The 135,637-nt window shown below is 50.2% G+C and overlaps 2 protein-coding genes across 3 annotated transcripts; one reads left to right on the forward strand and one right to left on the reverse strand.

The window, feature by feature from the left end:
- Nucleotides 1-2,845: 2,845 nt before the first annotated feature.
- Nucleotides 2,846-15,975, forward strand: MCRIP2 (MAPK regulated corepressor interacting protein 2). 2 transcript variants are annotated; one of them, XM_074964692.1, is made up of 5 exons: nt 2,846-3,150; nt 3,504-3,582; nt 11,572-11,702; nt 14,062-14,163; nt 15,533-15,975. In XM_074964692.1, the coding sequence occupies exons 1-5, from the start codon at nt 3,096-3,098 to the stop codon at nt 15,601-15,603; spliced, it is 438 nt and encodes a 145-aa protein (XP_074820793.1). In that variant the 5' UTR covers nt 2,846-3,095; the 3' UTR covers nt 15,604-15,975. The 2 variants fall into 2 exon arrangements, with proteins under 2 accessions (XP_074820793.1, XP_074820794.1); XM_074964693.1 differs by having other exon boundaries at nt 2,850-3,150; nt 11,575-11,702.
- A 6,951-nt stretch (nt 15,976-22,926) lies between these two features.
- Nucleotides 22,927-109,017, reverse strand: ABCA3 (ATP binding cassette subfamily A member 3). Its single transcript, XM_074965726.1, has 31 exons — nt 108,872-109,017; nt 87,970-88,062; nt 77,030-77,291; nt 75,116-75,243; nt 74,398-74,563; nt 70,015-70,274; nt 68,419-68,535; nt 67,273-67,393; nt 64,178-64,351; nt 62,527-62,708; nt 60,640-60,786; nt 58,067-58,196; nt 55,662-55,816; nt 54,799-54,954; nt 50,469-50,679; nt 49,116-49,266; nt 47,504-47,602; nt 46,277-46,469; nt 43,921-44,224; nt 42,293-42,566; nt 40,862-41,066; nt 38,567-38,786; nt 38,100-38,258; nt 36,809-36,981; nt 35,771-35,905; nt 34,674-34,868; nt 29,967-30,154; nt 29,308-29,478; nt 28,694-28,881; nt 28,474-28,547; nt 22,927-26,182 (listed from the first exon to the last, which is right to left on the reverse strand). The coding sequence occupies exons 2-31, from the start codon at nt 88,021-88,023 to the stop codon at nt 26,051-26,053; spliced, it is 5,124 nt and encodes a 1,707-aa protein (XP_074821827.1). The 5' UTR covers nt 88,024-88,062; nt 108,872-109,017; the 3' UTR covers nt 22,927-26,050.
- Nucleotides 109,018-135,637: the final 26,620 nt, after the last annotated feature.

Consider the following 135,637-nt stretch of genomic DNA (forward strand, 5'->3'; position numbering starts at 1 on the left):
ACTTGCAGATGTAGAGCGCTTTGAGTTAAACCAGCCTTCGTAGAGAGCAGTAGGGAAAGTGCTGCAGTCTGTCCACACAGACAGCTTCAAGTGCACTGGCGTGGCCACATTTGTGGCACTTGCAGCGGCATTGGGAGCTGTGCATTATGGGCAGCTATCCCAGCATGCAAGTGGCTGCAACGTGCTTTTCAAATGGTGAGGGGTGGAGTGGAGTGTGACAGGGAGTGTGTTGTGTGTATGTGGGGGGAGAGAGTGGGTTTTTGGGGGGCTGAGAGCATGTCAGCATGGTGTCTTATAAGTTCAGACAGCAGCAAACCCCCCTCTCCCCCCCCCGGCCTCTCTCTCTCCCACACAGCATTCCACACTAATGGTTGCTTTGTCTCGGAGCAGATAAGCAGCCGGCTGTCAGAAATGGAGATTTCAAAGGGCATTTCCACATTCCTGCAGCGATTCAAAAACAATGACAAGAGTGGCCACTTGACTTAAGGGGGTTATGGGACGTTTGTTTCCGGACGCTGATCAGAGCGCAGTAAAGCAACACCTCATTCACACTGGCGCCACGGCGCTCCAGCGGGGGCACAGCAAACGTTATTCCACTGGCCGAGGTGGAATACCAGCAGCGCTGTAGCCGCGGATTCAGCGCTCTCCGTGCCTTGCCAGTGTGGACGGGTAGTGAGCTAGTGCTCCCGGAGCTCCTTTATTGTGCTGTAACTCGCAAGTGTAGCCAAGCCCTGAGAGTTTAGGCTTATTTGCTGCTTCTCACACCTGAAGTGGAATGACTGCATCGAGGCAGTGGTGCCCAGTGGCCAGGGCAAAGGAGTCAGGGGAGCCCTACATTCTAGTCCCATCTTCTCCCCTGTTTCGCCTGGGAAAGAATCACTGCTTTTCTGTTGCCTGAGTTTTCCCGTCTGTACCTCCTTTATGAAGTACTTGAGGTCTATGGATGAAAAGCTCTCTACAAATATAAAGGGTCAGATCATCTACTGGTGTAATTCGGCTTATCTCCATTGACTTCAATGGGCCTATACCGATTTACACCAACTGAGAGTCAAAGTATTTATTACTGAGAGCTGAAATTTTAGGTCAATGCAGAAAAACTGCATAAAAGGAATGAACAAATATGTAAATAAAACCACTGGGGACTGGATTTTTTTTGTTAATGTTGCTTTGGGAAAGCAAGCCACCCATTATCATTACTAATAATGATACTTTGCCCTTCTGATCTCCAAGCGCTCAGCAAACATGACCAAATTAAGCTTCCAAACGCCCCTGGGAGCTGGGAATTCTTACACTCCTGATGCAATGGAGAAATTGAGGCACTGTGGGCTGAAATTACTTGCCCACAGTTGTAGTGTAGGATTAGGAACCAGGTGTCCTGTGTCCAGATTCCTGACTAGGCCACATTGCCCCCCCAGTTCATGACTGATGAAAACGGCATTTCCCCTATTTATATTCTGACAGTCTCACAAACAATCTGGCTAACACAATAGAGAAATTCTCCCATTCCATAGTACCCCTATAGACACTGGGGTGAGGTGTCCTATATGTAACCTTCACCGCTGAGCACCTAAGTCTCACCCAGCTCTGCCCTTTCTCCATTCCAGGAGAAACTTAGTAAGCCACTAGGAACCAGCTTTTGGCTGCTGTTTAACCCTTTGAAAGCTCAGTGGCTACTTTGCTAACATGTTGTTAGCATGGGACCGAACTTACTGCTCTATTAGATACAGGGGTTAGGATGCCCATAGAACTGCAAGGAAATTAGAGAGGCTTTAGGTCATCACAATGGGTCTGATTCACATCCTCCAAAGTAAGTTACTGCTGCTGCACTTGTGTCTTCCCATTACCCCATGGAGAGATAAGGCACCCGGGGTTTTCAGAAGGCTGGGTGACTTTGGTGGGCTAAATTTGGCTCTCTGTTACACTGGGTGCAATCCCAGGAGTGGTGCAATACCCTGGGCAGAATTTCCCTGGGCAGAACCAGGGAAAGACTTGGGTTGGCATCTGTCCTGATTTTAATCCTTGCTCTGGGGGTCATCTGGATTGTTGTTGGGGAAACCCTGTGTCCTCCACACCCAGGGTTCAATCAATCCCCCACTGACGTCAGTGGGAGTTGGACTGGCCAGGCCTCACGGGCAGCTCATGCACATCCCATTTCAAAAGCGGCTGCTGGTTTTGGGGTAGGGGTAGGCACAAGGCTCATCCTAGCCCCAAAATAGCCTTTGCAGCTTGCAACACATCATCACAATTGTGCTGTGTCAGATGACAATCTGCAGAAACAACCTCATCACAGTGTGCATTTTGCGACACAATGGCTCTGTTTCCACCTCTGAAAAGGGATAGGTTTATATGTACCTCCAGATGTTTTTATTAGTTTATGTCCACGCTCCCTGAGCCATGCCGGAGGGCAGAGTGCAGTAAATAAAGATCAAGACGCACAGATTTATCTGTGCTGGGGCTACCTTTCAGACATGGGGCTGGGAAATCCCCAACGTCCTGCCTTTGGTGGTGGCTTTTAAGATTATTTGCCTGGACTATTTTTAATGGCTGTATATTAATATCAGGCACTGCTTGGCTGGCAACAACTGTTCAGCAGCCGCCAAAGAGGCTTAGCTACAAAACAGAAAACAAAATACGGTTAAACAACACCAAATATTTGATTCACCCAGCAAACGCAGAGAGAACAGGGAGGAGCCCCGGCCCGATTTCTTTCTCCACTGTGTATTCCCCTTGTTCAGTGAGCAGAATCCAGGGCGCCTTAGGTGTTTTGTAGTTGGACAATGAAGCAGAGCCGCCGCCTGCCCCTTTAAGAGGCTTGGGGGGCGTGTTGCATACATGCTGCTGTCTCTCACGGCCTCCCTCTGCCTGTTAAAGGGGAATCGCTGTCTACCCCCAGCTCTGCGCAGCGAAGTTAAAGTCAAAGGCATCTTGGAAGAGTTTTGCAACAGGCAGCTCTGGCTTTGGAAGCTCTGGCTAGACCCGTCTTCTGCTAGCGGCCCGCTCCGGGAGCCGGGCAAGCATTTCCCCAGCGCAACAGCGAAGCTGGGTGCCGGGCTCCCTCCAGCCCTGCCACACGATCCGCTGGAGCTGCGGGGCACATGATGTACACGATTACCAGGGGACCTAGCAAGCTAGCCACCCAGAGAAGGACAGGTGAGGGGGCAGCCAAACGGGCAGCTGCTTCTCTTTGGTGGGGGCAGGCTGGGGTGGGGGTGGGGGGACGGCGCCCCTGTTCTGGCCCTGCGGGGCCAGGAGGACTCTGCTTCCCCCTCCCCCGGTGCTGCTCCTCTGAGCTCTCCCCCCGCCCCGCTCGGCTGCGTGCCCTCCTCAAGCACCACGTTGCCTGGGGCAGAGAGTCGCCCGTGCCCCGTTGCCTGCCTGCCTGACCTGGGAGGGCAGGGGGCCGGGCCGGGGAGATGTGCCCCCGGGGGACTGTGGGTCGTGCCCAGGCGCGGCTGGGGGCTCGCGGGGCTTGTGCCCGCCCTGACGCCGCTGTCTCCCCGCAGGTCCCACGCAGCAGGTGGAGAGCAAGGCGGCGGATCTGAAAGGCCGGCAGCCGCCGCACAGCGCCTGGCCTCTGTCAAGGTGAGCTCCGGGCCGGGCTGCATCTGGCACGTGCCACTCCCGGGTCCCAGCTCGCCGGCAGCCCGGCTCCAGCCTCCCGCGGGGGGTGCCCAGGTGCGGGGCGCGGCAGCCCGGGGGAGGGGTGACCTTGTGCAGAGGTTACCCGGCTTGTCCTTGCCACATGGCTCCGGAGCAGGAGGAGGGGCTGGCGGGGAAGGATCAGGGGGTGGAGGCGAGCAGCGGACTCGGGAACCGGCCCCGATCGCTGCTTCCCCAGGCCGGCAAAGGCCTGCGGAGGGCCGGGGAGAGGGATCCAGGCTAGGGCAGGGCCCGCTGCCGGCGGGGCTGGAGTTGGGGACTGGGGGCGAGTGGTGCAGAGAACTGGGGGCGGGGCAGGGGGCACGGAGCGTGGGGGGCGAGTGCAGAGAGCTGGGGGGCGGGGCAGGGAGCGTGGGGGAGAGGCAGCAAGCTGGGGGCGGGGCAGGGGGCACGGAGCGTGGGGGGCGAGTGCAGAGAGCTAGGGGGCGGGGCAGGGGGACAGCGTGGGGGGTGGAGGTGTGGAGCGGGTAGCCCAAGGGGTGCCAGCCAGATCAGAAGCACTGGCAGTTCCCCCTCTTGCTGCTGCCCAGAGTTAGCCTTTGCCCCAGTGAACAGGCACACATGCTCCCCACCGGGGGAGGGGCAGGAGCCGGGTGTACCAAAGTACAGGCGTGGGGATGCCCTGAAGCTGAACTAGTTGCTCCCAGGGCCTCTGCTAAATTAAGGTCTCCTGCTGCCCCCCATCCAAGGGAAGGAGCCATACTAGCCCATTGGAATTGCCAGCGCCCCGGGGCTCCAACACCCATGTAGGGATAGTGGGGCCACAAGATTTGGGACCTAGTAGGATATGCGGGGGCGGGGGGAGAATGTGTGTGTGGTGTCCGTCATACTCTGGGAGCAGTGGTTCTGGCAAGACAACCCTTAAAGTGCACACCTCAGGGACCCTGGAGAATTTTTTTAAAACTTCCGTCTGTGACCTTGCAAACCCCACCCCCACTTTAAGCACTGGGCATAACTCCCATTGACTTAATTGGGGCCAGGACGTCACCCAGGGGCTCAGTCCCAGGCAGGGGAGCCTCTTCAGAAACTTCTGTGCTTGAGCATGGCGGGTGTGGGGGACTGCCAAATACAGAGGTCATGTTGGAAGTTCATGGCCTGGTTCAGATGAGCCATTACAGGATCAGGTGCAACTAATAGGTGTTACCCCCCGCCCCCCCATGCAGCCTTTCTGTTCCTTCATCCATACCCCCAGCTCCCTTGTGCTTGAAACAACTCAGTGAGGAGAGTTTTCACTTAAAGGCCATGGGAACTGCAGATTCAAGCAGATGGGGTCCAAGCCCTTTACAGCCTGGCTCATAGAGGATCCTCCCATGGTGGAGAAGCAGAGACCCTCCCCAGTCTCTGACCCCCACCCCAACCAGCTCTTTCCCAAATAGTGTAGCCTGAAGATAAGGAATTAAACCCTCTTTGTGGGTCTGAAGATAAGAATGGGTCCAGCCCTCAGGCATTCAGTGGCCTAGGCAAGGGCAATGAAGGTGCATTGGGACGGCCCACCCAGCCTCCTGCCTGCAATAAGAAATATTACCTAGTTTCCCAGCCCACATGAGGAGACGGAAAGGTCAGAGCAGCATGTGGCACTATGATGACATAGCCAGAAATCCAGGCTGGAGGTGGTGCAGGGGCCAGAGGCAGTTAGCCACTGCAATCCACTGGCTCAAGTCACAGTCACTGCCCATGTCCAAGCCTCTCTGTTGTCCACTCCAGGGAAAAATAGCCAAGGGCAGAGTGGTATTCCACCTTAGCTCTATACTTGGTTCTCAATTGTGCTGTCTGATCCACCTGGCTGGACCTTGGCCCCCACGTTGAGCCCCATGGATGCTTTGGCACCCCCTGCTGGATCACCCACATGTACAGTCTGGGGTACATGAATGCAGTGAACCCTTCCATCTGGAAAATTATCAGCTGTGAATGCTGCATAGAATTCCCAATATCTCTCCAGCATGGACTCCCTCATCAGATCACTCAAAATTCCACACAGCAAAAATGCAATAAGGAAACCTTAGGGATGCACAGCTAAGCATTTGAAAGTCAGGATATTGCAACATTGCTATTGTACACACAGCCTTAACTCTGCCCTATCGGGAGTGACCATTACTGTACTGTTTTTTAATTACATGATCACATGCTATTTGTCAAACAATGAACAAATGAAATCAGACAGTATTTCCATTTACAAACAGCAGAACTATATTCACTCTTAACCAACCGTAGCATGTACTGTAAAAGTTCTTCAGAAATAGCCCCTTGTTGGAACGATTAAACACAGATTTCTGGTGACGACATAGCCATCAGATCTGATTTTTATTCTGTAGCTGCAGATGAAACAGAACTAAGAGCGGGGGGAGAAGTTTCAGTTAAAGGCCAAGGAAACTGCAGATCCATTCAGATCAGGCTGAGGTGGGCGGGGAGGGATACACACCTCCAAACAGTAAGGAGTAGATTAGTCTATCGATGATATCATCAGTTCCTCCGCTTAATTCTCTGGTGTGGGGAGAATCTTCATTTTCATGATGGGATGTATATAGTGGGGCCCTGATTATTCCCTGGCATTGTCTACTTTGGGAAGCTCTCAAAACTTTTCATAGATTGGGCCATACCTTATTAGAGAGATTGTCTCGTGAGTACTTCCCCTCCCATTCACCCAGTTCCCTCTGCCCTCCCATTCAGGATCACATAACACCACCATGGTAATTGCCTGCATAAAAAGTTAACATGAGGGAAAGTGGTTGTTCTCTTAGTGCAGCGTAGCAGCTGGAGACAGGGAGAAGATAGCACCATGAGACCAACCAACTCTCCACAAGCCACCAGTAAGTGCTCTGCAGACCACAGGTTGGGAGTGACTGGTCTGCTTGTTTCTGTTCTTCCACCAAATGGGTAATAGATATAATTATGTTTAGGGGATTATACTCTAGGGGAAACATTATAATATATTTCATAGAAAAAATCCATCTTTGGAACACTTTAGACATTGCACTGCTATGATGCCTCAGAAGACTATATAATGTAGTTACTTTAAAAGCATTGCAACCAATGGAAATGCAGTATGCAAAAGAGCCGTATGATGATTGGGCAAGTTACTGCTGATGTCAAACCCACTGATTTCACCAGTTAATATATTATTTCCCTTAGAGCCTATTAAACAAACCACAGCCTTCATTAACCATGAAAGGCTGTTTTCTCATTTTGACCAGACTTCAGTTTAACTCATAGCCACGAGATTCTCCCGTCAAGATGACCTATGTCTGTGCCCCTTCTTTGTGGTATACAGTGGAGGTCTGGAAGGGTTTGATATTTGTTATTGTTCAGAAACATCAGGAATGTCAGTCTTCCTGTTTTTGCTGGAGGACTCCTTGGATGACACAGTGCTATGGTTTGGAACTTTCTCTGCTCTTAACTGAAAGGGCTAGAGATACAGAATAGGAGTTAAAACAAGAAACAGAGGTTGATATAGTCTTTCCCTCTCTATTAATCAGTTTTCATTTCTTTGCTATTTTCAGTGTCAGAATCTTAGTAGATCTCTAGTCATCCATAGAATTTCCCAGGGCAGACAACACTTTAGTGTCTAATGTGAAAATCATGCAGATTGGAGGTTGGGGGATCCCTAAAAATCCCCAAACATCTTTCTGGCCGTTTTTCTCCATCCTCAAGAACCAAACAAGAAAAGACACACAAGCTCCATTTTTCCCCTTTGTCAATTGTCTTTCACACATTAAACAATATGGTCGTTAAACATTTACCGTCTTTAAAATTGCAAGTCACTTATTTACCATCCTGGCTGTAACATTCACACTGTGTTGAATGTTATACAGAATATAATTTTCCTTTGGCATTCTGAGCGCCTTCCTCACTGGATCATATGACATTGCTTAGGTTGTGTTATTGCACTGTAGATTCATCAAGGCAGGGGAATGGCTCCCAGGGACAGACAATGGAGTCAAAAATAGACTTTAGCAGTATTTTGTGAGACTTGGTCAGACAGGGTCTCAAGCACTTTTCAGGACTGATCGTCTCAAATGGTGGCAGGGCAGGTCCCGGCCTTCAGGTCACTAACTGAGGCCTTGAGTATGGTGGAATTTCTAGACTTGGGGAACTGTGAGAGCTGGTGAAATTGGAATTTCTGCCCCATCCAAAATTCTGATATTTCAAAATTTGTTTTTGTCCCAAATCAGGAAGAAAAATTGAAATATGGAGATTTTCCCCAGAACAGCAAATTCTGAAAAGTTTCACTTCAATATGTTTCATTTAAATGTTTCTGTTTTCACATTCCCAAATTCAAATGGTTTGGTCTGTTTGAATGCCTTGTGATCTACTATCTTCTATGAGGCTAGGATCCCCAGCTAGATTACATCTCCCATGATGCATTGTGGTCAGGTGACTCACAAGGCCCTCCCACAATGGTTCAGTTACAGGGCCCACCACAGAGCATCATGGGAGATGTAGTACAGTCAGAGATGCCATTCAATAGAGAAGAATGGTGGCATAAGGCACCCAAACTACAGTTCCCATGAGATACTATGGCAGCTCAAGCAGACAAGAGATTAATACTATACTGACCTGAAAAACTTTGATTCTCTTCAACAAACTGAAATGTTTCAATCTGGGTTGACCCATCCTGAAACATAATATTTCATTTCTATTTTCCTGACAGAAAATTGAAGATTTTTGCAAAATCAGGGGGGGTTTTTTTGGTGGAAACAGCATTTTCCATCAAATTCCCAGTCAATTCTAGTAGTTCTGCTGGTTTAGACCCTTCTTGCACACTTAGTGCATTTGTGTAAAGTGTGGTGTACATTGATGCAGCTACTCCAGTTTCAAACACATTACCCCAGTCTCTTTCCTTCGTTGAGCCCTCCACCTTCTAGGCCCTATGGGAAAAAATAGCGTGTGATCATGTAACTCAAGATTGTACCATAATGCATATGCAGAAGGGGCCAAATTAAGGTTGCATGGGCAACCTTAGTTCTGGTATGTCTTATCTTCTGAATGCATGACTTAGCAACCTCTATATTCTTGTGTAAGATGGCATGTTTGTGTGTAATTTCCTAGGTTTTTAAAAAAATCAAACTAAACCGCCCCCAGAAATTCCATCAAGTGGTATCATATTTAGTCCTACATTGTTTATCAGCAGGGTTGGACACTTTAGATATACTGCACAGACCTCTGCCACTGAGCTAATGAGGTAACTGATAGCAGTGGTAGGTTATTATCCTCTATGTGGGTCCAACACTAAAGAGGTATGGGACACTCTGCCAGTGGGTTTAACAGATATTGGCTTACAGCATAGGAATTGAGAGACTCAGGAATCGTGGGTTCCATTCCAGGCTTTGGAGGGGACTGTGCTTTAGAGGGCACAGACTCTTCTGCCCATTTCCCCCAAACTGCTTCCTTGTCTAAGTCCCACTCCTCAGGCTTCTCTTCCCAGTCTCCTTGCCCAGCATGTCCTAGGCTCCCCAGTTCCGGTCTCCTTGTTCAGCCAGTCTCACTTTCCGACTTCTCGGTTCCTCATCTGATCTGTGTCTCACCCCCACCTTAGCTTCTAGTCACCCATCCCCATTGGATCCCAGTCCCAGTCTTCCTCCCTGGGCTGCACTCCAGCCCCTTGTAAGATCTGTGTCCCCGCTTCCTCCGCTGCTTCCCCCTACCCCACCCTGTTGGTATGCAATCCCAGTCTCCCCCCAGCCCACTAGTTTCCCTTTCCCTTCCGTCCCCCCCTCATCTCTAGCCTCAGACTTTCTCCACCAGCCCAGACCCTTTGTCCCAATCTACTCCCCTTTCTTTCCCTCCCCCCTACCCACACCACCGCCCCTCCGGTCTGGCTCTTGTCTCTTCTACATTCAGATCATAGAATCATAGAATATCAGGGTTGGAAGGGACCCCAGAAGGTCATCTAGTCCAACCCCCTGCTCGAAGCAGGACCAATTCCCAGTTAAATCATCCCAGCCAGGGCTTTGTCAAGCCTGATCTTAAAAACCTCTAAGGAAGGAGATTCTACCACCTCCCTAGGTAACGCATTCCAGTGTTTCACCACCCTCTTAGTGAAAAAGTTTTTCCTAATATCCAATCTAAACCTCCCCCATTGCAACTTGAGACCATTACTCCTCGTTCTGTCATCTGCTACCATTGAGAACAGTCTAGAGCCATCCTCTTTGGAACCCCCTTTCAGGTAGTTGAAAGCAGCTATCAAATCCCCCCTCATTCTTCTCTTCTGCAGACTAAACAATCCCAGCTCCCTCAGCCTCTCTTCATAAGTCATGTGCTCTAGACCCCTAATCATTTTTGTTGCCCTTCGCTGGACTCTCTCCAATTTATCCACATCCTTCTTGTAGTGTGGGGCCCAAAACTGGACACAGTACTCCAGATGAGGCAGTTTCCTCTACCTGCTTGGGCCTGTCAGGGGATCATGGCTCCAAAGCAGATGGGGGCTCTGCTAAATCTTTTCAAAGAAAAGGTCACGAGTTTTTTTTTAAACATATTTTTTCCCAAGCCTTATTACTAGAAACATCTGAGCCATTTTGGCTAAAATCTTCCCCAAAAAATCAGCCTAAGGCAGACGCTCAGTATGGGAAATTTCTGCCTAAACAGCTTGAAGTTTGGCAAAGTTATAAGCAACTAAAAACAGGAGCTTATAATGGGAAGCATCAGGCAACCTTTACTCTAGGTGGTGCTCCCAGCTCTGCCTATAGTAAAATATTCAGCTCCTTTGGAGAGAACATGTGGAGTGCTTCAGTGTGGCCGCTACCTACACTGATGGCAGGGGTCCCCCCGTCACCTTCCCAAGAGGTGGCAGCTAGGTCGACAGAAGAATTTTTCCATCAACCTAGCGCTGTCTGTACTGGGGGCGAGGCTGGGTCCGGGGTGAGGATTGTTCACGCCCCTGAGCGATGCAACTGGGTCTAACTTTTTAGTGCAGACCTGGCCTCAGAGTATGAAGCCTATATTCTCCCAGAGCATGTTTGGCCTGTGACCATCTCTGCAGCTACGTCACTGGGGACCAGCAGGCTGGCTCTCTGGGCTGACTTGGGCTTTTCTAACCCAACCAGTTAGGAGCAGTCTGTTTTAGTGGCTCCCACAGACTTGACATATTTTGCCCTTGGGCTCCCTCCACTGGCTTGAATGGGTAGTGACACACACCGTGCCCACACCCGATGCTGGTGCTTGGACGAGGAAGTGACCGTGTTAATGTCTAGATCTATTAGACCAAGTGGGGGTTGGGGGTGAGCCACTGCACAGTGAAGCCAGAAGCTGGCAATCATAGGATTTCACTTCCTGGCCAAGGAAAGCCAAGGAAAGATGAGGCACCAGCTGAAATGCCTCTGGCTCGATTTATTTTGCCAATTCTGCCGCTCCTACGATGATTGCAACATTTTCCTTCCCAGCGAAAACTCACAGTGCAGTGACTCTGCCATAGCATTGGTCCACACGCTGAGGATCTGGAAAGTGTGTTGGCAGAAAGAGTGGCCCCAACAGTAAATGATCGAAGTCCCATGCATTGAATTTGATCATTTATAATAACAGGCTGTTAGTTAAAGAAAGCAGACTGCAAACGTTAATCACGGTCTCATCACCTCACTGTGTTTATATTTCATTAATGCCTAGAGCTGCCACCTGAGCTCAAGGCACCATTGTACTGGGTGCTGGACTGATAAAGGGACAGGTGCTGCACCAGAGAGCTAATCAACATAGAGCAGACAGCTAAAGGAAGGGGGGGAGGGGAAATTTAGGGACAAAGAAGCAAAGTGACTTGTCTCAGGTCCTGCCGAATAGAACCCAGGAGTCCAGACTCCCAGTCCCAGTCTCTGGCCACCAGATCCACTTCCTCTCATTACACCATGCCCCCTATCCTACAGCTGACTGGCTCTGGACACAGAGAGCTCTGTCTTTTCAGCCTCTGATTTTGTCTCTTTGCCTCAGTAGCCCAACTCCCAAACTCGTGTTCAACAGAGTGAATGGCAAGAAGCCCCCAGTGACGACACAGCCCACGGCAGCCACAGAGGAGAGCTACACGCTGGCCCACGAGGAGAACGTCCGTTTTGTCTATGAAAGTAAGAGGCGGGGTCTGGCTAGTTCAGAGAGAGAAGAGAAGCCTCTGTAAACCCCAGTCTCCTAGGGGTGTATCAGTGCCGGAGGTTCCTGGGGGCTGTAACGTAGCAGAGAGAACGCAGGGGTGTCTCGGTGCCAGAGGTTCCCCGGGGGTTGTAATAGACCAGAGGGGATGCAGGAGAATCTCAGTGCTGGAGGTTCCTGGGGGCTGTAACGTAGCAGAGGGGACGAAGGGGTGTCTCGGTGCTGAGGGCTGGAATAGAGCAGAGGAGATGCAGGGGTGTCTCGGTGCTGGGAATTCTCGGGGGCTGTGATGTAGCACAGGGGACACAGAGGTGTCTTGGTGCTGGGGGGTCCCAGGGGTGTCTTGCTGCTGGGGATTCCTGGGGGCTGTAACACAGGAGAGGGGATGCAGGGGTGTCTGGGTGCTGAGGGTTCCCGGGGGCCGTAATAGAGCAGAGGGTTGTCTTGGTGCCGGGGTTCCTGGGGACTGTAAGAAAGCAGATGGGAGGCAGGGGTGTCTCTGTTCCAGGGGTTCCCAGGGGCTGTAACAGGGGGGTGTCTCGGAGCTGGGTATTCCCCCAGGGCTGTAATAAAGCAGAGGGGATGCAGTGGTGTCTCTGGTGCTGGGGGTTCCCAGGGCCTGAAACATAGCAGAGGGGATGCAGGAGTGTCTTGGTGCTGGGGTTCTCTGGGGCTGTAACAGAGCAGAGGGGAGGCAGGGGTGTCTCAGTGCTGGGGGTTCCCGGGGGCTGTAACGTGATAGAGGGGACATAGGGGTGTCTCTGTGCCAGGGGTTCCTGGTGCTTACCCATGGTAAGGATCCTGTTGTGTGACTTGGCCCTTCTCTCACTACCCCAGCAAACTGCCACCTCCATGACATCGCTCATCTCTGAGCACTTGAGGATGTTGATTGGAGGTTTCTTGTGATCCAGACATGCTGCAGCCAGCATCCCCCTTTCTCCTTCGCTTGCCCAGACTCTGAGTTGGGATTTGGGGGTCCTGGTGAATAATCAGCTGAACATGAGCTCCCAGTATGATGCTGTGGCTCAAAGGCTAATGCCACCCTGGGAGGCGTAAACAGGGGAATCTCGAGTAGGACCAGAGATGATCTTATCTTTGTGCCTGGCACTGGGGAGACTACTGCTGGAATACTGTGTCCAGTTCTGGTGCCTGCAGCCGAAGAGGGATGTTGATAAATTGGAGAGGGGTCAGAGAAAAGCCATGGGAATGATTAAAGGATTAGAAAACCTGCCTGTTAGTGACAGATGGAGCTTCTTGAGTCTAGTTAGTTTAACAAAGCAAAGGTTGAGGGGTAACTTGATCACAGCCTACTTGGGGAATAAATACTTGATAATGGGCTCTTCAGTCTAGCAAAGATCCAAACAGGATCCACTGGCTGGAAGCTGAAGCCAGACCAGTTCAGACTGGAAATCAGATGTAAATTGGTAAGAGTAAGGGAATTAACCACTGGAAGAAAGAACGAGGAGGACTTGTGACACCTTAGAGACTAACAAATTTATTTGAGCATAAGCTTTCGTGGGCTAAAACCCATTTCATCGGTTCATCCAATGAAGTGGGTTTTAGCCCACGAAAGCTTATACTCACATAAAGTTGTTAATCTCTAAGGTGCCACAAGTCCTCCTCGTTCTTTTTGCTGATACAGACTAACACGGCTGCCACTCTGAAACCCATTGGAAGAAGTTACCAAGGGGCATGGGGGGTTCTCCAGCACTGACAGTTGTTCAGCCCAGACTGGGTGTGTTTCTGACAGATCTGCTCTAGGGAGTGACTGGGGGCTGTTCTCTGGCCTGCATTACACAGGCGTTCAACCCCCATGATCCCAGTGGTTCCTTCTGGCCTCAGACACAGGGAATGTGTGTGTGGGGTGGGGGCTGTTAGGGGTGGGGGAGGAGGTCTGCCTGCCCTGCCACATGGGCATGTGATTCCCTTGGTAAGGCTGTCACCAGCTCCAGGGAGCATCTCCACAGCGCGGTGGCCAGAGCAGCCCCGTGATGTCTCCTCTCCTGGGTCCGCGTCTGGGGGCTCTGCAGGCAGCAGCACTTGCCAGGGCAGGCAGGGAAAGCCTATCCCTGGGGCACAGTGGGGGACACACCCATGAGAGGGCCCCCCCCCGTCACTCAGCAGCAACATGCCTGCCCCAGGCCAGGTGCTGGAGCAGAATCTTGTAGATCTGGGCAGAGGTGGGGGATGGGGAGGCCATAGGGGGCTGGGGAAAGGGGGGCTGAGAAGCACAAGGGGGATCCAACTTACAGCAGAGCTGGCAGTGCCTGTGCTGGACCAGTCAGAGCGCAGGCTCCCTTGTGTGATGGTGGCTCACAGCTTCGCTCTCCCTTCCAGCCTGGCAGCAGGTAGAACAGCAGCTGGACGGCAACTGGCCAGGGGAGAGCGGGCGTGGCCCGGTGCAATATGCAGAGAAAACTCCCAACCCTGTGTTGACAAGTAAGTGTCCAGGGGCCACCTGCAGGGGGCGGCACATACCTCAGCAGGAGATGCATGCAGGAGAGGAGGTGCTACGTGCTGGCTGATGGACCAGGCTGGCTTCCTAGAGACCAGTGCATCCCCAGTTCTTTATTAGGGTGACCCACCAACTGCATTTGGGCTTCTTGGGGGGAGGGGGTCCACCATTATCCCTGCTCCCCTCCTCAGCACCCCTTCCTGCTCTCTGCTCCCACCTCAAATGCCTGTTGCCCCCTCTCCCCTTCCGGTGCTGACTGTCCGCTCGCGGGCTCCAGTTGCGTGCTCCCAGCCCGGGGTGACAGGCCGGTGCCAGCAGGACTCCAGCTAATACGCAGACAGTAGCAGCGTGGAGGTTGCGATGTGGGCTGGAGCTCAGGCTCTGAAGCCCAGCCAGTCCCCCTTGGTGAGAGAGTCTGAGTGCCAGCCCTAGCCAGAACAGCCACGCGGTGACCCTGAGTGGGTCTGGCCGGGCGGCTCGCTCCCAGCTGCAGTGCAGACGTCCACAGGAGGGCAGCATGTTGTTACCCAGGAGCCTGGGGCTCGTCCCCTGCTCTGGAGAAAAGTGCCCTGGGACCTTGAATCAGCCCAAGTCACTAGGAGCTCCCTTCTCTGGTTCTTCTGTAAAATATCCCCAATTCCAGTGACCAGGCTGGATCAGTGGCACCTGGGAGAGGGGAGCCCCCACCAGCACCATGCCGGCAGATTGGGCCAGATCTGGCTCAGGGGAAGAGTGCCCCCTTCTGAGTCACCAGCACTGTGTAACTCTGCTCTTGGCCAGATCACTCATGAGCACCATTGACTTGGCCCCACTCACTCACTGGGGAAGCCTTTTGCCAGGAAGTCGAGGGCTCTCCTGGGAGCAGCAGGCGGGGTCAGACTCCCACGAGGAGCCCCCTCATCTCCTCCAAAACTGACGGCACCAGAGTTTCCACACCTGGCAGCCCAGTCACATAGCTCCAGGGAGCGAAGCTGCCACTTTCGTGGCAGGAACAAGGAGACCTTGATCAAACGCACTAAGAAGGGGGGTTGCTGTAGCGTCCTTCATACTCCCAGCAGCCCAAAGAAAGAACTGGGGGAGCCATGGTGCAGGCAGCTGCAGCAGCCAGCAGGAAGAGCAGATCTGCTGTGGTTGAAAGAAGGGGAGGTGCTCCAGGGCAGGGGAATTATTCCCTCCTGAGCTCAAACAGGGGCAGTGGTGAGAAGCCAGGAGAAAAGAGGATAGGGAGCCTTTCGCCTGCAGTCCAATGTCACCCCCCAGTGGTAGATGGGGGAATTGCCATATGCCAGTGTGAGTACCGTTAAGCTGTGCTTCTATCTCCATGCATTCTGTTCCAGTCTCTTTCTCTTTCAGATTTCGTGCCGATTGACCTGGAGGAATGGTGGGCACAGCAGTTTCTAGCCAAAATTGAAAACGGCTCGTAAAAAAACAACAACCAAAAATACAGTGTAAGAAATACACTTGTTAAAATAATCCCAGCCCAAGTGACACCAACGGAAATGGACCACAGCTCTACCATGCCACCCACAGCCCTCTGCCTGGACAGGGGAGGAGAGCAGCCCACTGCCCCGGCTGGGATTCCTTAAGTGCCAGTGTTCAGACACTTGAAACTCCTGCAGACTCTAGGGCCTGGCAACACAACTGCAGCGTGGGTGGGGAGGGAGAGAGAGAGGACTGTGACCCCCTACCCCCCGTCATCTCTCTCCTCTTTCTGCCCCTTGAGCTCTGCCCTATGGGAAGACAATGGTTATCTGTAGCCAGGACCTTGGTACAATAAAGAGCTGAAACTGCCAGTGGATGGAAGCTTGCTCTGCTTGTGGGGCTTTATTTGCAGGCTTGGTGCTGGCCAAGGAGGGGCAACAGACAGCAAGGCCTGGTACAGCCACCCGCTGCCACTCCACCTCTGCAAGGCTGGTGGCACCAGACAGAGCCACATGTGACTCTTCTGGTTCCTCCACTGCAGGGGGGGGGGGGGGGGCATGCAAAGGAACCAGTGTCTGAGTGATGGGGATGGGCTGCTGGGTCAGAATATTTGGTTGCCTTTGCAGCTGGGCTGGTCATGGGCAGCAGGGAGTTTACCTGCAGCTGGTGCCCCTGGCTGAGGAGTGGAAGGGGTCCATGTCTGACTGGGGTAGCGTTTGGCACACACCGTACAGGGAAATGGCTGCCCCATTGCACATTCCCTGCTGAGCTGTTACAGCCCCTTCACTGTGCTCCAGGCTTTGGGCTCCTGGCTGGCCCTGGAGCAGCTTAAATGGGGAACCCTGGGGCGGGGGGGCAGGGAAGGGGAGCAGATTCAAAGCACAAAAATAACTTGGTTCAGCCAGGCCAACATGCCACTTTGGGCTCTCCCAGGCCCCATCCTCACAGAGGCCCGTTCTTCCCTATGCTAAGCACCCCCATGACATGCTTCTCACCTTCCCCACCCCATCCACCACAGAGGCATTGCCCCTCCTTACCCTGAACCTGCACATTCACACCACCCCCACCCACTAACTGAGGGTTTAGACTATTCTTCTCCATTGCCTTAGGCTCCGCTCCTCTTGCCAGCCACCCCCCCAATCACTCCACCAGCCAGGCCTGGCACCTGTGTGATGAGGGGCAGGATCTGAGAGGCGAAAAGACAAGCCAAGGCCTGCAGCAGCTGGGGAAGCTGAGCCCAGGAGGAGCCGAGCGAGATCCCCAACTACAGGCCAGAGACTAGGCAGGACGGCACTGCGTGGGCACAGGCACCACTTCTGTTACCTCTCTTCCCCTAAAAAAACAACTTAGGGTCACACTTGTATTAGTTTTATTACAGTGCTGCTGTTGGGTCAGACAGAAAAGGGAAGGAGCTTATTTATACACCACATTCATATTCACCGCATTCATACCCCCATGAACCCACACACTTACACAGGCAGAGAGTTACCGGAGACAGCATGGGAAGCCAAGAAGCCGAAGCGTGGTAGATCTGGTGTGTCCGCCTGCGGTCACGGATAAGGGCTGGTGAGCAGCTCAAGGAGCAGCAGTTTGTGTGCATGGCTGCTTGCTTTTATTTTGGAACTGGGTGCTCCTGTCATGTACGCTGAGTTTTTCTTCTGCAGAAGCATTCCCAGTCCCTGTTCCTTTCATGCATCTTTTCTTTAGAGCACTCTGTGATTGCCTTCTCAGGGCAGATTATATCAGACACTCCTGGCTCCAGGCTCTTTTCTCCTTGCAGTTCCACTCCGCCCAGTCCCCCATACACCCGCTCGTTCACACCCCCTTATCTTCCACACACACACACACACACACACACACACACACACACACACACACACACACACACACACTGCCTAGTTCACACTCTCTCTGACTGCGGGATGGGATATTACAAAGCTTGGCAGTTCATATAAGTGGTAACTTGAAAAGGTTGCAGAGCTTGCAAAGGTTACAAAACTTAAAAGGCTATGCTAACAGTAACTGAAGTTACAAAGTCTGCAACAAGGTGGCAGAATGTAATGATACAAGTTACAGATCTTACAATCGCATTTGAGCGGAGGCTTTACAGAACAGCTTCCCTTTAAGTGAACGGGTGGGACACACAGGGATCCCACTGCTGCTCTGAGCCAGCTGCTGCAGCAGCAGCCCATCAGTGCCTCAGCCAGAGAGCACTGCCAATCCCACCACGCCTGCCAGCTCCCCGGGCAGAGAGCAGCACCGGCCCCACTGTGCCTTCCAGGGCCCCAGGCAGAGATCAGCAGCACCCCACCAGCTAGGGCCAAGTTCCACAGGGCCGAGTGTATATAGCCCTGCGTGCGGACACCTCATTAACCTACTGTCCCTTCTCCATCACCTTGTGCATTTGGCCATCCAATGCTCCATTCCCAGCCTGGGCCTGGGAACAGCCTTGCTGTAGGCCTGAGAATAGGCTGGTGACTGCACAACCCAAGGGTGCGTAGCCCAATGGCAGAACATACCCCTGGAGAGGCTGCAGCCACCACACACTCATGTACACACCCTCTGTGGCCAGGGACAGTGCTGCCTAGTGATAAGCAGGGGGGGCTAGTAGGCAGGACCCCTGAGTTCTGTTCCCTTTGCTATGGCCCAGGCTCCCCCGCTGGGTAATGCGCTCAGCAGCCCTTGGCTGGCAGGCCCTGGCAATGCAAAGTACTAGATGGGCCAGGCCAGCCCCCAAGTGTGGCGCTGAGTGACTGGAAAATGCCAGTGCCCTAAGGGCTGACTGAGGGGTGCTGGCTCCCCACCAACCTGCTCTATGCAGCGGTGGCTGGCAGCCACAAGGCCTCTTGCTGGGCTCTCCCAGGGCCACCAGCGTGTTGGCGAGTGCTCTGAGCAGCATGAGTGAGGCTCCATATGGCAGAGCCCGCCATAAGGGACACCATGGGGAAGCTCTAACTGCCCCCAGTGCCAAATGCTGTGGGCTGGCACACAGGGGGCTCTATGATGGGGAGGAATCAGGCTGAGGAATAAGAGGCTGATGCCTCGGAGGGTCCCCTGCAGCCATGAGCCAAAGTGGTTTGTGGAGGCAAAGCCACCTAGCAGAGGGGAACCCCATGGTTCAGCTTAGCAGATGTTTGCCTTTGGAAGAGACCTCACACCAGTCAGTTACAGCCTCAAGAGCTGGACTCTAGACCCTGCTCTGCCTATGACCTGCTGTAAGGTCCTGGCCCTGTTGAGTCACCTCGTTGCACCTCCAATTCCCCTCCCACTGTGTGGGGCTCGTCCATTGAGCCTGTTAGCTCCGGGGGAAGGGACTGGGTCCCCCTGTGCAGTGACAGCACCAGAAGACTGAGTGCAGACAGGGGCTCTGGCTACGGCTCTAACACACATAATGAGCCAACAGGAGAGGCAAGTGGGGAGCATTTTGCTTCCCTATTTTCTCACACCCAAATCTGCACTTTGATTCAGTGAATGAAATGATTCCTTGATACAAACCCAGTGTCAGTCAACCCCCTTTCCGCTAATTATCCAATGCAGACCCCGTGGCCCAAATCCTCTCCAGGGCACCTTGGGCTGGGGAGGGGGATTGCACCTGAGGTCACTGAGTGCTCACGCTACCCCCATCAGAACACACCGACACTGAGGACACGTCTACATCACAGACGTAAGTTACAGTCACTGTAGCAATTACTGTGGGTTTTCACATCCACACTGCTCTCCTTCTGGGGCTGGTGCGTGTCCTCACTAGGAATGCTTCCACCCACTTAAAAGGGGCAGCATGGGGGGGCTCTCCTGGGCTCTCCACTCTGTGTGCAGCTCCCCACCGCCTAGCAGCTACTTGGTTCCTGGCAGGGAGCTCTGCACCTGGAGCCCGGGTGGCAGCCAGGCTCCCAGCAGGGAGTCTGGGGGGGGGCAGGCTGGATCAGATCAGGGAGCCGGGGGGGAGCAGGGCTCTAGCTGGAGCTTCCCGCCCACCCCAGGGTGACAGCCTGAGTTGTGAGCTGGGTGAAAGGTTGACAACAGGGAACTTACTAGCCTTTCCTGTCAATTTCACAGCTCCAGCAGGGACCCGTGAAATTGACAAGAATGACAGCCAACAGCCCCTGTAAGTAAGGCAGTGTCTAGTCGCCCTAGCTACACCACCATAAGCCCCACGTCTCTTGTGGAGGTGGAGTTATGTCAGTGTAGTAGGGCACTTACATCAACCTACCTGTGTAGTGTAGACCAGGCCTGAGTCACTAAAACTCCCCGCTTCCACACTTTCTGGCTGGCGGGACAACGCCGCCCAGCTGTTCACCCTGGGAGTTGCTCTTTACAGGCAAGTAATGGGAGGTGGCACTGGTAGGAAAATCCAGTTGATTTCTAAGATGGGACAAGCTTCACCGCTGCAGCCGACTGGCACGCACATGGCCATCCAAGAGCAACAAGCCTTAGCACATGACATGGTCTCACGTCAACGCCTCCCTCCCACCACTACCGCTAGCCTCCTCTTTACAGTAGATTGGTTTCAAGCAAACCAATACAAAACCAGATCAAAATCAACAAACGCAGAGAATGCCATAGGCAGGAAACAGACACATGGAAACTGGGCATCTGAGTGCTGAGAAACAGCGGGTGGTGGCAAGACATACAGCAGAGAGAGGTGCCAGCTCCAGCTCTGGGGCTAACTCAAGCTGCAGTAGGCTTAGCTCCTGGCATTGGATCTCGTTATTATAGTTGGGCTCAATGCTCCAGAGACCTCTGGAGCTCTGCTTAACCCTATGCACTGTGAGCAGATCCACTGACCTCTGTGGGGCTGCACACCCTGCCTCAAATTAAGCCCAGCCATAAGCCTCTGCAGAATCAGGGGGCGTTCTTAAATAAGCAGGAGAAATCATGACGGCACCAGGGGCTGACCATTCCAAGCACTGACTCGAAGGCAACGTTCTGCTGAGAACAGATCCTCAGCACTCACATGCCTGGGGGTGGTTTGGTTTTGTAACGAAAATAAGATCACAGCCATTTATTTGAACATTGAGCTTAAAAACATGCCGAACCTTTATTTCAACTGGTAACCCAACTTTTTTTTTCCAGGTCGGTTCCAGTTCAGCAGGCAGGACAAAATTAGTGTTCAGGTTCAGTTCCGGTTCCACTCCTGGGCTGGAGGGATCTGAGCTGACAAACTTGGGATAATTGCCTTCCAGAAACAGACCTAACATGCACGCTCCTGCACCCAGGTAACAGCTACGGCCTGCAGGTCACGCTGTGGGCACGAAGCAAGTGTTCAGGCTCCAGGTCTGTGTTTTGCAAAAAAAAAAAAAGGGAGGGGTGGGGGAATTTATTGCACTGGGCAAACATCATTCAAAAGGATTGAAAAAGGGAGATCCAGTTCCTTGAACTATGAAGGGCAGAATTGCTGTGTGGAGCTTTCTTGCTGCAGATGGGGAGGGGGTTAAAACTCAAAGCACGTCAGAGACACTTCCAAGAGCAAGCAAGGTAGGTTTGATGCAAAGCACAAACCAAGAGCAAATTGAAATGGAAAGGAGAGTGCTGGGGTACACAGACCCCAGCCTGCTGAAGCCAGGCCTTGCACATATGTTCTCTTTGGTTGAAATCGCACCCCACTGAAGTTTTGCCATTGACTGCAATCAGGGCAGGATTCCACTCCCAAATCCAGCTGGTGCTCTAGCTTATGCTATGGAGACTTTTCAATAATGTAGGCTTTAGAATCTGATTTTGTGGCAAGGCAGCCCCACGTGAAGCCAATGAATCCTGTATTCGCAACAAATGCAAGGGGTAACCAGGATCCTGACAATTTCTTAGCCAACAGGCACTGACAGGTCAGAGAAAATGCCCCTAGAATCATAAATTAGGGTTGGAAGAGACCTCAGGAGGTCATCTAGTCCAACCCCCTGCTCAAAGCAGGACCAACACCAACTAAATCATCCCAGCCAGGGCTTTGTCAAGCTGGACCTTAAAAATCTCTAAGGATGGAGATTCCACCACCTCCCTAGGTAACCCATTCCAGTGCTTCACCACCCTCTTAGTGAACTAGTGTTTCCTAATATCCAACCTAGACCTCCCCCACTGCAATTTGAGACCATTGCTCTTTGTTCTGTCATCTGCCACCCCTGAGAACAGTCGAGCTCCATCCTCTTTGGAACCCCTCTTCAGGTAATTGAAGGCTGCTATCAAATCCCCCCTCACTCTTCTCTTCTGCAAACTAAACAAGCCCAGGTCCCTCAGCCTCTCCTTGTAAGTCATGTGCCCCAGCCCCGATCATTTTCCTTGCCCTCCGCTGGACTCTCTCCAATTTGTCCACATCCCTTCTGCAGTGGGGGGCCCAAAACTGGATGCAATACTGCAGGTGTAATGTCACCAGTGCCGAATAGAGGGGAATCATCACTTCCCGCGATCTGCTGGCAATGCTCCTACTAATGCAGCCCAATATGCTGTTGGCCTTCTTGGCAACAAGGGCACACTGCTCACTCGTATCCAGCGTTTCATCCACTCTAATCCCCAGGTCCTTCTATGCAGAACTGCTGCTTAGCCAGGCCAGAGATTTCCCCTACACAGTTGCAGTGAAAAGTTGCTGCCACTGTAGAGAGCAGCCACTTCAGAGTCCCCTCTCAGCCATGTCACAGCATTGGGGGTTTAGGGACAGTGACAAGGCAAAAAGGAAAGATCTTTAGTCTGAAACCTGCAAAGCTTGCACGGGAAAGCTGCCTGTCACAGAGACACACTGCAATGTCAGACACCACACTGTAATCACATCTTTGCCCCCTGCTGTCCCACAGAATTTGGGACAGCCCCAGGGATTTTTGAGAGTGGGGTCGGAGAATAAAGCAAGCAGTTTACTCCAGCAGGGCAAGGGTTAATCACAAAAACACACATGGGTTCCTGCCCACACCAGCAGTAATCAACCAGCCACTGGGAAACATTCTTTCCTGGCCTGATCCAGCTTCCACTCAAGTTTTCCCATGGATTTCAAGAGGAGCAGGACGGGGCCCTTCCTGCTTAGCGGTTGTACAACTGCAGGACAGCTGGATCGCCCAGTGCCTGACTGAGCAGGTGCCCACCGTTTGCTGTATCAACTTATGGACTTAGGGGTATCCAGGCCTCCCAGCCCATGGATCACTTAGCACCAGCTCCCATTGATACTGCCATTGCAGTCAGGTCCAAGCGGGAGCAGGACTGGCCTTTGGTAGTGAGAGCTGCCGATTCACTGAATCTACTACATGTGCTCAGCACCCCCAGGGTTTGATGGGTCCAAAGCTTCCCCACCTTCCAGGCACCCGAGCCCTTGTGCGCACGCCTGGCGAGTGAATAATAAAACTGACACATGCCCCAGTGAAGAGCCAGAGCCATTCTTAGTACAGTAACATGGTGCACCACTGTAGTAACATTAGGGGGAATGGAACAGAAAAGGGGCTGGTTACAGGAAAAAACATTAAACCTCCCCAATGACATGACCACTCAAACGGAATCTGCACCCCACCCCTAAATATTAGTTCCTTATGTGCAATCGTGTGTGTAGCTATAGTGCAATATCTCAGCTCTGCCCTGATCATGGAGCAGTCAGACAGACGGAGCTAGTCACCAGCATGGGAATCAGACTGGGTTATAGGCAAAGGAGAGAGAACCGAGACACCCCAAACATATCACCAGCTGCTCCCGCAGCCTCTTCAGCTGGCCCTTCCACACCGGGACAGCTCTGCAAGCCGGAGAGCACGATCCTGCCCGCTGTCACTGGTCGCTTCCACGGCATGCCGCAGGATCGGGCCCACGGCAGGGTGAGGGACATGCAAGCTGCGCAGGGAGCGCAATGGTGCCCGCTGTGGGGGCAGTTTGCCATTGCTAGGGAGGTACCCAGGCCAGGCTGAGTGGAGAGGGGTCCCAGTCATGACATGTTTGGATCCAGAGGTCGTCCACCTCCACGGAGTGCCTTCGGGAGAAGGCCCCACACTACCCCTCCACTAGCAGCACTGGTGTCAGGCCACGCTGGGCTCCTATCGGAAGCCCTGCAGCCAGGTGTTTGGATTCACTACACCAGGGCAGCCCACTGTAAAAAAAAAAACACCGAAGGAACTAAAAGCATGTAGTCTTGCATGGCAACCCCATGAACCGGTCCAGGGAATCCCACCTCCTCCTCCCAGCCCTCGGTTTGCCTCCGTCCCCTCTGCCATTTAGACTGTAAGCTCTTCAGAGCAGGGATGTGGCTATTCCTTGACCACCAAACGCCGTGCCCTGTCTGGGCGCTATGTAGAGGCCAGACTCACACCAGTTACGATCAGCATGTGGATCTGAACAAGCCAGCATCTGGCTTCCCTTGGAGGGAATGGGATACTGGCCCAGCTCACGACAGAGATCAGCCGTGCCCTGTACCCCACAGGGCGCTCTGCATGGAGGTTCCACTGAAGATCACACCATGCTGCAGGTTGGGAACCACGACAAGGGGTCTTCCACCAACAGGCAGCCTTTCAGGGGTCGGAGGAGGAGCTTTTTCCCTTTTCAGTGGCATGTCCCTGGCCTCCCGGGGTGGTTTTTGGTGAGCTAGCTGGCAGCATACGCAGGGCTCAGTGCTGAGCTGATGCTCGTTGTAGTAGGTGCTGTGCAAGTCCGACAGGCAAATGCTGTGCCCATTGGCACAGACGGGCCCATGCTAACCTCAGGGTGGGATCTGGGGTGGCCTAGAGCACCCCGACCCTACTGAATAGGATCACCAGGGTTCCCTTGTTCCACACTAAGTCCTTACTGGGACAGTCTACCTGCACCCCCAGAATTTACTCTGTGGGGCGTGTGCACTGGGGGAGGGGACACAGACAGATGGAAATATAATTTCACTGCCTTGGTCTGGACCATACGCCAGGAAAGGTTCTCTCCAGCCACACCCACAGGGTCTATACTACAGCTCCAGAGCCAAACCTTCCCGGACAGCTCTGCAGCACATCACCCACGAGTTGTCCCCACAGATCGCTCTCTAGGGTGCCCCTCTAGAACACAAGTGCTCGCTCTATGCGGGCTGCAGCCCCAGTGCTGGGCATGGCGGGTGTTTATCCCTGGAAGCCCAGAACGGTTGTTAAACGCTGTCCGTGAAGGATGTAAGTGCAGGCCATGCAGTGAACTCAGAGCACCTGTGAGCGCATGCCGGCATGGCTCCTTCCCTTGTTAGCAGGCAGGACGGTCTCTGAAGGGGGCGACTGTTGTATCCGATAGCTGCTCCCTGGGCAGTGGGTGTCTCACATCCTCCCAACACAGAGCACGCCTCGTGCTGACGGCTGTGCGCCGGGATGGCGTGCGATCGCTGCAGCCCAGTTCGGTATGGAACGCAGCTCTCCCCAGTGTCAAGTCAGAACAGGACAGGCTGTTAGGAGGCTTAAAGAGAGAGAGTGAACAGCTCCGTCCCCCTTAGCAGCCACTGGCCCCCCCACCCGGGGGCGGAATGGACGGAAGATTCATTGGCAGGGCCTGGTGCATGAAAGTGGCTTCTTTCCATCTAAACACCAAGGGCTCCCCTGGAGGATAATCCCCAACAGATCCCAACGACCCAAGTGAAGTGCTGGCTCTAAGCTATGTGACAGCGTCCCCTTAGATCCCAGCAAGCCCTGACGGAATACAATTCGACATGCATGAGTTCCAAAGCCAGGTCCTTATGCCAGTGCGTTTCTGGGTGGATGAGGCACGTGCAGGGATGTGGCACATTGATGAGGGGACTCTCTGGAAAGGTGTCGGGAGAGTTCCTCCTGTTCTCAGCTACGACACAAACCTGTCTCATGCTGCTGCCAACGTGGAACGAAGCAGCTCTCCAGAAGGATGCACGGGGCCTGCTCCTGCTCCTTGCAAAGCCAGAGAGACTCTGCCTGCAACTGCAAAGAGCAGGATCAGGTGCCCACCTCTGTGCTGGTGCCCCCTTCCCCTGCATTTTGATGCCATGTCTATGGATGGGAGTGAACGCTGAACAGTGACGGTCCCTCACACTCAGGATGTGCTGCCAGCGCCCCACACAGACGTGTGCAAGGATTGGTGACAAGGACACCCGCCACCCGATCATTCGACACAAGGATTCCCCCCTTTGATGGAGCAGAGCAGCCGTGGTGTAGAGATGAGCCCTGGACTCCAGTGGCTCTGTAGTTCCATTGGCTGCTCCCCCGTCGCTGAGCACCGTCCTCTCTTCGGCTGGTTTAAAGATGGGAAGGGGGGAAGTAAAATTCTGAAGTTTCCCCAAAAGGCAGAAGTTGGAGACCTTCTTCACCGCCTGTGCTTCGCACACCCCCTCATCCCATGCTCCTTGTGACCCCTGCACTGAGGAGCAGACAGGATGCCTCCTCCCCCCCACCCCAACACACCCTGGTCAAAACTTTCTGACATTTATACATTATTTAAGACACGCTGATAATATAAATTACTGTCTCTATATATACTATGTATAGGCAGCAGGTCAGTCCAGGAGGGGGTCTGGTGGGTCTCTGTTCATTTCCCTCGCTCCTCTGTGCAGTGCTGGAAGCGGGTGAAGCTCATGAAGACCTGCTCCAGGGAGATCTGGCTGACAGAATAATCCTCCACGTGGAACTTCTCTTTGGCTCTCTCCAGCGCTCCGAAGACCTGAGGGGAAGGCACAAGAGGCCGGGTGACTCCACGTGGTTGGGCTTGGGGGTAACCGGGTGGGACTCTCTGGACTGCATTATGAGAGAGGTCAGATCAGGCATCTCTATCTACACAAGCCTCCCCTAAGTAACTGGGTGTAGGGCTGGGAGTTCACTTTGCAGGCTTGGTTCCTACCTTGCAGGGATGCCCAGGAGCCCCAGTAAGGGTGGCATGTATCCCGTGGCACAGCGCTGGCTCCAGGCAGCGCTGCACTCTGACAGGGGTCACGGGAGGAGAACCTTGCTTGTGGTACCACCGGCTGGTCAAATGGCAGGAGTGGATGGGTTTCCACAGGAGCTGGGGCTGACTGTCCTGACCTGGCAGGGGGGTTGCTGGGGCTCAAGGTGGAGGGTGTTTCGTGAAGAGTCTGCCCGTTTAAAGAACACGTCCCTGGGCTGGAAGCAACTGGGTTGCACAGTTCACTGAAACCCAAGGCAAGCGGCTCAGGCCAGGACAATCTGCACGGCGCAGCCTGTGCAAATTGCATCCCACAGCGCTTTTGAGCTCAGCAAGCGGCTCAGGAAGACAGGAGAGAGTCAGAGCGAGGGGGAAGGGGGAACAGAGGCTCTCAGATAAGATTGACAAGACTGAGAGTCAGCATGACTGAGAGACTGAGGCTGTTCCAGATGGAGAGAGCTGCAAAGAAGGCGGCTCTCACACCAGTAGCAGAGACATGGCCCGAAGGGCTAGGTTGGTGGCAAGTCCAAGGCAAACAGGAGCAGAGGGAAGAGAAATGGGGGCGGGGCAATGGGTGTATGCGACAGGGTCATGCTTCCAGGAGCCTTCGATGTGCTGGACCTGGGAGCTGCAACAAGCCAGGTGAGAGGAGATGAAGGGGGACACAGAGCCCAGGGACGAGGGTTAGGGGAAGGGGAGACAAGTGGCAGGTGAGAGCTGAGAGAGGGACGGGGGAAGCACTTCTCACCCAGGACGGTCAGCTACACTGAAGCAGAGGTTTCCATGCACAGGACCAGCAGGGGGCGTGGGCAGCAGGGCGAGTCACTCCAAGGCATTTGGGGATGCCCCGCCCGCAGCAGAGCTCCCTCAGAGCTGCAGTGCTCAGCAACCCCCAGCCCAGGCAGGCTGGCTTGGCTGTTTCCGGGGCAATCGTTTTTGCCAAGAGAAATCTGAAAGCCCCCAAAAAGGGAGACATTTTGCCCAAGCCAAAGAGGAAACATCAGTTCCAGAGACACTCAGTCAGGGCAAGCTGCCCCAGTCATGGCACCTACTGGGCTGAGAGCCAAAGGCTGTGATCACCCACAAGCTCTCAGCGCTGCCCAAGGGGGAGCGGTACAACCGCCGCGGGCACCAGAGTCCAGCCGCTAACGCACGGCCCAGCGCTGCCCAAGGGGGAACGGTACAACCGCCGCGGGCACCCAGAGTCCAGCCGCTAACGCACGGCCCAGGGCTGCCCAAGGGGGAGCGGTACAACCGCCGCGGGCACCAGAGTCCAGCTGCTAACGCACGGCCCAGCGCTGCCCAAGGGGGAGCGGTACAACCGCCGCGGGCACCAGAGTCCAGCCGCTAACGCACGGCCCAGGGCTGCCCAAGGGGGAGCGGTACAACCGCCGCGGGCACCCAGAGTCCAGCCGCTAACGCACGGCCCAGCGCTGCCCAAGCGGGAGCGGTACAACCGCCGCGGGCACCCAGAGTCCAGCCGCTAACGCACGGCCCAACACTAGCAGAGCCTTTGGCCGCACCCACATACACTGGAATTTCTTTATTGTAGCAGCTTTGGGTACCATGTGCCAGTCATAGCACTGAGTTGGGTGGGGGACACCACTGACTCATTCCTAACTATTCTAGAGAGATTTAAAGACCTCCTGAAATAGTGCCCCCTCCAATTACCCATCTGCTCTGGGACAAAAATCAGCTTAAAAAACAACCTGCGAGAGGGAAAGCCAGAAAGATTAGCACGGAGAGTAGGGGCAGGGAGAGGAGCTGAAGCTATTTTTAAATCAGTGACTTCTGATGGCCTGGATTTCAAACAGACAGTGTCTCTTTAAACAGACACCAGTAAATGAATGTCAGTGGCCTGGTGGACATGCGTGTTAAAGCAAAGCCCAGCTGGAATGGATGGATAATCCATTGGATAATCCATCCATTGGAACGGCAACCAAATGACCAGGGCCACCCAAGTCCCTCCATTCACTCCCTGCTTCGCTCCAGTGCCTCTTGTGTCTGCTATGGAAAGGGAGAAGCCTGGGTTGGCCTGGGACAGATGCTAGCAGCCTCTGGCCTGCCCTCACCTGTGCCCAGCTGAGGTTCTTGTTGGTCAAGTGATAATGGACCATGCCTTGGTGCTCGTGCTTCAGGACGCTCCCTGGGGGAGACAAGCAGAGGTTAGTGCTGAGTTAGGAGACTGCAGGCGACATGCGCATGCAGGGGTGCAAACGGGGCACGCTGCCGAGCCCCACCCCTAGGGCTCCCCAGCATGAACGGGGGCCACATCCCAGTGAGGGGTTGTACCTGGAAACATCTTCTCCACAAAGGCCTTGAACACCTGCATGTCGCCCTCCTCCTCGGCCCTGGTTTTTGCCAGCAGGGTGTATCCGCTGCCGAACTTGCTCTTCAGGTGCTGGGGGCTGCCCAGGCATTTGAACTGCCCGTTCACCATGATGGCCAGCCTGGTGCACAAGGCCTCGCACTCTTCCATGCTGCAGGGAGGAGAACAGAGCCATGGAAAGGAGGCAGCACCCAGAAGCGACGATGCTGGAACATCCGGGGGTGTTGCTGCCTGGGACTGGGGCCAGGCATGGGAACCTGGTCTTCACCCACGTGGGAGGTGGGATGCCAGCTCCACCGTCCCTGCCCCTGCTCCGCAGGCCAGACGCCGTGGACAGAGCTGAGTGGGTTACACTGCGAAGGACTGCGCACTGCTACCATTGCAATAGTCATTCAGCAGGTGCAACGAACACTTGCCCGTGCAATACAGCTGGGTGCTCTGGGATACAGGGAGCAAGGGCTAGTCCATTGCAGGGAACCTCACAACCAGCCTGCCCCGCTCCTTCCCCTCCACACCCCCCACTTCCTCCTCCTCCCTCTCCCCACTGGAGCCCAGGAAGGAAAGGGGCACCAGGCACCTGTGGGAGGTGATGATGATGGATTTCCCGCATTCCCGTGTCCTGGTCACGGCATCCCAGAGCAGGCGCCGGGCCACAGGGTCCATGCCAGTGGAGGGCTCATCCATGAAGATCACTGGAGGCCCGCCGATCAGGGCAACGCCAGCGCTCAGCTTCCGCTTGTTGCCACCGCTGCAAGGGAGGGACCGACAAGACAGGCAAATTTTAAACTAGCTCTGGGAGAGCCAGGCTGGGAGAGCATCGTGCACAGCTCTATGGGATGCCGAGCTGTCTGGGCTATGCCGGGGTGGGGACAAACCTGGGGCTGCAGTCCCCAGGAGGGAAGCTGGGGCATCTCCTCGAACCATTCCCCCCCCAGCTATAACAGGTAATAGTTCGCACAAGCCTGTGTCTCAGTGCCCTGCGGTGCATTTACCTGCACAGCCCCTTCAGGCAGGGAAAGTTTCTCCATTTGACAGATGGCTAAGCCCAGGCAGAGAAAGGGCGGCTGGCCAAAACCTCTCAGCAAGCCTGTGGCAGAGTTGGGACTAGATCTTAGCTCTTCTGATTCCCAGCCCTGAGCTTTAGCCACTCGGCGAGGCTCCCGCAGGCATTCAGGTTTCCAATCCCACCCACAGAGCCATGTCTGGGCACAGAAGGCCTCTGGGTCTCCGTCTCACCTGTAGGACCTCACTAGCTTGTCCGCGTGGGGCTCCAAGAGCAGCCCTCGCAACATGTTCTCCACGCAGCTGCCGATGTAGCGCTCGGGAATCCCCCGAAGCCGGGCATACAGGCTCAGTGTCTCCCGCCCCGTCATGTGATCCAACAGGGCATCAAACTGAGGGCAGTAGCCAATCCGCTGCTGGACCTTGGAGCAAAGGCAGGCCAAAAAAAATAAGCCAAGAGCGAGGGGCTGATTTCACTGAGATCACCAGCAGGAGGAGCTTTGTTCTTGCCACAAAGACTCCTTCCAATACTAATTATTTTACAGTAATTACATCGGTGGGTAGATTCAGACCACAACAGCCCTGAATGTACTGGGTCTCCAGACAGACACCCACGTCTGAAAGGGCCCTATGACTAAAATGTCTTCTAACCAGCCTGTAGGATAATGAGTCATGAGAAGCCACAGCACCAGAGCACGGGTGGCTGGTGCTTGCCAATTCCTACACAAGCTTCCTGAACTGCTAGTCTGACAACACCATACTACTCTATTCAGATCCTCTGTGTGTGGCTCAATTCAGCTGGCTGTGGCTACCAGGAAAGAAAGCTACACTCTATGTCAGGGGTGGGGAAACTACGGCCCACGAGCTGGATCCCTGCAGCCCGGGGCGGGGCAGGGAGGCAGAGGGCTCCGTGCATTGCCCTTGCCTTCAGGCACCGCCCTCGCAGCTCCCATTGGCTAGGAATGGGGAACCGCAGCCAATGGGAGCTTCGGGGGAGGTACCTGGAGGCACAGCAAGAGCAGCACATGGAGCCCTGTGCCCCCCCCCCCCCAGGGGCCGCACAGGGACGCGGTGCCGGCCACTTCCCAGAGTGGAGCAGTGCAGTGTGGGGCAAGGGCAGGCAGGGAGCCTGCCCTGGCCCCGGTGTGTGCTGCTGCCACCCCGGAGCCACTTTAGGTAAGTGGCACCGGGCGGGAGCCTGAACCCCTCCTGCATCCCGCCCCCCAACTCCCTGCCTGCACCGCAACCCCCTGCCCTGAGTCTCCTGCCGCAGCCCGCACCCCTCCTACGCCCCAACCCCCTGCTCTAAGCCCCCTGCTACACCCTGCACTCCTCCTGCACCCCAACTCCCTGCTCTGAGCCCTTGCCACACCCTGCACCCCAACCCCCTTCCCTGAGCTCCCTCATACATCCCACACCCCTCCTCTGCCCCAATCCCTTGCCCTGAGCTCATTCCTGCACACCGCACCCCCTCCCACACCCTGCATCCCAAACCCTGTCCCCAGCCCTGCATACAATTTGTGGCCCTCGGCCCAAAAAGTTTGCCCACCCCTGCTCTATGTACTGCCTGGCAATAAGCAAGAGGAGAAACTGGTCACTCAGAGAGCTCAAGTGGGCACCATGCAAAGTTACTCTCTGTACAGAACATCTGGTATTTTGCTCCCCAAATCCTCACTTGCACGAGTGACATTTGCACCAGACTCCTATGGCCTGATCCCCAGCATTAGTTTCTGCTGGCTAGCTTTCCAGGTCTTAACTCTGTGTTCCCTCTCCCAAATCAACACCATCTGCAAACCAGAGCCCAGAGATATGAATGCTTAGCTGCAACACCGGCTTCAGCGTGAAACAAGATCGCAAGCTCCTAGCCAGTTTTATTCCGCAGCTGGCCCTGCAGATTCAGTGTCTGTGCAAAGGGTGCTGTGCTCCCTTGTGTCTGCTGCTTCCCAAAGAGGGGCTGCTGGGGGTGAGAGACAGGGAGAAGAACAAACTAACGTGGGGAAAGGGACAGGCACAGAAAACCTCGTTGGAACTTTGTCAGGATTCGAGGAGAGCCCTCAAAACCGATCCCCAATGTCAAGGTGGATTGTCTTGGGGAAGGAATTGTTAACGTGCCTGGAGCAGCAGTACCCTAAATGATCATGGCCCATTCTCCGGATTCTCTGCACGGCTACCAGATGCTTAGTGAACAAGAGAAACACTGCTGCTTTGGCTGACACCATTTCCTCACTAACATTTCCTGAAAGCCAACCAAGATGGACAGACAAAGGCCAGCTCATCCCATTTACGGACTAGAGGTCCAGTAGTCTGTCTCACAACGGTCAGCACCAGCTACTTCAGAGGAAGGTAAAGAAACATGATGGAACAGCCTATCCATAGGGGTGTTTCTCATCGATTCCCCATCAGTTAGTAACTACGTTATCCCATAAGGTATCAGGGCTTCGATCCCTTCTGAATAATTTTAACCCTCTCGAATCTAACTGCAGATGTTCTCATTAGCCATAAAAGGTCTAAGACTTGTCTGAATCATGCTAAAATCTCATTGTGCAGCAATGAGTTCAACCAGCTAATTATACATTATGTGAAACATTTCCTGTAACTAGGTTTATTGAATGTGTTGCCTTACAACTCCATTGAGTACCCACCATTCTTTTAAATAGAAATTGTGACAGATATGGCAATTTCCTGCAGTATCCTTAAACTTAATTCAGCAAGGTTTTTCAAGTAACTTGGGATCCATTGCACTAAATGCAGTTTATTGATTATTGTGGGCCGTGACTGTCTGTACCCTTGAGGGGGTGATGGGATGTAAGGCCTGATTGGAGGATATAAGGACTACAATGAACAACATGCCAGAGGAGAATGGACTTTTGACGTGGATTTCCTGGGAAACGTCTAGGGGGAGGGGAAAGCAAATTCCCCACCTCTGGTAATGCCAGAACACAGCCTTTGGGAGCTCCGCCCTGAGGAGAGGGCCTTTGCCTGCTGATCCCCTGTTCCCACAACCTGGACATCTGTCATAAATATAAAGGGAAGGGTAACCACCTTTCTGTATACAGTGCTATAAAATCCCTCCTGGCCAGAGGCAAAACTCTTTCACCTGTAAAGGCGTTAAGAAGCTAAGATAATCTCGCTGGCACCTGACCCAAAATGACCAATGAGGGGACAAGACACTTTAAAAGCTGGAGTGGGGGGGAACAAAGGGTTTCTCTGTCTGTGTGATGCTTTTGCAGGGAACAGATCAGGAATGCAGCCTTACAACTCCTGTTAAGTTAGTAAGTAATCTAGCTAGAAATGCGTTAGATTTCCTTTCGTTTAGTGGCTGGTAAAATAAGCTGTCCGGGATGGAATGTATATTCCTGTTTGTGTGTCTTTTTGTAACTTAAGGTTTTGCCTAGAGGGATTCTCTATGTTTTGAATCTGATTACCCTGTAAGGTATTTACCATCCTGATTTTACAGAGGTGGTCCTTTTAATTAAAATTATTCTTTTAAGAACCTGATTGATTTTTCATTGTTCTTTAGATCCAAGGGTTTGGGTCTGTGCTCACCCGTACAAATTGGTGAGGATTCTTATCAAGCCTTTCCCAGGAAAGGGGGTGTAGGGCTTGAGGGGATATTTTGGGGGAAGACGTCTCCAAGTGGGCTCTTTCCCTGTTCTTTGTTTAAAACTCTTGGTGGTGGCAGCATACGGTTCAAGGACAAGGCAAAGTTTGTACCTTGGGGAAGTTTCTAACCTAAGCTGGTAAGAATAAGCTTAGGGGGTCTTTCATGCAGTCCCCACATCTGTACTCAAGAGTTCAGAGCGGGGAAGTAACCTTGACAACATCAAAGGTCAGACACGTGTAATGAAATAGATGACCTGACCAGGTCACTGTTCTGTGTCAGAGCAAAGGCTGTTACGAACTTGAACCCCCAGAAAACCCTCTGGAGGGGTGTGAAAGGCTGACTCCTGCCAGAGCCCTGCTGAAGACAGGGTGATCCCTGGTGAGATCACTAGCAGGCATGTAGGTTTTTATTGTTTGATTTGGTTTTCTCTCACCTTAAGAATAAATGAGCTGCGTGAGAACTTGTAACTGCTGACAATTCACACCATTACAGATCCCACATGCTGCCTGCCACCAGATTTGTCATGGTGCAGACAAACGGCACAGGTATTCCCACTGTGGTCAACCAAGGGCACCGGCTCCTCAGCCATCACCTCTCTTGGGCGGGGACCTACGTCTCTCTCCTGCCAGACTGGGGCTTTCCTAGGCTGCACAGTTCTGCCCTCTGCAGCGATATCCCCAGAAAACCAGACTGCCTAGGCAGGCCAGCATCTGCGCTTGGTTTCTTTCCAAAGGCTGGGAACAGCTGTGATTGCCAGCAGGGATAAGTTACTGTCGTCAGAGTGCACCATGGAACTTTTGTTCACCTGGCCAGTTAGTGCGCTGTAGATTTACACCTTGGCTTGCCCTGCACTAAGTCTCCATGACAAGCCCTAATTTGCATGCTTGCTTTTAGCAGCCTATCTCATGCTGGGTAGCTTAATCCACTTTGAGTACTGTGTGTGGCACGCTTCAAAGAGTGACTGAAGTTATCCAAGTGTTGAACTTGTTTGATCTCTGCCTTTACAGCAAAGGGGGCCAGTGTGCCAAGTAACCAGATTTCACTCAGTGGAGCAGGCTGGCTGGACAAGAAAGCAGCTGGCTCTCTGCATTCTTGGGATCATTATTACAACAGCCTACAGCGCAGCACCCCCAAATCCTGCTTCGGCCCTTCCACGTACTAGACAGACAGCCGCTAACCACACGCACGGAGCCAGAAGCAGCATCATGCGCTTTGAGAATCAAACACAGGGCACGGAAGCAAGACTGCTCCCCGCCCCGCCCTGCCCCTCCAGCAGTGCCCGCCATGGGTGGCACCCAGATCCCAGCCTTGCCCCTTCACTCGCTGGCGTTCGGTACCTTTTTGATGTTGGCCAGAATGCTGTGGCCGTCCACGTAGGCATCCCCCGAGGTGATGCTCTCGTCGCCCGTCAGCATTTTGAAGGTGGTGGTTTTGCCGGCTCCATTGAAGCCCAGCAGGCCGAAGCACTCCCCTTTGTTGACCGCCAGAGAGATTCTGTCCACAGCTAGCAGGGACTCACTGCTGTTATACACCTGGGAGAATGCAGAGAGCCAGCACTCACTCACAGGGAGCCTGGGCTGCTTCTGTCTGCCACAGATGCACTACCACTGCTTCCTGACTGGGCGCTGGGCTCCAGAGGATGCTCAGGGACAGGGCTCAGAAGGGGACCCCAAGAGCCTTGTGACAAATGAAATCCAAGCCCTTGACCTGACGCAGGGCTGAGAACACAGAATTAGATCCCCACCACCCACCCCTGCCCACCACAGCTGTGCCCAGTGTGACAAGGGAAGCTGACCACAATGTGGGCATTTGGCATCCTGAGTGTGAGCAGCGATGGGGCTCAGGCCCCTGTCTCATGGCAGCCAGTGTGCAGGGCCTTACCATGCAGTGCTCAGGATCATAGACTCATAAGACTGGACGGGACCTCGAGAGGTCATCTAGTCCAGTCACCTGCACTCATGGCAGCACTAAGTATTATCTAGACCATTCCTGACAGGTGTTTATCCAAGCACCCAGGGAAATGACGAGCATGGGCACCTCACTCCACATCCACCGAAGCCCAGGGCTTTCCTTGGGCACTTTGCAGTCAATGCCTCCCCATGGACATGCCAACAGGACACTCCAAGGACTAACAGCTGCACTCTTTCACCCCAGCGTGCCCAGCACGGCGTGGTCAGCATTGCCACTCACCAGGGTGAAGGTGGCCTTGTGGAACTTGGCATTTGTGCCAAGTTGCTGGGGATACTGCAGGAGGAAAGGCCTGATTTTGCTGCTGTGCAAACGCTCCCCCGCACGGCTTTGCTAGAGCACCTTGAAATCCAGACCTGCAACATCCCTGCTAGAGCTGCAGTGGCACAAACCATCCGTGTCCATCCCCTTTAACCTGGGACCCCTGTAGGGATCGGATCTGCAAGGTGCCTGGGCTCCAGCTCACCTTGGTGAGCTCCTTGATGACCAACGGGCTGCTCAGCGATGACAGCAGCTCTGGCGGGGACTCCAAAACCTTCTTTCTCTCATCTGCCACATCCCTGTCTTCCGGCAGCACAGGGATCCTGTTCAGCAGCATTGCCTACGCCGGTGGAACCAGAGGGAGTTACTGGCAGGGGCAGGCGGGCTGCCTTGGGCTGACGGCGGGCAAGCCCCCAACACGGAGAAATGCAATGTTCCGATACACCCTGGATGGATCCTCCCCCCCAGCCAACCTGAGGATTGATCCCCCCACCCGGTTGACCCTTCAGCCTAGTTGACTCTAGGAACAATTCTCCACTCTGCACCACGCCTGACAGCCCTGGTTGGGGGGGTGGGGGGAGGGAAAGAAACCCCCATGCTCAGAGAAGGACAGACCAGTGCTGTGAGCAGTTTAGCGAGGGCTGGAGAAGCCACCCCAGATTACTCCTGCTCTTAGTCAGCAAGAAGATGGGATTTAGAGCAAAGAACAGGTAGTTTGTGGCTCCGACACAATGACCACACCTCTCATAGGCCTTGTACTCTGTTGAGATTTGGCTTTCTTTCTAAGTCATGCTCTGGGGGGCTTTCCTTACACCAGACTGATGCAAACGCCCCTGAACTGAATGCACATCCCCCAATCCCAATGGTCCCAGATGCTCGGGGACAATCAGGACCAGATCCAAACTGAGCGCTTTGGGTGCAACTCCAGTTTGTATCATCACCCCAAGAGCCAACGGGCCCAATTCCCATTTACACCAGTGTCACTTCCCTGACATCAGCAGAGCCAATCAGCAGAGTCTCCGCAGTACCCCAAGCACACAGGTACCCCCTGCAACACCGGGCCTGGCAGACTTCCTGCTGCACAGGCTTGTGCCCAGGGGCACATGCACAGTAGCCAAACCTGGCAGAGGGGACCATGAGCAGGGCAGTTGCTGGTATGAGTCAAGAAAAGGGCACAGACCATGAAGAACGAAGGTGGGGGATAGAGGAGACCTGGAACTACAATGCTCAGTCAATAGCTTACCCATTTCCGCCTCCTACTGATGCTGCAGATGAAGGTCCTCACTCTCCAGAGGAGGTTAGTTTCAATGAGGAAGAGGAGGAGGAGGAAGGCGGTTCCCTGGACACTCAGGGAGGTCAGATATTGCCCAATCCCTGGAGTCTCCCATGAGAAGTAATTCGTCTGGTAACTGATATCTGGAAGGGGGGAAAAAAAAAAAAAAAAAAATCAGAGGTGGGTCATTCCGCCCTTGGGTGGGAAGGGAGGATTCTCCCTTTTATGTTTTCAGAGTGAATACAGCCGGGGCTTCCCCCCTGCACAGCTCGGCCAGTGCCCCCCGGCCCAACCTGCCGCATCCCCTAGCCGGGGCTTCCACGCCAAGCTACCTGCTCAGCTCGGCCAGTGCCCCTCCCCTGAAACCTGCCACTCCCCCTAGCTAGGGCTTCCCCCGCAGCTAGGCCACTGCCCCTCCTCCGTGCCGCACCCCATCAGTCAGGGAATGCAAACTGGCAAGGATCTGGTGATGCAGAAAGATGCCCATGAGGACTCACACAAAGACCACTGGATTCTTCACTGTTTGTCCAGAGCTTAACCTAGTTCCTCCGAGGTAAAAGGCTAATGCCAAAACCCCACTGTGCCCTTCCCCCTCCCCATTAGCCTTTAACCATCTCCTCATTTCTTGCTTTCCAAACAGACTTCTCAGCTCCACCATCCAAGGGCAGGAGTGGAACCCCAAGGTGCTGGAACCACAGATTTCCCACGCTAAGGTGTCCTGAAGGAGCACTAACTGCAGAAGCCAGGCCTGCCAGCCCCAGAGAAACAGGGAGGCAGAGATTCGCCCTTGCTGTGCGTTCATACGTCAGGGACCAAACACCAGTAAGCTTTCAAGTATTTTTCACCTCTCTCCAAGATCCCCCCCGTGAACTCTTCTGTCCTGGCCCATCAATACCATGGCTCTGGATGACCATGAAGGTTCTAATCAGCTCTCCAGCTCCCCAGGAGCCCAAATGCCAAGTCAATAAATATAATTCCGCTTGTCAATTTGCACTGGTTTCCCCAGACGGAGCAGAGCCTCAGGAATACAATTGCACCATGAAGGCACTCAATAGCACCAAATGTTACAGAGGGGTGAGCAGCATTTGTAATCCAAGTTCCCTCAAATGTCAGCAATGTTCCTTTCTCTCCCCCTAACACCCAACACCTCTCAGAAAAATCCGCTATGGACACCTGCGCGTGCCATCTTACTGCAAGGTGCGTAGGGATGCTGGACAGTTGTGGGCTGGCGAGCTGAGCAGGGAGCAACTGGGACACTCACTGAATGCTTTGCAGATGATGTTAGCTTCGATGGAAGAGGTGCAAAACTGAATGAACTCGTAGTTCTGGTAGAAGTCACTGATGCACTGGCCCAAGCAGTAGTTGGGCAAAATCAGGAAGATTTTATCCAGGGTTTTGGACAGGTCCACGAGGCCCAGCTCTGAAAGAGAAACAAGATCAGCAGGTCGGACTTCAATGATGGAACCTGCTGTCTCTCCAAGAAAACACAGTGCCAAAACATCAGAGTTTACAAAGCTAGGAGGGAAAATGAATTGGCACCATGGTGCATGGCAGAAGGAATGAATCTGCAGAGATTTCCCTGCTCACAATTAGCACTGTAGGGTCCCCCAGCAAAGGAACTGAGCAAAACCTCTTTCCACTGGAGGCCAAATCATCTCAGCGTTCTTACCAGGGGGGTGGCTGGGGGTAGGGGGATTCTGCCAGGAGGGCAGCGGGCAGCTCCTTTACCTGGAATGCTCATGATCGTGACCGTGAGGAAGGTGGTCGTGCCCGAGAAGATGTTGAAGATGGTGAGGCGCGTGTAGGCTGTAGCTGCCGCTGAAAAGAAGAAGCTGAGCAGGTACATGAGGGGGATGATGGCCCAGCCGTAGAGCAGGAAGATCAGCATCACATCGACGAGGTGGCTGTCCTGGGTGAAAGCTTTCACATCGAAGGCTTGGAATATCACCTTAGAGATGACATTGAAAGGAGAACCAACATGACTCCTAGAGCCTCCATCGGAACAGGCCAGACGGCAGGATTGTTAAGCTGTTAGCTAACTCTTCACAGACACTGCCAGCTCCCCCCGGGGCCTGGGCAGAGTCAGCTGGGCAGAGTCAGCTCATGGAGCACCCCGCTCCACACAACCCCATCAGCTCCCACCAGGGTACGACAACATTCTCCTTCTAGAAGAAGCCATAGATCATGACATCGGGAGTAAAGCAACACTATTTACACTTCACCACCACCACAAGTCTTTCCAGCAGGATTTCTGTAAGCCAGAGATGCAGTTTTTCCTTTTGGTCCTTTATAGTAATCGAGACAATAATGGATCCAGCTGGGATGGTCCCATTCTATCTATCCCCAGACTACAACACTGGGCACCATGTACACATCTGAGCATCTCGGAAACATCAGTGAATTTATCCTCAACCCCTGGAGAAACAGAGAAATATTATCCCCATTTTATGGATGGGGAACTGAGTGACCGGGCAGATCAGTAACTTGCCCAAGGTCACAAACGCAGGCTGAGGCACATCAGGCCAGTGGATCCAGGTCTCATCACCAGTTCATGCAAGCCACCAGTTCGCATCCCTCATGAAGAGGCTCAAGGAATCCATGGCAAATGGGCCATCAAGAGCTGGCCAGGGAGGGCTGCCCATACCACACCCCTGAGCTACATGACATGGTACAGCCCAACTGGATTGGCCACATCAGCATCTCCTACAGCTTCTGGCCATTCGGGAGCCACCTTCAGCCCTGCTTTGCCTTTTACTGTAATAAGATGGCCCCGATGATAGGAGATGTGTGGGAGTTGACAAAATTACTGGCCTAGCGGAAACGGGGGGAGAAGCAGTAGACATTATATATCTTGATTTTAGTTAGGCTTTCGACACAGTCCCACATGAGCAAATTAGGGAAATGTGGCATACATGAAATTGCTGTAAGATAGGTGCACAAGGGGTTGAAAGACTGTACTCAAAGAGTAGTTATCAATGGTTCGCTGTCAAACTGGGAGCGTGTTGCTAGGGAGGTATCACAGGGGTCAATCATGGGTCTTGTATTATTCAATACTTTCATTAATGGTTTGGATAATGGAGTGGAGGGGATGCTTATAAGATCTGCAGATGACACCAAGGTGGGTGTGGTTGCTAGCCTTTGGAAGCCAAGATTAGAATTCAAAATGACCTTGACAACTGCAGAATTAGTCTGAAGTCAACAAGATGAAAGTCAATCAAATCAAGTGCAAATTACTTCACTTATGAAGGAAAAATCAAATGCACAGCTACAAAATGGGGAATCACTAGTTAGGCAGCAGCACTTCCGGAAAGGATCTGGGGGTTAGAGTGGATCACAAACTGAATGTGAGTCAACAAAGTGATGTAGGTGTGAAAAAGGTGAATATCATTCTGGGGAGCCTTAACAGGAGTATTGTATGTACGACACAGGAGGTAATGGTCCTGCTCTGTGTGGCACTGGTGAGGCCTCAGCTGGAGTTCTGTGTCCAGTACTGGGCACCCCACACTTTAGGAAAGATGGGGACAAACTGGAGAGTGTCCAGAGGAGAGCAACACAAAAATAATAAAAGGTTTAGAAACCATGACCTGTGAGAAAAAGTTAATCTGGGCACATTTAGTCTTGAGAGGAAAAGAAGGGGGGGGGGAGCGGAAGACACCTGATAACAGTCTTCATATCTGTTAAGGGGTGTTATAAAAAGAGGAAGGTGATCAATTGTTCTCCAGTCCACTGAAGGTAGAAGAACCAGTGGGCTTAATCTGCAGCTAAGGAGATTTAGGTTAGCTATTAGGAAAAACTTTCTGACTACAAAGGCAGTTAAGCTCTGGAATAAGCGTCTAAGGGAGGTTGTGGAATTCCCATTGAGGGAGGTTTTTAAGAGCAGCTGGACAAAACACCTGTCAGGGCTGGTCTAGGTTGACTTGGTCCGGCCTCAGTGCAGGGGGCTGGACTAGATGACCTCTCGAGGTCCCTGCCAGCTCTACATTACTATGATTCTAAACCAGGGACATGTCAGTGGTGACTCACCAGCATCAACGCACAGGGAATGAGGAAGTTAATGAGGTCCCAAAGCAGGGCCGAGAGCCAAAAATTGGCCACGTAGACCCCGCTGACAAACTGCACGTGCTTGGCCTTGATGGCTCTCTCGCTGACCAGCAGGAGCGCGAAGGTGCTGGACAAGGAAGCCATCCCATAGAGCAAGTTAATAGCAATGGCGAACCCAGTCTGGCCTCTAAGGGAACATTAAAGCAACTGGTTAGCAGGGGGAAAATCCCACCAGAGCAATACCGAGCATTTTAACTCATGCTGAAGACTACGCTGTAGGCTGCACGCAGACCAAGCTGGTGGCTTGAGCTACTGCGGCTGTATGGCCTATTGCTATCCCCTCCCCCAGCATGGATTCTCGTAATGCCAGATGGGATCCTGACCATCTTCCAGACCCACCCCTGGGCTCCCTCCCAGTCAGTCTAGGCAGCTCTGAGACCAGTGCTCCAGCCTGGAGAGCGGATGGGCATCTCCGGGAGACGTTCCTGGTGTAATGTGTTCAGCATTTGCTGCACCAAAGGGCAAATCCTGAGCGGTGCTGAGCACCTGCAACTCCCATCGACTTCAGTAAGAACTGCAGACACTGTGCACGACTCAGAATTGGGCCGCAGCAGTTCACCCCTGGCTGGACCTTTACGCATCACACAATTCAGCCTCAATGGCAGGCTGCTTTGGCTGTGGAGAGGAGACCAGGGCTGGAAAAGCATGGTGTGCCAAGGTGCCAGCAGAGCTCGAGCAGCCCTTGTCCGCCCCAGGCTCAGCTCAAGGGAGCCAAACCCACGCCCAAGACCTAAGTGAAATAAAAATGAACAAGCACTACAGTAGTAACCCAGCGTCTCCACCCACGGCTCTCAGAGCACCTGGCAACCATCAACTAACCCGAACACTCCCTTGTGAGATCAGCAGCATGATTCTCTGGGAAGAGAGGGGAGTCAAGGCACAGACAAACATGGTACTGCTTGGCTGAAAGCGGACATCTCCGTTGTCAAGTATATGCCGTTAGACACCTACAGCCTGACTTCCCAAGGTGTTCATCAGCTCTATCATCCACAGCTGGTATCCTGGGCCCTCAGCACCTCCAAAACCAGGCTCTAGGTGTCTAGAGACAGACTCAGCCACTGAGACACCCACTTTTGGCTATTTGGGTTTACATGACCTTGGGCGAGGTCACGCAGAAAGTCTGTAGCACAACTGGAAACAGTGCCCTGATACCCTGACTCCCAGGCCTGTGCTCTTGCCTGAGATAACACTCCCAGCTTTGTTCAGCCTTGGGAAACTCTGCGCGGGACTCTCCGCTGGTGCAAGTTAGCGTGGCTTCATTGGAATGGATGGAACTAGGCCTATTCACTCCAGCTGCGGATCTGGGCCCCTAACCCCTGGCATGAAAGCAAGCAGTAAGGAAGCTGAATGTACTCCATGAGTTGGTCCTTCGCCGTCTCGGTGATGTTCCGGGGCTGGGGATAGTTGGTGACAGTGATGGAAGCATTGGGTCCAGCCAGCAGCCGGAACAGGGCGTTGTCTGCCAGCATCAGTGCAGTGGCGGAGGCATGATACGCCTGGTTGTTGAACAGCGCCGTGACCACCGTGCGGTTTTTGACCTCTCCGAAGGAAGCAGCTGCGATGTAGCGTTCGTTGAAAGTTCCGCCCTCCTCCGCCGCTCGGGAGATCAGGTACTCCTCCAGGTCACCTGTGCCAGGCACACCCACTTCACCATTACAAACGGACCCCAGCAATGCACACCAGGGCCCGAGCATAAGAGATACCAGGCAACTACACTCCACCAGAAGTCCACGGGAGCAGGGGAGGCTCCACACCTCAGAGTCCAGCTCTAATACAGCCTGATGGGGGAATTAGGTGCAAGGCTGAAAGAAATCGCATGCTATAGAGGCGGGTGGGTCTTAGGTTTGTGTTGGTGGTTTTTTAATTCAACTTTATTTTAGACAAACCTCAGAACATGCTGCATGGCTCTGCAAATCCCCAGGGTTTGGATAGGACACACATGACAGGCAACTGATAGATCTGATCAGTGATAGGCTGCTTGCTTAGTATAAAACGGAAATGCCCTTTGAAGGGAGCATAGATACTGCTAGTACGTCTCTGTTGAGAGAAGTCAAAAGAGGTCACACCATCCAGAGTTCTTGATAAGGGATGAACCTACAGGCCGTTATTTAATGTAACAGAAGAAACAGAATAGCAAGTCTACCAATAGTGCAAGCATGTCAGAGACAGACAGACAGGCCCACAAGGGCCAAACCTAACACATTTGGAGAAGGGTTATTCAAAGAGAGCTGTTTATAGGAAAGCCTGTACAGCAATTCCAGGCCTTCCTATAAATCCAGATTTCCTCATTTAGAAGCAAGATGTGCTTGTGTTTAACACAGCGCTCTGAAAGCCAACATATTTTTAAATTAAATAAACGCATGCAGAGTCTGGGAAAGCTGAATTAAGTTTAACCCCCTGTTCTGGTCTACATGAGGAAACATTGATGCATCTGCAAACATCTACTTGTTTTACAGACTGCAGAGGCTAGCTAAGAGCCAACGTAGCCTACCCTGAGAAATAACATGGAGAAAATGAGCAGGCTATATGCAGATCTGGATACATTTAATGAGCATTAATACGCACACCTTATATTAAAAACAAAGCCAGTAAATACTGAGCCCAGAACTGAGTTCTGAGCTACTGGAGAAATCTTTTGTCACCCTCCATAGAAAGAATTAGCTACCAGAAGTGCCCAGATTGAAAGGCAGGTGGAAACTGGGAGGTTAAGGTGGAGCTCTGTCTTTAGCATGCCTGCTTAGTGAAATGGTCTAACAGGTTGGGATCAGAAATAACCTATGTACTGCATTACCCAAGCTGTTCAGGATCCAGCGAGGCTGGAATCTCACTTCCCCGGTGTCTGTTGGCTGCATCACATTGATCCTGCTCAGTTATTCTAGCTACTCACGATCTTCGGAGCAGGCAACCAGCAGCTCTTACACATATGGCCTGATGCTGTATGACCCCTCCAGAGTAGCAGCCCCACCCCTGGCCTGACCTACCTAGCACCTCCAGGGGCACTTGGCCCTGAGCATCCAGTAGCACTGCAAACTGTTCTGCCAGCCTTGGGGAGATCCTGGATGCCTCAGAGACAGAGAAAGGCACGACAGTCTTGCCATACGGGTCCAGCGTCAGCCTGAGCAGCGCAGAATCTCTCGGCCCGGGGAAGGTCTTGGCAACAACCAGAGCAAGGGCTGTGAAAATCAGCGGCACCAGGAACTGCGCTACCACCATCTTCCAGTTGCGCCAGCTGTACACTGCCCTCTTCATGAACATGGCATAGAACTGCTGGCAGCACAGGTAGAACTGAGATGGGAGAGAGGGGAGGGGAGGTTTTAATTTGACACCAGCAGACATCCTAGCAGGACAAGCATCCTAAAACCCATCCCTGCTGGGCCCTTCCTGACCCAGGCAATGAACTGGACTAACATCAGAGCTCCCACTAGTGATGCTGGCTTCCAGCAAAGCCCACCAGGAGATTATGGGGAGTTAACAACTTGACTTCTGATGGCAAGGTCAACAATCTGCAACTAATGAACAGGCCACTGTCAGCTTGCGATCCGATCCGTTTTCAGAAGAGTAGCTCCAGACCCCTGCCCCCAAGGCCCCAGCCAGTTTTTGTGGTTTTACAACCACCTTGTCTTACTTTTTTCTCTTCTCCCCTGTGGCTTAGTGAAATACACACACAGAGCAACAAGAGAATGTGATCACACAGGCTGCATACAGGGTGCTGCTGCAGCTGCACAAAGCGAGAGAAAGATTGTGTCCAGTAATCTCCTTCAGTGCTAGGCGTAGGCGTGCTACTTGGAACAACAGCAGGGAAAAGATTAGATAATCTGCATCTCTTTCAATCGGAAGTGACCCTTTAAACATAACTTTTGCAGTGTTGTTGTAGCTGTGTTGGGGGGCCCAAGACAGCTTGTCCCTTCTACCCAACAGCAGCTGATCCAATAACAGACATTGTCTCTCCTCTAGATCTAACGCACTTTTAAAAGGGCTGCAGTGGCTATTCCCTCATTGAATGCACAAAATCCATCTAGCAGAGGAAAGACACCAGAGAGAGGAAATCCGTCTTTATAGTGCTGGAAATATTCAGTGTTAAACATTGAGAAGAGTAAGACCAGGACATCTCAAAAGGAGACAGGCATTCTTGTACTTCCCAGTTAAAGGCGTAAGATGCACACGATCCAGTGATTTTGCTGTGGAGGAATTCTACCTCTTCTCCTACACACCTCAACCCTTGCTCAGCAACTAGTGCCGGTCAAATAAGAGGGGTTTCAGAAAGAGAGCGACCAAGACACAGCTCAGATTGCAATTCTGGGCATTTGAAATCAGAAGCAGTGGGAATCTAGAGTCAGAGGATGGGACTAGAATCAGGACTCCTGGGTTTTAATTCCTGACTCAGTCACTGACTCACTGTGTAAGCTTGGGCAAGTCACTTCACCGCTCTGTGCCTCAGTTTCCCCATATGTAAAATAGGGATCCGATACTGACCTGCCTCACAGCTACACGGGTGAAGCCAGCCAATCACTGTGCTCTTGAATGAACTTGCACAGAAAAATGATAAAAGACAAAAACTCTATCAACCATGGGAGGACACTTCAAAAAGCAATCGCTCCACATCTGGCTGCTCCAAGAAAATATGCACCACACCTTTGACAGACACCCCTGGGAGCTTAAATTCATAACTTTGCTAGATACCAAAAATCATGAACTCAATAGAGACACTGGTTGTATGTCTCATTACAACAACCTGTAACACACTAACCCTGCTTTGCCTTATGACTGCAGTGTTTGTTAAATGCCCACTTCATCTTGAATGATCTCCTGCAACGTGTTAACTCCTTACTAAGCTTAACAACCTGTTCCCCCTTGCATTTAGCTGTGACACGGATTCCCTTTCCCAGACCTGAAGAGGAGCCCGGTGTAGCTGGAAAGCATGTCTCTTTCACCAACAAAAGTTGGTCCAATAAAAGATACTACCTGCCCCATCTTGCGTCTTTGTCTCAATAGGACAGTTCAATTTCTGTAGAGTGAGTCAGTTAACGTTAATGAAGTGATTTGAGAACCTCTTGCAGAAGGGTCTAGTGAAGTGCTTTTAAATTATTCTTATTAATAGGAAAAAGCTGCTATGTGGCCCAAGACTCCTAGGGCCAAATTCAGAGAAGGGCTAGATTTCGAGGGATTTAAGCAACAAGATATAACTTACACCTTCTTCCTTCCCCCCTCAATGTGTAAATTACTCTCAGACTCACCTCTAAATCTGGCTCTGTCTTGATTTCCTCCAGACCCCAACCAAGCCAGTGGAGACGCACTCTAGCCTTCCCTATGCCCTGATACTCCCGACGGAGCACTCACCCCCGTGTTCAGTTTGATACTGGAGCAATCCTCCGTGATCAGAGCCCCACTATCATCAGTCATGTCAGTCATTCCACTCAGGCTGCTGGAGTCATCCATGGCCCAGTCGTTGGACCGCCTCTCGTGCTGGTACTGCAGGGCAGGGAGTTGGATGGCTTGGATATCCATGCTGGAGTCCACCAGCTTGCCAACCCTGAAACAGAAGGAAAAGCAGCCAATGGAAGTCACGCAGAGAACTGAATTTCATGCTGCTACGTTAAAACAAAGGAGACTCATGGGTCAGTGCTAACAACTTGCACTACAGATCAGCCTGAGCCCACACAACCATGCAGGGTTGTAAACGGACAAGCTGAACTCCAGTCCACAGGCCCTTTCTCAGCCTACGTTCATTCAGATTTTTGCCGGATCGACTTATTCCCCCACCCTGTATTCCTCTCTCAGCTATTCATTCCCAATTCAGCCATGAGGAGGAGGGTTCGTGGAAAGGCTTTTTACTGTGAAAATGTTGGTCCAGGAGCTCCAGGGGGCTCTCGCGAACGCTGCTTGGATTTTTTTTAAATCCAAGACGACAGATTTGGCAGCTTTGGCCAATCACGTGCTGACTCAAGTGGCATTTCCAGAGAGCCTCCCAATCCAACTTCACAGTGCCCTAAACAGCAGCTTGACTTGGGTTTACCACCAGTGACACCTATAGTTGAAGTGGAAGAGGTCTGTGCTGTGGATCTGAGGGCTGGTGGGGTTCAAACACTGTTAATGACTCATACAGAGGTGAAAAATGTATAAAATTGAGTGCAAGGATACTGGAGTAATTGCCGGAATGACTGGGGATCAGCCGAGTCCCTTCTGGACTTCCGTGACTGACTATGAACAACAGGAATGAGGGCTACACTAAATCTCCGTGATCAGTCGTGCAAGAGACGCATGAACCCCAGACACCCCAGGAGGGTTCAGTTGTTTCCTTAGAGGTGCCTAGAGTGTCCTTGCTCTCAGTACAGGTTTTACACGTCCACCTCGCACAAGCTATTCTGATCTCAGAGGCCCGCTGCAAGGCTCAGATCTGGAAACCTTTCCTGAGAGGATAAGAGAGGGGATTGGGTTCACTCGTCATGTCACTGCATTGAAACGGATATTACTGCTGGGGCTCGTATTCGGAGACACCACCTTTAGAGAGTGGGGGTGCAAGCCTTCCCCGCTGGCTGTCCAAACAGCTCATCGCGTGATACCCACCTGAGGAAGACCTCCTCCATAGTGGTGACAGATGCACCATAGCTAGCGATCCCCAACTCCTCCCGTTTCTGCTCCAGCTCCGTGAACAGCGCCTCAAACCTGCCAGGACAGGGATGGAGTTAGAAGCTATATTCTGGCCCTTGCTAGAAGCCGGCTCCCCAGTTTCCCTGTGCAGAGGCCAGGCAGTAGCCAGCCACACTTGTTCACTAGGATGCCAGGCAGACAGCGCCCTCTGCGTGGCTTGACATGAGACAAGCTTGTTCAATTAATGGACCAGCAGACGGTGAAGGGAAGCAAGACGGAATAGAACAGCAGTTCACCAGCAGGTGTTGTCGCCCTAGATACCCAGTGTCGGGATTTCAGGCAGACAGGGTTGTACGGGAATCAAGTTAGCGAAGGGCAAAGAGACCGCCCAGACACTGGCCAGGCGCTGGCATGAGCCAAGGAGCCTGGGTTCCATCGTGCAGCTCCTGCATTCAGTGACGCTTTGGCTCCAGAGCAGCTTTTCCGCTTAGTCTTTACCCACCCGCCTTGCAATGGAAGCTCTGGGTGGTTTGCCAAGCGCAGTGTCATCTCATTGCAGCTTCACTAAGCCCCTGTAGAAATGCTAATCAGCAGCATTAACTATTTGTATTAACTGTTTATATCCCTGTTGCACCCCCGGCGACTAGCCCTACTGTGCGCCGACATGGCCCCTGCCCCAAGGAGCTCACAATCCAAGCAGCCCACCAGCGATAGATCCCCACTACCCATTAGTGACAGCACGCCTGGGAACAGCAGGGATCTCCCCGCAGTAGTAGGAGCACTCCGGTGCCAAAACCAGACTGCTCTAGCCTTGCCTAAATGGAGGCTGAGGGCTCCTGTACTGAGCAGAGTCACGCAGCAAAGCTGCTTCCTCAGTCTCTCTTCTGTGCAACTGAGGGGCGACCTATATGCCCCACTCAGCCAGTCTGGTCTGTCTTCTCTAGATACAATAGCTGGGGTGTACCAAAGACCCTCCATCCTTGGAACGCCATTGGCCAGTCCAGGCAGAAGCCCTGTTTGGCAGTTGGGAATGCCCCAGGTCCCAAAGGGAGTCAGCATCAGCATTATAACCAGGTCTCCTGGGTCATAATCCTGCGCTTTAACCACCAGGCAACATTGCTCCTCTAAGCAGCCCTTCAATTGATAGCTTTGCTTTTCCTACTGGCTGTTTGCCCTGTTTAGTCTGGATTTCTGTCCATGTTAGGTACCTCTCTGGCGCCCATCACCACAGCGTGTGGGGGACTCACAGTCTTTAATGTATCTTTATGTGTCTTTAATGTATCTACCAGCACCCTGGGAGGGAGGGCAGAGCGACTGTCCCCATTGTACAGATAGGACCTGCGGCCCAGCCAGGCTAAGGGACTTGCCCAAGGTCACATAGGAAGTCTGGGGCAAAGATTTGGACCCAGGCTCGTGCCCTAACCACTGGCCCAGCTTTCCTCCTACACCTTGCTGGATAACTGAGCAGTGCAGCATAGTTTAGGTCTCTAATTGAGGACAGACCTTGTTTGTGTGCCAGAAATCTGGGCCCACACCCAGGTAAACAGCAGTGAAGGCAGCTATGGTAATTGCTGAGAGCAGCTGTTACCTGTGTGTGCTCTCTGTGGGCAGAATGAAGGACAGCTCGGCCCCAGCATTGCTCTCCAGGCTGGCATTGGGCACGTACTGACAAATGAGGCGGGAGATCTCCCCTAGGTTACAGTACGGCTCCTTCACCATCACCATGTGGTAGCCGGCACCTGGGGGAAGATCAGTTAAAGACAAGCACCAGTCACAAAGGAAATTCCTTCCAGGGCATACCTAGCCTCTTGCTGCTGAGGAGAAGACAGGGCCTGACCTAATGCCACATTACATGGACCTCTACAACCTAATGAAAGGTGGCACCTTGACAGGATCTGAAGGGAAGCTCACCTGCTCTCCTTAGCTGGGAGCTGGTGGACGTAACCCCAAGGACTAGTGGATAGTGTTGATCTAGAGGGGGGCCCTCAGGAATCACAGCACCAGCAGGAGCGGAAAACCCTCCCAGCCTCACGGTGTCTGCAGTCTCTCTAAAAACATACGAGCATAAGAACGGCCAGACTGAGTCAGACCAATGGGCCATCTAGCCCAGATTCGTATCTTCTGACAGCTGTCGGTGCCAGGTGCTTCATAGGGAACGAACAGAGCAGGGCAATTATCGAGTGATCCATCCTGTCGCCCATTCCCAGCTTCTGGCAGTTAGAGACACGTGGTGCATGAGTCGTGTCCCTGACCATCTTGGCGAATAGCCATCGATGAACCTATCCTGCATGAACTTACCTACGTTCTCACCATGAGGAATATGGGCAGATGACATCTCCGAAAGAGAGAACGGCAACAGGCAAGGGGAGTGAGTGAGTGAACAGGAATACAAAATGGCCAGGGGTTTCCTGTTAGCCCCACCACCCCTTCGCCCTTGGATTCTCCTCCTCCCCAAGGTGCCTGACACAGACACGCTCCAGGGTGGACGTAGACTCCTGAGCCCATGCGTGCTCTACACTAGGCTGCCTAGGGGGCACCAATCACCTGCAGCAGCACCCCTGCCTCCAGCCCAGCACTGCAACCCTAAACAGGGCCTGAGGAGGAGGAAAGGCGGACTGGAGAGAGAGCCCACCCCGCATTCACCCTGCTGGTGTGGGTTCTGTCCTGTGGGGCTGGGCCCAGCTCCCTCCGCCAGTCCCCCTCCGTCAAGACGATGGGCAGCTGGCCAAATCTGAGCGAGCAGTGTTGCGACCTGGCATATGGGGTTGCAGTGCCACTCAGGTTTGGGCCAGGATCCCGTCTGTCATGATGGAGGGGTGGCAGCTGTGCCAAACCGGTCATGGGGAGGGGAAGCTGGGCCAAACTTGAGCTGAGGGCCCTGTGCAGGTGTACACTGGTTAATCTGGGCCTGATTCCTGTGGGTGCAGTGGCCTCCCCATACCATATTTGTGCTTGAGGAAGAGCGAGGACCCGCAGCATTGCAGCTCGCCCTGGGCCATGATGGCGATGCGGTCTCCAAGCAGGTCTGCCTCGTCCATGAAGTGGGTGGTCAGCAGGATGGTACGGCTGCTCCTCTGGTGCTGGAGGAGGTCCCAGGTGGCCCTGCGGGAGGCTGGGTCCATTCCTGATGTCGGCTCATCCAGCATCACCACCTGTGCACCAGAGAAGGTCGTCCATTAGATGGGCCCGAGGCAGACCTGGCACTGTGCAGGGGCCTGAGCTGAACACAGCCCTGGCCTGGCAGCTCCGCAAAGACATGGGGAGGGGGGACATAGATAGTTAGAACAGGGTCACAGGAGCAACAAGTGCGAAATTAGGGGTGGAATCAGCCCAGCATCTTACATGTCTGTACACAACTGCAGGGCAAACTGGTGAACAAACAGGAAGAACCGGCAGTATTAGCATATGAGCTAAACTCTGACTTAATTGGCAGCAGAGACCTGTTGGGATAAGTCTCATGACTGGATGATTGGTAAAGAGGGGTGTAGCTTGCTCAGGAAGGACAGACAGGGTAAAAAGGGAGGAGGTTTGCATTATACATCAAGAACATGGACACTTGTTCTGAGGTCCAGGAGGTGGTGAGAGGAAGATCATTTGAAAGTTTCTGGGTAAAGAACAACAAGGATAAAAAAAATAGGGCTGACATCATGGTAAGGGTCTACTATAGAGCACCAAATCAGGCAGAGGAGGTGGATGAGAAATTCCTAGGACAAACAACAGAACTATCCAAAACCCAAGAGCTGGTAGTAATGGGGGACTGGAACTACCCGGACATCTGTTGGGAAAGTAATGTGGCAAAAGACAAACTTTTCAGTAAGTACTTGGAGGGTATTGGGGACAAGCTGTTTCTCAATGTGTAGGAAAGAACCAGGCAGACAGCCATTTCAGACTTGATTCTCAGCAACAGGGAGGAACTGGTGGTGAATCTGAAGGTGGAAGACTATTTGGGTGAAAGTGATTCACAATTCTAAGGAAAGGAAAAAAAGAGTGAAACAGCAGAATAAGGACAACAGACTTCCAAAAGCTGACTTTAAATAAACTCTGTGAACTGGTAGGTCAGGTCACCATGGGGAGAAAATCTAAGGGATAAAGGAGTTCAGGACAGCTGGCAGTTTCTCATGGAGACAACTGCAAACTACCCCGATGCAAAGAGGGAAAATAGGAAGAGGCCAATATGGCTGCATCAGGAGCTCTTTAATTACCTAAATGTCAAAAAGGAACCCTGCAGAAAGTGGGAAGATGACAACTTGCTAAGGAGGAGTACAAAAGAACAGCACAAGCACATACAGACAAAATCAGAAAGGTTAGCCACAAAATGAGTTACACCTAGCAAGGGACATAAAAGGCATTAAATACATTAGCAACAAGAGAAGGGGGAAGGAAAGCGTAGGACCTCTACATCAGAGGTGGGCAAACTACGGCCCGCAGGGACCCTCCTGCCCAGCCCCTGAGCTCCTGGTCTGGGAGGCCAGCCCCTCCCCCGCAGCCTCAGCATGCCATGCTGCCGGTGTAGTGTATTCAACTTCTCCGCATAGGAATGTGCTACTGGTAGCAGTTACGGAGAGCAATTTACTACCCTACACCGGGGCAACGCTCTGGGCGGCCGGGCCGTAGCGCTGCTAGCCACCAGTGTTCTGTGCTGCGCGGTAAGCGGGGTTGGATAGAGGGCAGGGGAGTTCGGGGTTGTGGTCAGGGGATGGGGGTGTGGATGGGGTTTGGGCGGTCAGAGGGCGGGTTGAATGGGGGCAGGGGTCCCGGGGGGGGGCCAGTCAGGAAGGAGGGGGGTTGGATAGGGCGGTGGGGGGCAGTGAGAGGGATGTGTGTGGATGGGACAGGAGTCCTGGAAGGGGGGGGGGGGCCGTCAGGGGACGAGAAGCGGGGGGCGGATAGGGGGCGGGGGCACAGCCTCCCCTAACCAGCCCTCCATACAATTTCCAAAAGCCAATGTGACCCTCAGGCCAAAAAGTTTGCTCACCCCTGCTCTACCCAGCAGGGAAGGAAAGCTAATAACTGATGACATCAAGAAGGCCGAGGTGTTTAATGCCTGCTTTGCCGCAGTCTTCACTAAAAAGCTTAAATGATGACCAGATACTCAACAGAATTAATATGAACGAGGGGGAAGGAATGCAAGCCAAAATCGGGACGGAACAGGTTAAGGAATCTTTAGTTAAGTTAAATGTATTCACGTCAGCACAGCCTGATGAAATTCATCCTAGGGCACTTATAGAAGTGGTTGACGCAATCTTGGAGCCATTAGCAATTATCTTTGAGAACACATGGACAACAGGTGAAGTCCCAGAGGATGGGAGAAGGGCAAACATAGTACCTGTGGTTAAAACGGGGGACAAAGAGGACCTGAGAAATACACACCAGTCAGACTTACTTCAATCCCTGGAAAGATAATGGAACAAATTACTCAGCAATCAATTTGTAAGCTCCTAGGGGATAACGGAGTTAAAAGGAATAGCCAGCATGGAGTTGTCAAGAAGAAATCATGCCAGACCAACCTAACTGCCTTCTTAGACAGGGTTATGGCCTACTGGAAGGGGGAAGCAGTAGACGTGATGTATCTTCACTTTTAGTTAGGCTTTTGACCCAGTCCCACATGACATTCTCATAAGCAAACTAGGGAAACGTGGTCTAGATGAAATTACTATATGGTGGGTGCACAACTGGTTGAAAGACGGTACACAAAGAGTAATTATCAATGGTACATTGTTAAAGTGGGAGGACATATCTAATGGGTTCATGCAGGAGTCAGTCCTGGGTTGGGTACTATTCAATATTCTCATTAATGACTTGGATAATGGAGTTCAGAGGACGCTTATAAAATTTGCAGATGACATCAAGCTAGGAGGGGTTGCAAGCACTTTGGAGGCCAGGATTGTAATTTGAGTCGACCTTGACAAATTGGAGAATTGGTCTGAAATCAACAAGATGAAATTAAATAAAGACAGGTGCAAATTATTGCTCTTAGAAAGGAAAAAATCAAATGCTCAACTACAAAGTGGGGAATAGGCAGGAAGGAAAGGATCTGGGAGTTATAGAGGATCACAAATTGAATATAAATCAACAATGTGATGCAGGTGTGAAAAAGGTTAATATCAGTCTGGGGTGTATTAACAGGAGTGTTGCATGTAAGCCACAGGAGGTAACTGTCCCGCTCTACTCAGCACTGGTGAGGCCTCAGCTGGAGTTCTGTGTCCTGTTCCGGGCATTGCACTTTAGGAAAGATGAGGACAAACTGGAGAGAGTCCACAGGAGAACAACAGAATTAAAAAAGGTTTGGAAAACCTGACCTACGAGGAAAGGTTAAAACCTAGGCATGTTTAGTCTTGAGAAAAGATGACTGAAGGGGGACCTAAGAACAGTCTTCAAATGTGTTAAGGGCTGTTACAAAAAGAGGATGGTGATCAACTGTTCTCCTGTCCACTCAAGGTAGGACAAGAAGTAATGGGCTTAGTCTGCAGCCTGGGAGCTTTAGGTTAGACAATAGGGAAAACTTTTAGCTACGAGGGCAGTTGGGCTCTGGAACAGGTTTCCACGGGAGGTTGTGGAATCCCCGTCATTGGAGGTTTTAAGAACCAGTAGGACAAACACCTGCCAGGGATGGTCTAGGAGGTTTATGTGGCCTTGCCTGGTGCAGGGGGCTGGAATTCATGGTGACTTAAGGTCCCGTCCAGCCCGACATTTCTATGATTCTGTGGCCTGCAGGGATCCGCAAGGCCTGGGCTGAACGCATCCCCAAGCTAGCAGCTCTGCACAGACACGGCACAGCACAGAAGGACAGCCCCAGCTTGGGCTGAACACAGCTCTGCACAAGTGTGTAATGGGCACAGTGGAGGGACCAACTGCCGCACACTGGTCTGCCCCACCAGTCTAGACACGGTCGGTACCAACCTTGGCGCTAGTCCAGAAAAGGCAGCCCAGCCTCCCGACTTCCATTCCGAGGGTACCAGACCCCCCAACACCTGCCGTTCTAACAAACCCTCCTGACTCACGAGGGGAGGGGCAGCCTTCGGTGAGCTCAGCGCCCATCCTGCTCCAACAGGCTGGGATGGCAGCAGCAGTTTGCCACAGCCCTGTCCCCAGAGAGCCCTCTGCTATAGCCACTGAATGACACAGCCTCCTTGTGCCCCCGAGATCACCAGTGCACCTCCTGGTGGTGGAGCAGGAGGGGCCCGGGACCAGCCACTCTGCCAGGGAGCTCCCTCACTAGCACTCCAGCCCCCGGGCTCCACAGGACCACCTGAGCGAAGGGAGCCACTTGCCTTGGAGTCCCCGATGAGTGCGATGCCGATGGACAGCTTGCGTTTCATGCCCCCGGACAAGGCCTTTGACAGAGAGTAGCGCTTCTCCTCCAGGTTCAGCAGCCTCACGATACGGTCTATCTCCTCTGGGCACTTCAGCGAGGGGTAGCCCTTCAGCTGGCAGACAAGACAAAAGAAGGGTTAACAGTTAAGAAAGCAAACCCAGCAGGGAGGAACCTGCCACCTGCCCCATACTGACACAAGCAGTGAGGAAAGCCCCTATGCAAGGGGCCTTGTTCACTCAGCTCCTGCGTGTAAGGACATGTCCCATGCTCCCTCTCTACCCATGCTTCTGCATTAACCAGGAACGCAAAGTCAGGAGAAGGGCAAGAAGTTAACCACTCAGCTCCTGCCACGGAGTGAATTCTTTCCTGCAGCCACCCAGTCTCCAGCCCAGTCACCCCCCTGCCCCCAGCGCGCTGGGAAATGGGACTGCGAGATGCCTCAGTGGGAGACCATCCTTAGAGCAGCTCCGCTCTAAGATAAACTGGATGGAATATGCTACTCAAACCAAAGACAGTGCTTCTGCAGGGTTTGCACCTGTTCAACCAAACCAGCTGCAAGCTGGCATGTAGACAACCCCAGTATGGATAGAAAATTAAAGGATAAACATTATTTTCTATTATTCGTATGAAAAGTACAAACATCAGTGTTTAGTGCAGGGGGCACGCAGGAGTAACATGGCGCTACATTACTGACTGCAGCTGCTGTGCCCAGCCCAGAGCTTCAGGTCACCATTGTGCTACTGAGATACCAACACTTCTGCAGGCACAGCCGGGCCCCCGGCCTCTTTCCTCCCAGGATGCCACACGTCCTCCGCTCACCGCAGAGTAGAAGTACAGGTGCTCCGCCACTGTCATGTTGTCAAACAGAACATCGTGCTGGGGACACAGACCCAGACTCCTTCGGATTAGAACCATGTCCTGGGAGATCTCGTAGCCGTTGATGTAAGCCTGGCCGCTCGTGGGAGGATACAGACCTAGGAGGTGGCAATAACCACATGTGGGTAAGAGCAGTGAGGTGCCAGGGCCCAGTCTCCTCCCAGCCCGCACTGGAGAACCTCAGCTCCCAAGCCCTGTGAGTTTCCCACACCCCTCACCCTAGGCTGACTAACCCTCACTTTAGCCACTGTGCTTCGAAGAACTGAATGGGGCTCCCCTTAGAGCCACTCTGTACCACCCCTTAATTAGTTTCTTCCCTCTACCCTGATGGAGCTGATTTCACAGAGCTCCCAGAATGGCCTGAGCAGGGAAAGAGACAGGTGGGGATGTGAACATGTCTGCCATGCAGCAGTGCACAGCACCTGCCACTACACCACTGTCCCACACTGCCTGAAATCCCCTTCAAAGTCAAAGGAAGTCTCGGTCCTGGCTTGGCTGCATAGCCTTGTTCAGCCAGCAAAGCGCTCTGCTGCAGGGACAGGCACAACTCACTGCAGGGGCCAGGAATTCACTTCTCCCTTTGCACAATTGGCAGAGGTTCTGCTGTCCTCTGATACATCAGCTCTTGGCTGCTACAGGAGGCAGGATACCGGACTGGCTGAACCAATGGTCTGATCTGGCCTCGCAAGTCCTATGCCCCACACACTGCTGAGAGCCACATGAAGGTTGGACCCACCCGGGGGATTCAGCCATCAAGCAAGAGAGCCTGGATGAGATTCCCACATTTCATCTTCCGATCCTTGGGCCAGCAGAGGCAGCGTGCCAGGCCCCATGAGGAGGAGGAACGGGCCATGTGTCACCCCACAGCTCCTTGAATTGTCAAGAGCCCTTCATTTCCAGATAGACCATTGCTATTGCATAGCAAATGGCTATCATTCTGTGGCATGCACCAAGGCGTTGCACAGGAAAACAAGGAGGTGTGTGGAAGCAGGGTGTGCAAAGGAACAGGCCAGGACAAAGTACAACAGCTCACCTATTTGTAATAGGACAGACACCGGAGAAGTGCACAGAACAACTTTTAGACTTCAAAACAGGCTTTTGATAGCCCTTAGCAGCAAGGGGTAAGGCAAGTTAGGAGAACGTATGGCACCCCAGAGAAACTGATCAAGCTGAGAGAAAACATCCACAGCAAGTTGCTGAGAGCGGTGAGAGTCGCCAAAAGGAGCTGATGGAGCGGTTCAGGATGATCATAGGAGTGAGAGAAGGGCGCATGCTAATCGGCAGGTTTGTTCCACTTGGTACTGGAAGCAGTATGGGCTGTAGCACTGAGAGAAGTCACGTTATATGGGAGGACAGAGAATAACGCACAGACAATATTGCTCCCCTCCCCCACCACCACTGACCAAGGAAGATTTACAAAGAATAGCTGACAAGGCGACAGGGAAAGTAGAAAATTTGGACGGAAGATCAGCATGGAGAAGACAAATAATATGGCAACTGGAAGACAGGAGGAAAAAGGTAAAGATCAGAGAAAAAGGACTAGAACACGTGGGAAATCTTGTGTGCCTTGGAGGACTAGGCGTGGAGAATGGGAATTGTTACAAGGACACAAAAAGACTTGGACTAACGGCTACTGTATTCAGAAAACTGCAAGATCTGGAAGGCTAAAGACATTTTGATGAACAAGGAAATCGGCACGTATGCAATGACTGTCAAGCCGCCACTACCGTGTGGGTTGGAATGCTGGGGTCTGAGGAAAGCTGACAAACAAGATTTTGTCTTCAGAAATGAACTGGCTGAGGGGAATGCTGAGAGCGTGGAGGCCCCAGAAAATTAAAAATGCAGTGATAAGAAAACGTAGAGGGCAAGAAATAATGCTGTTACAGAGAGTTCAAGAAAGACCACTGCGATCGTGCCAATGTGTCGCAGATGGACTTGGAACGGATACCGCGTAGCGTGATACATACCAGGGCGTAAAGGACTCGGAACAGAGGGAGACTGAGGATGCATTGGATAGACACAGTGAAGAATGACCCAGAACAAAAAGCTCTGAGGATGAACGAAACCGGTACGAGGTAGAAAGCAATGAAAAGATTTCATTCGGCTGGCGGACAGAAACCAAAGAAGAAGAGTAGATTGCGCTGCAGCAGTCACAGGATGCTGCTCTGGGGATGGATCAGACACCAGGAGACAGTCCAGGCACCTCAGCAGATAGTTATGGCTTCAGATGCTCCAAAGCAAGATACAACCCTGCAGCAGGAAACGCGCTGTCACCTGAGCACTCTCAGCCGTATCCCCCGTGCTGCAGCGCGCCTGCCCCGAGATGGCCTGGGGTGTGGGGGCTGTACCTGTGAGCATGGACAGGGTGGTTGTCTTCCCGGCACCGTTGTGTCCCAGAAGGACAGTGATCTGCCCCTCATACATGTTCAGGGTCAAGTTCCTTACTGCCTCCTTGGTCTTGCTCCCCACTTTGAACACCTGCAGAAGCAGAGAGAGAAGCCGAGTGTTAGAAGGAAACACACATTCATCTCGCCCACCCATTGCACCCTTCATCCCACAGCACGTACCACCTCCTGATGAGGCCACCTCACGTCTTAGGAGACCACCCCTAAGTGTGTCCAAGCAGAGCAATTTCAAATCTACAACATTATGCAGCCAGTGTACGCTGATCCCTCGAGTGGCTATATTAAAAAGTTGGGTTTCTCCATATGCATGGACAGATTGTTTTACCCCATTGCAAAAATGCTACCACCTATGGCGTGAGTCTTGGCTACTGTTTAACAATGCCCAGCAATACTCTACTCAGGAAGATGGCAGCCTATTGAAATGGGAGCTATGGTTAGGCAGTTTTTAAAATATAAGAGAGGGCATTTCAGACCCCTGGGAAAGGACAGGTGTGCCCCACATTCCCTCCCCCCAAGCCCGTGTCACAACCAGCAGCCTGTAGGCAGATGTCTTGTCAGCACCCATCAGTGCCACGCCATCAGCTACAGGGATCTGGTGTAGATCAACACTTCCTGTCCCTCCTCAGCACGCGTAGCCGGACAATCAGCAAGAGCCTGGGAAGCCAACCCAGTCCATTGTTTAAAAGCCCAAAGCCCGTGTAATGAGGGTGTTTACACAGCAGCTTGCACATCATGCACAGAGCTGGACGACGGGCGATCCCGGCCAAACACACAGTTCAAATTTCTGCATGGACAGTGCAGAACAGGGTGTAGTTCCTAGGGTGGGGACGGTTTACCAGCAGGTGATTGCAGAAGAGGAGGAAAGGAGGAAGCTAGTTCAGTATTTGTTAATTGATGCGTCAGGCATAGGGGGAGCACGATGTCAGGAGAGGGCAAAAGGAAGGACTGCTCAGTGCAACGGGATGCATGCCCACTGGGAGCTCAGTGCCCGTAGCTAGCATGGCAATAACCCATCTCCATAGCAGCACAGGACCCACTGAATGCCAGGAGGGGTTTTTTGCATGCACGGCTGTTGCAGCTACACCCCAGCCTTCATACTCTTTTTTGACAGAGGAGTTGTGTGCAGCCCTGTACTCTGGTGCCACTGCTCCAGGTAGGGGAAGGGAATGAGTCTGAAGCACCAGGAGCCCCACTGAGGTCTTCCAGGGACTCCGGTCTTCAGAGCATTGTAACAAACCCTTTAGTCCAGGGGGTCTCAAACTCAAAATGACCACGAGGGCCACATGAGGACTAGTACATTGGCCCGAGGGCCGCACCACTGACCACCCCCCCGCCCACTGCCCCGGCCCCGCCCCCACTCCACCCCTTCCTCACCTCTTCCCTGCCCCCATTCCAACCCCTTCCCTGAAATCTCCACCCCAACTCCGCCCCCTCCCTGCCCCCAGGGAGTACAGGAAGGGTACAGGGTGCAGCAGGGGGCTCAGGGCAGGGGGTCGGGGTGTAGGAGGGGTGCGGCAGGGGGCTCAGGTGAGGGGGTTCGGCTGCAGGAGGGGTGTGGGGGGCGGGTCTGGCCCAGCACGCACTGGGGGCAGGGCAGGCTCCCTGCCTGCCTGCCCTGCCCCCGTGCCGCTCCCGGAAGCGGCCGGGACCTGGGGGGGGCACAGGGGTCTGTGTATTGCCCTGGCTGCTCCTCCCGGTACCTCCTCCGAAGCGCCCATTGGTGGCCGATGGGAGCTTCGGGGGAGGTACCTGGAGGAGCGGCCAGGGCAACACACAGCCCCTTGTGTCCCCCCCGCCCCAGGTCCTGGCCGCTTCCCGGTGTGGCGCGGGGGCAGGGAGCCTGCCCTGCCCCCGGTGCATGCCAGGCCGGAGCCACTCTAGGTAAATGCTGGGGGGCGGGGGGGCGGTGTGCTGCCCCACAGGGAGCTGGGGGGCTGCGGAAAATAACCCTGCAGGCCGCGTGTTTGAGACCCCTGCTTTAGTCATTTCCTGCAATCCCCATGGCTCATGAAAGTGACAGACTCCAAATAGTTAGCCCTGGTCTATACTTAAAATGTAGATCAACCGAGGTATATCACTCAGGGGTGTGAATTAAGTGCTGTAGTTAACCTAAACCAACTCCCAATCTAGCCACAGCCAGGTCGATGAACGAATTCTTCCACCAACCTAGCCACTGCTGCCTGGGGAGGTGGGTTACCGACACGAATGGAAAAACCCCTTCCATCAGCAAAGGAAGCATCTACTCTACAGTGCTTTCAGCCATAGTGCAGATATGTCCCCAGCGGCTGCTGCGGGGGGCGAGGGGGAAGGGAGGGAAAGAGAGCCGAGTCACCCCACCCTGAGCATTGCCACTTGCTATTCCTGTCTGAAATTGCATGACCCATGCCAGCACGGATCTATGTGGTGCTCGACTCTTCCTGCCGGTGGGATCTCTACTGCTTGCTCCAAAGACCTGCAATGTGTTGCTGTCAGATTGTCCCTGCTTGCTGGGCAGGGGCTGGTCTGGGGGACTTTACCTTGGAAAGGTGCTTTATTTTGATCCCTGACACCAGATCGGCAGGCTCTTCCTCAATGTACTGGCTTTTCAGTGCCTTTTCCGGGTCCTCCTCATCCTCCTTCTCTTTCCCCAGGACGGTTCTGGGAGTCCTGCACCAGTACGAGGGCTAAGAGGAGAGATAGAGAGAGGACAGCCCAGCTGCCACACAGCAACCTTCCCTCCCGCCAACCAGCATAGCCCAGATGGGATTTGGTCTGCCACAGCTCATGCCGATACAGCCCATACATGGAGCCGTACAGAACACCGACAAAGAGACACGTCCTATAGACACAATTCAGACAGGCTTTAGAAATACTCCCCCTTTCAAATCAGCACTTTGTGGGATCCGGCTAGGAATGGAGAGTCTCCAACACAACAGAAGCTGAGGGTGCCCAGCGCTTCCCAGGATCAGGTTCCTGGGCCATGAAATCCCCTCTCTCCCCACCCCAAAGGGGAGCCCCCTGATTATCTCAAGACTCCCAGGGGAGCCTCAGACTCTACTGACAGCCGTTTCCAAAAGAAAAGGCATCAGGAGAATTAATGCACTCCTCCACTGATGCACTCTAGCTTCCAAGAAGACAGTTTTAGTGCTTTGTCATCAAAAAGTAGAGCACTGACAGTAGATCAAGCACTGGCTGAAAGCTCTTGCCCTTACGTGCTGGTCCTTCGGCTTCTAGCCAGAAATCCTTCATTGACGCTACGCATCCTCATCATGTAGGTAGTCGCTCTCATAGCGCTCATCGTCATGGAGATGACAGCAGCACAAGGACCCCAGGCACCACCCACCTAGCATGATATTGGCCAAGGAATGTACCAAGTGGGACACCGGCTCCCCAAGGCAGGGGGTTGGGCCAATGAGAGTGGAGGGGGGCAATCGGGGCTGCTCAGAGGGCTGTCACCTACTCTTCAAATCTCCCACTGCCCCTCATCCTCCCCACCCACGCAGCATTTTCAAACGCATTAAGTGAAAGGAGCCATGAACTTCCACTATTCAGAGGCTGCAATCACTCTAATCATTGGGGGAGCCATGCTCTCAGGAGTGAGAGGGCCACTCATGTCTTAGCTGGAAGGAGGGGCCTGACTTCACTCCTGTATTTGGCTCTCCTGCCTGCTACAGCAATCCTCTGCCTGCCACACGAGTGGGCCTGACCCGTTCCATGCTGTAGGGGAAAGTGCCAAAAGTCATTGCATCAGGTTACTATTTCCTGATCTGAAGGGTCTTGGCACTCCCTGTGCTTTCCAGCAGTCTGCAGACCAACCTGCCAAGCAGAGAACTGGCTCCCGAGCCCCACACAGGTATCCTAGAGGAATGCGCTTGGCTCTGTGTGCTCCCACCTGCCCTACAGAGCTAGGCACTGAAATGAAAGCATCTTGGGATATGGATTTGGGGGCAAAAGAAACCACCACAGTGCGATGGCCCATGCCCGGTGGCCCTGTACCACCTGCTCTTGTATGGAGCTCAGTTTCTGCCAGGTTTCAAATCCTAAGATCTAGTCACTCATGTGGCTGCTCTCTGAGCCTTAACGCAGGTGTTTGGGGTGTGGTGGCATGACTCACAGCATCACATGTGCCAATAAACCCCAGCCCAAAGATCTGAAGCCAAGACCTGGAAAGCGCATTTCATTCTCAGTGCAAGGCTCTTCAGATACGGCAGCACAGGGCTTTGGCTGTCAAGTATGGGGCACAGATGCTGAGACTAAGCCCAGAAGAGACCACTGCAATCGTTTTGGTCTGACCTCCTGTATAACACAGGGCAGAGTATTCCTATTTAAGCCCCGTTATACTAAACACGCTGGGTGTGAGAGCAGAATCCCTGCATTTCATCTCAGACGTTGCCAGCGACAGAGCGCACAGCAGCGGTGCTCACCATCAAGAAGAAGTACCACGGCTGCGGCATGCCATACTCCCCTGGGAAGACGGCCTCCACGTACCAGGCCACCAGGCCATAGAGGACAGAGTCCAACAGCAGCATCCCCAGCACCTGTGCAAAGGTGAAGTTATCATCCACGCTGACTGGCTTCATGAGGTCCTGCCACTGAACGCCGGTCCCTGAAAACACACAAGATGGCGTTTGCATTTGCCAACGTGCAGCTACAGTCAGTAACACATCGTAACACCTCACCCGCAGGCTGGGAGAATATACACAGTGGTGCACGTTCTCCGGGACTGTGAAATAAGGGATCACAATACAAGTTGGCTGCTAGCACACTGTGCACGCATTTGTGGCAGGCAGGGGGATAGAAAACACATCTGAAAGCAAGACACGATAAATATGTTTAGCACATGCCTGTAACTTATTGTGTGATTTAATTTACAAAGATCTGCAAAAATATGTTGGCTAAATACCCAGGTTACTACATAACCTTGTTCTCAGCAGCCTTGTTCTATTCCCACCCCCGAGTATGGCTTCAAAAACTCCACCTGCACTAGGAATCAAATCATTGCTAAAAACGTTATTCTAGAACAGGACCCCCGAGCTGGCAAAGAAAACATTCAGTGCTAGCGTAGATCAGTCCACCCAGCCTCAGTGCCGTGTCCACACTGAAGACATGTACCATTTGGTCTGCCTAACACGCTTGTAAAACCCCTTGTGTCCCCTTAGGAGTGCTTTGAACAGCATCCCTGCCAAATACTGCTTGGGTTAGTGTAATCTTCACATCAGTCTGCACCATTTCCCATCTGGGCTCCCACATGGCCTCCACTGTAGTGTCTAAGCACCTCTCATACATTAGAAATTATAGCCTATGGCACCCTTGCCAGGTACAAATATACAGTCAATCCCCATGTTACAGATGGGGAACTGAGGCACAGATAGGGTAAGTGACAGGAGCTGAACTCGGATCTCCTGATTCCCAAATGGGGCCCTTGATCACAAACCATCCACCCTCTTTTGCACCTTCTGACACTGTACCAAGGAGAGAGATTTGTGTCTTCTCCCCTAAAAATACTACCCATGTCTCAATCTCCCGCTTAGTTTCATCAATTCGCAAAGAGACAGACTGCTTATTAACATGGAAATTAGCAGGGGAAAGATGATCTGGATGCAATTAACGTCAGAAATTACATTCCGCAGAGTAGTATTAACTTTGTAATTAACAAAAGCAAAACCACCAAAGAATCCTAGCTTTGCTGGCCAGATCCAATCTGGACATGAGGTGCTTCCAACAAACTGAAGGCAGCTCCTTCAGAGAGGTATCAGTTATCCAGAACCTCGAAGCCGGTAAGTGTGTGCATTGACAGATCCCCTCCTTTGGATTAGCAAGCCAAGAACTGACTCCTGCTCTCACTTATGCCAATGGCAAGACTCCTTCAATGGTACAGGATCAGAATCAAGTCTCACGGTTCAAAAAAGGAGGCCAGATTAGAGCCTGACTTTTCAGTCTGGCATCAAAGTGCTAACATCCCCAGTCCTGGAACTCTAGAGCTCAGGGCACGTCTCCAGGCTGACTTCCGGGTGCTTGGCTTCCCCAGCTGGGCCTGCATATTACCACAGCAGTGAGAGAGAGAAAATCACTCACCTTTTCCTTCAAACATGCCTATCAGCTGTGCCCCCATGGCCATGGCAACATTGGAGATGAGGCAGGACGACAGCTTCTGACTGTGGGACATCAGGTCGTAGCGAGGTGAGATAAAGAAGTAGGGGATATAGGAGAAAAAGTAAAGGAAACCCCCAGCGGCAGCTGCCACATTTGCTGCAAGTGCAGAGAAGGGGGGGAAAAAAGAAAACAAATTTTCAACAGTGTGGTGACAAACACAAATGGATACCAACACTGCACACTTCCCTAGAGCTTCCATCCAAGTAGATTTAAGTACTTGGCAAAGGCGGGTGTTATCTCCATGACGACGATGGGGAAACAGGCACAGAGCGATTGAATGATTGGCCTAGGCCACACAGTAGGTCAGAGGCTGAGTTGGGACTAGAGGAGAGTCTCCCAACTTCCCTGCACTAACTATCATAGAAGATTAGGATTGGAAGAAACCTCGAGGGCATCTAGTCCAACCCCCTGCTCAAAGCAGGACCAACACCAACTAAATCATCCCAGCCAGGGCTATGTCAAGCCGGGCCTTAAAAATCTCTAAGGATGGAGATTCCACCACCTCTCTAGGTAACCCATTCCAGTGCTTCACCACCCTCCTAGTGAAATAGTGTTTCCTAATATCCAACCTAGACCTCCCCCACTGCAATTTGAGATCATTGCTCCTTGTTCGGTCATCTCCCAACACTGAGAACAGCCAAGCTCCATCCTCTTTGGAACCCCCTTCACGTAGTTGAAGGCTGCTATCAAATCCCCCCTCACTGTTCTCTTTTGCAGACTAAACACGCCCAGTTCCCTCAGCCTCTCCTCGTAGGTCATGTGCCCCAGCCCCCTAATCATTTTCATTGCCCTCCGCCGGACTCTCTCCAATTTGTCCACTTCCCTTCTGTAGTGGGGGGACCAAAACTGGACGCAATACTCCAGATGTGGTCTCACCAGTGCCGAATAGAGGGGAATAATCACTTCCCTCGATCTGCAGGCAATGCTCCTACTAATGCAGCCCAATAGGCCGTTGGCCATCTTGACAACAAGGGCACACTGTTGACTCATATCTAGCTTCTCATCCACTGTAATCCTCAGACCCTTTTCTGCAGAACTGCTGCTTAGCCAGTCGGTCCCCAGCCCGTAGCGGTGCATGGGATTCTTCCACCCTAAGTGCAGGCTCCGCACTTGTCCTTGTTGAACCTCATCAGATTTCTTTTGGCCCAATCCTCTAATTTGTCTAGGTCACTCTGGACCCTATCCCTCCGCTCCAGCGTATCTACCACTCCTCCCAGCTTAGTGTCATCTGCGAACTTGCTGAGGGTGCAATCCACACCATCCTCCAGATCGTGAATATCGGGCTGCACCATGCCGTTTCAGCAGGCTCTGGGAGATCTTAAGGCATGTGCTGGCCCAGTTTGGAAAGGTTTGGCATATAAGCTTCCCGTGCACCACAGCTTTTAATAATAGTGGTGAAAGGGGATGTGCATTGACAGCCCTTACTGAGCATCAAACCAGACAGCCCAAGTGACTGCACGCCCCATGCACAGCCTACCAGTAATGAGAACATGCTTTGGAGCCCTTTCCAGCATCCTACCATACAGAGTGCGGCAGCCAAGGACACCTGCAGCCTCCCAAACTGAAGCCACTGCTCAGTGCATATCTGCGGAGGAGAGCAGGCTTGGTTTTGTAAGTCACACCAGGAGACAGAAGAAACCAAACCCTTCCTCCACCAGATGAGTCCTGCCCTTACCACGTGGGAGGAGCATCAGCAATTCAACACACAGACCCTTCCCATTTGAAAGAGGGATGTTTACAAGCCACGACACTGACACAGATCCCATAGGGAAGAGCTTCCCCTACTGGGTTGTTTCAGAACAAACTGCTCCCTGGGTCTCCTGTGGAAAACTGCTGGAGGGGCTGATGGAATATTTGCCTGCATTCTTCACCCAGCACAAAAATCCAGAGCAACAGCTTCTCTAGCCTGGCTAGAGGTCACCTTCCCACTTGGACTGTTCCCTATACAACAGCAATAAGAGCCATTAGGAGACCAAACAATGGACAAGTGAGACCAGCAGGTATTTCCATTGCAGTTATTGGCATGGAGCAATGCACCTGCTCTGCTGGTTTTATGGCACACTGCTCATCCCTCTGTCCCCAGCGCGCTCGCGCTTAATGCCCAGTGCCAAATGGACAACTGCGCAAAGGTCCCACAACAATCAAACCTTCAGCTGGCTCCCCTGGTAGACCATCAAACTCTCTGTAAAGCACGGGACACAACAGTCCTACACAAATAAATCTTGCTGCCTTCCAAGGCTGGAGGCACTAGGTTAGAGGCGGGATTTCATTCCTTTAGTCACTAGCCAGGGGCCACCCAAGTTCCATTCGGGAGGATACCAGGAAAAAGCCAGGAATTCTAGTCAAATCCCCTGCCCACTCACAAGCAACCAACAGCCCTTTGCTGGGGAAGAGGGGCATGTCACCCCTTGTTTCCCCACAAAGTGCCCACACAGAGAGGGGCATTCAGAGGAGCTAGCCCAAACACTGTGATATTTAGCCCCAAAGAACAATCAGTGCTCATGAGTGCTGTCGAAACTACTCCAGCCCCTGCCCCTTCCACCACATGGTGAAGAGAAACTGCAAAGATGGAGCTGCGGGGCTCTGTATTTATTGGCTCTCAGTGGCTCCTATAGCAAATCTGCTCTGTTTGTAAGTAACAACTTGGCTCTGCAAGATCCATGGGATCTCAGAGTCAAGCTGGGCTCTTTCCTTCACACACATCCCCACTGGTAATAAAGGTTCCGCAGGACAAAATCCCTTAGTGACACCTATGCAGCTCCCCGCATCTTTCAAGGTTTAACCGATTGCCACTTGGTATATCATTCTGTTGATCATTCTCAAGGCAGATGAGACTCTATGTGACTCTCCCAGAGCTGGGCTGGCTCTGCTTGGCTAATGGGAAGATCTTAGTAAAGTCGGCAGCTAGGATCCACACGGGGAGAGGATATGGTGCCATTTCTATATGGGTGTCCATGTTCCAGAGCCAAAGCAGCCTCTCTGACAAACAGCATGAAAGGTTAACAGTATGGGCTCACCTCTGGAGAAGAAGGTGCTGACCATGAAGCTGAAGGAGATGGAGGAGATGGAGAAGACCACCAGGAAGGTGAACACCAGGGTTGGGTCACTGTTGGTGAGTACCGCCCCCTGCTGGCTTACCTACAAACAAAATCCAGGTCATGAGTACTGTTACCCACATGGACACATCTTGCCTGGGAACTGGGACCTGCAATCCTCATGGTGCAGATGGAGGCACAGAATGGGCTCAGTGGTCAAGAGAGATAAAGAAACTGTGTTAAAGATACCAAAAAGAGCTTTCTACCCTACAGTCTGTACCACTGCACTGAGCGTGAGTTATAAGCTGTGATTATCCTAGTGTAGACCAGGCTCTAACGAAGAGTGGCCTTTATGCCCCCAACACTTCAAGGACTCCTGTAGGCTAACCACTGGAATGGCCAGAGTGGATCAGACCCATGGTCCCTCCAGTACAGCACCCATGTTTCTGACCGGCCAGCACCAGCTGCTCCAGCGGAAGGCACAGGAAACCCTTCCCCAGCAGTTCTGGGATAGCCTGCCCATGAGGGAAGTTCCCTCCCATTGGTTAAGGCTGGATACAACCTGAAGCAGGAGGGTTTAGATCACTTCAAAAAACCCTGCGTGATTTAATCCTTTAATAATCAGATGTTCCTGCTAACTATGTGAACGTCCCATCCCTTTCTGAATCCTGCTAAGCTCTTGGCCTCAATGATACCCTGTGGCAAGAAGTTCTACGGGCTGTATGAAAAGCAAGCTATGGTGTCTGCAGAGGGGGATTCAAACATTTACAAAATCGAGTGCAGCAAAGGTCCAGCCTGAAGTAGCAACATGAACTTCCCCGTTCCGAGAAGGGGCAGGCACCCCCCTTACCAGCAATATTGACTTCGAAGTCTTACCCTACAGCTGCCCCTTCCCCCCTGGTTTGGGATAGTGAAGAGAAAAGCTGCCTGGATCGAAGGAGTGGAGAGCGATAGGGAAATATAATTCAGCAGCATCTTTTGAGTCTAAGGGCCTAGGACAGCGCCCTCCCCCTGCAATCTAAAGCCACCTGAAGATGTCTGTCCATGCAAGAAAGCCATCAGCTCCCCCACCGCCATCCCCAGGGTGGTTCTGACGTATACCTTGGAAGCCTGAGCCAGGACACTCACCTTGACACAGAAAAGCACTGTGACGAAGAAGATGGACACCAGGAGGAAGAGGAAGAACATGAGGAACCAGGCGCTCCAGTGCAGCCAGTTACTGAGGCCCATCATTCGCATGTACTCCTGTGGGAGGCCAACACAAGCTGCGCATTACCCTGTGCCGTGGCAGCCAGCCGTTGGCAGGCAGGCAGACAGCTGCCTGCTGAGAGCACCACGATCGGATTTTCCATAGTGGGACAGAAAGAGGCGGCTGATGAGAACCAGGCACCATGTGCTAGAACCAGGCCCAATGTGGGCAAGCACCGTGCAGCTGTCACCCATGTGCAGTTCTATTTTAAATCCTAGCCTGTCTCTGAACAAACCACCACCAGTGACTCTGGATGACACAGGGGTCACGCTGGGGTGGCAAGAAGAGCAAGGTTCCCCTGGAGCACTGGGTGGAGACCCAAACCCATTTGGATAGATAAGGCCAGAAGGGACCATTACAATTATCTGGTCTGACCTCCTGCACAACCCAAGAAAAATCTCACCAACCAAAGAGGAACTGAACCCTGGACCCTCAGAGTAACAATCTGATGCTCTAGTGACTGAGTTACCTGAGCTCATGGTTGCCTAGACACCCGTCTCTTGATATGAAGCAACGCATCGTGCCCAGACGCTTAAAGAACTCCCCCCCCCCCCCAACAAACCTCACTATGCCCCCGAGCCACCAGAACTCACAACTGTTTCTATCTCCCCCAGAACCACACTTTAGGCATCAGACTCAGATGCAAGACAGCAACCCGCCTGCGACTGCCACCAGATCTAAGAGCCTCGCCAAGCAGACAAAGCTGCACGGCAAGGCGGCAGAGCTGAATTCCTGCAGCAGGATCAGCTACCTTCCTCCTTGGAATTCACTAGCCCTCCACAAACCCCCTTTCCTGCCCTCAGCTTTCCTAGCAAGAGTGGGATTTTGTTTACAATTCAGCAGCTTAAAACCTTTAGAATGTATCTGGCATGGGTAAGCAAAGCAGTTAATGCAGAGTTATCTGTGCCTGTGCTTAGAGACTGAGCCCAAACTGATCACAGGCTTTTTAATCCTTCCAATGAGATTGCACTGCATGAAGCTAAGCAAGGCTCTTGCCATTAGTTGTTTTTCCTCCAGGGCTATTTTTTGACATCTCCTTTTGCACACCATTTTCCACCCACTCCCTCGCTTCCCCATCCCTCTCCTCTCCCTTGTTCCACCAGACTCCAGCCCATGTGGAGTGCTCAGGTCTCCCTCCACAGCCCAGGACAGCATCATTTCCCCTTGTGTTCTCCTCACAGCTGGCTACCAGGGGCACAGACAAGAGCAGCCTCCTCCAAGGTGCAGGGCCAGGCTGCTGGGGCAAGCTGGCCAGCAGAGCAGAGCGACCTTGCCGGCTCACCTTCCCAATACACTCCCCTCCCACCGCATGGGAACAGCAGGTGACCACTCAAGCGCCATTCTGTCTTGGAAGCCACGGTCCTGATCTCCCCCAGACTAGAACGCTCTGGCAACAGCGCACGGTGTCACTGCCGCAGCAGCAGCTCAGCCTGCCAGGAAGCCACCAGTGCCCAGGCCATCTGCCTGGCGGTTACCTTCAACTTTTTCTCCTTCTCGTGCACAACGGCACGGACGATGTTGAGCGAGGTATAGGTGAAGCTCAGCATGAGCAGCAGGGGCAGCTGGTTCTGGATGGCCAGTAGGAAGAGGTCATTGACGTATGGTGGGTAGGGGAAGCGCCGAACGGCCACAGTGACCCCCTCCAGCAGGCGGGTGGTAGAGGTGTTGGCATGGTATTGCATGATGGCTCTGTCCACTGCATGCTGCACAGCCAGGAACCCTTCCCGGATGTAACCTGTGAGGAAGCACAGGGCGACGAGTGAGAGGCACTGCAGGAATGGGGCAGCCGGCTGCCCCAATAGGCGAATGCTTCCTGCCGGCAAATGGGTGTGCACTGTGTTATTTGTATTAGCATAATGACTGGGCGCCCAGACATGGAACAGGACCTGATGGTGCTAGGTGCTGTACAAACACACAACCTGCCTCAAAGAGCTTACACTCTAAACCAGGGGTAGGCAAACTACGGCCAGCCAGCCGTTTTAAGCCAGCCCTTGAGCTCCCGCTGGGGAGCGGGGCTTGCCCTGCTCTGGCACTCTGGCCGGGGAGCAGGGTAGGGGGCCGCTCCACACGGCTTGTGGAAGCAGCCCCATGGCCCTGCTCCAGTGCTCCAGCCAGGGAGCAGGGTCGGGTGCAGCTCCCGGAAGCCGCGGCATGGCCCCCCTCTGGTGCTCCAGCCAGGGAGCAGGGTAGGGTGCAGCTCCCGGAAGCCGCAGCATGGCCCCCCTCCGGTGCTCCAGCCAGGGAGCAGGGTCGGGTGCAGCCCCCGGAAGCCGCAGCATGGCCCCCCTCCGGTGCTCCAGCCGGGAAGCAGGGTTGGGGGCCGCTCCACACGGAGCCTTCCCCCGCGCCCCAATACCCTGCCCTGATCCCCCTCCCGCCCTCCGAACCCCTCGCTCCAAGCCCGGAGCATCCTCCTGCACCCCAAACCTCTCATCCCCAGTCCCACCCCAAAGCCCACACCCCCAGTCACAGCCTGCACCCCTTCCCGCGCCCCAATCCCCTGCCCCAGCCCTGATCCCCCTCCCGCCCTCCGAACCCAGCCCAGAGCACCCTCCTATTCCCCAAATTCCTCATCCCCAGCCCCACCCCAGAGTCCACATCCCCAGCTGAGTTTTTACTTCTTTCGATCTTAAAGCTTTTCTGTTGACCTCAGGGCACTAGTCGGAGACTCAGGAGACCCAGGTTTGATTCCTCACCCTGCATGACCCTGACCACCACTAAACTTCTTCGGGCCTCCATTCCCTATCTGTACAAAATGGGGATAATAGCACTGTCCTGCCTGACAGGAAAAATACATTAAAGATTGCCAGCCGCTCAGCTACTGCAGTGATGGGAAACATGTGAGCATCTTTGACAGGCTCTGCAGGATGAAAGACAGCAAAGAGATAGAGATAAACCCCATGCCGTTTCTGCCGCTGCCCAATGGAAACAAAAGGGTGACTGAGGTGAAACTGGCTGGTAGAGGGACTAATTGATGCTAATTGGAACCCTGTCTGGAGAACGCTGCCTCCTTATGAAGCATAATGTGTCAGTGGACATACAGCCACTCCGTGCTGTGGAGCTCACAGTGCCCTCTTCCCAGCGTCAAAGTAACATACAAACCATTAGTTTGCTGAAGAGTTATCAGTGTAAAACCAAGTGAAAACACACACACACACACACACACACACAACACAGAGCCTTTAATGAATGGCACTGATGGGCTCTGTAGGGAACTACACCCACATTCTCTGCCCCACTTGCAGGGACAGAAGCCACGGCCTTGCGGAAGGAGAGTGCCCCGACTCAGCCTGGCTAGTGATTTCAGGGGGAGAAGGACTGCTCCGAAAATCAGCTTTCACGCAGCTCCAGCTAACAGCATTTCATTACAGCTCTCGACGTGCCTCTGCACAGCCCAGAGAGTTGGCCCCCAGGCAAGATACTGGAAAGCGTTTACTTTTCGCTATCCTTGTGGTTTTAGCTGCAAGAGGCAGCATGGAAATCAGAGAGGAGCAAATGGAGCCAAGCTGGGGATACTGAACTCTCCCAGCACTGCACCGCGACCACACATGGCACATTAAAGCGCTGCTGTGGCAGCACTTTAGTGTTGCCAGCGTAAACTAGCCCTTACTGAACATCAACATTAATGGTCCAGTGAGCTTCTTGTCCAGCTCTTTTAAAACTCTTGGATGCAAGTTATCTGGGCCTGCCAATTTAAAAATGTCTAACTTTAGTAGATGTTTTGTTTTATACTTTGTGGTACAACAGTCTGCAAGCCAGCGAGACTGTCCTCTCTAAAATAACCCAACTAGCCTCAAATACCTCATGCCTTTTTAGTACCTCTGCTCCAGTAAACTGGAACCACCTGGCAAATGTGCCGTCAGTGATCATCATGCGCTGGCAGACAAGCATCTGGATGCAGACATTCCCTTATTCTCTGTAAGAAGGGGCTGTAAGTTTTATTCCCTGGCTCAGACCTGGTAGGAGGAGATTTGGGCCTCTGATATACACAGGTGATTTCTGAGGCAAGGGGGTGACCAGATATGCTGTGCTGCTCGGCACAATGGCTTCACTGTGCTCGTTCCATTTCTGTTTCCCTCTTGCTACACCACTGTACCTGCCATGTCTTGTACCTACAGAGGTATGTGCCCCTCCCTAGTATGATGTATGTTGAAAGAGAATTACAGCCTTGTCCATCATCACTGTGATCGTCTCTCCGTGCTGTTTCAGTGGTTTAACTCCACAACTGACTTAAAGTGGGGAGGTCAGCAACTCTTCTGGCGGTCCGCACAATAACGGTCCACGCTTTCCCTATGGAACTGGGGGGAGCCGTGCCTCTGCCCAGAACCAAATTGCGACGTGTGCAGCAATTCAGCCCAGCTCCCATCTTCGGGCAAGTTCAGTATCCCCAGCTTGGCTTCATTTGCTCCTCTCTGATTTCCATGCTGCCTCTCGCAGCCAAAACCACAAGGGTAGCGAAAAGTAAAGGCTTTCCAGTATCTGGCCTAGGGGCCAAAGCTCTGAGTGAGAAAGTTGCAGCTCTGTTAATTGCCAGTGCAGACAAGGCCTTAGTCTTGGAACACAGAGAAAGTTCCAGAAGATTGCAAAAAAGCTATTGTGCCAGTACTTAAAAAGGATAAACGGGACAACCCAGCTAACTATGGGCCTGTCAGTCTGATATCAATCCGAGGAAAGATAATGGAGTGAAAGATACAGGACCTGGTTAATAAAGAATTAAAGGAGGATAATGTAATTAGTGCCAATTAATATGCATTTATAAAAAAACAGTTCCTGTCAAACTAACTTGACTTTTTTAGGAGATTACAAGTTTGGTTGATAAAGGTGGTAGTAGTGTTGATGTAATAGACTTCTGTAAGGCATTTGACTTATTACTGCATGACATTTTGATTAAAAACTAGACAGATATAAAATGAACATGGCACACTTATATGGACTGAAGACTGGCTGGCTGGCAGGTCTCAAAATGTAACTGTAAATGGGGAATCAAACAAGTGTTTCTCTAGTGGGGTCCAGCAATCTGGATCACTTGGTAAACTGGGCTCAAGCAAACAATGTGCATTTTAATAGGATTAAATGTGAGTGTGTACATACAGGAACAATGAACGTAGGCCACATGTACAGGACGGGGAACTATCCCTGGAAGCAGGGACTCTGAAAAAGATTTGGGGGTCATGATGGATAATCAGTGGAACATCAGCGCCCAGTGCGATGCTGTGGAGAAACGGGCTAATGCCATCCTGGGATCCATAAACAGGAGAATTTCAAGTAGGAGCAGAGAGGTTATTTGACCTCTGTATATGGCGCTGGTGCGACCACTGCTGGAATCCTGGGTCCAGTTCTGGGGCCCACAGTTCCAGAAGGATTTTAATAAATTGGAGAGGGGTCAGAGAAGAGCCATGAGAATGATTAAAGGATTAGAAAACCTGCCTTATAGTGATAGATAGAGCCCTTGAGTCTATTTAGCTTAACAAAGAGAAGGTTAAGGGGTGACTCGATCACAGTCTCTAAGTGCCTACATGGGGAATAAATATTTGATAATACGTGCTTCAGTCTAACAGAAAAAGCTATTACATGATTCAAAGGCTGGAAGTTGAAGCTAGACAAATTCAGACAGGAAATAAGCTCTAAATTGTTAACAATGAGGGTAATTAACCATTGGAGCAATTTACCGAGGGTTGTGGTGGATTCTCCAGCACTGACAGTTTTTAAATGAAGATGGGATGTTTTTCTAAAAGCTCTGCTCTGGAAATTGTTTCGGGGCAAGTCTCTGGCCCGTGCTGTGCAGGAGGTCAGCCTAGATGATCACAATGGTCCCTTCTGGCCTTGGAATCTATGAACCCCAGAGAGATGCTGCTCACCTGGAGTCCCTCCATCAGGGAACTTGGCTTCTCTGGGGCCCGGTAACTGGAAAAGTGGGAACAGGTAGCTGGTGTGCCAGTCACGGTCAAGGTTGGGGTTCAAGCCTGTCTGCTCGTTCCGGGGGGCATTCCGAGGGCTATATTTGAAGCGCAGCTGATAATTAACCTACAAGGCAACAGAACGAGAAGGGCATTGGAGTCAGAAAAAAATTAGGGGATTGTAGAGGAGGCAACAGAAAATCAGAGCACGACAGAGCGCACCAGTGAGGAGAAAAGGGAGGTGCCACTCGGAGCACCCCAAAAGACCATTGTGAGGGGGTCTTCCTCCAAAAGCATCACTACAGGCCTGCTATCTCTGGCCTGGACAGGTGAAAGGATACCAGTCCCCCCATTCTGCATTTAGCACTGGGGGCGCTGTGCCGGGGAGGTGCTGTCTTTCATATAGGTATCTGGGTACTTTGATGGCCCCCATCACTATGGTAACCTCGGTACTCTCCTCTGCCACCGTGGCACTAGGAAGTGCTCATGGCTCCTGGAGCTAGCCCAACATGGAAGTGTGAGCCGCTCGGTGCATTGTAACATTGTAACCAGGACACCCTCTCTCTCATGTCACGTTGGGGCGGCCGTGGGGGTCACCTCACAGCTCCGAGGAGCGCCGGCCTTTTTGATGGGGGAGGATGCTCACTTCTGAAAGGGCCTGGCCTGCAGATTCACTTACCTGCAGCGGCAAGGGGTCCTTGCTCTGATTGAAGCAATGTTTGAAAACGAGGGCGGCCAGCACATTACCCGAGCGGTTATCAAACTTCACGTAGTCCTCAAACTCCCTCTCCGAAGGGAACCCCTGAGCTGCAGAGGAGGGAAATCCATGCAGTGAGCTGCCTATGATGGGGGTGGGCTCCGCGGCTGTGAGGGGGCGCACTGGGATGTTTCCGAGCCAAGGGCTTTTGAGTTTCAGTCCTAACAGGCTGCATGGGGAGCATGGTGGGTAGGGGGACGATTTCAGAGCTCTGCTTTGATCAGAGACATTGGCTCCATCTCCCACTTGAAGGCAGCTCCCAGTATGATGCCCCATCCCCATCCATGCCAGAAGTGCCAGCTCCTGGTACCTAGGGGTTATGTTCTTCTCCTGTCACAAGAAAGGAAGCTCACCCTGCCCCCCAATACTTAAAGAAAAAAACAACGGGAGAGTTTGGTTCATGCATAAGAAAGCCCAGCCAGACTCAGACTCTTCTTAGGCAAGGCCTACCAACGGTTCTACCAACTCTGCCCCTCCTTTTGTGGCCAACAATGTCAGGACCCTCCCCAGAGCAGGCTCACCAAACCCATCACATGACAATGTGATTCTGGTCTGGGACAGCTCTTCTAGGGCTAGAAGGGCTCCCTCCAACAAGGCTCAGCCAGGGTAGGGAGTGAGAAACTTTGCACTGCTGCTGGCAAGCTGTAGCTAGTGCGTAGCTATCCAGAGAACTTCACTCGCCTGGGTGGAATCTGGCACCTTTTACTGGCATTAAACTAACTCAAGACCAGAACAAATCAAATGTTGGCTAAGGTGGAAGGTCTGGTACTGATCTCATCGAGTTTATGCTGTTAAAGGGATGCTGCAAACTTGGAAGCCTAAGCAATATGAAAAGGGAGTTAAAAAGCAATTTCGGGATCCAGTCTTGAATCTCCCTGACAATTCCTATGGTTGCAAAACCCCATTCCCCTATTTTTAAAGGTTTTTCTCTCCAGTGCTGGGTGAAAGACCCGTGCAAACTACAGGGAGATACAGATCATTAGAGCTGATGGAAAAGGGAATTTCCATTCCGTGGGAAATTCCAACATTCACTTGTTTGCCAAATTGGAAAGAAAAGAAAATGTTCCACAAAATGAAACTTCCAAAATATTTCAGAAACACTCAAAATGACAACAAAATATTCCAATAAAGGTCAGAACATGTCACAACAGAACACAGGAGTGAAAATGAGGCCGTTCCGTAATTTTCCATTGAAAATTTTGACAAAAAGTGAAATATTCCCGCAAAACATTTCCATTTAGCTGAATCAGCATTTTCCAACAGAAAATGTTTTCAGCTGGTTCTCCCTATCATAAAGGGAAACCAGAGAAACTGACTAGACAAAGAGCTGTCAAATGCACAAAATAAACAAGCAGCATAAAGGAGATTGCTAGTTTTTCTAATCTCCTTCTGTTAGTCTCTCTCAGGTACTACTTTGACAGGAGGTGAAAACTTCCAGACAGAAGTCTGGTTTTTAAGTGACTACTTTAATTACAATAGCAGAAGGCACAGCTCTTAAGATGAAGCCAGCCACATCACTGTCACCTGATGCCTGCACCGGATTTTGAACTCTGGACACTAGAAATGTTTAACTGAGAGCAATTTCCATTCCCTTCTGAAGCTGCATCCAGGACACTTAAAACAGCCTCATCACAGATCCCAATTCAGCAAAGCACTTACGCACATGCTTAGCTTTAAAAGCATTTAGGATAATCCCATCTCTCTTCAGCAAAGCGAACGTGCTTAAATGCTTTTCTGCATAAGGCCATATGAAACGCGTGCCCATACACATGTACACACCAGTTTCTACACTTAAAAGACCTCCCTCCCCTCCAGGAACCCTCAGCCCATTCTAACCTTTGATATTGATGTGCAACGCCTTTTCCACCGCCTCCGCGATGCTCTTCACAGCAGTGCTGTTGGAGGGGATGTAAGCTAGCTCCCAGGGGTTGAGCTTCCGGCGATGGAAAAACCATGGCAGCTCGTCCACTGACTGGCTGGGGTAGATGGTGGCATTGGGGTGGCTGATCGAATGCACTCTGTTGCGGAGCGCAATGAGGATTGCGGCAAACAGCAACGGCAAGCACATTTCTATGATCGTTACCAAAATCTGTCGCTTCTGCAGGAGAAATGAGGGAAAACCAGTTAGATTGGGAGGCAGGGGATCAATTTAGCACTGCGAGGGAAATTACTGCTCACATACACCAGTACTACACATAGTGAGTCCACTGCATTTCACTGTAGTCATAGCCAAAGGCAAAAGTGATGACCATTATTTGCATCGCATTGGCAGAGGGACCCCAATCAAGCCAAGACCCAATTGTGCTAGATGCTGAACAGGCAAAGGGAAGAGACAATCCCGGCCTCCAAGATCTTGTCATCAGGGTTTTGTGGCATGAAGCACAGGGTGAACAAGCCAAAAAGGCCTGGGCAGTTAATAGCGAAACAAGCCAGTTTGAATGAGGTTCAACAAGGATAAGTGCAGGGTCCTGCACTTAGGACGGAAGAACTCAATGCACCGCTACAGACTAAGGACCGAATAGCTAGGCAGCAGTTCTGCAGAAAAGGGGTGACAGTGGACGAGAAGCTGGATGAGTCAACAGTGTGCCCTTGTTGCCAAGAAGGCCAATGGCATTTTGGGATGTATAAGTAGGGGCTTAGCCAGCAGATCGAGGGACGTGATCGTTCCCCTCTATTCGACATTGGTGAGGCCTCATCTGGAGTACTGTGTCCAGTTTTGGGCCCCACACTACAAGAAGGATGTGGATAAATTGGAGAGAGTCCAGCGAAGGGCAACAAAAATGATTAGGGGTCTGGAACACATGACTTATGAGGAGAGGCTGAGGGAACTGGGATTGTTTAGTCTGCAGAAGAGAAGAATGAGGGGGGGATTTGATAGCTGCTTTCAACTACCTGAGAGGTAGTTCCAAAGAGGATGGTTCTAGACTATTCTCAGTGGTAGAAGAGGACAAGGAGTAATGGTCTCAAGTTGCAGTGGGGGAGGTTTAGGTTGGATATTAGGAAAAACTTTTTCACTAGGAGGGTGGTGAAACACAGGAATGCGTTACCTAGGGAGGTGGTAGAATCTCCTTCCTTAGAAGTTTTTAAGGTCAGGCTTGACAAAGCCCTGGCTGGGATGATTTAATTGGGGATTGGTCCTGCTTTGAGCAGGGGGTTGGACTAGATGACCTCCTGAGGTCCCTTCCAACCCTGATATTCTACGATTCTATGAATCCTAGTAAGGTTTTGATATAAAGTCCTGATGGATGCAGGAGTACTCAACTCATGACACGTCATTCCCCACGCTCTTCACCTCTTGTGCACAGATAACCCTTCCTAGAGGTAAGGGCAATTGCACGCAAGAAACAAACAGGAAATACATGGCTCTCCTGGCCATCTCTGGGCACTCCACAGACATCAAATTATGCCACTACATTCTTGCAAGGATGGAAAGGGGTGCTTGGTGATTTATTACCACTGGGGTGAAGGACAGCAGATTACCCAATAGCTTAGGGCTGGGAGTGAAGAACAATAATGCATTCAAATGGAAAAAGGAGACGAATGGGGCAAGCGGAGCTGGAGTTAAGTCAGAGCATAATAAGGTTAATTCTCCTCCTCCAGCAAAAAGAGGTCTTTATAAGCAGGTCAGCTCTGACGCAGGGGGAAGGAGCACCTCCAACACCACTTCTTGCAGCTCCTCAGCAATTCCCTGGAGGCCACTATACATCAAAGCACAGAGTCTGATTAGATGATGAGATCTGACAGGTTCACAGCACAAAGTGGAATAGCTGCAGATTACAGCAGGGCATCAAGAATAGTGGGAATCTGACCAGCACAGAGCATGACCAGCTGTGGGGCTATTCAGCAGCCCTGGAATCTGACAGTACATCTGCAAAGTCACCTCGTTTGATTTTAATGTAAATACTGGACAGTTTATAGTATAACACTACAGCAGCTCCAAGCATGACAGCCAGTCACACCACATCTATAATGGTTAAGGCCACTTAGCTATCAATCACTCAAACCCTAGATGCAACAACATTTTTACATAGAACTAGAGGTGCGGCATGCACCCCGTACAGCAGGGAGAATGCGCCTGAGTCCAATGCCTCTGCCTCAGAAGTTTGCCTACACTGGAGTTTTAATATCAAGTTAACTGAGTTGACATTTAACTCGAGTTAACACATGTGAATGCGCTAGTCTAGACACTCCACATCTCTGGCCACAAAGGTTTGTGGTAAACCGAGGGCTTCGTCCTGGAATAGAAGCATGTAGAACATGGGTGGCCAACCTGAGCCTGAGAAGGAGCCAGAATTTACCAATGTACATTGCCAAAGAGCCAAGGTCATAGATCAGCAGCCCCCATCAGCCTATCCCTGACCCCACCCCAAGCACCTCCTGCCCTCTGGCAACCCAGCGATCAGCACCTCCCACTCCTTCCTGCCTGCTGCAATCAGCTGTTTCACAGTGTACAGGAGGCTCTGGGATGGAGTGGGGAGGAGCAAGGGTGCAGCAGGCTCAGGGCAGGGGGTTTTGGGGTAAGGAGTGGAGTGGGGGCAGGGCCTGGGGTTGAGCAGTGGAAAGTTGGCACCTGTAGCTCCAGCCCCAGAGTCAGCATCTATACAAGGAGCCGCATATTAACTTCTGAAGAGCCGCATGCAGCTCCGGAGCCACAGGTTGGCCACCCCTAGTGTAGAATGTTCAGACATGATAACTAATAAGTACACTGGCATTAAAACCTTAAGTGAAGTCATACCCAAAGAGTTTATAGTCTGGAGGCACAAGGCAGTCAAGCACAATACACAACAAGCCAAGTAGGGTGTTATTCCAGCCACAAAGTTTCCCTGAGTACATGGAATGCCCCATTGGCAAGTGTTAATACTTGTACTTACCATGTCTATCGCTTTATGATTCCCAAGGCCATACAAACGTTACCCTCTACAGCCATCCCAGGAGGCAGCAAAGTATCATCACCCTCATTTTATAGATAGGGAAACTGAGGCTCAGAGCGATTAAGTGACTTGCCCAAGGTCACTCAGTAAATCAGTGACAGAGCTGAATTAAATGTAGAGTTCTTGGCCCACAGGCCCAGTTCCACTCTCAATCCACTAGACCATATCACCTCATTAAGGCCTTCATCCCAGGCCAATTGAAGTCAGTGAGAATCATTCAATGGGCTTTGGATCAGATCCCCAGTAGAGATGCTGCTTTAAGCATGAGGAGCAGCGGGAAAGGAGAAGTGAAGTTGGGACTGGGTAAAGGAACAGCAAGTCTAAGGAGGAGGAGGAGGAGGAGAAGAGTTGATGTATAGATAGGAACAGGAGGGAATAGTTGCGCTGAGTCTTGAACACGAAGGAGAATGGAAGCCAGTAAGGGTATCTGAGGCTACATTTACACTTAAAACACGACCACCACTGTAGCTTTTCAGCAACCGGAGGGGCTCACCAAAAGGTGGTAGCTAGTGCTGTCGACACAGGGACTTAGTTCGGCTTAACTCCAGCGCTCATGGATGTGGATTTTTCACACCTCGAGTGATGCAGCTGGGTCGGTTTAATTTTCTAGTGTAGACGAGACCTGAGAAGGGGGTGAAGGAACAGACTGTAGGAATGAGATGATCTGGGGAGGGGGATAAGAATCTTGGCAGCAGCATTTAGGATATACTGAAGGGGAGGGGGAGGAAGGGCACAAAGGAGGTGACGGTGCACGGCATCATTACATTGGGTCATGTCTTACAGTGCTTAGAAGACGACAGGGAATCAGGACTTCACAGGTTCTATTCCCTGCTGTGCCACTACATTGCTATGGAACTTCATGCAAGTCACTTTGCCTCTGTCTGCACATTGATAAAATTAGCAGAACATCTCAGAGGAGTATGGCCTCAGGGATAGAGCACTGGGACTCAGGAGACCTGAGTTCTAGTCCCATATCTGTCACCTGGCTGACCCTGAGCAAATTACTTCACTTCCCTGTGCCTCAGTTTCCCCCTTTATAAAGCACTTGGAGATCTACTGATGAAAAGTGCTATAGAAGAGAGTTTGGTATTATTTATGTACTTCACTGGGGTAAGGGGAGGCTTAATAAAGGCTTGTGAAGTGCTTTGAGATCCAAAGATGGAAGGAAGGTGTTATTACTCAATTTGTTGTACAGACAACTGCTTGTTCAGGTGCCCCAGCCCCACCCCTGAACATCACCTGGAGCAGCCACCAAGCTGTTAAATCATCTCCAAACTGGTGCGCAATTTGTGTAACTGCTTCCAACAATCAGTTAATTTGGCCCACAAGTATATTGATTCACATTGGGAAGGATCGCAATTTAAACCCAAAGGACAGAATAGGGTTTGGTTTTCCTCTCAGAAGATTCATACTGATGCATTTCGCTATCCCTGTTGAAAGGATCAATGCACTGGAGTTAAACCTTGATACTTTCTTCATGGGTGTGTTTGTATTCCCCTCCCTCCACCTTTCATAGATTGTTATAGTTCCAGGAAGAATTGGCCATTGTAGGAAGGAAAACAAACAGGAGTGAATGCAGCAAGGCAGCCCCCACAGGAGATTATCCCCCTTGCCTCCCATCCCTGTAGTACCTTCAGCACCTCACAAACATTAAAGGATTTTATCCTCACAGTGGGGAAGGATCACCCCATTCTTCAGATGGGGAGACAAGACATTAAGTGACTTGAGCAAGGTCACACAGGGAAGTCTGTAGCAGAGCCAGGAATTGAGCCCAGGTGTCCCACTCCAGAGCCGAAAAGACCATGCTTCCTTCCCACACGGTGATGCACACCCCTGGGGAGGGGAAGATGGTTACTGGGAGGGAGGGGTTGCGAGGACCTGACTGGCTATGAATTATTTGTTGTTTCTTCAAAATACTGTTGATAAAGTAAGAATTCCTCTCCCTAGCAGAGTCCCCTGCTCCAGCTCCAGCCACTGCTACCTGGCTGGAGGAGCATGGCCTGCCCTGGGCAGAAGGGGTGGGGAGTCCATTCCAGCTCACCTATCTCACCAGAGGCTGATGAGCCCCCATGAGAGGTAGAACCTCCCTGCCCACACAGGTTCTAGGACATGCATGCTGGGACAGCACCAAGGCCAGAAGAGGGCTGAGGCCTGTGAGCAATTCGGGGGCCCCCAGGGTGGCGGAAATAAGGAGAGGGGCGCAAACTGGCTGTCTAGGTCCTGCTGGGGCCAGCTGCCCAAAGCATATCCCAAGAGTAGTGGGGGGACCTGGCCAGGATGGGCTTCCAGACCCAAGGCATCCATGGAAATACTGTTTCTAAGAAAGAGGGGGGCTCACCTGGCATGTGAATCTCTGAAAGGGGTAGCATTTGGGGGACTGGCAGCACAGCTAATCCTACCTGATGCCCTTGGCATCCACCCCACTGCTGCCAATGCATCTGGCCCATGTTTGATTCCCCTGTGTGAGTGGACAAGCTGCCCCCGCCCCCACACATCATCTACCTGGGGCAGCTGCCTCACTTTGGCATTTACTGGCCATCAGCCTGTCAGTTTCTGTCCCTCTGGGGTTTGGGAATCAATGAAATAACTGACATGTCATGGGCCAGATTCAACCCTGGGGTAAACCTACTACCGCCCCTAGAGTTACACCCAGTATGATCTGGCCCTGCATGATGGAGGAGTGTTTCAGAGGCCATGCTCAGAGTCAGCGTTGTGATTGTCTGATAGTTTTACAACATTCCCCTGGCAGGCAGGCTGCCTCCCAGGGCATCATCATTGTATTGACCCTCTAACTGCCTTCTGGACTTTGTCCAAAATTATCATCCGGCTCCATAAACGGAAGCCAAGATACACTGCCAGTTGCAGGACTGCACTACAGAGCTCGCTAGCTCAGGAGGCTACAGGGATGCGGCCATCTCTCAGCAGCAACCAGCGTCTCAGTTATCATTGTCTAGTTGCTAAGCCAGTCACATGGACCCAGCTCCACACACAGAACTAGCCCTCAGACAACAGCCATTTTAACTGGCCTGCTAATCACTTGCAAGTTTCATTTCTGCAATCAGAGCGACTTTCCCTGACTGGGAGGCCAGGGAGAAACACAGCCCTTTGGCTGATCCAGGCCTGCCAGGTTCCTATTAGAGGGAACTAAGCCCAGAGAAGTATTTCCCGAGTCTCTCAAGACACACATACAAACCCAGGACCAGGCGTGACCCACCCCCCAAAGATGTTTGCTTTGAGTACAATGTCCCTCATTCTACAGGAACCTCCGAAGTACAAAGCTACATAACCAGGCCTGTGCTCTACCCACTAGACCATGCTGCCTCCCAGCACTAAGAACAACAGACGAGGAAAGTGAAGCAAGTACAAAATGAAGCCCCCTCATTCAGGCCACTGGCTCCAGCCCTCCATGATGTGGTAAGGCAGTCAGGATAAGACACTAGCTGCATCCCCGTAGTGCAGCGGTCTCCAACCTTTTTTACGCCCAAGATCACTTTTTGAATCTAAGGGCAACCCAGGATCTACCCTGCTCCTTCCCCAAAGCCCTGCCCTGCTCACTCCATCCTGCCTTATCTCAGTCGTTCGCTCTCCCCCCCTCACTCACTTTCACCGGGCTGGGACCGAGGGGTTCGCAGTGTGGGAGGGGGCTCTGGACTGAGCCTGGGGCAGGGAGTGAGGGGTGCAAGCTCTAGGAGGGAGTTTGGGTGCAGGAGGGGACTCCAGCAGAGTGTTGGGGGTGTAGGAGGGGGTGCAGAGTGTGGCTCTGGGAAGGGGGTCAGGGCTAGGGTGCAGGAAGGGGTTTGGAGTACTGACTCTGGGAGGGGGCTCAGGGTGGGGCTTGGGATGCTGGCTCCAGGATGGGGCTCAGGGATGGGGGTTGGAGTGCTGCCTCCCACCATGCAGCACTTGCCTCCGGTGGCTCCCGGAAGGGGCCAATGCGCCCCTGTGGCAGGGGGCCACGTGGCTCTGCACGCTGCTCCTCTGTAAGCACTGCCCCCGCAGCTCTCCCGGCCAATGGGAGCTGCAGGGGCGGTGCTTGCAGAGAGGAGCCACATGCAGAGAGAGACCCCTGCTCCCCACCCTCGGGGCTGCACTGGCTGCTTCCAGGAGTGGCACGGGGCCGGGGTAGGCAGGGAGTCTGTCTTAGCAGTTTTCAGAGTAACAGCCGTGTTAGTCTGTATTCGCAAAAAGAAAAGGAGTACTTGTGGCACCTTAGAGACTAACCAATTTATTTGAGCATAAGCTTTCGTGAGCTACAGCTCACTTCATCGGATGCAGTATGCATCCGATGAAGTGAGCTGTAGCTCACGAAAACTTATGCTCAAATAAATTGGTTAGTCTCTAAGGTGCCACAAGTACTCCTTTTCTTTTTGTCTTAGCAGTAGTCACACTGTGCCGCCAGAGATCGCGATCATCTGGGAAACCCTCTAGGATTGACCAGTTGGTGACCACTGCCATAGTGCCGAGGAGTCCTCATCACAGACCAGTGAGTTTGTGATTACTTCAAAACATGTAGTGCTGATCTGCAACTGTTTCATGGTTTTTAAATTGTAAAAACAAGCTACAGATTCCACCGCCACTGCGGGGGCGGGCTCCGTGCCTCTGCATATCTGGGTGGTGAGTCACAGGAGAATAGGAAAGGTGGTTCCTTTCCTATTTAGGAAAGGTTCGGGGCTGGGGTAGGCAGTATTTATTAAGTGGCTCGGGACTATTTAGAAAAGCTGGACGAGCGCAAGTCCATGGGGCCGGATGCGCTGCATCCAAGAGTGCTAAAGGAGTTGGCGGATGTGATTGCAGAGCCATTGGCCATTATCTTTCAAAACGCATGGCAATCGGGGGAGGTCCCAGATGACTGGAAAAAGGCTAATGTAGTGCCCATCTTTAAACAAGGGAAGGAAGAGGATCCTGGGAACTACAGGCCGGTCAGCCTCACCTAAGGACCTGAAAAATCATGGAGCAGGTCCTCAAGGAATCAATTCTGAAGCACTTAGAGGAGAGGAAAGTGATCAGGAACAGTCAGCATGGATTCACCAAGGGCAAGTCATGCCTGACTAATCTAATTGCCTTCTATGACGAGATAACTGGCTCTGTGGATGAGGGGAAAGCAGTGGACGTGTTGTTCCTTGACTTTAGCAAAGCTTTTAACACAGTCTCCACAGTATTCTTGCCAGTAAGTTAAAAAAGTGTGGGCTGGATGAATGGACTATAAGGTGGATAGAAAGCTGGCTAGATTGTCAGGCTCAACGGGTAGCCATCAATGGTTCCATGTCTAGTTGGCAGCCGGTATTAAGTGGAGTACCCCAAGGGTTGGTCCTCGGGCCGGTTTTGTTCAATATCTTCATTAAAGATCTGGAGGATGGCGTGGATTGTACCCTCAGCAAGTTTGCAGATGACACAAAACTGGGAGGAGAGGTAGATACGCTGGAGGGTAGGGATAGGATACAGAGGGACCTAGACAAATTAGAGGATTGGGCCAAAAGAAATCTGATGAGGTTCAACAAGGACAAGTGCAGAGTCCTGCACTTAGGATGAAGAATCTCTTGCACTGCTACAGACTAGGGACCGAATGGCTAGGCAGCAGTTCTGCAGAGAAGGACCTAGGGGTTACAGTGGACGAGAAGTTGGATATGAGTCAACAGTGTGCCCTTGTTGCCAAGAAGGCCAATGACATTTTGGGATGTATAAGTAGGGGCATTGCCAGCAGATCGAGGGACGTGATCGTTCCCCTCTATTCGACATTGGTGAGGCCTCATCTGGAGCACTGTGTCCAGTTTTGGGCCCCACACTACAAGAAGGATGTGGAAAAATTGCAAAATGTCCAGCGGAGGGCAACAAAAATGATTAGGGGACTGGAACACATGACTTATGAGGAGAGACTGAGGAAACTGGGATTGTTTAGTCTGCAGAAGAGAAGAATGAGAGGGGATTTGATAGCTGCTTTCAACTACCTGAAAGGGGGTTCCAAAGAGGATGGATCTAGACTGTTCTCAGTGGTAGCAGATGACAGAACAAGGAGTAATGGTCTCAAGTTGCAGTGGGGGAGGTTTAGGTTGGATATTAGGAAAAACTTTTTCACTAGGAGGGTGGTGAAACAAAGGAATGCGTTACCTAGGGAGGTGGTGGAATCTCCTTCCTTAGAAGTTTTTAAGGTCAGGCTTGACAAAGCCCTGGCTGGGATGATTTAGTTGGGGATTGGTCCTGCTTTGAGCAGGGGGTTTGACTAGATGACCTCCTGAGGTCCCTTCCAACCCTGATATTCTATGATTCTATGTGGTCCCAAATCAGCAAGAGGCCAAAGGAGCTAAGCGCTGTTTGAGCTGCTGTCTGATGGATGGCCCATTAACCCTTCGCTCATCAGTCAGTCTGAAGGAGCTTAAGCTTCTCATTGCTGCCCAGTTTGTAGAAACATAGCTGGGCTGACAGCATGCTCCATCAAGGAAGAGACAGGCTCTGTGCTGCTGAATCAGGCCTCTTGAATGGAGCCAGATCTAACCCAGCCTGCATTCCCCTCCCGCTGGTCCAGTGCCTCACCTCAATCCTAAGAGGCAGGCAGCTTTGTCAGCGAGGGGCAGAGCTGAACCGGCACCGAGCCGTTCGTACTCAAGAGGCAGGCAGCAGCCAAGGCCAGATGGGTGGAAAGCCAGAGGTCCTCTCCCTCTTTCAACAGCCACTGCAGGGTCTATCTGGATAGTGGCGAGGTGGGGCCGGGCCTCGCATTCACTCCTCTCCCAACATGAGCTCCAAGGGTTACAGTGCCAAGAACCATTCTTAGAGTTACCAACATGTCTAGACATGGACAGACTAATGCTCCCCCTCTACTGCCTTCCCATGGACCAGCTCTATCGGAACGTTCTGTCTGAAGAGGTGATACAGAAGCAACAACAAGAGACTTTTAGTGAGATGAATCTTTCTACAGGATCATTGGGTTAGCCGCTTCCCCCAGCCAGTGCCCCTTTCAATCATTGAATGAAACACCCTGTCACCTAACCAATCCCAGTGCTCTCCACCTAGTGCTGCTTCCCCAATCCCACAACCCTGCTGTGTGTGGGCAGACAGTTGCAATGAGAGGGTAGTGGGTGGAGAACAGGGATTGGGAGTATGGGCCATGCACAAAAAAAAGATACACGCCCCTGGTGAGCTTGGTCAGCAGCTTCCAGTCAGTGCTCTGCTCTGCCTGGAGCACACACAGCCTTTGGGAGCAAAGCAGGATTGAACACGGATCAGATGCCCTGGGCAACATGCCAGCTGGGTGGGTGTGGGCTGCATGCCAGATGGATGGAGCCCCTCCTCTCCCCAAAAATAAAAGCAACTGAGAGATCGGGCATTTAAAATAGTGCTCCCTGATTAGTATTTCAGCGGCTGGAAACTAACGAATGTCAAATTCAAAGTGTCTGAAAGGCTGAAAGAAACAAGCCAGCATCCAGCTGCCCTGGTCTCACGGCTTAGCCTTGCAGAGCTAATAAATTCAATGACCAGCTGACAGCTAGATTGTGTACCCCAGACTGTATCTGGAGCAGATTGCAAAGAACCAAAAAAATCAACAGGCAGCCCTGATTTAACTGACAAGGATTGGTAAATGGGGGATGGGGGGGAAGGGGCATGACAAAAAACCAAAACCACCCCGCCTCCCTCATGCATACACTCAAACAAATCCAGAGAAGTTCTCCTCTTGATGATGTCCTGCCCGAATGACTAAGGTTCATTGGAGCTTGAAGACATATCAGGAGGGTCTTGAGAAGTGACTTCATTTGAAGCATCGTACATTAGATGGCTAAAGCCATGCTTCGCTTAGCCTCATCTTCACAATCATCTATTCTCCTCCGCACAGAAAGCCCAGCGTGAAAGTACCTGCAAAATGTAGTTCTTCCAGAGAAGCAACCCAAACTGCCTTAACACGACCATTCTTCAATCGGAAGGGGAGAGTCACCTCTTTCCTGGACTCTAGAAGAAAAGAGCAGTCAGCAGTGAGTGAAATGTACAAAAGAAACCCAGGATCATCTATCATGGAGATGACCATTTGGAAGAGCCCACACATGGGTTTCTCTTGCTGATTCTGTTTGATCTGCCCATATCTAGTTCTTAGGATGACCCCATCTTGCCCCTTCTCCTATCTGTTGTAGAATCTGTACAGCACACGTAGCAGCAGGGCAAACTTCCCCCACTCTACCCTGCCATTGTGCTTCAAAGCTGGCCCAAAGGAACTACCTCTTGGAAAGAGGGAGGGAGGAGCTCATGCTTTATAGCCCATTTGATTTTTGGCCACAAGTGAGATTCCCAGTAAGGTGCTCAGTTATGGTGGGCTTCTCAGGCAAAAACGACTTATCTACCAGGAACTCACCTGGGGCCACCAGCTCATTTCACATCAGACAGCTCCCTGAACAGCCAGCACATGGGAACGGCTTTGGGTCTAGCCTAGTTTCTTTTAGCAATGGATCCAACTCTTCAGGGAATGGGGAAGTCTTATTTTTACAGCCTGGATTTTCAAATGTGTTTAAGTGAATTATGCACACAAGTCCCATTGGACTTTCACTGCAGGATCTTGGGTGCCCAAGTCACTTAGGTGACTTTGAAAACTCCCACTCGTAAGCGTGCAAAGCCCTTTCCAGGGGCAAAGCTACATCAGATAGGTTGATAAATTACTAGGTCCTTGCCTCAAAGAGCTTACAGTCTCCAGCCACCGTACCAGAGACAGCACTACCACCACTAGGAGCAGACGAGAGACACATTCTGAGATTAGCCCCACTAGACCTCCCAGAGCAGAAGGCTTGGAAAACTTGGACCCGAGGGGCGGGTCTCTTCCATGTGTAGAGGAGATATGTCTGAAGAGGGCAAAAGACTGTTAGGAGAAGCCTGAATGCAGGCTAAGGTAGAATTATCAGTAACAATGCAGGAAAGGCAAGAGCGTTCAATAAGGAGAGGGATGGGGCATAAGAAGAAATGAGGCCAGCTACAGAGCTGGGTGCTTTAAAGGTCAGTATTTGTGCAGTGCTTTGAATGCTTACAGCTCTCGGTAAGTTATATATTACAGTGGTCTCACCAGCAGCAACTGCCACACAATAGGTAACAATTTTTATTCTAACCTTCGGTTTCCACATGTACAGGCAGCTTTTGGGCTGACATTTTCCAGGCTTGGTCTCATACAAATTCACCTGAGGCAAAATTTGAGAAAAACTCGTTCGGCTGCGGAATAACAGGACGACGAGCTCACACACACTCCCTCCTCCCACTGTAAAAAGCAGCTCTCTTTCCCCCACCTTAGGGCTTAGTTCAAAACAGCTGAAATTGTTCTGATCATTGCACCCACACAGAGCCCCAGTGAAGTCAACTGGATTCTGCCTGTGCAAGATCAGGGCTCTGGTGTCTCAATAGGTCTTAATGAGCAGCACATGCTTGGCAAAGTTTGGGGAGGGGGGGTGTCAAGGTTCCTTCCCCACTCTGAACTCTAGGGTACAGATGTGGGGACCTGCATGAAAGGCCCCCTAAGCTTATTCTTACCAGCTTAGGTTAAAATGCTGCCACCACCAAAGTGTTACACAAAGAACAGGGGAAGTGCCCACTTGGAAACGTCTCCCCCCCAAAATATCCCCCCAAGCCCTACACCCCCTTTCCTGGGAAAGGCTTGACAAGAATCCTCACCAATTTCTACAGGTGAACACAGACCCAAACCCTTGGATCTTAGAGAACAATGAAAAAGCAATCAGGTTCTCAAAATAATTTTAAATTAAAGAAAAAGTAAAAGAATCACCTCTGTAAAATCAGGATGGTAAATACCTTACAGGGTAATCAGATTCAAAACATAGAGAATCCCTCTAGGCAAAACCTTAAGTTACAAAAAGACACAAAAACAGGAATATACATTCCATTCAGCACAGCCTATTTTATCAGCCATTTAAACAAAACAGAAGCTAACGCATATCTAACTAGATTACTTACTAACTCTCTACAGGAGTTCTGACCTGCATTCCTGCTCCAGTCCCGGCAAAAGCATCACACAGACCGAGAGAACCCTTTGTCGTCCCTCCCCCTCCAACTCTGAAAGTATCTTGTCTCCTCATTGATCATTTTGGTCAGGTGCCAGCGAGGTTGTCTTAGCCTGTTAACCCTTTACAGGTGAAAGGGTTTTTCCTCTGGCCAGGAGGGATTTAAAGGTGTTTACCCTTTCCTTTATATTTACGACAGGGGGCATGAAGGTGTCTACTGTGCATGCACGTGTGTGGTGGGGAGAATGGTTCTGAACAGTCGTGAATGTTTGAAAATGCAGCACTGAGTGTACATATGTACAGCAAAAAGTTGTGCTAAGCTGTTGGCCACCCACAGAGCCAGCTCACTTGCTAATGGAGACAATGGCAGTGCATTTGTTGGTGTCTTTAGTCAGAGCAGAGTCAGGCTCACACAGGCAGATACAATATACAACCCTGACCCCACAGTCGGATCCAAGTGGGCAGAGCCTCATGGAGCCCTAGTAACTTCACCTAAACAGGGAAAACTGATTAGAAAGGAAAAACCTGACCTGACAGAGAACTGTCCAAGGCCGAGAGTAAACAACCAGAAAAAAGTAGGGAAATCCCTTTCCTTCCCTACTCTGTTTTATTTACAAAGACTAGAACAGTAGGAAAAACATGCAGTGTTCACTCTGCTGATCTCCACAAACAAACAAATATGTGTAGCATAATGTGAAGTAGAGCCCTGCAAATCTGTGGATATCCACATGGCTGTCCATGTTTGTAGATCACGGATGGGTGCAGCTACACATTTTATATCTCGAGCCCTGCAAATCTGCAGGTATCTGCTTTATACCCACAGACCATGTTTGCGGATTGCAGAGCAGATGCAGATACACATTTTGTACCTGCGCAGGGCTCTAATGTTAAGTTTTGATGACCCTGATTTTTAGCTTAGCCTGAACTGGACCTCCCCCATGGGACACAATTTGCATAAGCTAATCTTTAGACAAGAGATACTGGGATTTATAAAACTAACAAAGGCATCTGTTGTAAACTCTAGTGGCCTGTTTGTAGCGTTAAGCAACTCCTGCTCTGGCTGAAGTCACAAGAGCTACAGAAAAGAATCCTGGCCATTGCTGTTAACAACAACAAATAACCATAAAGAAAGGAGTCCAAAGGGAAGTCAAACCAGAGCACACTTTAGATCATAAGACATCTCAGCACGCAATTAGCAGGTGCTATTAGAGACTTAGACATCCAAGTGGCCTAAATTACACTTAATATCGTAACTGAATGCACAAAAAGGGAGGTCACCATTTAAAAGTCTGGCCCTATAACTCCAAAACAAGGTATAATTGTGTATCATTATACACTGTGCTGAATACACCCTATACCACACTGCAAATCCTAGGAATGCTGAGCATGTCCTTATAGGCTAAGCATTGAAAAAACAAACAACATTAGAGGAAAGATAACCTTTGGTAAGGCAGCGAAATATACCAGGCGAGTGACCCTGAGAGAGAATTAAAAATGCAACAAAAGCCTTAGAGAGACAACATCATCTTAAAAGCCGTACTTCTGTTCATGTGTTTTAACCACCATTGTTTCAGGCAAACCTTATGATTCCGAGAACTGAAATAAATGGGGGGGGGGGTAGAAGAGGAGGGGGAAGTCTTTATGTTGTGTATTCAGCAATGTGTCTCTAGCCAGTTTTAACCACGTCCCCTGTTCCTAGGAGTCTTTCACACGTCGAAGGTATTTTTTATGGCATGGGAACGAGAGCTTGGCACAACCTCCGAAAATTGGAAGACACGAAGTGACTTTTTACCCACTATGTTGAAACTGATCCGATCCCAAGTTGGGGTCCCTTTAACTTCTGGAATTTCCAGGCTTCTGAGTATTTGGTTTTGCAACCTCAGCACTGCATTAACAATACTCATCTTATTTCACTATTACAGGTGAAGACAAGAACAATGGGGGGGAGCTATGTAGAGACCTGAAGGGAGGTGTGTGGGAGAAAGATCAGTATTTGGATTGCACCTCAGTCCTTCAACTCGTCTTGCAAGATTCTCTCTCTCTACTTTTCATTCCAATCACTTCCCCATTATTTTGGCCACTGCACTAAGAAACTTCCTTATGGGAAAAGAAAATCTCCACCCCAGAGAGAGATGAGCTGTAATTTTACCCTCTTGTATTGCCAATTGATATTGTTCCTCTGGGGTAGGAAAAATTTCCCCGTACAGGCAGGTTTTTCTACACTTTTTGTACTTGGAGGTGAAACATCAGAGTTTTCTAAAAGCTTCAGGGCAAACAATGGACTTTTCCATCTCCCACTCCCAGGGCCCAAGCACCAGGTGCTGGCACACTGCACGCTAAGGACTTGATTGGTGTTTACCCAAAAAAATGTTAAGGCCTCTTGCGCAAACATGGCTTAAGTATGCTACAAACAGTAGGAGTCCCAGGAGCTTTGATGTCTGGCTATTCAGCCTAAGGCTAGGTCAGCAGCTGGCATAGCCCCTGCCACCGGCTTACGAACAAGGCTGCCTTTGTCCCTGGCTCCCTTAGAGGGGATGGGAGTAGTGAAGGAAGCAAGTGGAAGCAAATCATGGGTAAGATCTCGGAGACACATCTGCCTCAATGTTCTGGGATGGAACAAGGGCAGCTGCTTCCCTCCCATCCACTCCTGTAATTCCCCTGAAGCCAGGAGGGAGGTTCAATGTAACTACGGTCCTGGCTCTCAGATGCCTAGGTCACTAGTACATCATGGCTCCAGAGACTTGGGCTGCTGAATAGGAATGCTCGATTTGCCACAGGCCCCCGATGTTCTGTCCACAGCAGCAGACAGTACCTGATGCTTCAGAAGAAGACAAGAAGCTACTGTAACACCCCCAGCTAAGCATGAAATGCAATTCATGGATACTGGGGGAGAACACAGGGGGATGCGTCCTTTCTGAACCCTTCTGGCAGTCATTTCATGCTTAGAAACACAAGATTTAATCACCCTTCTCTTAGCAAGCCCAACCGGTGGTAATAAGTTTTAAAGACTTAAAGTTGAGACAGACTGTACCCCTGTATTCACCCCTCACATACCACTGTAATGATCTTTGTACAAAGTATGCCTTGGGAGGTATCACTTGAAAACTCAATTTTCTGATTATTATTGTCCTGGTAAAAACATGTGTAGCAACATTGCATGTCGAGTTCTAAGATTCCTCAGTCTGGAGTTACTAACACATATTCCAAACCTGGGGAGTGGCCAAGCCAGTTCTTCCACGTCAAAGGGCAAGCTGCTGCGCCTCAGCCAGAGGTACATAAGGTCCACGGACCATCACCTGCTAAGTGACCTTTCTTTAGCAGGAAAAGGGGATGTGGGTAACAAATCTACATTTTAGCAAAGAAACATCCTGGGGTTCCCATTCACACAGATCTTCTGTCTCCTGACCCCCGGCTAGAGATGCTGCCCAAAGGCGGGAAAGGACTATAAAAAGAAAGGGGAAACACGCCAAAACACTCCTTCTCGCTCTCCCATCGATTCACTGCACCAGAAGGAACAAACGAAGCAGCCATTACACAGAAGAAGGGGTCCTGTCCTACAAAGTTGGGCTAGTAATACTGTTGAGAACACGTGGCAAGAGAATCTTTGCTTAGAATCTAACAGTTTGTTAAGTGAAGCACTAGCTGCGTTATCTTTATTTTTCTTGTACTTCATTACTTGTACTCACTCAAAATCTCTCATTGCAGTTAATAAACTCATTTTATTGTTTTATCTAGACCAGTGTGTTTGAACTGAAGCGTTTGGGACACTACTTGGGAGAACTGGATTTGTAGATACCATTTCTATTAATAAAATGACGGACTCATATGAGCTTGTATTGCCCAGGAGATGGCTGGGCAGCAGAAAACATACAATTCTGGGGAACTATCTGGGGGCTGGGAGTGTGCTGGGTTCACGCTGCAGTATAATCCAAGTTGGTAAAAGTCTGGGTGTGATTGACAGGTTGCAAGTGCACACAGACATAGCTGGGAGTGACTTACACACTAGTGGTGGATTGCAAGCAGTCCAAGAATGGAGGCAACAACAACAAAGCAGCATAAAGAGCCCCCAGGTTAGAGGGCAGGGATGACCCGGCTCCTCACTAGTCTAGACTGTACCCTAGGTATGTCACAGGGACTCTTTTTAAAATCCTGCCACAGCGGTTGTGCCCCTGCCCTCCTGCAGCTGGTACTCCGCAGGCTGCGTGCACACTGCACAAAGTCGCTTCCTTTGATTGATTCCAGTGAGACTGCTCGGCTGCCGCAGACTGACACAAATATAACAATTACTTTCCTCATCTCACAAGACAGAATTTCCTCATCAAAAAGAGATGGGTTTCCAGAGACGAAACCATCATAATACCATGCCTAGCCTCAAACCTCCATGGAGAGCTCAAGGCATCAAAGAGAAACAAACAAATCAATGAGAGATTTCAGGTTAATGAATCACCTTGTCTGATCTATCCTGCAAGTCAGCGCATGCTACAAGGCAGTTCCTATCACTACAGTATTTATTGTTGGAATAATTGCATTATAGGGATTATCCCAAGATCTGGCAGAGAGTCAGGTCAATACAGATCCATAAAAATCACACGTATAGATACGCATCTGCGTACATCCCACTCAGTGCCAGCTTCCCATGTGCAAACCAGCCTCTAACATGCATGACTGACCCGCAACACATAATCAGATGAAGTGCTGTACCCGTCTGGGAAGGATCCTGTTACCCAGAACCCGGCACAAGGTTGAGCACCCTCTAGGCAAACAGACGTGTTGGGTTTCCTGACATTGAAGATGTGGATGTCACATTTACTAAACTACAGCAAGCACGGTGCCTTGGTTTTGGTGCTTTGACTCCACACGGTGGCCCAGCAATGAAGAATTGGCCGATTCTGGCAACGTACGAACTGAGAATCAGCAGTGCTTTCTCTGGGATGGAACAGGAGAGGCTGCGCCCTCACCTAAAGTGGCTGCCTCTACACTGACATTTAGACACCATTAAATGGGAAGCAAACAAGAGCGCACAAGGCTTATATGTTCACCAGCCACCTGCCTGGTGGAAATACCACTCTAACTTGCAACACTGCTGTGGCAGAAGCCCCACCCACATGCAGGCGATGAAGAACGCTCCAGGATCTGATGAAGATACAAGTGAGTGGCCCAAGAGTAGAAACTCTCTAGTTCCAACAAGTTATTCGCTACCAGCGTAAAAAGAATTGGGAACATGGTCTCAGGGAGCACCCAGCAGCAGCACCGGGCAGGCTACTCTGCATGATCAGATCTAGACTGCAAACCTGATGGACATCACCCATCTAGAACTGAACTTGAAGTCAGTTGCACAGCCTCAGCGTCTGATTTGTGGGGGCATTTTAAAGTGAAGACAAAGCTCAACACATCAGATTAAATGATGTTTGGACATGCTAAACCAAGAGGATAAAAACTGAGAAATCTTGGCCCAATAGTTCAGAGTAGAACAAGAAGAGTGCAGAGAAAGGCCCTTAGTTGCAGAAGCTATAATATTTCATTTCAATTTGCCTGAGGGACTGGGACATAGCGTGCAGATTGGACAGCCGCATTTTTGCGACAGACATCAAATTTGAAATCTAAAGCTGCCCTGGGCCAAGTGATCAGAAGATTTTTGTTTCCCACCCTCAACCGTGCAGACAAGTTTTAATTTAGAGTTTAAAACAAAAGAGCAACAGAGAAGACTGTAGGAAGAGAGAGACACACTCCTGGCAGCAGCTCCTCTCCCTGTCCTGACAGTTTCTCCTGGCTCATACTTTCTGCTCCAATCAGGATGCTCAGACTGTTGAAGATACCGTGGTGTTAGTTTCTAAGGAAACCAACGAGCAACTGTTGAGTAAAACCAAGATCACATGAAGCCAGAAGACTATATTTATGCCAGTCAAAACCCACCAAGCCCTCAATAAGTGTAAAAAGAGAAGTACGGAATTCCCACCCTATGAGAGCTAAAGAAGTCTCACTGCAACACTGATGTCGGACTTGTCTGACCCACTGGAGACAGAAGAAAGCGGAAGTTAGAAGTCAAACCAAATAGTCAGCATATGGCTGAGACCATACAAGATTTTTCAGGGTCTGTAGCCCAGAGAGAGCAACCTGTCAACATGGACATATGGCGGCAAAGGGAAACTCCTTCCAGAAGCCGTCTAAAACAGCCCAATGCACTGGATCTGGCTTTCCAGCCCTGCATACATCAGTATGTGTTGGAGTTCTATTGAAACCGTGACACCTGTTGCTTTAATTAACTAAAGAAAGTTTGATCAGCTGAACATCAGCTCCTGGGAGACTCTCAATCAGCGTCTTCTTCCCCAACAGCAGAGCCAGGAGCATCTTCCTTGCAAAGCGACCATAAGTGACCTAGCAACATTCAGGCACAAGAGTAACGCTGCAGTAGGACACCATAGAATTTGTATGTGAACACACTTGCTTTGCAGCTTCAGTGCACTATGGGTCAAGTTACTGGCCAGGAACACCGTTCGCCCTGACCTCAGCACTAAGCTCTGGAAGATGAGACTGATTTCCTAAACAAAAAAGCCAGAGGAAGAGAAAACATTACTGCTTCAGCAAGGACAGCTGGGCAATAACATTCTCTCACAGAGATGGCTCTCAATGCACAGTGTAGATATCCCAGTCTTTCGGGTGAGAAAATCTAAGTCCATGGGGCCAAATCCATCCTCAACGTAACTCCACCAAGTTCAGGGGAATAGAGATGAAATTGAGACACATTCTCCAACACCCGAACTACCAGAGCTGAGCCTCTGGTACCCAAAAGTGTGTAGATATTTCTTGAGGAACCAGTAATGTCAACACTCAAACACCAAGACAGAAGGTCTATCACAGAAGCTGCATCTGCACTGTCCATTTTCTTCGCATTTCCCACCGTTTCACTAGCGCAAGCAATATTGGGAAAGGTAGCCTGGATTGACCCCAGGTTATTAGCGGCCATATTGTCTAATCCAGTTCAGAGGAGATCTAGATCAGTGGTTCTCAACCAGGGGTCCGGGGCCCTGCAGGTTTCAGGAGGTCCGCCAAGCATGGCTGGCATCAGACTCGCTAGGGCCCAGGGCAGAAAGCCAAAGCCCCCTGCATGAGACTGCAGCCTGGGGCCCTGAGCCCCACCACAAGGATCTGAAGCTGTAGCCTGAGCAACTTTGCATTGTGCTGTCCCCTGTGGCATGGGACCTCGGGCAATTGACCTCCTTGCTACCTTCTAACACTGATCCTGGCTTTTACATGCAGAAAAACAATTGTGGCACAGCTGGGCAGTGGAGTGTTTATAGCATGCTGGGGTAGGGGGGGTGCTCAAAGAAAAAGGTTAAGAACCCCTGATTTAGAGGACGCATGGTTAAAACACAGGCTGCCTGGATATACTAGTGCTCTTCTTCTGCAGCATCTTGTTTTGGGGGCTGGCCACTTCCAGTTGCCATCTCAACAGAGGTGGATGAGCGAGCTGAGAACAGGCCATGTGCTCTGAGAACTGGCAATTATTTTAAACCACTTACTGCATTTCTGTTCTTCTGATGTCCTGTTTCCATAGAAACCAGGACTGGAAAAGGCAGTTTCCCTTATCAGCACTTCTCCTTCCCCCACTTGGATAAGCATTAGAACCGTGTAATGTAGGAACTAGCCCAACCTGCAGGACTACATCAGACAGCTGCATGCCAGACCCCGCCTTGTTCCCGTATTGGCAGGGTGGGGCTGCAGTAAGACACCACATGCTAGCCTTACCCTGTACAGAGGAGAGGAGGGGCAGGGCGGAAGGACACACTTGAATCAAAACATTATTAGCCCCCCAGAACCCCCTCTTTCTCCCCTCCTCCCACCCAACACAATGGGGAGGGGATGTCTCCTCTATTCATTCCCGTACTGAGACATTCCAAGAATCATACCAAAGGCGGCAGGCCCCTTGGCCAAGACTTTCAAAAGTGACTAGTGATCTCATGGGCCCACACTGAGCCACCTGGAAGAGGCTAGGCTTTCAGAGAGGTCTGGCCTCCTGAACGTCAGGCCCCTTTAAGGTGGCTCACGTTGGACATCGAAAGCTTGAAGCCCCCACTCGCCAACACGCTGAATCATGACTAGACAACCCAAAACCACTAGTCACTTGCCAACATTTTCACCTTCAATTGTTTTGAAAGCACGTTACTATTCTGATTGCTCTGTACTAACAAAGTCCTAAAACAGAACCAGCATAGAATTCTTTGTTTGCATCCCTATCTCTGTACAGGAGGGTTTAAGGCAATTAAATTATTAGAAGAATAAAAGGTTTCAGAGTAGCAGCCGTGTTAGTCTGTATCCGCAAAAAGAACAGGAGTACTTATGGCACCTTAGAGACTAACACATTTATTTGAGCATAAGCTTTCGTGGGCTAAAACCCACTTCATCGGATGCATGTAGTGGAAAATACAGTAGGAAGAGTGTGTGTGTGTGTGTGTGTGTACACACACACACAGACACACAGACAGAACATGAAACAATGGATGCTATCATACACACTATAACGAGAGTGATCAGTTAAGGTGAGCTATTACCAGCAGGAGAGAAAACACACACTCCCGAACTACCAGGAACTCTCCTGCTGTTAATAGCTCACCTTAACCGATCACTCTCGTTATAGTGTGTATGATAACACCCATTGTTTCGTGTTGTGTGTGTATCTTCCTACTGTATTTTCCACTGCATGCATCCGATGAAATGGGTTTTAGCCCACGAAAGCTTATGCTCAAATAAATTTGTTAATCTCTAAGGTGCCACAAGTACTCCTGTTTTTTTAGAAGAATAAAAGTTTCAATAGAGGCTGCAAGATGCAAAAAACACAGAGGCCAGCAGATCTTTGTACCCAACACGCGGTACATCAACAACATGTTAATATACCAAAGCAGGTTTTTAACAGTTCTACAACCTTCTCCGAACCTCAGATTGTATAGACACCCCATGTGGATTTATTTTTATGCACAAAGACATCATCAGTTCTCAAAGGTTTAAACAAATACACACAGCAGATGTGGTCGTTTCTCAGTTTAGAAGGCTCTGGCTTTACAGGATTCAGAACAGTACTATGTACAATGCACTGCTTAATACAGTACCAATAAACTGTAGGATTGCATGTCAGATCTTAACAAGCACTAACTCCTCACCTCTCCCACAGATGAAATGAGGCAACAGGGCAAGTCATAAGAAAAAGGAGTTTGGTTTACATAGAAATTCCTGTAGGTGCTGAGAAGATGAATGACTAAAATGCAAGTTAAGAACAATCCATCAGGAAGATAGCTTGGGTGGACAAGAAATGGGGAGAAAGCAAGAAGGGGCCCCTGTACTGTAGTCTCTATTTTAAAGTGACGCTGTCATTTATAAACATGCCTCCGAACAACGTTCCTGGTTGTTACAAGTAACATCTGGGATTCCATCCTGGGGCAATTACCAATATTTTCTGTTTTGTACATTTGATGGGTTTGCGGTTAAGGCACCAGAATGGGACTCTGGAGACTTGATCTCAATTCCCTTAATATCCATGTCTCAGTTCTCCAGCTGTGACCCAGAGACAATAATCAGACCTTTTGGCAGTCTTGTCTCTTTAGACCGTAAGCACTCCAGGGCCGGGTGTGCAGCTGTGTACAGCACCTAGGATAACAGAACCTCAGTCTACACCGGAGCCACTAGGGATGACCATCATACAGGATTAAGTCACTCTCACACTTTCCACTGTAGGGCCAATTACCCCATTTGTGAGAGTCACACACAGCAAAAGGGAAGAGAGACTATTAAGAAAAATGGGAAAACAGGACTGCAAAGCCACTAAAATTGACAGTGGGACTCAGAACCTGGAACTAGTTGTTTAATAAGTTGCCCAAAGGAACAGTGTGCTGTGAAGGAGCAGGTGGGTGAGGAAGAGCTACTGATGAGCTGAGCATTGGCTCACCGGGGATGCGTCCAGGTCCAGCAATCTGTGTGTAGACTCTCCGGGCCAGATTCTCCTGTTTCACAGTCATGTTCCCCCATTAATTTCAGTGAAGTGACCCAGGAGTTACACCAGCATGAGCAAAACAAAACTTGGTCGCTTCTGTGGGGACTTGCTAGGGGTGCCTGATGGCAAATGAGGGGCTGGAGAGGAGACAGGCACAGAAGCTGAGGGTGGGGAGGGAGAGGAAGTTGAGTAGTAGAGGCACAGAAATGTCTGCAAGGTGCCACACATGATCAGTCCCTTTGCTAGGACAAAAAACCTTCCCATGTCATGTAATGAAGCCCCCTGGACTCCAGAGATGCAGGTTTAGTTCTTTTTCAGTTTCATCTCAACATTTCAAGAGACCTTCTGATTCCTGCAGGAGTGACCCCTTCTCTTGGGGCGCACTTTGACCAGGCTAACAGTTATCCACGTGCTAAGCCCCATCTCCCAGCGGGGCCATTGTCTGCCTTACCCTGGTATCAGCTGGAGACCATTCTCTTTTCAGTCCCTGCCTTAACTACAAAGCGATTAGCATGTTCCAGATCTCAGTATATTCAATCTCTCTCAGATAGGACTGACTGTATCCAACCCATCAATCTGAGGAGTGCTTTGAAGACATCACAATTGATAGCCAGTAACTCTTCAGTATGATTATGCAAGAGCAATAATATTTAGTGATCCTGAGCTGAGGGAGTCCCTTGATGTCACCTCGGGGTATCTTATTATTCCAACACCACCAAGTGACACTACCGTACGAACTCAGTTCAGTGACACTATCCTAGCATAAACTTGGAGAAACTAAGGCACAGAAGAGCTACGGCCAAAAAAAAAAAAAAAAGGCCACTGATTTTAGGAGCCCAACTGGAGACATGCTGATCCTTGATATTTAGAAATATCCCTTCATTCCAACGGAAATCGAAGAGTTTATGGGCTCAGCACCTCTGAAAATCAGGTCCTAGGCATCTTCAGATGGGCATCCAAAACCAGCAGCCACTTTTGAAAAGACAGGCCTACCGCAAGAGACTAGTGCAAAGTCACACAAGTCTGCAGCAAAGCTGGGACTGGAACCTGGGCCTCCCATTCCCAGTTCCTTCCTTCTAACCACTAGACAACACTGCCTATCACGCGTGTTGTGTAAGAACACTGTCAACCAACCCCAGTGCAGACAGGAAGGAATTCTCCCCAAACAAGCTAAGTTACATACACTACATCCTAGTCCTCCCATCACATGCCTATCTTTGGAACAGTCAGTGAAGGACAAATCCACTCTGTAGCTCAAGGACCTCTGCCAGAGCCTGGAGGACTTCACTAGGAGACAGGAATCCTTCTCCAGGCACCGAGTAAACACTCTCTGTGGACACTACATCAGCTTAATGGTTGGAGGAGACTCCAGGGCCTATAGCACAAGGCGAAAGAAGGAGTACAGGGTCCACACAATGGTGGCTCTTTCATCCTTACTCACTGTGCAGCAGACTGGGACCTCCGTGACATACAGTGGACATGCTTCTCCCCGCCCCCCCGTCCTGCCCTCCTTTGTACAGTGAGAGCATATGGGTTCCTGTGCAGGGGGATCCTACACAGACCGGAGGAAAGGGCAGGACTTCCACGTTCACTGCACCACTGTCAGGTCACCTTCAGAAGTGTCTGCAACCCCCTTTGCAGACACATCTTTCACCAGCTGCTAGCTCGTGTCACCCCTGCCCTTACACTTCCGCCCAGCTCTGGTATTGCTGGGAAATTATGCTGTGCCAGCACTGGCAGCACGGACTGGCTCCCAAACCAATGGCAGATATTCTAGCGCCAGCATCTTTTACTCGCTTGAAAACATTTCCTTCTTGTATGAAACTAATGCGTTTATTGCACTCAGAGGCAGAGACAGCCCTTGCGGCAGAAGGAAATCCCAAAGTGAAGTTACAAGCTCGCTGTGCTCTGTGCACTGCAGTAGTGCAAGCGCTCACCGTGCCGGAACCTGCAGCAGCATGGTGAAGTGAGTAGAGGGTGGCAAACTGAGTCATGCCAAAGGGTTAGCAAGTGCAGCCCAAGCCTGGACCATGGGGGCGAGCAGCACATCTGAGGACACTTTAATCAGACATTACAAACCAAAATCAAAGCAAAGGGATAAGACTGAGCGTAGATCCCGTCAGCCACTTGACATTTCAGAGAGGACTTGCAGTCCCCACAACCGGAGATGGCCCCAATCCAAGGTGGTCTCAAACCTCCTGAATGGCAGCAATAATGGGCCCAAGCCAAATTAACCCTGCCCTAATCAAACACTCTGGCTCTGATTCACTCTCTTCTCTCTGCTAGTAAGACAAAAAGCCCACTTCATTTCCCCTTTAGTGGCACTTCCCTGCTAAAATGCCTGTTCTCTTGCTCTTAAAATATTGGTCATTTCATCAGGACACTCTTCGGGGGAGGCTCTAATGTTTGCTCTTTTAAGCAAGGAATTGAGCCTTTTCATCTTGCAGTGGTGAGGGAATTTGTGCCCAACGGGATGGGCCATCTGAGTTCACAGACATTTTGCATGGCTCCAGCTGTGCCCTCTGTTCTAAGCCTGGAGTTAGCGTGGATGCAGGTGAGTAACACGATGTAGAATCTGGGCTTTGTCACTTACACAGCACTCTGTGTCGTAAGAGCGATCAACTAGTTACCATAAGCTTCCTGACCGGCAAGTATAATCCCCATTTTATAGACAGGGAAAACAGGTAGAGAAGCCAAGTGACAGCCCTGCCTGAAATTCAGACACAGGAGTCCCCCCCATTCCCAATTACACGGCCATTCACCCAGACCATGCTGTCTCACTGATCTGCTGCACGGCCCGTCGTAATGACTGCTTCTTGGAGCAGCTAGTCCTAGAACCCACAAGGGAAGAAGCAATTCTTGATTTAGTCATAAGGGGCGCACAGGATTTGGTCCAAGAGGCAAATATAGCTAAACTACTTGGTAATAGCAACCACTATGTAATTAAACTTAACATCCTTGGTGTGGGGGAGGAAACCACCCAAAAAAGTGCACTGCAGGAGCATTTACCTTTAGAAAGGGGAACTACACAAAAAGGAGAAAACTAGTTAAACAGAAAATGAAAGGAACAGTCACAAGAGTGAAATGCTGGCAAGCTGCATGAAAACTTTTTAAAAAACACCATAATAGAGGCTCAAATTAAATGTATACCCTGAATTAAAAATAATAGAAAGAGGACCAAAAAACCAGCACCATGGCTATACAGACGAAGAGAGACTGTTAGAGGCAAAAGGGCATCCTTTAAAAATTGGAAGTCAAATCCTACTGAGAAAAATACAAAGGAGCATTTACACCTGGCTTGCCAGAGTTTAAGTATAATTAGGCAGGCCAAAAAGGAAACCAAAACAACTAGCAAAAGACACAAAACAAAGAGCAAAAAATTGTAAGTACATCAGAAGCAGGAAGCCTGCCAAACAATCAGTGGGGCCACTGGATGACCGACATGCTAATGGAGAATTCAAGAAAGACAAGGCCATTGAGGAGAAGTTAAATAAATTCTTCGCATCCATCTTCACTGCAGAGGATGCGAGGGAGATTCCCACACCTGAGCCATTCTTTCTCCGTGACAAATCTGAGGAATTGTCCCGGATTGAGGTGTCAGTAGAGGAGGTTTTGGAACAAACTGATATTACTGTTTAATAGGGCTGTCAATTAATTGCAGGTAATGCCTGCGATTAACTGAAAACAAAATTAATGCATTAATTTAACACTTTAACTGCATGAAGCCCCAGCCCTGAGCCCCACACCCCCAGCCTATATTTGAAAATATAGAAAACACCAAAAAAATATTTGAATAAATGGTATTCTATTATTGTTTAACCGTGCAATTAAAACCACAGTTAATTGCAATTAATTTTTTTTAGTCGCTTGACAGCCCTACTGTTTAACGTACATCAGCAGGACCAGATGATGATATTCACCCAAGAGTTCTGAAGGAACTCAATAGTGAAACTGCAAACTACTAACTGTGGTATGTAAAACCTATTGCTTAAATTAATTTCTGTACCAGATGACTGGAGGATAGCTAATGTGACACCAATTTTTAAAAGAAGGCTCCACAGGCAATCCTGGAAATTACAGGCCGATAAGCCTGACTTGAGTACCAGGCAAATTGGTTGAAACGACAGTGAAGAACAGAATTATCAGACACACAGAAGAACACGATTTGTTGGGGAAGAGTCAGCATGGCTTTTGTAAAGGGAAATCATGCCTCACCAGTCTATTAGAAGTCTCTGAGGGGTTCAACAAACATGTTGACAAGGGTGATCTAGAGGATACAGTGTACTTGGATTTTCAGAAAACCTTTGACCAGGTCCCTTACCAAAAGCTCTTAAGCAAAGTAAGCAGTCTTGGGATAAAAAGGAAGGTCCTCTCACGGATCAGTAACTGGTTAAAAGACAGGAAACAAAGGGGAGGAATAAATGGTCTGTTTTCATAATGGAGAGAGGCAAATAGCAGAGAGTCCCCCGAGGATTGGTACTGGGACCTGTAAATTAAAAAGTTGCAGAGAAGGGCAACAAAAATGATTAGGAGTATGGAACAATTTCCATATGAGGAGAGATTTCCAAGTTAAAAAGTCCCAGTCTTTTTAAAGAGACGACTAAGGGCAGATATGATAGAGATCTATGAAATCATGAATGGTGTGGAGAAAGTGTTATTTACCCCTTCATACAACACAAGAACCAGGGGTCACCCCATGAAATTAAGAGGCAGTAGGTATAAAACAATCAAAAGGAAGTATTTTTTCACACAACGCACAGTCAGCCTGTGCAACTCATTGCCAGGCCAAAAGTAGGACTGCGTTAAAAAAAAAAAAAAGAACTAGATAAGTTCATGGAGGATAGGTCCATCAATGGCTATAAGCCAAGATGGTCAGGAATGCAAAACTGTGCTCTGGGTGTTCCTCGCCTCTGACCGTCAGAAGCTGGGAGTGGACAACAGGGGATGGATCACTTGACAAGTACCCTGTTTTGTTCATTCCCTTTGTAGCATCGGGCAGACAGGATACTGGGCTAGATGGACCACTGGTCTGGCCCAAACTGGCCGCTCTTATGACAGCATCATGAGAAGCAGGTACCCGAGAATGCTATTTCAGCCAACTCCCATCACTCCCGGAAGTGCAGCTTCCAGGGCTAGCATTTCTTTGTACTGACTTAGTTCAGGTCAAGACAGCTTGTCAAGCAGGTCAAGACATGTTTACCCTATATTTCCCTCCTTGCTACCCATCCATAATTATTATGAGGGACCTTTTCTAACTGTGAACAAGCAAAGAAATGTAACCCCCCAAATTTCTCTACATATATTAGTCACCACAGCAATACAATCCTATAACCACTAAGTAGTACTGGAAAAGCTGCACACTGACTCTCCTTTGAAAATCAACAGTGTCATCATCACAACCTCCTTTACACACACATGCACCGGACAGGAATTTCACTGTCACACTTAAGCCACCCACGCTGTAGGGCTACAACAAAACAAAGCTTCTCCCAGCTTTTACAGCCCCAGTGTTCAGCAGCCGCAAGCTTCCCATGCTGGGAAACAAAGATATACACTGGAAATAGAGGCCAGGTGATTGCTAATGGGGTCCGGTCATTCTCCAAGGTGGGACCACAGAGACTGGAATGTGGTACCAGAAAGACACTCTCCCCTCGTATAAAACACCAGGAAACCCCAACTCCATCTCAGTCTTCTGCTGCCCCATCTACTATACTTTGCTCACTGCAGCATAAGAATGAAAAAGCAGCAGCAACCTTGGGTAATTCCAGGCCTCATCACTTCCTGTTCACAAGTAAGAACTACAGCCAGGGCCCAAAGTCAAAAATTCATAGAAGTGGGAAGGCTCCCAGTTAGGATTTACTACTAGGCAGCTATACTGTCAGTCACGAAACCTTGTACCCACTCCTAACATTAACACTTGTGTTTGTAGAAGGACAATAATTATGAAGACTGGCAAAGAGGCAAGAAAGGGACAAAGAATACATGCCATTTTGACTTAGAGACACCCTCACTCGCACAGTCACACACTCAGATTATTCTCTCTGCCCCCTGTGCACTACCTAACATAGGCAGATAGATGGTGAACAACCATGAGGTTAGCTTCCTGCAGTAAGAGGGTAGATATAGGTTTTCAGAGGTTTTCAAATTCAACAGGGGGTGATCCATAGTCAAGTTACACACAACCGATGGCTGCTCTGAAGGCGAGTCTGAGAGTCCAGGTACCAACATACAAGAGACCTCCAGAGAACAAAGATAGGATTACCCTTTAGCTCCTAGAGGCGATCTCTACCGAACAAGCCTTAACAGGGTGGATAAAAATCAATGATTTAAAAATAAAAATTAACAAAACAAAAACAGATTTTTATTTAAATCAGATTTTTTGATAAAATGCTTTTTGAGGAAAAAATCCGATCTAAAGATAGTTTTAATTAAGATACATTACGATCTCTATTCCATGATGAGATATTATAAATTCTAATTCTATAGTATGAGACAATATATTCATGTAATGTTTAAGAAAAGTTTTGTAAAGGAGTTCCAACAGTTCATGGATTAGGGACCCAATCATATGGGGTTCCAGGGGCTTCTGTATAGATTATTTAGGTTAATCTTTCTGTCTACCCAATGGGACTCAGTGCTCAGTCTAGAAGATACCATCAGAGATGCTTAGTTTTGCAGTTCTCAAACTGTGGATTTGTGTCTCCAGAGATAACATACTAGTTAACAGCAAAAATGGTATTAAAAAAATAATATCTAAAGGTGAGAAATAACAGATGTCAACCCTATTGTCCCTCTGCAAATTTGTATATACAGAATCAATCCCTTACCTTTCTCTAAAAGTGCAAAGTTTCAAAAACTTCAATGAATAGAAGATTGTTGAGAGCGGAATAGATTTGGACAAGGAGAAGAAGTCTGGAGATAAATGTGAGAAGGGAAGGACAGGCAATAGAAACAAAAGTGAAACTGTTTGATCAGCATATTCCAGAAGTCTTGAGGTCTTTCTGAGTGTAGCCCTCATTTATTTGAGATCTACCATACCATTCTCTCACTAGAAGAGAAAACCTATAATGGCCGTAAAAGAGACCCAGTTTGGGAATAAGAACCATTCAAAAAATATATGTTTGCTGATGATGTTTTAAAGAAAGTCACACCAGTGAACTGGTGGAAGTCACTTAAGCACTTGGATTCAGAGACTGTTGAAGTTATATTCTCACTTTTAACAGCAATAGCTTCTTCAGCCAGTGTAGAAAGAATATTTTCTTCCTTTGGACTAATTCACTCCAAATCGAGAAATCATTTAGGACCTGACAAAGCAGGAAAGCTTGTTTTTCTTTTCCAGATTATGAACAAACAGGAAAATGAAGACGAGTTAGCTGCAGAAGCCAATATTTTAAGTTTCTCATGTTGACCTGGCTGACACAGTCGATTTAATTTTTGGTTGTTTTTTTTTTTTAATATTTCATTTAACTATTTTAGTTAAAGAATTTTAACAAAAACAAACCTGATTTTAAAAAAAACTTGAATGTTTAAATTCAAAAATTCATATGCTTGTTTTGTTAAAATATGTTTGCTGTTGAAGAAAAAAAAATCCAGAATACATATTGTTGTTTTAGTTAAACCCTGAGCCTTAATTATCCCTTAAGCAACGTGGCAGGATGACACCCAGGAGCTTGCACTGCCACTACTGTGTCTGCTATGAAGAGAGAGGACTCAGCCTCCAGGACTAGCCAGCTAGTATCTTCCACCTGCATTAAACCCACCTCAAAATTAAAAATATTAACTCCAGGAGACTCCCTTCAATGAGTGCCCCCTGGGGCCAGTTATTTCCCCTCTTCTGATCCCTCTCCAGGTACTACTTTCACATAAAACATTCAGAACGAAGATTCAAACCTTACAATGGTCACAGGTTTCTCTCCAAAGCACCCATCCAGCTGCCAAGGGCTAAGGTCTCAGCCACACAGGGGCTTCTTACAGCTCTGCAAACCGCAGTAGCTGAGGTGGCCTCTGCTCCAGGTGGCTGCAGCCACAGAATGGGCCGCACACCTGCCCAGAAAGCAGACACACCTGCAAGTGTGAGTCCTGCCCATCTGCCCTCCCTCAGGGTCCTGACTGGATTCCACACTACAAAGCTGATCTACAACAGTGGCCCCATCCTCTCTATCATGTGGTGCCAACCACAGCAAAGGACTAGAGTTGGAAAAGCCCTGCCATGCTTTGGATTCCCCATAGGGCAATGGGCCTGCTGCTGAGGGAGGAGTAGGGGGGACAGGAACAGAGGAGGAAGACATGGGGGGGAGTGAAGAGATCAGAGTGGGGGAATCCTGAATATCCCCCCAGCCTTGCTGCCAGCTCAGAGCTGCTCTCCTAAGGTGCAGGGGTGGCATGAGGGGCAGACATGGGAGGGCAATTAGACCTGAGTTGGGAGTAGCTTGTGGGGACGGTAAGAGGGTGAGACTCAGGGTCTAGGAGGAAGAGTGGGGGGTTGAGGCTGCTAGGGAAAAGGTCAAGGACGGGGGGAAGGGGTGTGAGGTTGGGGGAAGGAAGAAGGGGGTGAGGCAAGGGATCTTGGGGCCTGAGGAGCAGGGTCTTCCAGGGGTAAACTGGGGGTGGGAGGGGAGGAGATGGAGGCCAGGGGTCCCACTGCAAGAGACTGGGGGAATGGAAGGGGGGTCCCGGGGATGGGATCCCCCGGGGGAAGCTGGGGGGAATAGAAGGGGGCTGGGGACTCCCCGGGGAAGGCTGGAAGGGGGGCTGAGGGGGCCCCCAGGAGAGAAGGAGGGGCGCTTACCAGGCAGCGCTCCGGGCCGGGTGTCAGTTCTGCCCCGCGCGGGCCGCTCCAGCTGCCATCCCCACTCCCGGCTCTACCCAGGCCCTGCGGGGAAGGCAGCTCGGCGGCCAGCTGATCCCGGCGCCGCCTCACGTGACCGGATCTCGTCACGTGACTCGGGGGGTTGCTGCGGCCGGGCCTATCCGTCGGGGGGGGGGGGCAGTGGCCAGCCCCCCCGCCAGGCATCACAGCTCAGCCCCCGTGCCGGGCTGGCCCTATCTGCTCCCCCGCGCTGCCCAGGGTTCGGTTCCTGCCCAGCCGCCAGGGTTGGAAATTTCCTATTTAAAAACAAAAACAGCGGAGAGTCTCCCCAGATCCCGCGACTCTAGGCGCCAGGGCTTTGCTGAGCACCCTGTCAGGAGGTTCTCCGTGAGATCACCGGAGTTAGCCACACTGCTGCGGCCTCTCCTGGGCCCCCTCCTGTGTCTGGGGGAACTCGCATATGCCTCTCCCTAGTTGCCTCCCCCAGTGTTCGGGGTGGGGGGCTCTGCTTCCTTTACTTCCCTCCATGTGCCCCTTTGGCTCTCTGTTCTCACTGGGCTGCGCTTGGCTCAAGCTCTGCTCCTGATGGGGGCTCAGACCAGCTGGCAAACAGCCTTCCTGACCTCGAGCAGCATTTTATCTACCTGGTTTAAGCGTTGTTCATGGGGAGAACTAAGATAAATATGTTTCTCCCCTCTGCAGCCTACAAACCTTTCAGCCTCCGTCCCCTAACTGTCCCATTGTTGTGGGGTAGCATTAGAATAGCTCAGCTTCTCTCTCTGTAGTGTAGGTGGCTCAGTGCTGTTTTATTTCTTAGATCCTCACTTAAGTCCCTCCCCACACCAGCACCTTTGTATCTCCCCCTCTTTCAGCCAGTTGCTTCAGTGCCTCTTCTCATCCTCACTCAGATCCCTCTTTCCCAAGAGCATAACACTTTCTGCCTGCCCTTTCCTACCTTCCCTTAGAGAGAGGGACCTTTAGCCCTGGCTTAGTTTTCTCCTGGAAGAGGTGTTGTCCTCCTTACTTAAGGACATCCATTCCCCCTCTTTTCATCCAAAGCCCAGACAGAGCAGCTGGGGCTCTCTCCGCTCAAAGAGAACCTTACACATTTTCTTTCCCCCAGGACAGCATTTGGAAAGTTGGGAGTTTGGGAGGGTTGAACTGCAGAAGCTAAAATCTTCTGCCTGGTCAATGCGAACTGCACGGAATGCAGCCAGCACAGCCCTTTGCACAGAGAGGGAAGGCTCTATAAAGCAGACACTTTGTGCTCTCTGTAGACCTTTAGCAAGCACTGCAGGCTGCATAGTGGCTCTCCAGTTGGTGCAGCAATCAGGTGCCTGACATAAGAGCCCTGACTTCATTTTCTGATCAGTTTTGCCTTCTTGTCCAAGGTGATTAGTGAGGGGGAATCTCCCTTTTTACCCGCAGGAGTCCAATTGTCCTGATGGATCTATCTTCTGCCCTGCCTCATGCAGACATGCCACCCTCTGGAACAGTCAGCTCTGCCAGCAGCACCGACTGGCCCTATGCTTGTGCACCGGGCAGTGCCAGTCAAATCAGGGATGTTCCTGTGCGTGTGCACTAGTGTGTGGGGGGCACTCTATACCTCCCCTCCCCAAATTTAGCATATCAGGGCAGGGACAGCCATAATTAGCTCTGAGACTCTGGTCAGTGGCGGAGCTGTATCACTTACTCTTTAGTGAGCCCACGAGAGTGAAGAGGAGTAAAGCAATTTGGATGTCAAGTGACATCTCCTTAAAGTGGATGAAAGGCCAAATTATGAGGATTCTACTATATGTGCATCCAAAATCCAGGGTTCTCCAAGACTACTACTCCAGATCCTTGTGGAATGAATCATACTTAACTGTGCAGTAAGTGCTGCCCATTCCTCCATGCTGCCCATCCCATTTCTAGCTAGCATCCCATCTCCACTGGCCAACATGGGGGAAAGAGATGAGTGCAGCAGAGGAAAGGAACTGCAGGAGAAAACCAAGATGAAAAGCAGGGCTGAAATCTCAATGGAGAAGAAGGCTTTAAAGATTGGAGGAAAAAAATATTACCTGGCTACTTTAAAAGACAATGAGATGGGGACGGAGAGACAGAGGTGGGGAGACACAAGAACTCAAGGGAGAGCAAGTAAGCTGTGTTTATTTGATAGAAGATGAGTGTTTTTACTGTACTCTGGTAATTGTTCTATATAGATGCAGCAATAAGGGCCAAGACTGAGTCCATGGGGTTGCCCAGAGTGTAAATTAGGTACCAATTTGGCCATGAGTCAAAGGATACAATAAACACTTGATAAACTACTGGGGACCCAGGATCTGATTCACCACTGTGTTACACTGGATGGTGGTGTAATGCCGTTGGAGTAGTTCAGGCCCAAAGGTTCTCCCCACCCTACCCCTCAGCCTCCTGTTATAAAATCCTATCTCTGCTACTCGCCCCTTTAGCATTGATTTTCCTTCAAAGAAGCTGTAGCTATACCAGGCCTTTGTCTTTGGAGGGTCTTTGTGTGTATTTCTAAAGTACCCATCATGGAGTATCTAAGCCATGAATTCCCATTGGCTTTTATGATACTGTCTCCTTAGGGGAGGGTGTGACACTGTACCTCGGGGGAACACCCTGCACTCCCATGTTCATCCTTATAATACAACTGTGTGGTGTCCAATGCAAAGTTTGTTATGTTGGGTGTCTTGGGAGGGCTCATGATGCACTGAGCATTGTTGTCATAGTAATATAATAGCATATAGTTATGAGGCTGAAAATGTGTCCTCATGGCTTAAAACAAGCCCAGGCAAAATTCTTCAAGAACAGAGGGGCAATTCACGTATCATCAGGACATGTATGGGACAAATCCAGCCCAGCCTCACAGGAACAAAGGACACTGGCCTAGGCAGCAACAAAGGAACTCTTGGACTCTCCAGTGCGTCACCCCTTGGCCAGTTTGGGACTGCAATGAGGTAATACTCACCTGACCCTGAAGGTGAGGGGGGGCAAAGCCAAGAGGGAAGAAAGAACATGATAAAAGGGAGAGACATTTGCCATGCGCTTCCTCTCTCTCTTCCACCTCCATCTACAGACACCACCAGCAAGCGACTGAAGTGCTGATCAAAGGGGAGAGCCTGGCTGAAGGGCAACCAGCCAGCCTGTGGAGAGACGCATCTAAGGGCTTGGCTACACTTGCAAGTTGCAAGTTACAGCGCAATAAAGGAGCCCTGGGCGCACTAGCTCACTACCTGGCCACACTGGCAAGGCATGTAGAGGAGAGGAAAGTGATCGGGAACAGTCAGCATGGATTCACCAAGGGCAAGTCATGCCTGACTAATCTAATTGCCTTCTATGACGAGATAACTGGCTGTGTGGATGAGGGGAAAGCGGTGGACATGTTGTTCCTTGACTTTAACAAAGTTTTTGACATGGTCTCCCACAGTATTCTTGCCAGCAAGTTAAAGAAGTATGGGCTGGATGAATGGACTATAAGGTGGATAGAAAGTTGGCTAGATTGTCGGGCTCAATGGGTAGTGATCAACGGCTCCATGTCTAGTTGGCAGCCGGTATCAAGTGGAGTACCCCAAGGGTCGGTCCTCGGGCCTGTTTTGTTCAATATCTTCATAAATGATCTGGAGGATGGTGTGGATTGCACCCTCAGCAAGTTTGCAGATGACACTAAACTGGGAGGAGAGGTAGATACGCTGGAGGGGAGGGATAGGATACAGAGGGACCTAGACAAATTGGAGGATTGGGCCAAAAGAAATCTGATGAGGTTCAACAAGGACAAGTGCAGAGTCCTGCACTTAGGACAGAAGAATCCAATGCACCACTACAGACTAGGGACCGAATGGCTAGGCAGCAGTTCTGCAGAGAAGGACCTAGGGGTTACAGTGGATGAGAAGCTGGATATGAGTCAACAGTGTGCCGTTGTTGCCAAGAAGGCCAATGGCATTTTGGGATGTATAAGTAGGGGCATTGCCAGCAGATCGAGGGACGTGATTTTTCCCCTCTATTCGACATTGGTGAGGCCTCATCTGGAGTACTGTGTCCAGTTTTGGGCCCCACACTACAAGAAGGGTGTGGAGAAATTGGAGAGAGTCCAGCGAAGGGCAACAAAAATGATTAGGGGTCTGGAACACATGACTTATGAGGAGAGGCTGAGGGATCTGGGATTGTTTAGTCTACGGAAGAGAAGAATGAGGCGGGATTTGATAGCTGCTTTCAACTACCTGAAAGGGGGTTCCAAAGAGGATGGATCTAGACTATTCTCAGTGATAGCAGATGACAGGACAAGGAGTAATGTTCTCAAGTTGCAGTGGGGGAGATTTAGGTTGGATATTAGGAAAAACTTTTTCACTAGGAGCGTGGTGAAACACTGGAATGCATTACCTAGGGAGGTGGTGGAATCTCCTTCCTTAGATATTTTTAAGGTCAGGCTTGACAAAGCCCTAGCTGGGATGATTTAGTTGGGATTGTTCCTGCTCTGGGCAGGGGGTTGGACTAGATGACCTCCAGAGGTCCCTTCCAACTCTGATATTCTATGATTCTATGATTCTATGAACAATGCTGCCTCTGTTAAGTGTTGCATTTTGCCTTTACTGATGCAACCTTGAGATCTTAGCCGTCCGTGTTATCACCGGCCGAAAGACTCCAAAGAATCAGAAAGAGGCCACATAGAAGCAAGGAAGACATGTTGCATGAAATAATGCAACATTCAAGTAATGAAAATCGAAAAGTGCAGAGTGGTGGGACAGTGAAAGGAGGATCCGCCAGCATAATGAGGAGCACCAGCACAAAAGCGCAGTGCTCCGGCAGCAAAGCACAGATCGGCTGATAAGCATAATGGAGCGCCAAGCGGACACGATCCAGGCGCTCATAGCCATGCAGGCAGAGCACTACCATGCCTGACCCCCCCTGCAGGCCTTGTCCCAAAACTCTTTCCCTTGTGCCCCCATGTCACCTCCAACCCACTTTCCCCAACATCCAGGTTCTTACCACCACCAGCTGCCTCCAACACCTGTAGCTTCACCACCCAGCCCTGAAAACTACGACCTTTACCCTCTTCACTGAACCCCCATCACTAGGCAGTGTAGCCATCCTGAAGTGAAGTACTCATTGCATAGCACTCCAGACAGGAAGGCTGAGTATGATAACAGGACATACGCAAATCTGTGATTGTACCATTCCCCACCCCACCCCCTTGCCCTTTCTGTTTCCCAAGCAGTTGTGTTTCTTTTCAATAAATGGATTTTTTGGCTTTGAAAACAGTCTTTGTTATTGCATTAAGTAAAAGATACCTTAGCCCAGGAAAGAAACAGGCACTGCAAGTCAGCATAGCAAACACAGATTCCTACTAACATTGGAACCACTGCACTTCACTCCCGTGCAGGGCACCAGACATTACTGGTGGCTTTCAGCCTCAAATTGCTCCCTCAAGGTATCCCTAATCTTTGCAGCCCCGCACTGGGCCCCTCTAATAGCCCTGCTCTCTGGCTGTTCAAATTCAGCCTCCAGGCGTTGAACCTCCGAGTTCCATGCCTGAGTGAATTGTTCACCCTTCCCTTCACAAATGTTATGGAGGGTACAGCACGCGGATATAACCGCGGGGATGCTGTCGTCGGCCAGGTCCAGCTTCCCATACAGAGAGCGCCAGCAGCCCTTTAAACAGCCAAAAGTACACTCCACAGTCATTCTGCACCAGCTCAGCCTGTTGTTGAACCGCTCCTTGCTGCTCTCAAGGCTCCCTGTGTAGGGTTTCATGAGCCATGGCATTAAAGGGTAAGTGGAATCTCCAAGGATCACAATGGGCATTTCGACTTCCCCTAGGGTGATCTTCTGATCTGGGAAAAAAGTCCCGGCTTGCAGCTTCCTGAACAGGCCAGTGTTCCAAAAGATGTGTGCATCATGCACCTTTCCAGGCCAGCCTGCATTAATGTCAATGAAACACCCACAGTGATCCACAAGCGCCTGGAGAACCATAGAGAAATACCCCTTCCGATTAACGTACTCGGAGGCTAGGTGGGCTGGTGCCAGAATTGGAATATGTGCGCCATCTATCACCCCTCCGCAGTTAGGGAAACCCATTCTTGCAAAGCCATCCACAATGTCATGCATGTTACCCGGAGTCATGGTTCTTCTGAGCAGGATGCAATTAATGGCCCTGCAAACTTGCATCAATACGATTCCAGTGGTTGACTTCCCCACTCCAAACTGGTTAGCAACCAATTGGTAGCTGTCTGGACTTGCCAGCTTCCGGATTGCAATAGTCACCCGCTTCTCCACCGTCAGGGCAGCTCTCAATCTCGTGTCCTTGCACCGCAGAGTGCGGGCGAGCTCCTTGCACAGTCCCATGAAAGTGGCTTTTCTCATCCGAAAGTTCTGCAGCCCATCCCAGATTTGCATGACGATGTGATCCCACCACTCAGTGCTTGTTTCCCGAGCCCAAAGGCGGCATTCCGCGGTGGTGAGCATGTCTGTGAATGCCACAAGCAAACTCGTGTCATATGCGTTACTCCAGTCGATATCGTCGGAGCCCTCACTGTCACTTTGGATCACAAGGAATAACTCGACTGACAAACATGACGTGCTGGCAAGACTCGTCAGCATACTCCTCAGCAATTCGGGCTCCATTCCCGCAGACCGAAAGGGAAGACAGAGCGCGCACTACAAAGAACATTGAAAGATGGCGCCAAATGTGGACGGAAGCACAGGGATTGCTGGGATGCAAAGCAATGCATCACAGGGCGTTGGGACAGGACCCAGAATGCCCCGCACCCCCCCCTGCCCCCTTCCCACAAGCCACAGCATCAGAATGGGAAGAGGTGCTCTGTGGGATAGCTGCCCATAATGCACCGCTCCCAGTGCCGCTGCAAGTGCTGCAAATGTGGCCACGCCAGTGCGCTTGTTCCTGTTAGTGTGGACAGACTGCAGTGCTTTCCCTACTGTGCTCTCCAAAGGCAGATTTAACTCAAAGCGCTCTAGGTCTGCAAGTGTAGCCATGCCCTAACTTTGTAAGGGCACTGAAAGTGTTAAAATCAGCTTAGAATATGTTTTGCTTTTATTTCATTTGACCAAATCTGACTTGTTGTGCTTTGACTTATAATCACTTAAAATCTATCTTTTGTAGTTCATAAATTTGTTTGTTTATTCTACCTGAAGCAGTGCGTTTGGTTTGAAGCATGTCAGAAACTCCCCTTGGGATAACAAGCCTGGTACATATCGATTTCTTTGTTAAACTGACGAACTCATAAAAGCTTGCACCGTCCAGCGGGCATAACTTGACACTGCAAGATGGAGGTTCCTAGGGTTGTGTCTGGGACCGGAGATATTGGCTAGTGTAATTCGGTTGCACAATCCAAGCAGCGGCAGGTCGAAAGTGCTCACTCACATAGCTGGGAGCAGCTTACATGCCAGAGGCTGTGCGTGAACAGCCTGATAGTGGGGGTTCTCACAGCATAGCAGGGTAAGGCTGGCTCCCAAAGTCAAGGATTGGAGTGATCTAGCAGATCACCAGTCCAGATAATACCAGGGGAATGTCACAGAGGGAGCCCCCTAAATAACCACAACTGAGAAGACTCAATTTGTTCTTGAATATGAATTGACTCATCATCTTGTCATCAGTCTAACCACTCCCACCTCCATCCCCATGATCTCTGCTAAATAAAAACCCAGGCCCTGATCCTGCATTGCAGTCTGTGCCATTAGACCCCTGTGCCCATACTGAGCCCCTTTGACTTCATGGGCATGAGTCTTCCACCTAGATCTGCATGTAGGTCTCGGCCCCACACTTCCCTCAGCCACCCAATCATAGGATGGCTCACATATCTGAGATTTGCCTCTACTAGAAATGACAGCCTATTACCTGAACAGAGGACCTCAGAGCTTCTATTGGCCGCTTCACTTGGGTGACTAATACTATACACATGGGCCATGATCCTGCATCACGTACACTCACTGACTTCAGGGTGGCCGATCTCATGTGCATGGATCAATCCTATGAGTAAGGGTTATAAGAATATATCTGCTTCCACACTCTAACGTGTTAGGTAGGAAGCATTGCTGCCCTTAGCCCAGCTTTCAGATTTATTTTAGAAAGACTGTTTTAGGCGTCACTGCTTTAGAGGTTTTTTTCCATTAAGTGGTTTTAGTTTAAAATGATTATTTACGTCTTAAAACGAATCTGTACTCAGCTGCCTGAACCCACAAATAAACTCCCACAGGATCTTCCCAAAAAGGAGAAAAAATATAATGGAGACAGGAGTGACGGTTTCTCAATAAAAGTCTAAAGACGACGCTGAGATCCTGCTTGAAAAATGCAGATGCAAAGAAAAGAGTTCTCCATTTTTCTCAGCACTGCGAACACACATGGCCTATAATAGCTGTGCAATGGAAGATGAGCTCTTACACAGAGGTTGAAAGCCACGGGGAGCATTGTACTGGTCCCAATCAAAGGAGTTGTTATCATTCGATAAGAAAAGAATCAGAGGCAGAGTTTTAGGATGTATTTTATTATTTGACACAGGCAACATTGAATGAGTGTTCATTGTAACAGTTGTACTGAACCTACGTTAGGTGACTCTCTCTCCTGTTGTCTGAAGTTATAGCAACAACCTCTTAAGATAAGAAGTCTTTCTCTTTTTTGATCACTACCTCCCGAATGGTGTTTTCTAGAAAGTAATTCTGTGTCTCCTGCAGTAACAATAATGTCAATAATTATTCCAATGTAACTTGAACCTTTTGGTTTTTATATGTTGTTGTGATCAGGTGTAATATCTGTACAGCACTAAAGAAAAGCTTTAAATGAAGATGGTAACAGTATAGTAAATGGAGAAGAGAGGGAAGGGGGAATAACAGTACCTTTTTACTAAGAAAACTGTTCCCACTTTCCTTCTTGGATTCATTTTCCAGTTTATAAAAGCACCTTGTGCTCTAGGTACATACAAAATATACAGAACCCAACTTGTCCGCAATGCCCATTAAAGCATTTTAATCCTCTACAAAACTATAGTTTACAAAGGTCTCGCAGCATTTCAGAGACCCTGAGGCTCAGCCTTTCAAATAGGGCCAGATTAGGCACCCAATTCCTATTGAAAGTCAGTAGTTTGTAAGGGCTTGACTACATGGGAAAGTTTTACCAGTATCAACCAGGCTGGGTTTGGAAGCTACTAGATCGCATGCCCTGATTCTCATGGGTGACTTTAATTTTCCTGATATCTGCTGGGAGAGCAATACAGCGGTGCATAGACAATCCAGGAAGTTTTTGGAAAGCGTAGGGGACAATTTCCTGGCGCAAGTGCTAGGGAAGCCAACTAGGGGGGGCGCTTTTCTTGACCTGCTGCTCACAAACCGGGTAGAATTAGTGGGGGAAGCAAAAGTGGATGGGAATCTGGGAGGCAGTGACCATGAGTTGGTTGAGTTCAGGATCCTGACACAGGGAAGAAAGGTAAGCAGCAGGATACGGACCCTGGACTTCAGGAAAGCAGACTTCGACTCCCTCAGGGAACAGATGGCCAGGATCCCCTGGGGGACTAACATGAAGGGGAAGGGAGTCCAGGAGAGCTGGCTGTATTTCAAGGAATCCCTGTTGAGGTTACAGGGACAAACCATCCCGATGAGTCGAAAGAATAGTAAACATGGCAAGCGACCAGCTTGGCTTAATGGTGAAATCCTAGCGGATCTTAAACATAAAAAAGAAGCTTACAAGAAGTGGAAGGTTGGACATATGACCAGGGAAGAGTATAAAAATATTGCTCGGGCATGTAGGAAAGATATCAGGAGGGCCAAATCGCACCTGGAGCTGCAGCTAGCAAGAGATGTCAAGAGTAACAAGAAGGGTTTCTTCAGGTATGTTGGCAACAAGAAGAAAGCCAAGGAAAGTGTGGGCCCCTTACTGAATGAGGGAGGCAACCTAGTGACAGAGGATGTGGAAAAAGCTAATGTACTCAATGCTTTTTTTGCCTCTGTTTTCACTAACAAGGTCAGCTCCCAGACTGCTGCGCTGGGCATCACAGAATGGGGAAGAGATGGCCAGCCCTCTGTGGAGATAGAGGTGGTTAGGGACTATTTAGAAAAGCTGGACGTGCACAAGTCCATGGGGCCGGACGAGTTACATCTGAGAGTGCTGAAGGAATTGGCGGCTGTGATTGCAGAGCCCTTGGCCATTATCTTTGAAAACTCGTGGCGAACGGGGGAAGTCCCGGATGACTGGAAAAAGGCTAATGTAGTGCCAATCTTTAAAAAAGGGAAGAAGGAGGATCCTGGGAACTACAGGCCAGTCAGCCTCACCTCAGTCCCTGGAAAAATCATGGAGCAGGTCCTCAAAGAATCAATCCTGAAGCACTTACATGAGAGGAAAGTGATCAGGAACAGTCAGCATGGATTCACCAAGGGAAGGTCATGCCTGACTAATCTAATCGCCTTTTATGATGAGATTACTGGTTCTGTGGATGAAGGGAAAGCAGTGGATGTATTGTTTCTTGACTTTAGCAAAGCTTTTGACACGGTCTCCCACAGTATTCTTGTCAGCAAGTTAAGGAAGTATGGGCTAGATGAATGCACTATAAGGTGGGTAGAAAGCTGGCTAGATTGTCGGGCTCAACGGGTAGTGATCAATGGCTCCATGTCTAGTTGGCAGCCGGTGTCAAGTGGAGTGCCCCAGGGGTCGGTCCTGGGGCCGGTTTTGTTCAATATCTTCATAAATGATCTGGAGGATGGTGTGGATTGCACTCTCAGCAAATTTGCAGATGATACTAAACTGGGAGGAGTGGTAGATACGCTGGAGGGGAGGGATAGGATACAGAAGGACCTAGACAAATTGGAGGATTGGGCCAAAAGAAATCTGATGAGGTTCAATAAGGATAAGTGCAGGGTCCTGCACTTAGGATGGAAGAATCCAATGCACCGCTACAGACTAGGGACCGAATGGCTAGGCAGCAGTTCTGCGGAAAAGGACCTAGGGGTGACAGTGGACGAGATGCTGGATATGAGTCAACAGTGTGCCCTTGTTGCCAAGAAGGCCAATGGCATTTTGGGATGTATAAGTAGAGGCATAGCGAGCAGATCGAGGGATGTGATCGTTCCCCTCTATTCGACACTGGTGAGGCCTCATCTGGAGTACTGTGTCCAGTTTTGGGCCCCCCACTACAAGAAGGATGTGGATAAATTGGAGAGAGTCCAGCGAAGGGCAACAAAAATGATTAGGGGTCTAGAGCACATGACTTATGAAGAGAGGCTGAGGGAGCTGGGATTGTTTAGTCTGCAGAAGAGAAGAATGAGGGGGGATTTGATAGCTGCTTTCAACTACCTGAAAGGGGGTTCCAAAGAGGATGGCTCTAGACTGTTCTCAATGGTAGCAGATGACAGAACGAGGAGTAATGGTCTCAAGTTGCAATGGGGGAGGTTTAGATTGGATATTAGGAAAAACTTTTTCACTAAGAGGGTGGTGAAACACTGGAATGCGTTACCTAGGGAGGTGGTAGAATCTCCTTCCTTAGAGGTTTTTAAGGTCAGGCTTGACAAAGCCCTGGCTGGGATGACTTAACTGGGAATTGGTCCTGCTTCGAGCAGGGGGTTGGACTAGATGACCTTCTGGGGTCCCTTCCAACCCTGATATTCTATGATTCTATGATTCTATGATTTAAATCAAATTGATTTAAATCACTAGTCAGGAAGACTTGATTTAATCATAGATTTCTACATAAAAGTGCATTCTTGTTGCTTGTTATAACCTTAGTACATATTCTTCACAACTCAGAAATAGATGTAGGTTTCATTTTTAGAAAGTACACACTATACATTTTTAAAGTGATTTATTTTGAAAACTTTTCAGATTAGTTTTACAGCTATATCAGAAAATGAATGATTGTTTGGTTATTTTGTTTTTTTAAATTGAAGCAGATATTGATGAAGTCATTGGGAGGTGAACTATCTCCAATTCAACAGGTTAATCATTAATATTTAGAGGATCTTCTTGCCATGCTGTATTAGGAGGAGAACATCACCAGACAGACATTTAAATTGTTTTATTTAACTAAACCAACAATGTTATGTATTCTGGATTTTTTTTCTTCAACAGCAAACATAATATTTTAACAAAACAAGCATATGAATTTTTAAATTTAGTTAAACAATCAAGTTTTTTAAAATCAGGTTTGTTTTTGTTAAAATTGTTTTTAACTAAAATAGTTAAATGAAATATTTAAGAACAAAAAACAAAAATTAAATCGACTGTGTCAGCCAGGTCACCATGAGAAACTTAAAATATTGGCTTCTGCAGCTAACTCAGTCATCTTCACCTTCATTTTCCTGTTCGTTCATGATCTGGAAAAGTAAAACAAGCTTTCCTGCTTTGTCAGGTCCCAAACGATTTCTCCGTTTGAAATGAATTAGTCCAAAGAAGAAAATATTCTTTCTACACCAGCAGAAGAAGCTACTGCTGTTGTTAAAAGTGAGATTATCACTTCAACAGTCTCTGAATCTAAGTGCTTAAGTGACTTCCGCCAGTTCACTGGTGTGACTTTCTTTAAAACATCATCAGCAAACATATATTTCTTGAATGGTTCACCCTTAGCTCTGAAGTTTATTATAGTTGGCATTATGGAGGGATGATTGCTGGATGTCCATGTCATAATCAACTCCTCTTCTTCAGCAGTTAAGGTTTGACCCTGGTACCGAGAATATTTACAAGAAAATGAGCTGGAGATAAGTGCTTGTCCCATTTGTTTTTTTAATGCTTGTAATTTAACTCTGTCATTGCATATTTCTCTTTCTAAGATCTCACTCAGTTCCTTCCAAATTTCATCAGCATCATCAATAAAACAGCTATTTCCCTGCATTTTGTTCAAGGCTACAGAAACAGGCTTCAGGGTATTCAGCATGTGTTCAACATTTCTCTTAAGCCCAATGTTGAGAACTTTGGCTGTGATGGTGCCATCTATTTGTTCACGATTTTGTTCACAAACTGTCATCAGATTAGACTAGTTTTTGATCTAGTGCTCAAAACAGTCCACTACTGAGTTCCATCACACGTCTTGTGGGAATGTTAGCTTGGTTCCTCCCACTTTTTTCAGAGCAGCTACTGTAAAGTGGTTGTTACAGAAGTATTTTGCAATTTCAACAACGTTAGCCTTTATTTCTGGAACACTCAAGTCTTTGGCTAGGAGGTGCATCAAATGAGCACTGCAACCGTATGTCATAGCCTGGGAGTCCCTTTACTCTATTCTAAATTTCTTCTCATCTTGGATACATTTGCAGCATTGTCTGTGACCAAGCTGCGTACTAGACATTTGATTTTTTTTTTCATAGTTTGTTATAGCTTTTACTGCTACTTCTTGTAAGTATTCTGCTGTGTGTGCATTTCCTGATATATCTTTTTGCTATAGGTGATATACTGTGGCTATGTGACATATGTGATGTGACTGAAACACTATCATTGGCAGATAACTCTGATACTATAGAAAATGATGGTGATCTTGAAGGTGGATAGTCTTCAGAATCCTGTATGTTGAGGATGGATTCTCCTAAACAAAATAAGTCAATGCAGTTATTTAATTATTATTACCATACGGCTCATTTAGTATTACTCATTGCATTCACTGACACTCAGATCTACTTTAAAGCTGAAATTGTAAAAGGAAGATCTGCCTATTTCAGCTATTTATTTTTTATCACAATTGCATCTGAAATGATAGTACCACAGAGTAACAACTATATTTTTTGCTCAAACATGAGAATTCAAGACTAGTCCAGAAGGAAGACAGGCAGTCCTTAAGGAAGAAGTATGAAATAAAAAAGTTTACCAACCTGAAGATCCTGCAGGTTCAGACATGTTCCTTTCATCATCTTCAACACAGCTTCCTCCTGAGAGGGAACACTTCTCATGATGTTGTTTCTTTCAGGCAGCCAGGCCTTGCATTCTTTTTATTGCACTGTTTGCATTTTGCACGCATGCCTGTCTTACCCACAGGTAGAGGAACTTCATTATAATATTCCCAAACTGGGTCTCTTTTACGGCCTGCTGCCATTGTAGGTTTTCCCTTCTTGTGAGAGAATGGTATGGTAGATCTCAAATCAATGAAGGCTACACTCAGAAAGACCTCAAGCCTTCTGGAATATGCTGCTCAAACAGTTTCACTTTTGTTTCTACTGCCTGTTAACAAGCATGTTATCTCTAGAGACACAAATCCACAGTTTGAGAACTGCAAAACTAAGCATCTCTGATGGTATGTTCTAGAATGAGCACTGAGTCCCATTGGGTAGATAGAAAGATTAACCTAAATAATCTATACAGAAGCCCCTGGAACCCCATAAGATTGAGTTTCTAATCCATGAACTGTTGGAACTCCTTTATAAAACTTTTCTTAAACATTACATGAATATATTGTCTCATACTATAGAATTTGAATTTATAATCCCTATTCCATGATGAGATATATTTGAGCTATAATGTATCTTAATTAAAACTATCTTTAGATAGGTTTTTTCCCAAAAAAGCATTTTATCAAAAAATCCGATTTAAAGCAAAAAAATCTGATTTTTTATATATTTTTTTTAAAAATATCATTGATTTTTATCCACCCTGGTACCAACCCCCAAGAGGATGCTCTGATTCTGGAATATGAGTGGCTTTTGGTTTAGTTTAAACCCCTTCCAAAGCAACATGAACTAAACTGGAAAAAGCCACTCTTATGCCAGAAAGAGTGCCCACCAGCATAATAGCAGTTTAAATTATTACCTTAGCTCAGTGGCTCTCAACCTTTCCACACTACTGTACCCCTTTCAGGAGTTTGATTTGTCTTGCATATCCCCAAGTTTCACCTCACTTAGAATCATAGGACTGGAAGGGACCTTGAGTCCAGTCCCCTGCATTCATGGCCGAACTAAGTATTATCTAGACCATCCCTGAAAGGTGTTTGTCTAACCTGCTCTGAAAAATCTCCAATGATGGAGATTCCACAACCTCCCTAGGCAATTTATTCCAGTGCTTAACCACCCTGACAGTTAGGAAGTTTTTCCTAATCATAGAATCATAGAAGATTAGGGTTGGAAGAGACCTCAGGAGATCATCTAGTCCAACGCCCTGCTCAAAGCAGGACCAACATCCACTAAATCCTCCCAGCCAGGACTTTGTCAAGCTGTGCCTTAAAAACCTCTAAGGATGGAGATTCCACCACCTCCCTAGGTAACCCATTCCAGTGCTTCACCACCCTCCTAGTGAAATAGTGTTTCCTAATACCCAACCTAGACCTCCCCCACTGCAACTTGAGACCATTGCTCCTCGTTCTGTCTTCTGCCACCACTGAGAACAGCCGAGCTCCATCCTCTTTGGAACCCCCCTTCAGGTAGCTGAAGGCTGCTATCAAATCCCCCCTCACTCTTCTCTTCTGCAGACTAAACAAGCCCAGTTCCCTCAGTCTCTCCTTGTAAGTCATGTGCCCCAGCTCCCTGATCATTTTCGTTGCCCTCCGCGGACTCTCTCCAATTTGTCCACATCCTTTCTGTAGTGGGGGGTCCAAAACTGGACACAGTACTCCAGATATAGCCTCACCAGTGCCGAATAGAGGGGAATAATCACTTCCCTTGATCTGCTGGCAATGCTCCTACTAATGCAGCCCAATACGCCATTACCCTTCTTGGCAACAAGGGCACACTGTTGACTCATATCCAGCTTCTCGTCCACTGTAATCCCCAGGTCCTTTTCTGCAGAGTTGCCACTTAGCCAGTCGGTCCCCAGCCTGTAGCGATGCATGGGAGTCTTCCATCCTAAGTGCAGGACTCTGCACTTGTCCTTGTTGAACCTCATCAGATTTCTTTTGGCCCAATCCTCCAATTTGTCTAGGTCACTCTGGACCCTATCCCTACCCTCCAGCCTATCTACCTCTCCCCCCAGTTTAGTGTCATCTGTGAACTTGCTGAGGGTGCAATCCATCCCATCATCCAAATCATTAATAAAGATGTTGAACAAAACCGGCCCCAAGACCGACCCCTGGAGCACTCCACTTAATACCGTTAATCACTATCCGTTGAGCCCGACAATCTAGCCAGCTTTTTATCCACTTTGTAATACGTACATCCAATCCATACTTTTTTAACTTGTTGGCAAGAATACTGTGGGAGACCATATCAAAAGCTTTGCTAAAGTCAAGCTATATCACATCCACTGCTTTCCCCATATTCACAGAGCCAGTTATCTCATTATAGAAGGCAATCAGGTTGGTCAGGCATGACTTACCCTTGGTGAATCCATGTTGACTGTTTCTGATCACCTTCCTCTCCTCCAAGTGCTTCCAAATGGTTTTCTTGAGGACCTGCTCCATGATTTTTCCAGGGACTGAGATGAGGCTGACCAGTCTGTAGTTCCCTGGGTTCTCCTTCTCCCCTTTTTAAAGATGGGCACTATATTTGCCTTTTTCCAATCATCCGGAACCTCCCCTGATCGCCATGAGTTTTCAAAGATAATGGCCAGTGGCTCTGCAATCACATCAGCCAATTCCCTCAGCACCTTCGGATGCATTAGATCTGGACTCATGGACTTGTGCATGTCCAGCTTTTCTAAATAGTTCTTAACCTGTTCTTTCACTACTGAGGGCTGCTCACCTCCTCCCCATACCGTGTTGCCCAGGACAGCAGTGTGGGAGCTCATCTTGTCGGTGAAGACTGAGGCAAAAAAAGCATGGAGTACTTCAGCTTTTTCCACATCATCTGTCACTAGGTTGCCTCCCCCATTCATTAAGGGTCCCACACTTTCCCTGACCTTTTTCTTGTTGCTAACATACCTGTAGAAACCCTTTTTGTTACCCTTCACATTCCTTGCTAGCTGCAACTCCAGTTGTGTTTTGGCCTTCCTGATTACACCCCTGCATGCTCGAGCAATATTTTTATGTCCAACCTAAACCTCCCTTGCTGCAATTTAAGCCCATTGCTTCTTGTCCTATCCTCAGAGGTTAAGAAGAACAATTTTTCTCCCTCTTCCTTGTAACAACATTTTTTGTACTTGAAAACTGTTATCATGTCCCCCCTCAGTCTTCTCTTTTCCAGACTAAACAAACCCAATTTTTTCAATCTTTCCTCATGGGTCATGTTTTCTAGACCTTTAATCATTTTTGTTGCTCTTCTCTGGACTTTCTCCAATTTGTCCACATCTTTCCTAAAATATGGCGCCTAGAACTGGACACAATACTCCAGTTTAGGCCTAATCAGCGCGGAGTACAGCAGAAGAATTGCTTCTCGTATCTTGCTTACAACACTCCATGTTGTCCAGATGCCAGACCATCGCCTCCTAAAACAGGTCCTGTTCTCTCAGCTGAAAGAAGGGTACCGTAACGTGGGTGGACAACAGAAGTGTTATAAGGACTTACTGAAGAACAACCTAAAAAAGTGTAATATTGACATTGACACTTGGGAGACACTTGCCCAGCATCGCTTAAAATGGAGTGAAGTCCTATGTGGTGGTCCCCTGCATTTTGAACTTGCTTGCCGACAAGCCGAAGAGAACAAGAGGCGAAGGAGGAAGGAGAGACTGGCTCCCAGTCATGGTCAATGGCCTCCTGCTGAGCCTGAAAACATCTGCCCTCATTGTAATAGAACTTGTGGTTCAAGGACTGGCCTTATTAGCCACCTGAGGACCCATAACTCCCATGGAAGATGATCATACTCGGTAACGAGTGATCGCCCATCATCATCATATCCCAGAATGATGTTTGCTTTTTTTGCAACAATGTTACACTGATGACTCATATTTAGCTTGTGATCCACTATGATCCCCAGATCCCTTTCCACAGCACTCCTTCCTAGGCAGTCATTTCCCATTTTGTATATATGCAATGTATTATTCCTACCCATGTGTAGTCCTTTGCATTTGTCCTTAGTGAATTTCATCCTATTTACATCAGACCATTTCTTCAGTTTGTCCAGATCATTTTGAATGATAATCCTATCCTCCAAAGCACTTGCAACCCCTCCCAGCTTGGTATCGTCCGCAAACTTTATAAGTGTACTCTGTATGCCATTCTCTAAATCACTGGTGAAGATATTGAACAGAACCAGACCCAAAACCAATCCATGCAGGACCCCACTTGTTATGCTCTTCCAGCATGACTGTGAACTACTGATAATTACTCTCTGGGAACGGTTTTCTAACCAGTTATGCATCCACCTTATAGTAGCTCCATCTAGGTTGCATTTCCCTAGTTTGTTTATGAGAGACAGTATCAAAATCTTTACTAAAGTCAAGATATACCACATCTACCATTTCCCTCTGTGACAGGGTGTCTGCCCTTGGCCCTGATAGGGTTAAAACCCGGCCTGGAGGGCTGCAAGGAAACAGCCAATTAGGGCAGTGGCTGCAGCTAATTCGGGTGGCGGCTGGACCAGCCAATCAGGGCCCAGCCGGTCCATATAAAAGGAAGCTGCAGGCCAGAGCAGGGCAGTCTGTTGCAGGAAGCCCAAGGGAGAGGACTGACTTCTTAGAGGGCTTCAGAACTAGCACAGTTAATAGGGTTGCTAGGACTTGCAGGCCTGAGGCCCTGGGAAGAGGGTGAAGGAGCCAGAGGTAGGAGCCAAAGGTGCTGGCGCTGCAAGGAAGTGGCCCAGGGGATTGAGACAGACTGGTGGAGAAAGAAAGGAGGGGCAGCGGGAAGCTGTTGTTTATAGGGTCCTTGGGCTGGGAACCAGACTAGTGGGTGGGTCTGGGTCTCTCTGCTCGCTGCTGAAGAAGCAGCCTGGCTGCGGACTGCCATGCTGCTGTGAGAAGCAGCTAGACTGTTGTGGAAGGATTGTGACAAGCCTGGAAGGCTGAGCCATGAAGCAGAGGCAGTGAGAGTGGAACTGTGGTGGGTCTGCAGGTTGAGATGAGGATAGGAGAGCCACTACCACTGGAGGGCACACCTGCTGACCAGAGCTAATTCCCAAAATGGCCAGCAGGAGATGCCAGTGTGGTGAGTGACCTCATGACACCCCTTGTCCACAAGACTTGTCCCCTTGTAAAAGAATGCTATCAGGCTGGTTTGACACAATTTGTTCTTGACAAATCCATGCTGACTGTCACTTATCACCTTCTTATCTTCTAGATGTTTGCAAGTTAAAAACTACTTGCTTACAAAATCAGATATAAAAAGACAAAAGTGTCACAGCATATTATTACTGAAATTGCTTACCTTCTCATTTATCATAGAATTATAAAATAAATCAATTGGAATATAAATATTATACTTTCAGTGTATAGTGTATATAGAGAAGTATAAAGTAATTGTCTGTATGAAATTTTAGTTTGTGCTGACTTCGCTAGTGCTTTTTATGTAGCCTGTTGTAAAAGTAGGCAAATATCTAGACTAGTTGATGTACCCCCTGGAAGAACTCTGCATGCCCCCTGGGGTTATGCATACCCCTGGTTCAGAACCACTGCCTTATCTTATCCTGGCATAGCATTCCCATGTAGACAAAGCCCTAAGGGATAATCTAGCATCAGGACCCAATGTTGCACAGCCTCATCTGCAACTGACTTCAACAGGAGTCCAAGGCATTCAGCAGTGGAGGCTAATTTAGCTTCTAGCACCTACGTGAAATAGATGTTGCGCCAACAAGGGGGTTATTGATGCAGAGAGTGGTTGAAGGCCTGACTCTCAGAGGTGACACTGAAGAGAGTCTGGGGTGCTCAATGCCTTAGAAAAATCAAGCCCTAAGTGACCTGAGGTCTCATAGTGAATCTATGCACAGCCAGCTCTCAATTTCCAGGCTCATGCTCTGACACTGGGGGGACACCCTTCTGAACTACATCTGCCTGAGGCAGTGTTTCCCAAACTTGGGACACCACTTGTTCAGGGAAAGCCCCTGGTGGGCCGGACCGGTTTGTTTACCTGCTGTGTAATGGGTTTGGCCGATCGCAGCTCCCACTGGCCGTGGTTCACCACTTCCTCAGCCCCCATTGGCCTGCAGCAGTAAACCGTGGCCAGTGGGAGCTGTGATCGGCCGAACCTGCAGACACGGCAGGTAAACAAACCAGCCTGGCCCACCAGGGGCTTTCCCTGAACAAGCAACATCCCAAGTTTGGGAAACACTGGTCTGAGGGAACATCTGTGCAGCAAAAAAAACCATCTATGGCAGTGAGTCTCAGAGCTCAGGTCAACTGACTTGGGCTCGCTGGGCTCATGCTACAGGACTAAAAACAGCATGTAGATGTTTGGGCTTGGGCTGGAGCCGCTCTGAGCCCCAGCAAGGGGACGGGTTTTCTGTCCAACCACAGAACAAAAGACAGCTCCTGCCCCAAGAAACTTACAATCTAATGTGCCTCATTAAACTTGCTCAGGCTTTCCCCAGTCCTGGCTTTGAATGAAGCTCTGTGGCTATATTAAAAACAAAAGAACAAAGTGTCCAAAAGTACTTACCGGCTCATATATCTCCTCCTCCCTAGAACAGAATGTTACAGACATTAGAACAGGTCACAACTGCTGGAGTTTCAGTGACTTGATTTCAAACTGGGGGTTGAGAAAGCTTTGGATGAGAAGTGGATTCAGTGTATGCTAAAACTTTGGGCCTGTATTGGAGTGGAAAGATGGAGCAAGCATGCAGGCCTTTGTGAGGAGAGGGGAGCATGGAGCTCTCTGAGCATTGTGGGGGGTGAGGATCAGACTTTGGGCAGACAAAGTGGAGCCTGGGAAGGGAGTGGTTATAACATTTGATTTCATTCTATGAGAAGCTTCTCCCAGAGGCACTTGTGTGAAAGCCTTCTAAACTACATTTAAGAGCGGGATGTTGGGTGCTTACCTGCTGGATAGCCCCATCTGAGCCATCTCCCATCTGAGCCATCTCCTGTCAGGATCATCATCCTCTGAAATGGATGGGATGAGGACACATGCAGAAACACTGTGCTCAATTCTTATACCACTTTAGTTACTTGGTAACTCTCCACCAGCCTGGTCTTTGCAGGTGGAGTGACAATGCTCAATGTGGACTAAGGGTGTCAGAGCTGGACAAAGATCACCCTCCTATTTCAGAAGCTACCAAGTCATGCCCCAAAGGCCACTCTCTCAGGTTGTGATTCTGCTCCCATTGACACCAATGTGATTGATCTCAATGGCACACAAGTGGGCCCATATTGGCCACCATGGTAGCTCTGGCTGAGAAGGTGGGTTTGTGGAAGACAATATGCAGTCACATGATCACTCTGCTGTAGATCCAGGCACTTGCTGCCCTCCTGCCTTATACAGAGGCTCGTGAGAAGTGAGGGTTTTTTCCCAAGTAATTTGTACCCAGATCATTCTCAGCTGGGGGTAAAGGGGCTGGGCACAAATAGAGTTTCCCTCAAGTCATTCCCTTGTGGGGAGGGGCAGATTACTCCCCTCAAAGAACAAATCCCACATGGAGCTAAGCAGTAGCCTGGGGAGGCCAGGGTTGTAATGCAGAAGCCCTGTGTCTTTGTACTGCCTTCACAGCCCTGGGGCTACTCCAGTGGAGCCATGCACCTCTCTTGGCTGTGATACTAGAAGGAATGGGGTGGGAGTACAGCCAGACCTTGATCATCCACAGAATCTGGTCCATAAAATTATTTTCCATGGACACTCCTTTGAAATAATGCTCCTGTTTCTGAGAGGCCCCAGGCCAAGTTCCCCTATGTTATGGTCAAGGGATAGCTGCACCTTTGACCCCTCTCTAGTCTCTGAGTGCACCCTGCTCAGGTGTGAGGCCTTGTGCCTTCACCCATCGTGGGGTGGAATCCCACAATTCCCCCACTCTCAGACCATGTCTCTGGGGCACAGCCCTTCGTGCTAGTTGTGAGTTCTCAGCAGGCCTGGCTCTGTTTGGCACCTGCAAGCACTTCCCTTCAGGAGCTGTAGCACACAGCAACCAGCCAGCCTTCTGAAACCAAAGCACTTTTAATCTCAGGAGCAGGAGCACAGCATGTCTTCTTACCTAAAGCTTACCACCCTGCAGCCTGCCTGTATCTCCCCTGAACAGCTTATTGACAGCTCACCCTCTCCTCTCTAGAGTCACTTTGTAACGATTCCGCCTTTTGGGTCAGTCTGTTCCCAGCGTGGGCAGACAAACCGGCTACTTTGGCTGAAACCCGGACTTATCTTTACGACTACTAGATCAAGTCTTGTTCTTAAACTCTGACACTTGTAGCAGGTAGTGTTCTCTGGAGTGATTGTGTTGCATGCCTGCTTGGCACCTGCACACAGACACTCCGCAGGGCTAAAGCCCAGAGCCCCGAATGGGAGGGTGGCCCTCCAGAAAATAATCTTTGAGAATTTAAACCCTGTATACAGTAAATGTTTCCCATGACTCGCTCATATAGTCGCATGGTTGGACTCACCATAGTGCTGGGGAGCCTCTGCCTGTGGTTTCAGTGAGTAGGAAGGAAAAGGGACATTGTTTGAGAGCATCAGACAAAGAAAATTTACAACGCAACAAGGTAGCAGGTGACACTTGCCATGATCCACTGGAATCTCCTGAACCTTTTTGGACAGTAATTGGGGAGACTTTCTAGAAGCAAGCCAAAGGGCCTGGCCTTCTATGGCTAGTGAACTCCCAAGGGCAAGAGGCAAACTCTTGGCAGCTGGAAGCCCTATGGTTAGTTTAGACCATCTTCAATAGATAGTCCTGGGAGCAGCCTACTCATATGCTGCCATTGAACAAGGTCAATAAGCTGAAAGGACCTTTATCTGTCAACTGTTAAGGCAACAATATCCATCTAGAGTCTCACTAGATCCCTTCGCTAGATGCTAGCTAGCTGATCTAGGCATGGGAAGTGAGACCTGGAGAGCAGCAAAGAACTGGGATTACTGCATCTCCTGGCCTGAACCCTCATTCTTAGCTACTTAACGCAAGATTCTCCACTGCTGTCAAATATCCCCCTGCTCTCAAAAGAGAGTGTCTCCTGGTAACAAATCAGTGACACTCCTCCACCCCTTACATGCAGAGGGAGATGGAACCCACCACCCCAACTCTGCTCTGGGGCCCACTGGTGAATGCATTTGAAAGACAGACATTCAGTCTTGCTAGGAAATTGTGCCACAGCTCAGTAGGAAATTGCTGGTGCCCTTCATTCCCAGTTAAAAGTGGGGAATGGCTTCTGAGCAATGTGCTGTTTAATGGACAAGAAACTCATGGAGACACATGTTGTACTCACAAACTGCTCTGAGCTGCACGGAGGACACCTAGGAGAGAGCAGCACACATCAGAATATGCCATGCATGCTAGGAATTTCACAAGCTCCAAAGCCTAGGTGCTGAGGATCAAGTGAGGGGAATATTATTTTATGCAGCCTTTGGCCTGTTGATGGAAGAATAAAGTTTTCTGGGGAATGGTGAAGGGGTAAATATAGAAAGCTCCTTTAAAGGCCTAACCCTGAGTAGTGCTGAGCACCTTCAACCCCCATTAATATCAACAGGACTTCAGGACACTTCGGCTCAGATCTTCAAAGTATTTAGGCACATAACTCCTCTTAATTTTAATGGGAGTAAGGTACCTAAATGCCTTAGAGGATCTAAGCCTCAGTACCTTGCAGAATCAGGTGGACCTGCGGGCTGTGTGCTCATTAACATCAGTAGAGTTAGGGTATGTCTACACTACAAAATTAGGTTGATATTATAGAAGTCGATTTTTAGAAATTGATTTTATACAGTCGATTGCGTATGTTCACACTAAGCGCATTAAGTTGGTGGACTGTGTCCTCACTACCGTGGCTAGCATCGACTTATGGAGCGGTGCACTGTGGGTAGCTATCCCACAGTTCCCACAGTCTCCGCCGCCCATTGGAATTCTGGGTTAAGCTCCCAATGCCTGATGGGGCAAAAATATTGTCGCGGGTGGTTTTGGGTACATGTCATCAGTCGCCCCTCCCTCCGTGAAAGCAATAGCAGACAATCGTTTTGCGCCTTTTTTCCGTGCAGACATCATACTGCTTTCAGCAGACGGTGCCGTAGGACTGCTAACCATTGTCATCCACCGCTTCCGCTACACCTCTGTTCTGCTGCTATTGTCTCAATAGCGAATTTCTCCATGTTGTCTGTCATGGGCTCCCGGGTATGTGTGTTCTGCCCAGGGAAATGTGTGTGGTGCTAACCGTTGTCATCCACCACTTCCGCTGCAACTCTGCTCTCCTGCTCTCATGAATCCACCTTACAGGTCCTCTCGTTGTTCTCTATAAATATCTATTCTCGTGGCATCCGTCATCAGCCACTGCTTCCGCTGCAACTCTGCTCTTCTCCAGATGCCATACCATGGAAAGCATGGAGCCCGCTCAGATCACCACGGCAGTTATGAGCATTGTAAACACCTCGCGCATTATCCTGCAGTATGTGCAGAACTAGAACCTGCAAAAGCAGGCAAGGAGGTGATGGCAGCACCGTGATGAGAGAGATGAGGACATGGACACAGACTTCTCTCAAAGTACGGGCCCCGGCAATTTGGACATCCTGGTGGCAATGAGGCAGGCTCATGCTGTGGAATGCTGATTCTGGGCCCGGGAAACAAGCACAGACTGGTGGGACCGCATAGTGTTGCAGGTCTGGGATGATTCCCAGTGGCTGTGAAACTTTCGCATGCGTAAGGGCACTTTCATGGATCTTTGTGACTTGCTTTCCCCTGCCCTGAAGCGCAAGAATACCAAGATGAGAGCAGCCCTCACAGTTCACGAGCGAGTGGCAATAGCCCTCTGGAAGCTTGCAATGCCAGACAGCTACCGGTCAGTCGGGAATCAATTTGGAGTGGACAAATCTACTGTGGGGGCTGCTGTGCTGCAAGTAGCCAACGCAGTCACTGAGCTGCTGCTATCAAGGGTAGTGACTCTGGGAAATGTGCAGATCATACTAGATGGCTTTGTTGCAATGGGATTCCCTAACTGTGGTGGGGCGATAGACAGAACGCATGTCCCTATTGTGGGACCGGACCACCTTGGCAGCCAGTACGTAAACTGCAAGGGGTACTTTTCAATGGTGCTGCAAGCACTGGTGGATCACAAGAGACGTTTCACTGACATCAACTTGGGATGGCCAGGAAAGGTACATGACGCTCGCATCTTCAGGAACTCTGGTCTGTTTGAACAGCTGCAGGAAGGGACTTACTTCCCAGACCAGAAAATAACTGTTGGGGATGTTGAAATGCCTATAGTTATCCTTGGGGACCCAGCCTACCCCTTAATGCCATGGCTTATGAAGCCATACACAGGCACCCTGGACAGTAGTAAGGAGCTGTTCAACTATAGGCTGAGCAAGTGCAGAGTGGTGGTAGAATGTGCATTTGGACATTTAAAAGCGCGCTGGCGCAGTTTACTGACTCGGTTAGACTTCAGCAAAACCAATATTCCCATTGTTATTGCTGTTTGCTGTGTGCTCCACAATATCTGTGAGAGTAAGGGGGAGACTTTTATGGCGGGGTGGGAGGTTGAGGCAAATCATCTGGCCACTGATTACATGCAGCCAGACACCAGGGTGATTAGAAGAGCACAGTAGGGAGTGCTGCGCATCAGAGAAGCTTTGAAAACCAGTTTCATGACTGTCCAGGCTACGGTGTGACAGTTCTGTTTGTTTCTCCTTGATGAAAACCCGCCCCCTTGGTTCACTCTACTTCCCTGTAAGTCAACCGCCCTCCCCCCCTTCGATCACCGCTTGCAGAGGCAATAAAGTCATTGTTGTTTCAAAATCATGCATTCTTTATTAATTCATCACACAAATAGGGGGATAACTGCCAAGGTAGCCCAGGAGGGGTGGGGGAGGAGAGAAGCACTGGGTGGGGTGGTGGATGAGGGGAGGAGGGAAGGACAAGGCCACACTGCACTTCAAAACTTATTGAATGCCAGCCTTCTGTTGCTTGAGCAGTCCTCTGGGGTGGAGTGGTTGGGTGCCTGAAGGCCCCCCGCGCATTCTTGGGCATCTGGGTGAGGAGGCTATGGAACTTGGGGAGGAGGGCGGACGGTTACATAAGGGCTGCAGCGGCGGTCTGTGCTCCTGCTGCCTTTCCTGCAGCTCCACCAGACACCGGAGCATATCAGTTTGATCCCCCAGTAGCCTCAATATTGCTGCCGCCACCTCTCCTCTTGCTCCCGCAACCTCTCATCTTGCTCATTCCTCCTGTCCTCGTGTTCATTTTCTGCTTTCCTGGACTCTGCCATTGTTTGCCTCCACGCATTCTGCTGGGCTCTTTCAGTGCAGGAGGACTGCCTGAGCTTAGAGAACATTTCATCATGAGTGCAGTTTTTTCAACTTCTTATCTGCGCTAGCTTCTGGGACGGAGATCAATCATAGAATCATAGAATATCAGAGTTGGAAGGGACCTCTGGAGGTCATCTAGTCCAACCCCCTGCCCAGAGCAGGAACAATCCCAACTAAATCATCCCAGCCAGGGCTTTGTCAAGCCTGACCTTAAAAACTTTTAAGGAAGGGGATTCCACCACCTCCCTAGGTAACGCATTCCAGTGTTTCACCACCCTCCTAGTGAAAAAGTTTTTCCTAATATCCAACCTAAATCTCCCCCACTGCAACTTGAGACCATTACTCCTTGTCCTGTCATCTGCTATTACTGAGAATAGTTTAGATCCATCCTCTTTGGATCCACCTTTCAGGTAGTTAAAAGCAACTATCAAATCCCCCCTCATTCTTCTCTTCCGCAGACTAAACAATTCCAGTTCCCTCAGCCTCTCCTCATAAGTCATGTGTTCTAGACCCCTAATCGTTTTTGTTGCCCTTCGCTGGACTCTCTCCAATTTCTCCAAATCCTTCTTGTAGTGTGGAGCCCAAAACTGGACACAGTACTCCAGATGAG

Source organism: Natator depressus, chromosome 10 (genome assembly GCF_965152275.1).
Source record: "Natator depressus isolate rNatDep1 chromosome 10, rNatDep2.hap1, whole genome shotgun sequence".
Classification (NCBI taxonomy): domain Eukaryota; kingdom Metazoa; phylum Chordata; order Testudines; family Cheloniidae; genus Natator; species Natator depressus.

Coding starts and splice junctions, on each gene's coding strand:
- MCRIP2 (XM_074964692.1), top strand. CDS start 3,096: ATGATGTACACGATTACCAGGGGACCTAGCAAGCTAGCCACCCAGAGA. Junction 3,583..11,571: donor AGCGCCTGGCCTCTGTCAAG/GTGAGCTCCGGG, acceptor TCTTTGCCTCAG/TAGCCCAACTCCCAAACTCG. Junction 14,164..15,532: donor TCCCAACCCTGTGTTGACAA/GTAAGTGTCCAG, acceptor TTTCTCTTTCAG/ATTTCGTGCCGATTGACCTG.
- ABCA3 (XM_074965726.1), bottom strand. CDS start 88,023: ATGGTCGTGTTAAGGCAGTTTGGGTTGCTTCTCTGGAAGAACTACATT. Junction 75,244..77,029: donor GTTGCACATCAATATCAAAG/GTTAGAATGGGC, acceptor CCTCCTCTGCAG/CTCAGGGGTTCCCTTCGGAG. Junction 28,882..29,307: donor ATCATCATCACCTCCCACAG/GTGCCTGGTGCC, acceptor TCCTCCCTGCAG/CATGGAAGAGTGCGAGGCCT.